The 109982-nt window shown below is 39.4% G+C and overlaps 2 protein-coding genes across 6 annotated transcripts; one reads left to right on the top strand and one right to left on the bottom strand.

The window, feature by feature from the left end:
• Nucleotides 1-15839: 15839 nt before the first annotated feature.
• NMRK1 (nicotinamide riboside kinase 1) lies at nucleotides 15840-40906 on the bottom strand. Of its 5 annotated transcripts, none has more exons than XM_069474110.1 (9): nucleotides 40692-40906; nucleotides 36477-36540; nucleotides 31742-31832; nucleotides 31432-31480; nucleotides 24830-24977; nucleotides 24676-24747; nucleotides 23955-24064; nucleotides 21801-21884; nucleotides 15840-16266 (listed from the first exon to the last, which is right to left on the bottom strand). In XM_069474110.1, exons 2-9 carry the CDS (start codon nucleotides 36503-36505, stop codon nucleotides 16247-16249), a joined length of 603 nt encoding a protein of 200 aa, XP_069330211.1. In that variant the 5' UTR covers nucleotides 36506-36540; nucleotides 40692-40906; the 3' UTR covers nucleotides 15840-16246. The 5 variants fall into 5 exon arrangements, with proteins under 5 accessions (XP_069330211.1, XP_069330209.1, XP_069330210.1 ...); XM_069474108.1 differs by lacking the exon at nucleotides 40692-40906 and adding an exon at nucleotides 32287-32570; XM_069474109.1 differs by lacking the exon at nucleotides 40692-40906 and adding an exon at nucleotides 32287-32541 and having other exon boundaries at nucleotides 36477-36522.
• Nucleotides 40907-41169: 263 nt separating this feature from the next.
• OSTF1 (osteoclast stimulating factor 1) lies at nucleotides 41170-94512 on the top strand. Its single transcript, XM_069474107.1, has 10 exons — nucleotides 41170-41405; nucleotides 65659-65705; nucleotides 74136-74186; nucleotides 76842-76905; nucleotides 78552-78605; nucleotides 80114-80221; nucleotides 81157-81206; nucleotides 84845-84923; nucleotides 87813-87911; nucleotides 93931-94512. Exons 1-10 carry the CDS (start codon nucleotides 41372-41374, stop codon nucleotides 93987-93989), a joined length of 645 nt encoding a protein of 214 aa, XP_069330208.1. The 5' UTR covers nucleotides 41170-41371; the 3' UTR covers nucleotides 93990-94512.
• The last annotated feature ends 15470 nt before the right edge of the window (nucleotides 94513-109982 follow it).

The raw sequence follows: 109982 nt of genomic DNA, 5'->3' as shown, positions 1-109982 counted from the left end.
CTTATTAATTTGTAAATAGTTGTTATTTATAGGCATTTAGTATTCTAGGTGGGTAACAAAAGATATATTTTGCTGACCAAAACTGAGAGGAATATGTTTATGGAGACAAACTATTTCTTACTCTTTATTTTAAAAATCTAGTTTTATATCAACAATGATTCAAACTGTTATTGATCTAGGACCTTAAGGAAAAGTGGGAATGCCGCCTTGACCCAATACCAGAATCCCCTTACAATTATATCATCATTCTAGGATTTATGATTTGGAATTCCTCTATTAATTCTGCTCTTTAGGGATACTATCTTTGACTTAGAACTAGCTATTATAGTTTTGCTTAGGTGTTCTTTGTTCTTGTAGCTGTATCTAGGCTAAGGATACAATAATTTAGTTTTAAAATAAAGAGAATACTCTCCACTATGGAACTGGAAATATGATTCCTATAAATAAATGGTCACCTTGTACCTTCAGTGACTCTTTATATTCTTAATTACAGGAACCAAAATCCAGTTGCAATCTTTGTAAACACATTGTTTTAATGCTCTCAATAATTATTCTCAAACTTGGAATGAAAATTCTATCACTTGCAAGATGAAAGGAGACCCTAAGAAAAATTCTATTACTATTGTTAATTTAAAAAAAAAAAATGAAGTAAAATGAATTTTGTGTAAATGATGAGTGCTAAGTTAGTTATAAAATAAATCATAGGCTATCTACCATCAGTATTTCTTTCCAGGAGCACTAAAGTAGTCCCTACAAAAATATCTTCCATCTCTTAAGCTTTAAATCTTGTTGTTGTTGTTGTTGGAGAACATTTCAAGTTAAAGGGATACTTTGAACTGACGTTATTCCATGATTCCCCGCCCACAAATCCAGGGCTGAGTTACCTAATGGGCCTACCCTTGCATGCTTAGGGTATCCTCTAAGCAAATGTACCCAAATAAAACATTTTGGAAAGACTTATGTATTTATTACTTCCCAAAAAAGCATCAAAGTAGTAATTATAGGGAAAAAAGTCAGAATTTTATGGCACGTCCTCACACTTATTTTATAGATGATGCTTGTTGTTCTAAATTACTTATAGTGATAAATATGGGAGCACCATGGTATTTTCAGGGCAAAAAGGCCTGCAAAAGTCATCTGAACTCTGCCAGAAACACAGATTTGTGCTTTGTCTGAAGACCTCGTATAGGTAAGAAAGACACGTTCTACTTCCTTTTTCACTGCAAATCCAGTCTCTAAGATCTTGGCCTGGTTTTACCATCTGGCTTTGACCTTTTCTGAAATTATTATTAAGAAATAAAATTGGGCTACCCTATTTGGATTAGCAGAATCACTCTAACACCCTATCATGATTCCTGTCTCTGCCTTAAAATTCTTTCAGTCTAGAAGGTTCCCTTCTATCCAACTTTTAATGAGCTACACCAGTGGTCCACATTTGCTCTTCAAAAGTGTAGACCCTGCACCAGCTTCATTGATATCTCCTGGGATACTATTAGAAATGCAGTACTTCAAGCCTCACCTACTGAATCTGAATCTGCACTTAAACAGATCCATAGGCACATTAAATTTTGAAAAGCATTGCTGTAGAAACAATACAAACTTAGAACTCTCCTTCCTCTCTTACTGAGTTTCTCACATTGCTTTGTAATTATACTTTAAAATATCTGGTTGCCCAGTAGAATGTGAATTTATTTAAGGCACAGACTATCCCTGTTTCTAGTACTGTGTTTTACACAGTGTAGGGGATCTATAAACATTACAATGAACATATAGAGCAGGGGTTGGCAAACTTCTACAGAGAATCGGACAGCAAATATTTTCAGCTTTGCAAGCCATAAGGTCTCTCACAACTACTCAACTCTTCTGTCATAGCATGCAAGCAATCACAGAGAACACATAAAGGAATAGATGTAGGCTGGGCGTGGTGGCTCACGCCTGTAATCCTAGCACTCTGGGAAGCTGAAGCAGGAGGATTGCTTGAGCTCAGAAGTTCGAGACCAGCCTGAGCAACAGTGAGACCTGGTCTCTACTAAAAATAGAAATATTAGTCTCTACTAAAAATAGAAAAATTAGCCGGGCATCCTGGCACTTACCTATAGTCCCAGCTACTCGGGAGGTTGAAGCAAGAGGATCACTTGAGCCCAGAGTTTGAGGTTGCTGTGAGCTGCAATGATGCCACGGCACTGTAGCCCAGGGCAACAGAGTGAGACTCTGTCAAAAAAAAAAAAAAGAAAAAAAAGGAAAAAAAAAAAAGGATTGGATGTGCAGATGTGACTGTGTTTCAAAAAGACTTTATTTAAAAAAATAGATGACTGGCTGGACTTGACCAATGGGACATAATTTGATGACCCTGATATAGATGAATCAGTGTTGACAATAAACATGTATGCTGCTGTAAATGACTTTTTTTTAATTTTTTTATTATTATTTTATTTTATTTGAGACAGAATCTCACTTGTTTGCCCGGGCTAGAGTGCCGTGGCGTCAGCCTAGCTCACAGCAACCTCAAACTCCTGGGCTCAAGTGATCCTCCTGCCTCAGCCTCCCGAGTAGCTGGGACTACAGGCATTCGCCACCACACCAGGCTAAATTTTTCTATATATTTTTAGTTGTCCAGGTAATTTCCTTCTATTTTTTAGTAGAGATGGGATCTCACTCTTGCTCAGGCTGGTCTCAAACTCCTGAGCTCAATGATCCACCCGCTTTAGCCTCCCAGAGTGCCAGGATTACAGTCATGAGCCACCGTGCCCGGCCTGTAAATGACTTTCTCTTTTTTTTTCCACACCACCTGGAGGCCCTTCTAGGCCTTAAACATCATCTCTATGTCTATGTCTTTTTTTATTGATGTATCTTGCAGATGATTGTTTCCCAGTGCATGGGCCTATTAGCCCTTTCCCTGTCTCAAGAAAAGTGGAAGTAGGAGAGTATACAACCAAAAGCCATAAGCAGAATATTTCCCACATACCAGAAGAGTCTGAAAGTTCACCCTAAATTTTATAGCCTAGGCAGCTGCCTAGGAACCCCTACGTGATTTGAATCATTTCTCTTCTTCTGAACATCAATTCGCTGAAACTGGATTTACCATGTGAAACCTGAAGCTGGAACCATGACTATGAAAGCGTCAGAATTTATCTTCCTAAAAGCGCTAGAAAAGTTCAATGTGTTTTAGTGGGAGTGATGATTCTCTCTCACTCTTGATGTTTCCATCCAGGAAAAGGGAGTTCAGTCAAGCAATGACTTTCCCTAATCTTTATTCAATCTGCTTCTCGAAGGTGGAGTGAGTCATCTGATCAGTAACATTTGGGAAGAATAAACTAGACATGCTTGGCTCAGTTCCTGACCCTACTTCTTTCCTCTGGGGATTAAACTTGTTTTCAGTAAGCACAATTTCTTCTCTGTTACTCATGCTATAAAGTCCTTTCCCAGTTGGAAAAGGTGTCCTGTTTTAATGCTGCCTATGATTCTGTGAGTAAGTCTGACTATTTCTGGACGAAGTTAGAAGACTCATTTTACTTTCACATTAAGATATCTTTTCCACGGTAGGCTTTATCAGTAACTGAGGGGGCCTTTTAGCCACCATCTGCCTCTTCTTTGCTTTATTGCTCAATTTGTTCTGAGCCTAGGTGGAAAAGAGGGGAATATATTAACTATATTTTCTTATATTCTGTATTCCTGATGCTCTGGCATCTGGGGCCTCACTGACCAGGGAGAGGCTGACTCTCCCAGGGCTAGCTAGTTCCTAGAGATGAGTAAACAACCCCGCTGTGCCTTTCATTTGTAAATTGGCCAATCCAGAGGCCATATCCCCCAACCACCTCCTTTGTGGACCTCTCACACACCAAGCCAATATTCTCCTGCCCTAATCAACCTTGGGCCAGGTACCATACAACTCAGGACTGCCCCTATATCCCAGAGACAACTGAAATTATTAAAACTAACCAAGGCCAGGCATGGTGGCCCATTCCTGTAATCCTTACAGTCTGGGAGGTCCAGGTGGGAGGATCACTTGAGGTCAGGAGTTCAAGGCCAGACTCAGCCAGAGTGAGGCCCCATCTCTACTAAAAATAGAAAGAAATTAGCTGGACAAGTAAAACTAGCAAAAAATAGCTGGGCGTGCTAGTGCATGCCTGTAGTCCCAGCTACTAGGGAGGCTGAGGCAGGAGGATTGCTTGAGCCCAGGAGTTTGAGGTTGCTGTGAGCTAGGCTGACACTACAGCACTAGAGCCCAGGCGACTCCGTCTCAAAAAAACAAAAACCAAAACAAAAACAAAAAACAACAAAACAACTAATAAAGCCTAAATCAGCTTACCATGCCTTGCCCTGCCTTTCCTGTGGAAACCATGATAAAATTTGATGCCCATGTTTTTCTCTTGCTTCTTCTGCCTCCTGACCAATCCTGGTGTTTCCCGGTGTAGCCCCGCGTGGTGTGGCATGCTCCTTCCCCTTGGGAACGGTAACAAACTATCTCTTCAATGGCAGTTATCTCCTGATCTGTTGGCCTCGCCAAACCTAAATAATAAAACCTACATTCTAAAACAGAGAGGTGGTATCGGGCCCCTCCAAAGGCCCCAACAGATACTGTCAGGAAGTGATGCGAAGTGTAACATTATACCAAAGTCATTCATATCATTTTTCTCTTCTTTCCTGACATATTTGCTTTGAAATCAGGGAGATGGAAACAGAATTACCCTAATATCTGGGCCCTAATTAGCACTAATTTGCCCAGTTTTCATTTATTTTGGGGATTCTAACCATAAATTTTGAAGGAAAATTAATTTATCTAAGAATTTTTGTCTGTCTTCATCTTAAGTATAAAATGGTTTTAAGTATTATGAACTCAAGAGAAATATAATTCATGGTCCAAGCTCTCAAGAAGCTTATGGTACACTGAGAAAGCAAAACTAGAAAATTTGAGACAGTTGAGATAATTTAGTTTTAAAGAAAGGGAAGAAAGGGAAGAATGGGAAGAACAGTTTGAAAGTGGTATGACAGCTAGATCTGAAAGAATGAATTTAATTTGAAGAGGCAAAGAGATAGGACTACTTTTTGCAAACCAATTCAAATTGGCTTAAGCCAAATTTTTTTTCAAGGATTGTTTCTTATTACCAAAAAGATCAGGCATAGGTAGGTATAGAGGTTCAAATTATATTATCAGGGATCTGTCACTTGCTATTTTGGCTTTTCTAAACACTATTCTTTTCTAAAAATTCCACCAGAAGGTCTGAGCTGGGCTCTGATAGACCAGCATGGGTCACGTGCCCTTAGTTGAACTAGCTGCTGTAACAAAGGAATTTTGGTTCTCTGATTAGCCAGGGTTGGACCATGTACCACCCTAAAGCTGGCTATGGAGTCAGCCACATCCAAACCTATGGATTAAAAGTAGGGGTTTGATGGTTCCCAAAGAAATTGAGAACTATTATCAAAAGGTAAAATTGATTCTAGACAGCAAAGTAACAATCTTTGGTGTAGTGGGGGAATAACAACATGAGCAAGGTGGAGAGAAAGGCAAAGACAAATCTGATTATAATCCACATGAAAAAATAGGAGAAAACGTATTTCAATAATTCAAGCATTATAAATTATTAGGAACTTTAAAAGTCAGACAGAAGAGTCTGCAGGAATCACTAAGCAGTGATTCATTTTAGATTCTGAGGCACTAGAGTGATATCATGAAAGTAGTATTAATATTATAGAACAATTAATTAGATGAGAGACAGGGGATAAACTGTTGTCGGGAAGACCAGATGAGAAGATTGTTTGAAGAATCCTGAAATGGCATGATAAAGATTTATGGTAGACAGTAATAGTGAAAGGAATAGATAAAGTGAAAATCCAGATAATATTTTCAAAGAAAAGTCAGAGCTGAATATGGGGCATGACTAAAGGTGAGAATCAAAAGGGATGCCAAAGATTGTAGCTAGAATTACAAACGTATTACGAGTGGAAATTTATAAGGACAGTGGGTTTGTCCTTCTCCCAATGCCCCCTCACACAAATCTACTCTCTTATCCTCCATTTGATTTTTCTCAAATCTAGCAGATTGGATGAAGACTGCCAGAAATTCTAAGGACTGAAGATTGTAGTGTCCCACCTCCACTGCCATATGTAATTCCAAATAAAAATATTTATGGTCAAATAGGCATAAGGAAGCCCAACAGTCATGATTTGTCACATGATCCTACTGTGACGATTTGTTTACAATTGCAAATATGGTGTTTTATAATTTTTTTTTTCTAACTGGAAGTTTACTTGCTGATACCCTAATGCATGTTTACTCTATGAAATCCAGGACTAGCTGGTAATAATGTCATTACTTTTCACTAACAGGTTGAAAACACATATTTTAGGCTGCAGATTTCTCTGTTTTGTTTTGTTTTGTTTTGTTTTAAGGCAACTTTTAAATGGTGCTCGAATATAGCTGAAATACTTATTTATAACTTCTGACTTTTAAAAAAATAAAAGTATATCTACCTAACTTTAGTAATTAGAACTATTTGATAGGACAATCAATTATATCTAGGCAGCAGGAAGAAAAGAGAGGGAAGAGAAAAGATGAAAAGTACATTAGGTGAAGATACCTCCTGATTGGGGAAAGGACTGACATTAGCATTCAGGCAAAGAGATTCATCCTTCCTTCCCAGCTTCCCCCCTTCTCTGGTCACTAGATCAGAAGATGAATTCTTCTTCATTTTAGGAAACTGGAGAGATTGGATGATTTGGTGGATAGAAGGTAGAGGATGCAAGAATGAGCAAAGAAGTAAAGACTAGAATGAAAAAAGAAAGCTGAGTACCACAATTCTAAGTTCACAATTTCTAAACTATTGACTACTTGGATTAATTAAACACAATTAGAGTGATATCTAAAGAATAAGCCAACAGCTGTACTTGAACATCTTACACCTAACCTTCCACTGCTACAAATTTTAGCATTTTTTCCCTCTACATCTTTTATCTTCATAGCACCTTATGAAGTAAATTTATCATTATCTCCTTTACAGACAAGGTGACTAAGTCTCAAGATGATAACTTCCCCGTAATCACACGGCTATATTTGATTCTGCTGTAAGTGATGGACATGAAAGCTCTGGTTTTCATTATTACATTGTGCTCTTTTCCAAATAAATAGAGAAAAGCTGCAATTTCTTTTAGCACAGTGACAGTGTTTTAATCTGAAAAATCAGGATTTTTATTGCTAAAGAAGGGGCAGATGGAAATTGGAAGGCTTCTCTGCCACATCCAATAGATCAGCACACTCAGTTTTTCCTCTGGTGTTGGAACAGATACCTTGTTTCTTTAGCTGAGCACCAGATAAAGTAACTGGCTTCCATTTAGGCATCATATTTTCTAAAGAGTCAAACCACATTTAGCACCATTGGATGTTCATACCATATGTGTATTTGAATCAGTTGATGGGAAGTCTTGTAAATTCACATCTCATCCCACGTACCTGTCAGACATACATTCATTATTCTCTCTCTCTCCTCCTCCCCATCCACCAAGCCTATAAATTGATTAGAATTTGATGCAATGGCATATATTTTTTTTCCTGCTTTCTCTTCTGTCACCTTTTGAAATAATTACAGAGTTGCAAGAAAGTTGCACATGTAGTACAGGAAGTTTTCTTATACTTTTCACCCCGATTCCTTCATCAACATTTTGCATCACCATCATGCAATGATCAAAACTAAAAAATTGGTGCAGTAGGACTAACTACACTGCAGAATTTATTTGCATTTCACCAGTTTTCCCACTAATGTCTTTCTGCTGTTCCAGAATCCAATCCAGGATCTGGCATTGCATTTCGTTGTCATGCTTCCTTAGACTTCTCCAGTCTGTAACAGTTTCTCAGTCTTTTTTTCTTTTATGACCTTGATACTTTGGAAAAGAATTGGTCATTTGTTTCATAAATGACTCGTAATTTGCACTTGTCTGATGTTTTTTCATGATTAGATTGGGAGTATGCATTTTCAGCAACAATTTTACAGAAGTGATGTACCCTTCCCAGTGTACACATTAGAGGGTACATGACAACAATGGGATATTTTTAATCAAGGAAGTGGCATGACGCAATTTACAATTTACAAAGATAACTCTAGCAGCAGTGTGCAGAGTGAACTGGAGAGAGGATTATTGCCAAAGCCACCAGTTAAGAGGCTATTGTAATAGAGTAGGCAGAGGATGAACAAAAGTAGTCTGACTAAAGGCTGTAACTGTAAGTACAGGAATGAAAGTCTGCATATGAGATTTCTGAAGTAAAAATAATAGGATTTGGGGGCTGTTTCCGTGAGTGGAATCAGGAGAGAAAGGAACTGAGGATAATTACTAGGGTATTAGGTTGGTGGTTGACTCCATTATCAATTAGCCAAGATCTTTATAATTTAGATTCCCTACAAAGATTTTTTTTTTTTTTAAATCTGTTGATATGTGACTGTCATAAGGAGCTGCCTGTGTGTTTGTGAAAAGGATACAGAAAGAGGGCAGAAGAGATGCTGAGCCATTCATTTACTCTTGTTTCCAAGTTTCAGGTTTGAAAATTCAGCTTCTTTGGTTTATGTCTATGAGTGAGGACTAGACAGAAGTGTCAGCATCTCACCATTGCCCTTCATATTCTCTGGGTATAAGAGAATTTCAAATTTACTTGAAAAATATTTGTTGACTATCACATGAAAGAATGTCTGGGTCAGGGCTAAGGGTGGGTTGGCAACAGAATGTGATGGGAGCAGCTGGAAATTGTTCCACGGCCAAGGACTCTTTCATATAAATTACCTCTGGTCTTAACCCAGAACAATGAAACCAAGACGGAAATTCAAGAGTAAAATAGTGAAAATTAATCTTTTTTTGCTCGTTTCTCTGTTAGAGATAGAGCGGAAGAAAAATCCTCAGATTTCCCTCATGTTGGAGAAGCTGACCTGAGCTTCCATTGCCTAAAAGCTGATCCTTGCTCTCCAAATGTATCATGGAAGAGAGAAGGAAATTTAGCTGATTTGAAGGCAGTGGGTTATAATTATTAATATATGTTAAGTATCTATATTCACAAATAAAACAGAGGTTTTAAACTGGGACTGCATATCAGAATCATCTGCAGAGGTTTTAAACAACACAGATGTCCAGGACCCATCCCAAGCAATTCTGTTACAGTGGGGATATTATCCAGAATTTCTTTGGTTGGGAGCGGCAGAAGAACAATCAATTCAAATCAGCCTCAACCAATGATTTGGAATGGGTTTTGTATTAGTTATCTAATCCTGCATAACAGATTACCCAAACTTTAGCAGCTTAAAACGTAGTCACCTTGTACTATTTCTGTGAGTAAGGAATTTGGGAGTAACTTAGCTGGTGATTCTCCCTCTGGGTCTCATAAAGTTGAAATCAGCTGTCAGATGTGGCCCAGTCATCTAAAGACTAGACTGGCAATGGAGGACCCACTTCCAAGATGGCTCAGTCACATGGCTGGCAAGCGGGTGATGGCTCTTGGCAGATAGTCCTACTATTTTGCCATCTGGGTTTTTGGAAAGGGTAGCTTGAATATTCTCACAATAGGTTAGCTGGTTTTTTCCAGGACGAGCAATCCAAGAGAGCAAGGTAGAAACATCATGATACAATTTTATGCCTGTGATTAAGGTGTCCTTGAGTTGGAGGAGGGGGATGTTATGGATAGAATAGACGAGCTATTGTTGCAAAAGCTGAGGACTACCCTTATCTAGAGTTTTAGGTCCTACAGAAAATATACAATATGATCCACCATACCCATTCATTTTTTATAGGGTGAAAATGATTAAAATGAGTATTAAGGGAACCCTTGAAGGGGAAAGAATAATAATTTTTAAAAATTCCAAGGGTAATGGGTGACTCACCTCTAGCCATCGTGATAGGCTTAGATGTGTCCAATAATCTTTTAACATCCTTAATATTTGCAGGGCCCTTTAGAGCTTCTCAGATGATTTCATAACATATTATTTGATCTTAACAACAGTCTTAGGCTTGTAGGATGGAATCAAGAGGGTTGGGATTGAAAGATAGAGCTAATAATAGTGAACACCCACCGGGTGCCAGGCATTTGACTGGATGCTTTATATTCGCTAACTCTTTTAATCAAATACCATGAAGTAGAAATGGATAATTTCAGTTCTGAGGGAAGCTTTACTTCCTGAGATGTGGGCAAGTTAAATGGCGTGCCCATGTTCGGGCATCAGAGTCAGAAGGAGAAGCCAGGTCTGCTTACCCACAGTCCCATGCGCTTTCCACTTGGTTGCTTCCTTTCTCAACGTGACCAACCATTGCTGCCGCTTCCCTCTAGTGCTCCATCCTCGATTTCCTCTCCTCCACCAGCAGCTCAGGACTGCTCAAAAGACAGAGGACCCGACAACTGCAGGCCCAGACTCATGATATCCTGAAAACTAATTTTTTTTTTTTGATGACAGCCTTATTGCAAGCTTATTGGAAAGAAAAAGAGAACAGAAGAAAGTATATTGGATTGGAAAAGAGACCTAGTTCACAATTTACACTGAAATAAACCAAACAAGTTTGGCTCTAATACTGACCACTTGAGTGGTCTAAAATAACTTCTTTGTGCCTCATTTTCCTTTGTTGTTAAGTGGAGTAACACTTCTTAAGATTGTCCTAACTTTCATGGATGTGGTAGAAAACTGGGAAGCACTTTGTGTTTCTATATGTATTTGAGTGAAATAAAGTATTTTCAGGAAGCATACATCATCATTTTTACTAATGCCTCAGACTTTCTAATAATTCTTATAACTTACAAATATGCAAAAATGTGAATTGAGTCAAGGTCTCCAACTGCAAGAAGTAAACATTACTTCTCCATGTTGTTTGTGGTTTACTAAAAGTAATGATAATACCTAAGGTTATTCAATATAGACGTCAGCCTTCCCACCAAATAAATCTGCTGTTTCTATATAGCAGCTGTAGGCCAGATGGACAACACGTCCTTCATCCATCCAGTACTGTCAGGTGATCATAGAAGGAAACTTCTTTTCTGAACCTTGCACCACTTCTGCAGGACAGTAAGGACCACATCAAGATACAGGTCTGGAGGATCTCTACATATCCTGGCCTCCAGAACACTCAGCCAGTCATATCCTCAGTGAAGTCTTATTCCTTTGACCTTCAGATTCTACTCCTGCCAATCTGATAGATAATCACTTCTATTATTACAGTAGAATCTGGTAGTTAACAGCATGAACTCTGAAATCAAATTTGAACTTGGCTCTGTCACTGCTTATGTGGACTTGGACAGTTACTTAACCTCTTTGTGCCTCAGTTTCCTCATCTGAAAAAGAATAATATCTCCCAATAGAGTTTTATGAGTATTAAATGAGATAATATATGTAGGGAGTTTAGAATGGTGGCTGGTGTGTGATAAGCACTCTATGCATGATAGCTATTTTTATTATTGCATGTATTTCATAAAGCTATGTTACCTCCTAAGAATTTCAAGACTCAGGCAGATGTTTATTTAATTAGGAAGTCTGATAAGCATTTATATGCTGTCTACTTTGGTTAGTATCATTGTTCTAGACAGAGAACACATGACAATCAGCACAGACCTAACCAAAATACCTTTAAGTGCTGATGTCATTAATACCTGTTGCTTTTGTGCCTTATTCTACCACATCTCCTATTTGTAAAATAGGAAGAGGAACAAAAAAGTAAGTATCAGCATAAGCAAGTCCCAAAAGAGTTCCTGCTGGGTCCATCTTTTGCTTGGAGAGGGGCAGCAGCAACTCACTCATGGAGATAAGTTTAAGGAGCATGTTAAACATGCTGTCTTGAATTGAGTAGCTACAGACTCCAGGTAATCCTGTCAGTCTTCTATGCTGTGGCTGCTGTGATATAACAATAAAGTGAGCATAGAATGTTCCAAAGTTAGATTCTTTGATTAGTTCTCGGATTTTGAACCATGAAGCCCCTTTGAATACAAAGCAGGTGGCCAAGACAGTGGAGGTATAATTTCATGCTAAGGGCAGTGACAGCAGCAAGCTGGGTCATAATTTTAGAGCTAGCCTCAAAATACCCACTATAGCATGGTGGTCAACAGCTCACTATTTGGGCCATGAAGACTTGGGTTCCAAACCCAGCTCCAACAAGTGTAAGCAGTGTGACTTTGGGCAGTTACTTTACCACTCAAAGCCTCATATTTATATGGTTGTTATAAGGATTAAATAATGTATGTAAAGTATTGTGAAAACATACTTTTCAAAAGTTAATCTGGGTGCACTTGCCTGGCTGACAAAATGAGACCCCCATCTCTAAAAAAAGAAAAAAAAAAAAGGATTTAACATGTTAATTAGGGAACAGATAATATGGTAAGATTGGGTGAAAGAGAATTAGAGACAGCAAAGTATTTGTGGTGGCTTGAATAAGATTGTTAATTTGATATATAACTGGTTAATATAGAGAGCAATAAAACTGTAACTTTTAGTGTTATCTTTTCTACCAGAAAAATCATTTGCATCTCTACTGGACAAATTTAACTTGTATCATTATCAGCAGTTCTCAAGTGGGGATGATTTTGCCTTCTAGGGGATACTTGGCAATGTGTGAAGATATTTTTGGTTGTCCCAACTGTAAGGGGGTAGGGTGCTACTGGCATCTAATGGGAGGGAGGGAGAGATGATGTATTCTTGCAGGCTATTTTTCTGCCATTCTTTGCTCTAAAATGAAAAATCTATGTGTGCATGCTTGTGTGGTGTCGGGATTGTGACCTGGCCGGGGTCCTTCCACTGGCTAGCTGCATGCTGGACAGGTCACCAGCTCTGGTTTCATTTTCCATACTGAAATAGACAGTATTGGACCAGCTGATACTTCTCCAACATTTTATGATTCTATGTAATATCATAAGCATATCCTTAAAAGGAAAACTATTGGGTTTGAATCTCAACCTTTAGGATTAATATAAGTCTCAAACCACTGCAACGAGCAAGTTCCAGGAACTTGCTTGTGCAAGTTTGAAGGGAAGAGTCAATAGGGGTTTCTTCGTATGAGTTTTAGTCTCTATTTTCAGTCTTGAAGAAGATAACCTAACTTCTCTAGGATCTGGAAGTGGAGCATATTATTATGTCTCTACTTTTACATTTTATGACATTTCTGGACTCATGGGAAAAAATGCATCAGATATGGTCACTTTGGTAAAAAATGTTGCTTTTGATGTTCTCTTACCCACAGGTCATACTACCCTGATTTTCAATTATTTATGTGTGTGCACAGAAGTGGAGAGTAATGCCTATTTTGCTTTTTCCATATCCTTGCTTTTTCTTAACTCTGTGCCATTGGTAGAGTATTGAAAGAATAGCTGGAGCTACAAACTGAAGGTCCGCATAGTTAGTGGCACGGAGCTCCCACTGCTTTCTGTTCCACAGATAACCTCAGGAATTGGCCTGCCTCCTTGACTAGGCTCCAAAAGTGCAGAAAGCAAGCTTTATTTTTCCCTGACACAGCTTTCCAGGCTCCTTAATTTGCTTCCTTTAAGGGAGGGAGGGAGAGATGATGTATTCTTGCAGGCTATTTTCCTGCCATTCTTTGCTCTAAAATGAAAAATCTATGTGTGCATGCTTGCGTGGTGTCGGGATTGTGGCCTGGCCGGGGTCCTTCCACTAGCTAGCTGCATGCTGGACAGGTCAGCAGCTCTGGTTTCATTTTCCGTACTGAAATAGACAGTATTGGACCAGCTGATACTTCTCCAACATTTTATGATTCTATGTAATATCATAAGCATGTCCTTAAAAGGAAAACTATTGAGTTTGAATCTTAACCTTTAGGATTAATATGTCTGTGTCTTTTAAACCTCCTCCTCCCATGTTTAATACTAAGCACATTGAAGCCTTCTTATAGCAAATTCATCCTAAAGGGATTGGGGTTACTTATGCATAGAAAGTGAAGAGTTCAGCAGATTTGCTCCTTGTCAATATATAAAGAGCAGAGATTTGCTCTTTATCAAATATATATACTATCTTTCTAAATAGATACAATACTGCCATTAACTCCTCTGATAACGAGTAACTGTAATGTGAAACAGCACATACAGAAATGAAGTACTGATATTATTTCAGATTCCTATTTATTTTTCACTGATAGTAGTAAGCAGGCCAGGCATGATGGCTCATGCCTGTAATCCTAGCACTCTAGGAGGCCAAGACAGGAGGATCGTTTGAGGTCAGGAGTTCGAGGTCAGGAGTTCGAGATCAGCCTGAGCAAGAGAAAGACTCCCGTCTCTAAAAAAAAATAGAAAAATTAGTGGGGCATGGTGGTGCACACCTGTAGTCCCAGCTAAGTGGGAGGCTGAGGCAGGAGGATCACTTGAGCCCAGGAGTTTGAGGTTATAGTGAGCTACAATGACACCACTGCACTCTACCTGGGCAACAGAGCAAGGCCCTGTCTCCGTGGGGGGCGGAGGGGGGGGCAGGGAGAAGCAAAAGGACACTTATTTCTTCCCAAAATTTTTTGAATGCTTCCATTTTTAATGCCTGTTGCTTGTTTTTCTGTTTTTGTATTTTGCAAGATAAAGAGACTTTCTTTGCTTAACAGGGAGAAAAGTCAAGAGTAATGATTCTCAATCAGGAGGGCCATGCCTCTATAGAGGGGGAGGGCATTTCAGAAATTCTTGGAAATAAAGTTTAATAATCATGTTTATATTTTTATCCTTAAAAAAACAAACCAACCTCCTACTGTATAAATAACACAATTTACAGCAACCTAAGCTTGATAAAATCATGGCCAGGGGGTGTATGCAGAAAAAGCTTGTGGTAGGCACTTTCAGTTACTTTCCTATTTCCTCCTCCTTCCTTGCCAAAAGACCTGCGCGATGTTGTTCTGTGGCAATATCCCAAGGCAAAGAGTCAGGACTGGTCCAAACCTATTATGACATCTTCTTCCCAGCCTCCCTTGCAGTGAGAAGTGACTATGTGACTCAGTTCTGATGGGACATTAGGGTAGAGAGGCACACAGAGGTTAGATCAGAGAAGGACCCACAGGCCACATTAAGGATTTCAAACTTTATCCTTATTCCACTCTACACCCATACTAAATACTATTGATAGCCCCACCTTAAAGAGAGAAAATCAAGACTTTCAATAGCTTGACTGAAGTCATAGCTGCTAAGTGGATGAACTGTAATGAGTGTAGGTTTTGTTTTTGTTTTGTACTTTTTTGTAGTGTGTGGGACCCAAAGAACCCCGACTATCCCTGAGTGCAACCTAGCCAGAAATAAATAATGAGAGCTGATCGAATGAGTCTGTAAGAATGGTTAAAGTTACTGTAACAATATATTTTATAAAGATTGAGACATTTGTGGGCAATCTGTTTGCTATTAATAAACAAAAGATTGATCAGTGCATAATTTAAATTCCATCATTAAAAGTGGCCTCAAGAGATCACACAATTCAGATCTTCTGCCTGTGCTTTCCAGAGAGGAGAGGTCCCCTGAATTCCACAATTCAAGTAACTGCTTATTTTTGTGATTTTTAGACCACTGTTTGACAAAAACAAAATAAACCACAGGGGGAAAAGAGCCCCTATCAATAACAAAGTCTCAACATAAGAGATACATTGGTGTTAGATACATGCAAAAAACACACAACAAAACACTCAAACACCCCCAGATTCTACAGTAAATTGTTCATTTATTCAACGTGACTGCTACTCCTGGTAATGCTATTATTTGCAGGTGGTGTTGGTATGGGATGGTACAGGGCAATGTTTTTCAAACTGTAGGTTGAAACTAGTATTTTAAAAAATTAAAAATAGAAAAAATCACAGTGCATAATATATAAGGCCAATGTCTTATGGTACTTGATGTGTGTATACATATACACACACACAGACACACACACACCCCTACACACATATACACAAACACACACGCAATGGATTCCATATATACTGGATTGTGATGTAATCTTTATTTCTTACTCTGGGTTCTAGTCAGAAGAGTTTGACAATCATTATTATAGAGCTACGTCCAGAAAGTGAAGACTTTCTGACTCACTGTGAGCTATGCTATATCTACGCACTTCCTGGAATGGGAGCAACTTGTTAAGGTCAATTCCTGTCCATTGGCAGGGATATTTACTGTTCTACACATCGAGAAAACCACGTGCAATAAGAAACAAACATATAAAACAATAGCTGTCATCGCACCACAGTACATATTGTATCTTGGTTTAGGTTCTTAAACATATTCCTTCAATTTCTCTAAATCACTCCAGGAAGGATTTGTTGCATTCCATCTTTATGCTGTTACTTGCAAACCTTGGGAATAAATATAAAAAAGAAATTAATGGAGAATTCCAACTCTCATTTTAGTAAATCTTCACACCAACAACAAGAAATCTAAGGATGTTAAGATTATAAGGATTCTAGAGCCAAAAATGCTGGTTTCCTGTAAAACTAAATAGAGTCCAAGTCCCAGGTCTTTTCATCCTTGCACTAAATTTTAAGCCTACCTGAAAATATCAGATAGATATCCAATATCACTTGTAATTGGTAAATTAACCTCTTACTTCAGGGAATGAAATATTAATAGTTTGAGGACCAGAAGAAAATCACAAAGGGTGGCTGGCTGCAGTATAATTCTTGTTTTGGAGTGTTATCCTTGATGTGGGGAAAGAAGCATTATTACCTTTAAGCCTTTTTCTTAAACAAAGGAAGTCTAGCTAAATACTTGATTTACCTTAGGGATTCATTGATAAAGCTACCATATTCTTATTACATGGCTTATGATGGAGAACACACATTTTTTTTTAGTGTGATATTTCATCTTTGAAATATGTAAAATGTCAAAATGATTATACCTTTTGACCAAGTGCCACTTCTGAGAATTTACCCCCAGGAAATAATTCAAAAAGAAGAAAACCCACCACGCAAAGTGGCTCACATTTGTAATCCCAGAACTTTGGGAGGCCGAGGTGGGAGGATTGCTTGAGGCTATGGGGTCAAGACTAGCCTGGACAACATAACAAGACCTCGTCTCTACAAAATTTTTTTTAAAGAATTAGCTCATTTTGTATAGTCGCAGCTACTTGGGAAGCAGAGTCAAGAGGATTGATTGAACCCAGAAGTTCAGGGTTACAGTGAGCTATTAACACGCCACTGTACTCCAGCCTGGGTGACACAGTGAGACCCTGTTCCTTAAAAAAAAAAAAAAAAAGAAGAAAGCCAACAAACAATATGTGCAGATATTTAAACAGCATATTATTAATCAATGTGACACTTGTAACAACACTGAATATCCAACACTTGGGAAATGGTTAAGTGATCTCACGTTAATTTGGACTATTACATTAGATAATTATACTAAAGTATTATTTTATAACCAGACATACTTTAAATTCAATGTAAAAATACCAATAGAAAAACACAAACATTTGATGATTAGATTTTTATTTTGCAAATTCTTATTCCTTTGATTTGCAACTAGGCATGTGACATCTTTTGCACCAAAATATCAATGTCAAGTTTTATATTTTACTTAAATATTAAATGCTAATTAAAAAACAGAAATAGCATGGCTGATTAACCACACTGCCCTTGCAAAGGCTTATAAAAGACAGACCGATGTGAACAGCAAAAAGACTGGATGGGCACCCACTGAAATGTTAACGTCGATGATTGGTGGGAACACAGGTGATTATTTCCACTCTTTTGCTTTTATATTAAAATATCTTTATAATTAGTATGTTTATATATTGAGGTGACAATAAACATTTTAAAAAGGAGTTTGAACGTTCCTGGTGGCTAGATTGCTTTGTTATGGTGAGAACAGGTAATGATTAAATTTTGCCTTATGCTTTGGATTTAAATAAGGATTAAATTAAATGTATAACTCCATATCCTTACTCTCCTGGGTTGTTTATTGTTTCATTAAAAACTAAATTCAATGGCTATTATTAAAAAGACAAGAAATAATAGATGCTGGTGAGTATGTAGAGAAAAGGGAACTCTCATACATTGCTGGTGGGAAGGTAAGTTAGTACAACCATTAAGGAAAACAGTATGGAGATTTCTGAAAAAACAAAAACAAAAACAAAAAACCTATAACTACTATAAGACCAACCAATCCCACTACTGGGTATCCATCCAAAGGAAAAAAAATCAGTATATCAAAGGGATCCTGGCACTCAAATGTTTATTGCACTATTCATGATAGCAAAGGTATGAAATTAACCTAGGTGTCCATCAACAGATGAATAGATAAATAAAATGTGCCATATAATCACAATAAAATACTATTTGGCCATAAAAAAGAATAAAATCATGTCATTTATAGCAACATGGTTGGAACTGGAGGCCATTGTGTTAAGTGAAATAATCCAGGCATAGAAAGACAAATTCTGTATGTTCTCACTCATATGTGAGAGCTAAAAAAAACTTATCACGTGTAGATATAGAATAGAAGGATAAATACTAGAGGCTGGGAAGGGTGTGAGGGTGGGACAGGGAAATGAAGAGAGGTTGGTGAATGGGTACAAACTTACAGTTAGATAGAAGAAATAAGTTCTAATGTTTGATAGCAGATAGCAGACTAGGAGAGAACTTGAAATGTTACCAACACATACAAATGATAAATACTCAAGGTAATGGACACCCTAAATGCCCTGACTTGATCATTACACATTCTATGCATGTAGAAAGCACTCACATGCACCCCATAAATATATAAAATATTATGTATCAATAAAGAAAAAAAGTTAAATCCAATCTTTGTTTCCCTTTCATTATTACTTTATCACAATTATGATTTTATATACTTAGAATGAAAAATTACTGGGCCGGGCGCGGTGGCTCACGCCTGTAATCCTAGCACTCTGGGAGGCCGAGGTGGGAGGATCGTTTGAGCTCAGGAGTTTGAGACCAGCCTGAGCAAGAGCGAGACCCCATCTCTACTAAAAATAGAGAGAAATTATATGGACAGCTAAAATATATATATATACAGAAAAAATTAGCCGGGCATGGTGGTGCATGCCTGTAGTCCCAACTACTTGGGAGGCTGAGACAGGAGGATCCCTTGAGCTCAGGAGTTTGAGGTTGCTGTGAGCTAGGCTGACGCCACGGCACTCACTCTAGCCTGGGCAACAAAGTGAGACTCTGTCTCAAAAAAAAAAAAAAAAAAAAAAAAAAAAAAATTAGTTAAATAGATTCACGAGATATTATGAGAAAAGACTTGAACAGTAGGCACTTGAAACATCCGAAAGGCCTCCCCAGCTCACTCAGTGTCATACTAGGGTTAAACAAGGCTATGCTGAAGATTCCTCAGGCCAGCTTTGCCAGGATACTGTGGATGAAAGGACTAGGAAAGGTGATGGGTTACTAAAAATAACACAGTACTTTATGTAACTGCGTAAAACTAACAAATCTTGGAGGTGGGAAAAGCTGATCTGCTTCCGATTTTATGTCTCTTCTAATATTTCTGTTATTTTTGTTTTGTTTTGTTTTGTAACTTTATCCAGTATCTAGAACATAAGCAAGATATCCTTAAATGGCATAGTTGAATACTTCCTTACCCTCCTCTAGGCAAGGAAAGAGGAGGGCTGTCACACATACATGTAAATGTCTTTTCTTTGGGGCTTGCAGCACCCGTCAAAACATGTCAGCTGTTCCTGGACCTTGGAACAGATGGCCAGGCAGGATTAGAAATGGAACTGGATGCAGTTTACCTGAACTACATAACCAAGGCTCCTTTCATCTTTTTTAGCCAGGAGATCACAAGGCCAAACTCCAGGGTATGACTTAGTCACTAACGGAGAACTGGACCCTAGCACTGGCCATTACTGAGAAGACAGAGAAGTACAGGTGTCCAGCAGCTGAAACACCCCCAGAATCATCTCATTAGTGCCAAAAAGGGGAGCCAGTAACTCTCAGAGAAGTGGCTCTGGCTCATGTGCTATCATTTAGGATGGCTGCCCCTCTCCTCCCCCTCACAGCCTCTTATATCCACTCATGTCAGTGCTCTAAGCTTCATTACGGGAGGCCTGTCTTTCATCAGAGTAACAGATGGTGGGGGTGGGTGGGCATATATGGAAAGGATTATAAATTCCACTTGCAAGAAGAAATTTTAAAGTGGTTCTGAAATTTCTTCAAATGGGTTCATGCCTACAGGAAGGGCTGATCCTGAAATTATGAGTGTTTATCATCAATGACGTGCCTAGTTGGGCAGAGAGGAATTTATTGAAGATGTAAGGTAAGAATCTAATTCTTACTGAGAGGTGACATTTGGACTAGGGCAGTTGCTTCTCACCAGAACAACCGTACGAAATTCTTCACTGCTAGAGTGAGTCATACTGTCTTCTCTTGAGCCAGCTAATGATTGCATTTTGCTAGTGTTAGCCATGTAAATCCTTTTAATACAAATGGTTCAATTATAACAGCAGCTAAATCTATAGTTTTGTCCTTCCAACATGCTTTTTCATCCTCTTCCTTCTAGTTTCTAGCTCCTGCCTGCTTTCCCTTTGGGAAATGTTTTAAATCAGGAGGTCCTAGGTAGAGTATTTAATTAAAAGATACGGTACATGTTCTAGTCCTGGCCAATCAGAGTATGCCATCTCCCTAGCCATAGTGATTGGTTCAGTGAGTCACATGACCCAAGTAGGACCTATCAATGTCTTCTCTGGGACTTTTCATCTGGACTAAAACGGAAAACTGCTTCTTAAAAAACTGTTTAAAATAAATAATTTTAAACATGCAAAAGAAGTGAGAATACCATGAACCCCCTTATACTTAACACCCAATTCTAACATTTATCAACTCACAGACAATCTTGAAAAAGGATAAACTTTCTTTTTATACTGGGGCTGTTGGACCTAGGAGGAAGATGATGTTGCCAACAGACATTACATCTGTCCGTGGAGAGAGCCTGACTTCAGAATAAACCCAAACACAAAGCAGAACTGAGACAGAACCCTGAGCACCTTTATTTGAGCTCCTTACACCAATTGAGCCTGAAGCCACTGTCACTCCTATACTTTCTTTTTGCTTAAGGCAGATTTAGGTGGATTTCCATCACTTACAAAAAGTGTTATCCAATATGAAAACATTAAGAAACCATTCCATAAATAATTTTTTAAATATTGTGTTTATTTTTGAGCTATTTGGAAAAATAGAAATTTTATGGAAAATCTTTAAAGGAATAAAAGAAAAAAGTACTCCAGATGTATTAAAACAAAATCATCAGCATTTTAATATCACTATGCCCAAATGATAATTCCACTCCACTGGGGACAGCCATCCACTAAAGACTTTAAACTAAATAACATAAATATCCTTAAGAAATATAACAAAGGATAAATAGTTTCACCCCCAAAAACCTAACAGGCTGGACACACTGGCTCACACTTATAATCCCAGAACTTTGGAAAGCCAAGGTGGAAGGCTTGATTGAGGCTAGGAGTTTAAGACCAGCCTAAGCAACATAGTGAGACTCCCATCTCTACAAAAAATAAAAAATTAGCCTGGCATGGTGGCATGTGCCTGTAGTACCAGCTACTTAGGAGGCTGAGGCAGGAGGATTGCTTGAGCCCAGGAGTTCAAGACTGCAGTGAGCTATTAACATGATGACACTCCAGCCTAGCCAAAAGAGTGAGACACTGTCTCAAACAACAACAACAAGAATTGACAAACAAAATAATCAAGTCTCCAAACCTACACAGAATTTCTGATTCTAAATTATCCTCAAAGCCAAGAATGAATGAATACAATCAGCCCTACATTAGCATTCTGGTATGCCATTCTTGGGCATGTAATGAACTATTTTACTCCTCTATCATCCACTTTGATAGCATAATACTTACACTTTTGCTTTGCTAGTTCTTGCATTATATCTTCATATACTTGTGAAAAGAGGTCTTCTTCAGATTTCGTTCCATCTAGGTAAACTGAGAATGGGAAAAGAGGGCAGTTCAAATGCTAACAGGCTTATGAACATAGGATGTTTACTTTGGCACCTGACATCTCTCACAAATGCCAACAGGTTTAACCAAAGAACTGAAGACCATACCTTAAAAGAAATTAATAGCAATAAAAGAAATAGATCACAGCCGGGTACAATAGGTCAAAAGTTTTTATTTGTTACAGATAAATCCACACTAGCTTATGTGACAATTATTTAAGTAAAAGAGAAAAGAAAAAAAAGAAAGAAAGAAAGGAGTTAAGTGGCACTGTGCATGTAGTACTTTAGGAGCACTGAAGAGGCGCTTGCTCAAGAGGGTCATGTAAGGGAGTAATTCTCTAACGTATGTATTAGGATCACTTGTGAAGCCTCTTAAACCATGTAGTGGTCTGGGCTCTGCGACGTATGTACTGAATCAGAATTCACCAGGCCCAGAAGATATGTATTTTTAATAAAACTGGCATAAGCAGCTTTAGAGAAAAAGTAGAAGTTATCTAGGTTAATGGAAGGAAAGGGATTTCTAGTTGGAAAACAACATGGTAGAGAGGTACGAGAGAACTTTGCCTGTTAATAAAAAGATGCATGGTTCGGAATGGCTAGAATGTGGGGGGCGGTCAGTGACAGGTGAGAAGTGAGATTTTGGACCAAGGCTGTGCCTTAGTCTTCAGAGGCCTTGAGTCCAGCTGTTTGGATGTTATCCCAAAGACATGGAGACCACTGAAGGTATTTAGCAGGGCAGGAACATGGTTATATTTGCATTTGGGTGAAAAGGGAGAGAAAGGCAGCAAGAGGACATCCCTGCAACCCATGGCCCACGCTGGGAGTGGTGCAGCCGGAACCAGAGCATTGGCCCAGGGGACGAACTCCGGTGCTTTCTGCTCGGCTCTGGCACAGCCACTTATCCGGCAGGTCAACAGGTTTCTGACAATATGGACACACCCCCTTTCCTGTGAAAAGTGTATGTCAGTTCTGCTGCTTCTGCTTTATCCAACAGACTTCTGCCATCTTCTCTGCACTGAAATCTATATTCCAGTCATCTGTTCTTAGTTCAAGCCACAGATCCAAATTGCTACATTATGTCTCCCAGCCACCTCAACGTCGTTAAGTGTAAAACAGACTTGCATTCCTTCCTTACAAATCTGCAACTCCTTCGCTTTTTCCTGTTTTCTGAAATAACACCTGTCAGTTGCTGAGGTGTCTGTCATCTTCCCGCCCCCTCTGTATCTATTCTATCACCCAGTTCTACTGAGTGCAAGCATCCAATATAACACCCTCTAAATCCATCCTCCACACAGCCAGAGGGAGCTTACCAGAACAAGAATTTGTATGAATCATGTCCTTGTTTAAACCTCTCCATAGAGAGCTTCCCTCTTCTCTTAGGATAATGACCAAAGTCTTTATCTGGCCTATTGGCCTTTTAGAGTCTGGACCCTGCCTATGTCACCAGCATCAATTCTCTCCCTTGGCTTCCCCTACCACAAAGCTTTCTCTACACCAGCTTTGTTTCAGGCACTGGTCATTCCTTCCTGCCCCCTGGCCTTTTTGTGTGTCCTACCCCATCTGGGGTGATCTTCCATCCCCCCAACCCACCTCCCTTTATTCAGTTGCACCCATCAAAGTTTGGTTTAAATGTGGCTTCCTCAAGGATGTCTTCCCCTACCACTGGGATTTGGGCAGTACCCTAGAGCTTAGTGTCACAGCACTTAACCACAGCTGGAAAGGACATGGTTGTGCAGCTAATGTCTATAATGCCTGTTTCCCTAATAGAATGTCACCTGCATGAGGGTAGGGGCTGGTTCTGCCTTACTCAACTAGTGAGCTCCAGGGCGGCACCTGGCACATGGAAGGCATCATCCAATGCTGGTGGAATAACTGTCCAGACCTTGACAAGAGCCACAGACAGAGAAACAGAGACCAGGAGAACCAGCTGTAAAGGGGAGCCCAGAGTGTTCTGCTTCAAGTATCCCTTTATAATCTTCTACATCTCCTTTCTTTTCTGTACTTTGAGATAAAAGACAAGCAAAAGGCTTTGAATGGGGGAAGAAAAGGCACTTACCAATTTCCCATGTGACGTTCTCCTCCATTTCTTGTCTGTGCTTTAGATACATGGGCCACACGTGGCCGTCAAAGTACCCTGGGGGGTCTGGAGGATTGTAGACCCTTGTACTATCAAAACACGTAGGAAACTTATTTTGACAGAAACACACAATTGATAAAGTAAAATAATAATGGTCAGCATAATGGGAAAATCACTCAGAGATTAAATCTAAATAGGATTAAGACTACATGTTCTAATTCAATGGCAGTTAGAAAGACAATAAAATGGACTTAGTTCTCTGATCCTAAAATTAACTTTGTAATGTCATTCATAAATATCTTTTACTTCTCTAGTGTTATAAAAGAATTGAGACAAATAGTATAAATAATGATAGAGATACTGACATGTTAGATTAAGCTTTAAACTAATTGATGTTCTTTGTAGCTGTAACAGAGTACAGAGCCACTAACTCAAAATTATAATCAACATGGGATTGCTTTGTTTTAAGCTTTAGGAGAAATAAGCCAAATAGCTAGATATAGGGCCCTTTTCTTAGAAAAATAATTTGCTAACAGTGGATGACCATTTATGGAAAAGGTTTTGTTCCTTGTATAAAAGAGTTAAAGTTTTCCTTGTTTGGAAAATGAGCTATACACATTGCTCAATAATGTTGCTTTCCTCATTTTTCCTAAATTTAGTCTTTTGAATTACAATCCACAAAGATAAATTTAAAACTTACCTCCTCCTCCTCTTACATTCTTCATATGGAATGGTCAGAAAATAGCTTCTATTCCATATAGTGGCAAGGGGCCTAAAATAACAGCATATTTAGTACACAAGATTTTTTTTTTCCCCCATTCATTCAGAGTCCATATTAGAGTAAAGATACTTACTTATAATTAAAGAGAAGAAAACCTTCGATGATTAGAATGGGAGTTTCCTCAGCATTTCCCCAGTCTGTTGATATCACAGAGTGTCTTGGATTTTCCATCCAGCAGGAAATGGCTGACATCATCTTTTCCATGTTAAGTGCTTCAAGCACTTCAAACAAACACACAAAAATATGAAATCAATACAACAAAAATTTTGTGATGTGACTTTTTATGATGAGCATATCCAGGGTTCTGTAAATGTATAAAATAACATCATTTTATTTACCCTTCGAAATACCTAGTAACAAATATTTTAGATAATAAATTAAAACTCTAATATTGATAAACTGGAATGCTTAAAACATTTTTATTGTGGAAAATTTTAAACATCTACAAAAGTAGAAAGTACACTGAACTCCCATGTTCCTATTACCAGTTTTGACAGTCATAAACTAATGGCTAACCTTGCTTCACTTATAACTTCTACTCTCTCCTGACTACACAAAAATTTAAAAATTTTGGAAGACAAATATCTATAGATAAGTTTGAAAGATAAATGACACACTGGGGAAAATATCTGTAATGTCTTTGGCAAAGAGTTCTTATAGATAAATAATAAAAAGCCTATATTATTTATCTTACAGATAAATATCTGTAATGTCTTTGGCAAAGAGTTCTTATAGATAAATAATAAAAAGTCTATATTATTTATCTTATAGATAAATAATAAATAATAAAAAATTTATAAAGAACACAAATATGTTATTTTCAAACTTAAAATGTGCATACTTTTTTGAGCTAACAATTGCAAATCTAGGAAAGTAGCCTATAACAGTGGTTCTCAAAGGGTGGTGGTACTTAGACCAGTAGGATCAGCATCACCTGGGAACTTGTCAGCAATGCAAACTCTCGGCCCCAGCCCAGAACTACTGAATCAAACCACCTGGGCTTAGAGGTATTTTTAGTGGAAGATTTTAAAATTATGATTAATTTATTTAATAGATATAGAACTATTAAGATTTTTTTCTTTGTTTTGGTGTTAGTTTCGGTAAATGACATCTTTCTAGAAAACTGTCAGTTTCATCTAAGTTTTCAAATTCATTTGAATAAAGTGTTTGTTTATGATATCCTCCTATCGCTTTAATGTCTATAGGATATATAGCGATATTACTTTTGTTGCCTTTGATATTTGTGATCTTTGCCTTCTCTGTTTTTTTCTTGATCAGTCTTGTTTAATGTATTTTTTTCTTGATCAGTTTTTTTTTAATCTGTTTGGGGATCACTCAGACTCTTGAAGTTTTACATCTTATGCCAAATTTGAGAAGTTTTCCAGCATTATTTCTTTGAATACTTTTTTAGTCCCATACTCTTTCTCCTGTCTTCCTGAGGCTCCAATGATATGGATATTAGAACTTTTGTTTCTGTTCCACACTTGTGTTCATTCCTTTTTTAGTCTATTTTCCTCTCTGTTGTTCAGATTGAGTAATTTCTGTTTTTCCATCTTCAAGTTCACTGTTTCTTTCCTCTGTCATATATATTCTGCTACTGAGCCTATCCAGTGAGTTTTAACATTTTGGTTATTGTATTTTTTCAGTTCTGAAATTTCCATTTGGTTCTTTTTTCACATCTTATACTTTTTTAATGGGGTTTTCTAATTTTTCATGTATTTCAAGCATGTTTGCAATTGCTTGTTGAAGCCTTTTTATAATGCTGCTTTAAAATTCTTGTCAGGTAATTTTGACATCTATGTCATCATGGTATTGGTGCCTATTGACTGTTTTTTCTCATTCGAGTTAGATTTCCTGGTTCTTGGTATGACAAGTGGTTTGTGTCCTGGAAATTTCAGGTGTTGTGTTATGAGATTCTGGATCCTATTTAATGTTTTTTTTTTGCCGGCAGCCACCCTGTTGAGGTGTAGTGTGCAGGTTTGGGGGAGGGGTGGATTTTCAGCTTCCTGCTGGGCCTGCTGATGAAGGGAGGTTCCTTGGGGTAAAGGGAGAAAGCAGAGTCCAGTTCAGCTTCATTGCTGCAAGGTGAGCGTAGAAGTCCAGTTTTCCACTAGGTCCTGCTCACAGGAGCTGACACTACCAGAGTGAGGAAGGTGGAGAGCCGAACTGCTTTGCTGCACACTGCCTCACTCTGCTTCTGTGTTGCCAGCTGGGGGTGAAAGTTCAGTTCCCTGCTCGGCTCCTCTGATACAAACCCTGTGGGTGGTGTGGAGTGCCAACTCACCCTGCCTTGCTGATGCTGGGTGGATCTGGAAGTCTAGCTCCCCATTAGGCTCTGCTAACACCATGAGGGGAGGAGAAGTTTTTCTTCTTGTGTTTGGCTTAGAGTAGGCTGGACATTATCAAAAAGGTTTTCTATTCTGCTAGGCCACCCTTTTCCTGGTCCTTTGATTACAGAGAACAGGTTTCTTGGTGCTTCTTCTGTCTGTGCCTATTGATGGTTCCATGTTGTGCACTTCTCTGGCATCTCATCCTGGATACACAGGAGACAATGAGAAAACCCAAGGAGCTCATGGCCATGTCATCCCTGAAGTCCCTAAGTCCCTAGCCAGCTTGCCCTCTTCATCGTTCAGTCTTCCCTTGTCTGTTCTATTAAGTCCAGGGTTTGTAGTTGTAAGAGGGAGGACCAGAGAGGAATGGGGCTAATCCATCTTGGCTGGAACCAGGAGTCCTACTAGTTTTTATATAGTTTTGTTATGATTCAGTTAAAAATATTTTCTTATTGTAATTTATCTTTTGACTCATGGAATATATAAGTTCTGCTTAAGATAAAATGATGTTTGAGATTTGCTGCTAAAAATACAGAAAGGCCATGTGCAGTGGCTCATACCTGTAATCCTAGCACTTTGAGAGGCTAAGGCAGGAGAATTGCTTGAGGCCAGGAGTTCAAGACCAGCCTGGGCTACATAGCGAGACCCCATCTCTATAAAAATTTAAAAAATAGCTGGTGGTGGTGCATGCCTGTAGTCCCAGCTACTCAGGAGGCTGAGGCAGGTAGATCGCTTGAGCCCAGGAGTTGGAGGCTGCAGTAAGTTATGATGATGCCACTGCACTCCAGCCTGGGCAACAGAATGAGATTCTGTTTCAAAAGAAAAAAAAATACAGAAGGAGAAAGTGAGTGAGGGTATACCTAAAATATAATTGGCCAAGAGTTCATCATTATTAAAACTGGACGGTAAAACCATGAGAGAGTCCATTATAGTTTTCTAGCTACTTTTGCATATATTTGAAATCTTCCACTAGAAAAAGATTTAAAAGATCAGAAAGAATGGTACTGCTTAATTTTCAAACAGTTGGAATTTTCTATTTACCCTTTTGTTATTGATTTCTAATTCAGTTCATTGTGATTAGAGGATATCTTTGTATTAATATTACTTTAATCCATTAAAAATTTATTAGGACTTGCTCCATGCCCTTGCTTATATGGTCTATTTGGGATAATGTACCATGTACTCTTGAGAAAAAGTGTGTATTCTGCTGTTGCTGGGGTGCATGTTCTATATATGTCAATTTGGTCAAGTTTGTTAATGTTATATCATTAGTAATTTTTATCTGCTAGTTCCATTAGTTACCATTATGGGTTGAATTATGTCCCCCTAAAATTCATATGTTAAAGTCCTAAACCCTAATAGCTCAGAATGTGACCTTATTGGGAAATACAGTTATTGCAGATGTAATTAGTTAAGATGAGGTCATCCTGGAGTAGGGCATGCCCTAATCTAACACGACTCACAAAAGGGGAAAATGTGGACACAGACACACACAGGGAGAACACCATGAGAGGATGAAGCCAAGGCGTGCCCAAGACTGCAGCATACCAGCAGCAGCCAGGAGAGAGGCATGAACAGAGTCTCCAGCACAGCCCTCAGAAGGAACCAAGCCAGCAGATGATTTGATCTTGGAATTCTAGCCTCTGGAATTGTGAGAAAAGAAGTTTCTGTTGTTTAAGCAATCCAGTCTGTGTTACTTTGTTATGCTAACCCTAGCAAACTAATAACACAAAGGAAGTTGTGTTAAAATCTTCCACACTAATTGTGGATTTGCCTATTTCTCCTCTTAGTTCTGTCAGCTTTTACTTAATGTATTCTCATGTTATGGTATTGGGTGCATACTAATTTTAGATTGTTTTCCTGTTGAAATAACCCATTTATCCCACTTTATCTCTAGCAATACTCTGCCTTAAAGCTTATTAAAGTACATCTGGTATTATTATAGCTAGTAGAGTTATACCAGTTTTCTTTCAGTAGGTGTCTCCATAGTATATCTTTCTCTAGCTTTTTACTGCCTATCTTTCTACATCCTCATATGTAAATCTCTTTTCGTTTTCTTTTTTTCTGTTTTTTTGAGACAGACAGAGTCTCACTCTGTTGCCCTGAGTAGAGTGCCATGGCGTCAGCCTAGCTCACAGCAACCTCAAACCCCTGGGCTCAGATGATCCTCCTGCCTCAGCCTCCTGAGTAGCTGGGACTACAGATGCAGGCCACCATGCCCAGCTAATTTTTCTATGTTTAGTAGAGATGGGGTCTTGCTCTTGCTCAGGCTGGTCTCGAACTCCTGACCTCAAGCAATCCTCCCACCTTGGCCTCCCACGGTGCTAGGATTACAGGCGTGAGCTACTGCGTACAGCCAAGTCTATCTCTTTTGAGGAGCTTATGTTGGCTTTAAAAAAAAAAAAAATGCAGCCTGACAATCCTTGGGGAATCGTAGTTCCTTTAACTTAATGCAGCTACTGATATATTTGGGTTTAAAATTATCATTTCACTACTATTTTCTATTTGTCCATCATCCTTTGATTTTCTATTTCTCTGTTTTGGACTTTTTTGTATTTATCAACTATATATTTTTTTTTTCTATCAACTGTATTGTAATGATTTTATCTATTTCCTCTATAAACCTGATAGTTATACATTTTTAAACTATTCTACTAATGGTTATAAAGATTTCAGTATCACCTTGACTTACCTTAAATTTGTACATTTACCTGAATAGTTCAAATTTTTCCTTAAGATATATACCTAGATGCGTGATACATGACCTCATGGTATGAACATTTTAAGGTCTTTGGGACATATGATCAACCTCCCTTCTAAAAAGGTAGATCAGTTTATACTTCCATCTAAAGAGTAGGAGAGTTATTGTTTTCTTGAGCCCATGACAGCATTAGATAATTATCATTGCTTTAAAAATCTTTGTTGGTAAGTGGGGAAAAAAAGTAATTTGCAATTCTTCCAGGTTGACTCTTCATTGTACATTTATTAATGAAACAACCTACTGCTTCTGTGAATAGTTTATTCATATCCTTAGACAGTTTTTCTAATGGGATATTAGTTTTTCTTACCAGTGTGCAGGAATTCATTAAAAAGCAGGAATAACAGGCCAGATACAGTGGCTCACACCTATAAATCTAGCACTTTGGGAGGCCAAAGTAGGATTGCTTGAGGCCAGGAGTTCAAGACCAGACTGAGTAACATAGTGAGACCCTGTCTCCAAAAACGTAAAAAACTTAGCTGGGCGTAGGGGTGCAAGCCTGTAGTCCCAGCTACTCAGGAGGCTGAGGCAGAACTGCTTCAGCCCAGGAGTTTGCGGCTGTAGTGAGCTATGATGATGCCAATTGTACTCAAGGTGATAGAGTGATTAGTATGTAATTAATTAAGATGAGGTCATAAAAAAAAAGTAGGAATAATAGCTCTTTGAAATTATTGAAAACAGGTTTTCCTGGTTTCTCTCTTACTTCGTAATAATTTTTCTCACTGGCCTTCGGACAAGAGGAAGAGAATTAAAAAAAATATCCTGGCTGCAGCTAAAAACACAAGAACACAGAGTGAGTCAAGAATACTGCCTGGCTTAAAACTATCATGTGTCTGTAAGAAATGATTATATAACATTTTTCTAAAGGGTTATCAAAGTTAAAAATAAAGAATATACTCTCTGACATTTTAAGAGAGCTCTTTCTGTTGCTACTTTACATAAGTACTCAATGATCATCTTGTTAATTATAAAAGTTAATAAGATCATTAAATATAACATTGTTTATTAGCATGATATTCTCTATAGGAAAATAAATGCTTTTGATGGACTTTAATCCTTTGGCTTCAAAACACTGCCAGCTTGGGGTAAAGGAATGAGATGAATCCATCTAAAATATATTCACAGACCTTTCAGAGCAGTGAAAAGACAAAAACAAAACAAAACAAAACAGCTGTCCACTACTTTGGCCACCAGGAAGGAAAGTTGAGTGGACGAGAGCTTAGAGGTTGCTCTAGGCAAGATTCTCCCACGGGGTGGGATTGCAGGTGGTAAGTACAGTTACGTTATGTGTGTCCAGGGCAGGAATGAACAGAGGGACAGTGAACCTATCTTGTCCCAGCTTCAGAAGAAAAATCTATCACTCCAATGTTTTCAGTTTTAAATATAAAACTGGGAAAAGGATTGCATTTCTTTAAATAATTCAGCATAAATCAGTTCACCATAAATCCGAAACCTACAAAGACAGGTTTAAAGTATAGCAATATTTAAACACATTTTAAGACTGTCTTCATAGAGAGTGAAGTTCTTTGAGTTTCAAAAAGAAAATGAACAAAAAGCACATAATGTTTTACAAGCTAATCTACTTACCATCATACTGCAAAAATCCATTTTCATCTGTCTCTATCTCAGACTGTGGCTGGAAAAATAATAAAGTACCCATTAAAATAATGTGTAGGGTAGAAATAATGCAATTATAGACTAAAGAGGAGATAAGCCTTTAATAAATGCTTGGGTGATGATAAATAAAAGCAAAGATCAGCACCCGGAGAGGGTGCCATCTGGTGGATGAATGACACTATTGCACCGAGCCTACCTTCAGCATAAAAGCTACATTCAATTAATTTTGTCATTAAACATTTTTATGTTAAATAAATGATCTAAGAAGTTTTATAGATACCTTGAAAAAGTCATCCTGAGATATGACACTGCAATTTGGTAGGCGTTTCTGCAAATTCTTAGCCAGTGTTGTCTTTCCACCATTTGTCACACTAAACCAAAGAATAAACCAGAAAATACCAAGAAGGAAAATGCATTAAAAAACATAAAATACTTTAAAATGATCTTTTAAAAATAAGTACTTAAAGCAATATTTACTTAAGAAAAAAGTGATTTTTTTTCACAGATATTGCTTTTTCTGTTGGCAAAACCATGGGCATTGGCAGATGTGATGTACCAAATGATAAGAAATAAGCTGGGAAGGATGGAGGAGAAAGGCAATTAACTATTGCGCAAGTGATCTGGGCAATGCTAAGACTTAAAAATACAGACACTGTGTTGGAAGCAAAGTAATTTTTGTCTATGGCAAAATATTCACAAGGTTGCTATGCAACACAGAGATTATGAGTAGCACATTTTAGTCCAAGTGTGTAAAACTGCACATGGTCATTGTGATTTTGTTCCAGTGTGTAGTGCAAAAGACAGAGTGGCTTATTACAGGCCTACCATGAAATCCCTTCTCTGTGATGCCTCCTTTTCCCCATCTCTGTTCACCTTGCGGGGTAGGTGGGGGGCTCTTTGTAGGTTGTCACATCAGGTCAGTTATTTGTCCCTCCTGGCTGGACTGAGAATGGGCAGCGAACTCCTCGGTATGTCTACTTTCCCAGCACCCAGGATCCAGCATCGCACCCAGGAGGCACTTCTCTATCCAGTCATTCACTCACAGAGTGTTTTAACCTGGCTTAGGCACCTTCAGCGTGTCTGTGGACAGAACTCAGGGTCTTTGTGAACTTGAATGGGAAAGAAATTATATTTTTAGTTTCAGTAAATTCTAACAAAAATTTAGAATTTCTTTTAATTATAAATGTAAGGAATCTAAGTACCTGTGACTTGTCACCAAGAGAAATTACAGATACTCTCTTTTTTTAGAGCACCTAGAGTTTATTTATTTATTGTACTTTATTAAAATTTTTTTTATTTGTATATATTCCTGGGGTACAAGTGCAATTTTGTTCCATTGATATATTACACTGTGGAGAAGTCAGGGCCTTCAGTGCATCAGCACTGGAACAACACACATCGTACCCACCAAGCAACCTCCCACCACATCATCCACCGTCCTTCCACTCCTCACCCTCATAGATATTTTCATATTATGTTATAGTTGGGGTAGATATCTTGGAGTATTATTGATGCTCATTATTTTTAGACCCACCAGGGGGTATTGTTATTTAATATGTTAACAAAGAAGTGTATGTATCACGATGTCATAAATTTGACTTTTAAAATATTTTATAACTGTATTTCAATAGAACTGATTTCCTTTGTATTTCTGTATTTTATTTTGTGCATTTAAAGCCTTTATTCTGGGCCAGGCACAGTGGCTCATGCCTGTAATCCCAGCACTTTGGGAGGCTGAGGCAGGAGGATCAATTGAGGCCAAGGAGGTCAAGACCAGTCTGAGCAACATGGGAAGATCCCATCTCTACAAAAAAATAAAAAATTAGCCTGGCGTGGTGGTGTGCACCTGTGGTCCCAGTAACTTGGGGGGCCAAGGCAGGAGGATCGCTTGAGCCCAGAAGTTCAAGGTTGCAGTGAGCTATGATTGTGTCACTGCACTCCAGCCTAAGAGACAGAGTGAGGCCCTTTCTCTAAACAAAACAAAACAAAACAAAACAAAACAAAAACCCACCACCATCACTCTGAGGAAGTCAAGACTTCACTACATCACCAAATGTCCACAGCACAAAAGAACTCCTGACTATACATCTATTTGCCAGAACCTGTGTTTAATCCCAGAGGAGATCAATTCCAAAATGTTTATAATCCAGAAAAGGGAAAATGAAGTAATAGTTATTCATCAAAATAGCTTGTTGCATATAATTCAATCATTGCCTAAATATCTTATGCCTACAAAGTAGAAGAACTTGGTTAAGGAGATTTTTTGTTTAACCTTATAATACATAGTTGGGTAGGGTATGGGCAATCTCTTTAAAAACAAGGAAAAGTGGGTGGGCGTTACCCTATGTATTGAGAAAATGTTATGACATTTTTCCTCTTTAACAAAAATGTCTGTAAACCATACTGAATGTCCATAGTTCAGAAACTGAGTTTTGGTTTAAAATAGATGGTAAACGGGTAACTTTATTACGATACATGCAATCTGGCTAGAAAATGTGTTTTTCTAGACTTATCTCTTTGTTAAGATCCTGCAGTCTAACCAATACTACTAATGAGATCCCTTCTCACTGACTCAGCTGGAGCCAATGAGAAATAAGCCCCCCATTTTTGCACAAGCCTTGGAGATGGACCAGTCTAGGTCATAGGGAGGAGAGGGGAGAGAAGGTACTAAACAAGTTGGAACCTAGGACTCAAACTTGAAATGCAATCGTCCTGGTCAGGTAACAGCTTAGGAATCAGCCTTCCTCCAGGCATGCCCACAACCTCCTTCGCATGTGCTATCCAAATGGAGGTGAAGAGTGCTCAGACATGTTCTATCTAGGATCTGACTACTTGGATCTATCTTTGGTGTCACTCTTTTCTTTCTTCACAACATCCAAATAAATGCACAACTCCTGGCCCACTTATTTTTTATGTGCCAGGTAACAAGAGGGCTCATTGTATTTGGAACATGACAGTGGGCTAGGGAGAAGTGACAAAAGTTGTCTGTAATTACTCAAACAAGTGGAGAATCCCTTCTGTAACAGGTAGATATTAATATTCCCATTTTCCAGTTGAGGAAATCAAGGATTGAGAAGTTATATACTAGTGAAACTTGCCCAAGGTAACAACTAACGAGTAATGGAGATGGGATACAAAGTCTAACTCCAGCATGGATCTTAAACTTTTTTACATCGTGGAACTTTGTGAGAATCTGATGAAGTTATAAGTCCTTTCCCTAGAAAAATGAACATCTTCACACATGTGTTAAATTTTCAAGAGGTTCATGGATGCCCCCCGAATTCCTTCAGAACCCTTACTATTCCCTGCAGTCTTGCTTCATAGGGCAGCACATGAAATATACAAGAAAGAACAGTGGGTTTGCAGGAAGGATGCAAGGCAGGAACAGTAGTCACTGTAGGTGAGTCTGGCAAGGGCTTCACAGAAGCAGCAGCACTGAAATGAAATCATGACACTTGCTGAAGAAGAGACAGTGGAAAGGAGGCTTTCTTAGGGAGTTATGATGGTACCTTGTGAATGTGGCAAGAAGGGGGATGAGGCAGGTTTCTAGCTGGAGGGCACTGTGTTGGAACATTGAGGAGAGGGAAATCTTATTTACACACATAAGAATAACAGCTGGATTGGACCCTGCCATGGACTTCGTATAATAGTTGCCTCCCCAGGTTGCCTTTTGGTCCCACTCTCCACTCCAGAACAGCACCTGCCAGCCTAAACCAATAATGTAATCCCATCCCTACCACCATAGTGACTCAGGGTATGTGAAGTGAGCTGGTCCAGTCAAAGGGAGACCCGTGACCTAGGGGAAGAGAAGCACCCCTCCCCCGTCACAAGCGGCTGCGTGGATGAATCCAAATGAAGGAAAACACAGAGGAGAAAGAAACCGTCTTTGGCAATACCACTGAGCTCCTGTATCAAACCTTTCCTGCAGCCTGCCTACCCCTCAACTGAATGAATTTCCTTTATTATGTATGGATGACCCTCATATACCATGATATTCAGATTTCATTCTAGATAATTGGGAACCATCGAGTATCATTCACCAGGCAGCGAAAAAATTAAAACATTGTGTCTGAAGATTAAAGTGGCAGAGGTGTGTAGGAAAGATTAGGAGGCAGAGACTAGAATTAGGAAATGACGGCCTGAATTAGGACGGTGAGTGTGAAAAGGAAGGGAAGGACAAGAGAAGTACTACAGAGAAAAACTGAACTTCAGTTCTGATTAGATGGGAGGCGAGGCGAGGCGAGGCAGAGCTCTCACATTTAGTTCACTCAATTTCACTTCTAATGGATGACTTGGTATAGCAATGTAATAATAACACAACGGTCTCCCCAGAATTATAAACTTTTAATTTTAATAACTTCAAATATTTTATTAATTGGGCCATATATAATATGAATGTGCACAGAAGAAAGACGAACATGATAGCAAAACAAATAATGTCTTCTATAGTTGTTGATGTCTTATTTCCATGCCTGCCTCTGGCAGCATAGGTAGGATGACCTTATAATTTAGAGCTTTTAAGAGGGAGGGGGCACATGATGAAGAATTATGCCAGGGTACCTGGGACATACGGCCACCCAAAGTAGGACAGAAAAGAAATGGAGGTGAGGTCGTTCTGTACTCCACATGCACGAAGCTGGGCATAACAGGAGAGATATGACAGATCTTCTCCTACGTCACGCAGGAGGAGCAGCCACACGGGGAATGATATATCACCCTGAACCAAAGTAGTGCCAACCAGGTCTTGCCTCTGATGTTGGCTCCAGAAAAATAAATGGAAAAGTAGGCAAACGTTGTTGACTGACTCTTCTATTTCTCTGTTTATAGGAAAGTCTTCCATGTCCTGTTGGCATTTCCATAGCCAGGACTCTGTTGGTTTTGGATTCCACAGTGGCCTGCTCTTCCCCAGGACTCTGGAATCCCCGCTGCTTCTCCTTCCCCTATCCCAGCCACATGAAAACACCATTTGGACATCCTGGTATTTTGACCAGCTTGCTTATAGCAAAATTACTCACCCACTGATTCCAATGGTAAATGTTTTCATAATTAGCTTTGAAAATCACGTCTTCCTAATATTTCCTGAAATAAAAAAAAAAAATCAAATGTGTACCATTTAGATGTCTAGAGAGAAGTGAGAGAGTCAGTTCTAAATTACGAGCGCCAGCTGGGAGGAAAAGATGGCAGCAATCTCTTGGCTACCCCAGCCCTGCATTACCTGTATTTCCTAAGTGAGCTTCCCACGGCCACTGTAGCTGGTGCATGCTCAGGGCCTGTCAGCCAATGTCAGGAGAGCTGAAAGAGCCCTCATGGCCAAGCACACACCCTTGAACATCTCTCTATTTTCCAGGGTGTGGAAGAGTTGCTAAGCCATAGTATGGTCTATGAAGTTGAAGTTTCACCCTCCCCGTAGCCAGGTTACCTTCCACCTGCATGATTCAATCCCCTGGGTATGACCTAGTACTGTCTTGGCAGGGATCCCTTTGGGCAGGCCTCTCTTTTTCCCCTTGTGGTAGAGGGAGAAAGTCGCTGCTGGCCAGGGTCAAAAAGAAGCTAATGCCCTTCAAGGGCACTATTTCCTCACCCAAAAGCCTAGGTCTAGGGCCCAACTAGGTAAATTTTTTGGACACAGGCCAAACAGTAAATATTTGAGGCTCCGTGGGGCAAGAGGCAAAATCTGGGTTATTATGTAGGGACTTACATAACAAGAAGAAAAACAAATTTTCACAAAATTTTTTATGAAATTCAAAATATAATCATAATTCATTTTTTTTTTACAGGCCTACTATGACATACAGATTTACTAATGACAAGAATGGAATTCCTTTTTTATTGGGCTAACATTTCCCTTAACTGGATTTCAAAGCTTATCTTTTCTATCATGAAACCAACTGCAAATGTTCAGGCAGAAGGTCAGGTTTAAGCCACAGGCTGTTTTGTTGACTCCTAATCCAAGGGATGGAGGGCAGTTTCATACCCCTAGGGTTCACCAAAGCAGTCCTTGGATATTACAATGGACCATTTTCAGCTCTAAGTGAAAAAGTGAAGCGCAGCTGGAGGGAAGCTCAGAATAGTGGTTCCTGAAGGTCGTCTATGACAGCTGCTCCTTATTGCTGTGTGCGCAGGGTGGGTGGTCAGGGACCTCAGCTGTGCAGCAGGCCGGTGAGGGGCTCTGAGCTGGAGCCCCCCAGCAGTGCTCCCATCCTGATCTGTGCCCATGCTCCCCTGGGGGAGAGGTGTGGAGAAGACCCAAGTGGGGAGAGGGTTGTTGTTCCCTGGCTTCTTCTCCCTTATCCAGAATATTCCACACTGAGTACAATTGCTTAAGGTTGGGTTCCACTTTCATTAACAAGCCTATATGAGACAAGAATTCAATAATAACTGTGATAAAAATAACACAGCAGAACAAGTTGGACATTTGAGTTTCACCCAGAATTACACTGTTGAATATGTATCTCAATTCAAATTGCCATGGCATATCAAGGGAAAAATTGCAGACAATGAATATTGTAAAATAAATTTTTATGTTGCAATTTTTCTGCTTTTTAGTTTTATTTTACCCTATTCTTAGTTTTGATATGTCAGTGCAAGGCTGACAACTATCCTGTTTTGGGGAAGGGAGAGGCTACCCTTTATCCTGAGGTGGTATCATTCTTACTATTTTGGTGATAAAATATGAAATTATGTTGTCAGTAGATGGATGTCCTCACTTGGTTGAATAAAAATTCATAAGCCTTTGTCATTTTTTGTCCCCACCTTGCTTATTTTTGGATACCTTGTTGAAGCATAAATTTTCAAACTTGGAGAAGTATATAGCTTTAGAGATCATTTAGTACACCCCTTCATTTTGCAGAAGTGGAAACTGGCCCAGACAATGGATGACGTGCTCAAGGTCACACAGCTAGTGCATTGGAAAAGCCAGAAATGAAACTAAACCAATTAACATCTTTGCATCACTCCAAGCTGCTAAAAAGCACTTTATTACTAAGAGCAAAGAAGGAATGTTGCACATGTGCTAGCTTAATTGTCAGGCTCTGATGTATAATTGATGTCATTCTTATTGATGTATTATTGATGGGGCATATATTTGCTGTGCATACTGAAAAGAAAGGACTACTGGTCCCCGTTCTAATTGCCACATCTGTGCATACATGTGTGGCTACTGCATCCAATACGTAGCAAGCAAATAACAAGTGAGCATGGCTGTAGCACTGGAAATAGGTTTGAAGGAGTTATTTTTGTGGTAACTCTAGCAATTCAGAAACCTGGAGTGAGATAAAAGTAAACCTACTTATAAAATCCCCTGGGCATGGGAGGGAAATCCCGCAGTGAAATTAAAGTTTTTACCAAAACAGGAACCCCCAACTCTGCATTAGCTAGCAATCTGGGCTTATCCACAGCAGCGTCTGGGTAAACGTTGGGCGTACAACCATTATCAAGGAGCAGGTGACAATGTGATAGAAGGGGTGGGAAACTGGGACATGCAGAAACAAGACAGGTGGCTGGGCTGAGTGGCTAGGGTGGAGTTGGGGGTGGGCCTAGCAATCTCTGAAGCCATTTAGTTCAAAAACAGTGTTGATGCACAGGGCAGCTTCAGGTGAACTCCAAGTTCAGGCCCGGCATTGTCCCCTTCCACATCACTTTCTACTATTCCATTGCCTATTGCCCTCTTTAAGAACTGTTAAAAATTAAAGTTAAAAATCTTGTAATCAAGAGTTGCCAGGTTCTAAACGTATGCAGCAGCAGACTTCATGAAGCAAGTACAAGCTCAATCAACTACAAACTGTAAATCATTTGATGACTCCAGAGAGACAACCCTTTGAACTTTCTGGCCTCATTATTTCAGGGCATCCTATCACTAGGAATATACCCACTTTCAATCTCATGGAATATTTATGTAGTTTATCCTCCCAGTGTGTGCAAAGCTTTCCTGGACAGAGAGCATTTGCATAGGGGAAGGAGAACAGACTAGGATAGCCAAGAGTAACCCCAATATGACTAAGTTTTATTTCTTATAATTTTTTTACCCTACGTAAAATGTTGAGTTTTTTCATAATTCTTATGAGTTTACTGTGTTTAATCCATTTCACTACTAAACATGGTATATTCTGGCTTTGACACTGCTGAATGGTCAAAAGTGACAGGTGCAGAATCAGTAGACTGTAAGGAAGATAGCGACTGCCCAACGCAAACGGTCTCAAAGAGGACAAAGTGGTGTGCTTTTCAAACGCGTGCAAAGGGCAGTCTGACGTGAAAAAGAATAAAATGTTTTCAGGACTTTTCACTTATTTATTTTATTCAACAAATATTTTGATTATCTGGTTCCACGTGATAGGGCAGTCTTTTCCTACTATTGTTTAAACTTTGCTCTCTTTTGGTACGCTGAAATTTCCCAAAGTTGAAGCTTCTGAAAATGCAACTCATGCCCCTCCCCTGTTGGAAACACTCTCATCTTTTACCAATCCCTGGTAGAAATTCTTAAGTTTCATTTTATGTAGGTTCACATGTAAATGGTCATTTCCTCTCAATTTTCCTTTCCCCAAATAGACAACCGGTTTACAATACTGGCTATGCTATTTTGAACTTATGCCACTGCCTTCCTTGTACGCTCTAGCTCTCGCCTCCCACAGGAGATTCAATCTGCTACATCAGGAGCTGACAGATTTTTTTCTGCAAAGTGCTAAATAGTAAATGTTTTAGGTTTAGCCGGCAGCTACCCAACCCTGAGGTAGTAATGCGAAAGGGGCCACAGACATAGCATAAGCAAATGAGCGTGGCTGTGTGCCAATAAAACTTTATGGACACTGAAATCTAAATTCCACGTAATTTTCACGTGCCACAAAATATCATTTTTTCTTTTGATTCTTTTTCAGCCATTAAAAACTGTGAAAACCATTCTTAGCAGGCCGTAGTGTATCCACTCCAATGTTAGGGGAATGAGACTGTCTTGTGGTGACCAAGATCTGATCCTGTCCCTGGTGACCTCTCCCAACACCTGTTTGGTCTCTTGGAGGTAGCACTCCCGTTTTAAGGATTATTACCGGGCGTTAGAGCACTACGCCACCATGAGCACATGTCCTCCTCGGCAGGCCATGTATCAGCTCGGTTAGGGGGGCAAGAGTCCCCACGGGGTTTTCAAGACGCAACCAGGTTCCGGGCTCCTGCACAGGAACACTCTGGAAACACCTCCAGGCTCCAGCGAGGCGGCGCGGCGGGGGCAGGCAGGTACTCACCTGGCGCCAGTTCCAGTCCTCTCAAGCAAAGCGGCAGAGGCGATGGCCACGCGCGCGACTGTCACTAACCCTCCGCGACCCGCTGCTCGCTAACCGAGAAGCTTACAGCCCTTTACCCCGCGCCCTCCTGGGTCAGAGCCGGGCCAGGTAGACGTGGCCACCAGGAGACTCCTTCCCACCCGGGCCGGACCCCGAGCCGTGATCCAGCCCCCGTTGGGGCGGGGCTCCGGCGAGCGAGGCCTCGCGCGCGCGCGCGCCCCTGTGCGGCTCCAGCCTTTTCCCGTCGGGGACGCGCGCGGCCTGGCCGGCCCTGGCGCGTGCCCGCGGCGCCGGCGCTCGGCTCCGGCTGGTTCCGCCGCCGTGCGCGCCGCCCGCGCCCCCGCCGCGGCGAAGCTGCCAGCCGGGGAGCCAATTGGCGCTCGGCGAGGCGGCGTCCACTTCCTCGTCCGCCCGGCGCGCGCTCGGGACGGCTCCGGCGCCCGCGGGACGGGGCGGGGCACTCGGCCGAGCCGCTTTGCCTGCGTCCGCGCTCCGCGCAGCCAAGGGTGGGCGCGGGTCCTTGAAGGCGCACGATTGCATACCGGTCAAAAAGAAACTTCGGGGTGCCCGGAGCGCCAGCTGGCGGGGCGATCGTTGGCTTTTCGGCGTGGTCTTTAGGATTAGCCTCCCAAGGAAGCGAGATGTCGAAGCCACCACCCAAACCAGTCAAACCAGGTAAGGGAGGCGCTCGCCCGGTCCCCTGGCCGCCGCTGTGCCCTGCGCTTCCTCTGCCACTTGGCCCGGCGGACCAGGCACGTACCCCGCCCGCAGCCCCGCGTCCAAGATCGGACGCACCAGGGTGGGAGCTCTTAGCTTCGTTGCGTTCGGAACAGGCGAGAGATCACTTTTGATAGCGAGAGGATTTCGAGGATTTAAAGAGTACATGTTTTAAAAGAGGAGTCGCCCTCGGTTTTGCAACATTGTCACTCGCTGCAACTTTCCAGCCGGTGTGATGGTAACGTCCCATTGAAGTTTTCCGGAAAGACAGGACCATTGATTTCCTTAAAAAATAAATAAATAAATATGTCTTGAAATGGCCTTTAGCCACTTCCTCTTTTCTTAGTGTGTCACTGTCAAGTTAGGGTTCTTGACCGGCCAGAGCGAACGGGAAGTGCGTTGCTGCTTGCAGGGTGGAGTGGGTGAGCGAGCCTCCTTCGGGACTCATGAGAGGGGCAGAGTTTGAAATTGACTTCGGGAAGAGCATTTAGAAAACTCTGTACTCCCGCTGCTGGCGGGAGGAAGCTAGGATGCGGCAGAGTAATCTCGGCTATTACTATTCCGAAGTGTCACTTTATCATGCAGTACATGTCCTTTGCCTCCGCTCTCCCGAAGACTTTGGCGTGCTAGACTGGAGAGGGGTGAGATTACTAAGTTCCTCAAAGCAGTTTTCTTGGCCGCGAATCCTTGTTCACTTTTGATTCTGTTCTTAGAATATTTTCTGTGACATGGAGAAACAAGGGAGTTTAAAAGAGACTGACGCATTTCAATTCACTACTGTAACAAACTCAGGTGCATTCATTTGGGTAGGGAATTAAAGGAAACGCTGGAAATGGAAGGTAAATGGCTCCGATGTACTCTCCGGGTTTTCCTTCCAAACTTGCGTAATTTCAGCATAGTGAAAGCTTAAACTTAGTTTATTTAAATCGAATTTTTAAGTCACTTTCGTTGCAGGAGGCAAGTTTCAGTGATTAATTTTCCTAAACTTTGGTTAAGCACTACAGCTTTCATAATTATCCAGTTTTCTTTCTTTGCAATCATACAGCCGCAGTATCAAGTCTTTTTATTGGAAAATTATTACATACTCACATGTGTAGAATAGTTATTCACTGAGGACTTAAATCTTGGTGGGCTGCGTGTGAAGGAAGTAGCTGAGACAGGCTCTGCCTTGAGCAGAGATGGGGTGTGGCTAGAGTTGAGCTCTGCACTGCATTAAGTATGGAATCTGATGAGAAGTTTGCATTTTAAGTGCTTTGGATGAGGTAGCAGCTTTCTAAACTCTGATGTAAATTAGGACCTCTAGTATCTAACAAAGCAGAGTTGTTCTTTGATAGCTAAACAAAGTGCCTTATTTTTTCTTTTCTTTTCTTTTCTTTCTTTCTTTTTTTTTTTTACTGTGGTGCTCAAGCAGAACAAAATACCTTATTTTAAAGAAAGTCCTGAGACACATTGCGTGAGGTTTTCATCTCTCCAGACATATTAAATGATGTCTGTGTTGTATCTGGAGGGACATTGACAGGGATGTGTGTGATGGACACACACATGCAGGAGTGTATGTATACTTGTATATTCATGCACACTTGCATGTCGTTAGGGACTATCCTGTTACCAATTGGAGTTACACTCCCAAGAACCATTTTTGTTGTCTGACATCACTGCTTTCTCCTTCTCTTCAGTAAATCAGAAAGCACATGGTTAAACATGACTGCGGTTTAGAGAGAACTTTTAACTGCACATGAATTTATAAATGAGATCCAAACACAATTAAAGTCACCATAGAAACTGGTTTGTAGGTTTAGTAATTTACAGTGAGAAATATTACTGTCAATCAGACTTGAAACTTTGTGTGGGCTGGCCTAATCGAAAACAGAAGTGTCCTCTTGTAGTACGGTCCCACATTTACTGTGTGCTGGGCACGGGTCTAGACACTTTTACATATATTAACACATTTGCTCCTCCCAATAACCCTGTCAGTTCACTACTGTTGTTATTCCCATTGCACAGGTGGGGAAATGAAGTTGCACAGAATGGTTAGTTAACTTGTCTAAAGTCGGCAGCTGGGGGTGGGGGTAGCAGACAGGATTAGAACCCACTTAGTTTGGCTTAAGTCTGTGCTGTTAACCATTGTGCTATTCAGCCTTAATGCCTTAAGTCACAGTATACCATTCCCATTGGTGGGCAGGAAGTGGGAAGGAAGGGGCCTCTGGTCCTCAGTCAGACTTGTCCCAAGTGCATATAAAGGTCACTCCCTAGTGGGTAGCAGTAAGGAGGGTGGTGCTGCGCTTTGGTTTCTCGTCCTGCAGGCAAGCTAACATGGGTGAGAATGTCCGAAGCAAGCTTGGAATTGGGGGAGGATGAGTGTATTTAATTTTTGGTTTCTTGGTTTATTATTACCCTGCCTCATCCCAAAGGACTTCTCAAAATACAAATTATCTGAGAGAGAGAGAGAAAGATAAAGCAAAGTCATGTAGGGGGAGGGAGGAATAATAAGAGGAAACGAGAGGAAAAGTTAGCTTACAGACAGACACGTGTGTCATAAGATCCAACAAAATTACTAAAGGAGGGCTGTAGATTTGGCCCTCAGCTTGAAGCAGATAGAAAAAAGATCAATGACAAGATTCCCAGTGCTCATAAAATTAAAATGTGTTATTTGCTCTGAGAAGTAGTTATTTTAATGGCATTGAGATCTGAGACGAACTTTTCCCATGGGTTCTTTTAAAGTGTTGGAGTGGACTGGGCCTCTCTAGGAGAAATACAAGAGGAAACCTCATAGTGGTGTTTCTTATAGCTTCCTTCAGCACGAGATGCAGGCAAAACAGCATGGCTCAATTCAGTAGGCAATACTAGAAGGAAGGGGGCTAGGGAAGGTTTTAATAGCAAGGTACATTTGCCTGTAATGTGGGCTAATGCATCTTTCAGGATGATCAGCATATACCCAGCAAGGGGACCATTCAATGGAAGAAGGCTGCACAGGCAACTACTGATTAGATGCTGGTAGGAGAGCCTAACCACTTTTGTACCATCCTGCAGATATATTAGAATCACCTTATTTGGTTTTTGGCCATATCCAGAATTCATTCACCACTACACAGTATATACATGCAACAGATTTAACTTGTACCTCCTAAAGCTATTAAAATAATTTTTTTAAAATGTAGCTTATGGCCGGGCGAGGTGGCTCACGCCTGTAATCCTAGCACTCTGGGAGGCCGAGGCGGGTGGATTGCTCAAGGTCAGGAGTTTGAGACCAGCCTGAGCAAGAGCGAGACCCCGTCTCTACTAAATATAGAAAGAAATTATCTGGCCAACTAAAACATATATATAGAAAAAAATAGCCGGGCATGGTGGCACATGCCTGTAGTCCCAGCTACTCGGGAGGCTGAGGTGGTAGGATCGTTTAAGCCCAGGAGTTTGAGGTTGCTGTGAGCTAGGCTGATGCCACGGCACTCACTCTAGCCTGAGCAACAAAAAAGTCTGTCTCAAAAAAAAAAAACAAAACAAAACAAAAAAAAAAATAAAATAAAATGTAGCTGATATTTTAGGCCCTGTGCTAGACACTGCAGTTCCAAGGAACAATAAGTTATCATTCATGAAGGTCCTAAGTCTAACAGGGTAGACGTATGTATCTACAGATATCATCTACAGTTGAATAGCTGACCTCATCCACTTTGTAAAAAAATCTTGTAATTAAAAAGAAAAATAACATTTTTAATATAGAAAATTTGGAAAATATAGTACAGATAAACAATAAATATTAATAAAATATAAAAATCATCCCTATCATCTAATGATAATCATTATTTACATTTGGTTGAATTTTCTTCTTCAAATCCATGACATTCAAAAAAGAAAATAAAAACAATTATCCTCAGAATGGTTTCTCAGCTTCGGTTTTAAGTGTCTTGCTTTTGGTTGTCATATATTTTCAACAGTCTGTGTAGTATTGCCTACATTCTGCTTGAAAAATCAATTCTGTAACAGTTGACCTTTCCTTGCTTACTGACTTTTTTCTGTAGGATCACTTTTGGCCACTCAAGGTCTGCCTTTGAAACCCTCCCCTTTAATTGTTAGTGGTGCCCCCATGGTACTCTATCTGCTAAGATGAGTTGCAATTTCATGGTCTTCAACTCATTCTTTGTGGGACTCTGCTTTCCTTTTTCCAAACCAGCAAGACCTCTCAATTTTATACATACAGCATATATGTTGTTTTCAGCCACCCTCAGGAGACTTGACGTTCAGTTTGGGTGAATCTGCCTGACTTGTCAAGTATAGAAGACAGCACTTAAAGACTTTTTTAGAGACTTTATTCTGAAACTTGATGTAAGGATAGGCCAAAGGATATTGAATGAGATTTGGACCTTAGAATCATCTCATTTTAAGCAGATTCAGTAACTCTCCATTGTAGTTGGAAACCTGATGTCTGAGTTTGGCCATTTCTTTCAAATGGCTTATTGATTTTGGTGGTGAAAGTAAAGCAACATAAATATTTCATGTGTCTTGGGAAAATAAATGCATGGAACTTTGAAGAAGCAAATGTCAGTGTTTTGGGTTCTTTTGTTATTCATGGTAAAAACATCATAAAACTTCAAAGTCCTCACACATATGCTGCTTAAATAACACGACTGAGAGAAAAAATTTCTTCATCTAAAATGATCGCAACTTTTGTATAATTTTTTCCCCCCCGGATAAAGAAGTTAATCAAAGCTGAGAATATGAGGTTGGCTTTGAAATATGCACATGAATAGTTTTCTCTCATAAACTTGATGCTGCATTTATACCTGATGGCAGAATAAAGTCTGAGAAACATCTTGAAAATTCCAGAATGATGTTGATGATAGTAATAATTAACATTTATTTGACCCCATGTGTCAGGGACTGTACCAAACACTTTATGGGGTCTGTCTCCTTTAATTATTCTGACTTTCCTGTGAGGTGGCTCCTAATAGCCCTGTTTTATGGATGAGTAGTACTTAGTGAGGTTAAGTAAACTACTCAGGGTCTCAAAGCTAGTTAGTGGTTGGTGTGACCTGGGAATGGAACATGAGCTTTAACTTGAATCTGTGCATTTTGGGGCAGAGAACCTCGTGAGAGATTCTACTGGATTGGACCTGCTTTTGCTGAGTTTATTAACTTATGCAGTTGTGTCACTGGCATTTGCTTTGTATAACTATAACTGTCCTCTTTCATTGGATCTGTATTAGACTATTAGACTGTACACTTTCTGAGTCCTTTGTAAAACTACACAGCCACTAAACTGTTTATAAATGACAGATACATGAAAAGTCTTGACACATGATAAAGTCGTTTTGTCTGGAAGAAGGTGGTGGGGGAGACCATAGTTGGGCTCTTCTTATACCTTTATTACAAAGTAGCTGGCCAGGCGCGGTGGCTCACGCCTGTAATCCTAGCACTCTGGGAGGCCGAGGCAGGTGGATCACTCGAGGTCTGGAGTTCGAGACCAGCCTAAGCAAGAGCGAGACCCCATCTCTACTAAAAATAGAAAGAAATTAACTGGCCAACTAAAATATATATAGAAAAAATTAGCCGGGCATGGTAGCGCATGCCTGTAGTCCCAGCTACTCGGGAGGCTGAGGCAGAAGGATTGCTTAAGCCCAGGAGTTTGAAGTTGCTGTGAGCTAGGCTGACGCCAAGGCACTCACTCTAGCCGGGGCAACAAAGCGAGACTCTGTCTCAAAAAAAAAACAAAAAAAAAAACAAAGTAGCAAAAGCTGGAGGCTGTGTTTGTCTGATCAGCACTTCTAGAAATAGTGGAGTTTCCTATCTCTTGTGTTTCAGAATTCCCATGGCTTGACTTCCATGTGACTAGTGCAGGGAGATCTTCTGATGCTACCTTATACCTCAGGCATAAGAGAATTGTTGCCAAAGTTGTCCTCACTTGCTTATGGCATAGGGGAAGAGAAAATACATTTTACAAAAAGATACAGAGACCTTTCAGTGGGCTGATTTGAGTGAGCTGTCAAGTAAAGATTCCCTATGAAACAAAGAGTTTCAAAAGTATTACAAATATTAATATGGAGAGAGCCAACTGTATGGTATTCTACTGCACTTATTTAACCAGATCACTATTAATGTGCATTTAGTTTGTTTTTGATCTTTTGTTATAACAAATAGTATCAGAATAGCCTTATTGTTGCTTACAAGTGTAAATCCATGGGATAAAGTCCTGGCAGTAGGATTTGTTGTGTCAGAGGATATGTGCAGTGTCATTTTCATAGACATTTCCAAATTGCTTTCCAAAGAAGTCATGTCAGTTTACTTCTCTACTAAAAATGTGTAAGCATGTCTTAAACAGAAAAATTACAACGCATGTTATAGGAGACATTATCAAAGTGTGATCAGAGGGCTGGGAAGTGCAGAGCAAGGAACTTAAGGAAGCTGAGAAGCTGATTTAGAAGAGAAGTAATTTAAGCAGGGTCCTGAATGGTGAATAAGAATTTGCTGGGCAGCAAAGGGGAAAAGTCATTTGACTCAGGCAGAAATGAAATAACTTAGCACATCCTCCTGTCCACATTTGCCTGACTGCATAGGGGCTGAGCTTCTCTCAGAAAAGCCAAGGAAACTCAGTGCGTGCATATGGAACTGCAAACGAGAATTTTTTTTTTTTTTGTATTCAAGAGAAAGCCATTTACCTAGTGTAACAGTTTGTGGAAAATGGTACTACTCCACATAGAAAACGAGAATTTAAGCCAGGGACGGTGGCTCACACCTGTAATCCTAGAACTCTGGGAGGCCGAGGTGGGAGGATAGCTTGAAGTCCGGAGTTTGAGACCATACTGAACAAGAGTGAGACCCCGTCTCTACAAAAAAAAAAAAAAAAAAAAAATTAATGGAAAAATTAGCAGGGCATGGTGGCATGTGCCTGTAGTCCCAGATACTTGGGAGGCTGAGGCAGGAGGATCGCTTGAGCCCAGGAGTTTGAGGTTGCTGTGAGCTGTGATGATGCCACTGCAGTGTAGCCCTGGTGACAAAGTGAGACTCTGCCTCCAAAAAAAGAAAAAAAAAAAAGCAAGAATTTAAATGTACACATCAGCTCTCTGTGCAGATCGCTTATCTATTTGTCATAGTTAACAATAGCTGTAGGTTTTTAGTTTGCAGCCATGATTTAAAGAAGTTTAGCACATTTGAATCAACTAAACAAGTTACTGGTGTGACTGCTGTGGCCACCTGGTCATTTCCTACTTTATATCTGGGCATCTGTAGAATTTTTAGAAAGCCACAAGGCGAATTTCTCAACTTAGGTTAGGAGCTGGGGGATAGGTTTATGCATTTTGATTGGCATGGGATTTTAAAACTCTTTAGCTTCCCTTGTAATTTAATAAGCTATTTTGATGTTATATTCTTGGGACCCAAGAATGCACTTAATGCGCATCTTTTCTGCCTAGTGCTCCTGACTTCCAGGGAGCCTGAAGGCAATTTGAATTCAAGTTAAGGGAGCCCTTCTAACCAACTCACTTTATACTCATGCTAAAGGGGCTGCCTCAGCTGAAGGCACCTTAGAGAGGGTCTTTCTGGCATCCCTGCACTCCAGGAATTTTGCTTGGTTCTGAGAAACTCCTGGGTTCTATTTCGGAATTCCTGGCTCCCCATCCAGTACTTGAATCAATTCACTCCCATGAGACAAAGAAATGACTTCAACCTGGAGGTTATTCTGGAGTGTCTGTCTTCTAGGAACTTCCTGACCAAATCCATATTTGGGGAAAAGGTGCTTCCAAACTCTAGCTCACTGAGCATGGGTAAGGGTGGACTGGCTGAGAGAAGCCTCTCTAGCCTTTGACATAGTTGGCAGGTATCTCAGACTTCAGGGTATTTGGAAGATTTCAGAGTCTTATCTTACCTTGCGTGAGAACCAGACTCTTAACGATTATCTCTGAAATGTTGACCACCCAGGTTTACAGAATTTTCTGGCTAGCACATAATCTTTTACTACTTTTTGGGCCTATCATTTTGATGAGTTAGTGCTCAGCTTTGTCTGATGGTAGCCCTGGGAGAACCTAAACTGAAACTATTCTTACTTGTTTTTCAGGCAAGGAAAGTGGCTGTGAAACATTGCAACAGAAACCATTCCCTCCAAAGTTACTATTCTGAATGGTGTGCCAAACTTAAATTTTTCAACTTATTTTTCTGTTGGGGAATAAATCATTCTCTTTTAATCCTCTGCATTCAGGTTCTGAATCTAGGTCACCCAAGCAGCTGCCCAGGAGAAACGGGGCCTGCCTTAAGCTGAAATGTAAAGTGGGAGTCATTGCTTAAGGAGAGACTGCCCACTTCCTCTTTCGGGGAAGCTCTCCCATCTGAAAGGGCTTCTGGTCCTTGCCTAATGCCTTCCCACTCTTGGGGACCAATTCTGCATCTAAATGTGTGGGTTGTAAAGAATCCCCAGGACTCAGGCCCGGCACAGTTGCTCATGCCTGTAATCCTAGCACTCTGGGAGGACAAGACAGGAGGATCGCTTGAGCTCAGGAGTGCGAGACCAGCCTGAGCAAGAGCGAGACCCTGTCTCTAAAAAAAAAAAAATCCCCAGGACAACTGGAACTTGGTTTCCTCTTCTCTCCATCAGTGTTAAACCAATCATTGATTTATTGTCATTCTCTTTTCTTCCCAAAGGTACTTACATTAAAATATAAAGATAAGCTAAAAATAAGATTCCAAGAAAGAATTCCCTTTTAAAATGAATGACTCTTTAATGATGGGACTTTAGGCATAAAGCCTCTCTTATAGGGGATATTATAGGATCAAGCTATGCCTTGGAGGAGGAGGAGGAGGCAGAGCATAGTAATGCAAATTAAACATTCACTTTGGGATGAACTTCTGGTCCCAATTTTTTAGTTAACTTCCTAGGTGACCTTGATAAGTCACTAGACCACTCTGGGCCTCGGTTTCTTCATCTGATGCTAAATCTGATTCTAATTGTCTTCATTGCCTTAGACTGGCCTTTCAAATAATTTCTCAAATTGCTAAATAATTTCATTCTGTGCTGCTTCCCCTAGACTCTGGGGCCACTTTTTATTATCTGCCACCCCACTCCCAGCTACTCTCAGTGCGCAGTGTCATGTGAATATAAAAATGTGGAGGAGTTAAACAAGGGCTTTTCATAAGTCCATGAAAAACAAAGAGAGAGTGGAAAGGATAGAATGAGGGTTAAGGAGGGGGCATAATGTATTAATAATTAGGTCTGATATGATTTCACTTAGGCTTTGGCTACGTAAGGCAGCATTTTTGTTTTGTTTTGTTTTGTTTTGCAGCTGTCTAGAGAAAGAGAACACTGGGATAGCCCTGCAGGGATGTGTTTGGGGCTCTATATACACAGATTCCAGTGAGACTCTTACAGTGACCAAAATGTGGTCATTCATGAATGGCCATCGAGACATTGAGGACTTTTATGTTTGGAAAATGTAAAGTTGATTATAACTCAGTAATTATAATTCGTTGATTATAACTCAACTCTGTAGCCCTGAGATTTGAGACCTGTCTTCTACTAGGTTTTAGAAATCAATTCTCTATGCAAAATATCATTCAGAATCCTCCTCTCTTTTTCTATCCTATTTTTCCCCATCTCTTTTGGAAGTGACAGTTTTAAGCCCTGGATTCACGTTCGGCCTTGCTTTCTAGACAATCTCATATTTGATTCCAGGGAGGAGAGTTTACGGTGCTTCTCCCTAGAAGAGGAAGGGTGAGTCTTCTGAGAGATTGGTTTTCAGTCCGCCCATGACTCTGCCAGTTACATTGGCAGAAACCAGAAACCTCTTTTTTTTTTTTTTAAAGAAAATAACATTTATATATTTATAGGGATTTTGACATAATGGCAATTTTAAGGACATAGAATTATACTAACGGGAATAAATTTTATTGCTTTGGCTTTAGAATTCAAATAAAAATCATTCTATTCATAGTTAAAAATTATGCTCAAGTGTTAATTTTCCACTAGCTATCTTTAAAACCAAAGGTAAAGAATGGCAATTTGTTAGGACACATGGCAACGGGATAGCAGGTTACTTGTGTGTGTGGACAGGGGGCATAGGAGGAGAGCAGATTCCTAGCGTTTAATTTGAAAGCCTACAATTTCGATGACCGCTGCATATTGGTGGCAAGCCACTTCCCCAGAGAGCACCGAGTCTTCCCCTCTTCTGTCCCTGTGGGCAGAGAGGTTATTTTCACTGTCACCCCGTCCACATCTTAAACAGCAAATAGTTCTGCAGGCCCAGGGGTTGGGAGGGGACCAAGGCATTCCTCGAAGTTTAAGGGCAAATTTTACCATGTCCATCACCTGCCTTCCGCAATCCGTGTCCCCATGTTCATAAAAAGATAAAGTGATCTTCTGGGTTTCCATCAGTGAAAAAGAGTTTAAAAAAAAAAAAAACATTTGCAATCTCAGAGATGGGTGTGGCCTTAGGCTTTGGAGGGGCTGGAGGTCAGTATGTGACTTTTATGGGTGTCATCATAGCTCTTACTGCCCCCACCAAGGCCTTGAAAGAAAGAGGGATTTCCACAGGAATCGTCCTGTAATTTACCGTATTTTAAATACACCTCCAGAAAACCACAGCTTTTCATTTGTCTGGCCTTGTCATTCTCTGGGGAAATCCAAAAGGACTGTGTTTTCTTGAGTCCTTCTTCCTCTTCTCAAGATCTGAACTGGGTTTGGGAAGACACCTTGACATTTCTTTGGGTTAAAAATATCCCCTGGCATTTCTGGGAGTCACTTGGACTCCTTCAATCTTTCCAGACCCTCCCAAGGTCTGTCTAGCCCCATCTTTCCGTAAACAATCCCGACTTTCTGGGCCAGGCTAAGCTGGAAAACGACCTCCAGACCTGGACTGCCTGGACTGAGCCATCAACGACATGCCAGCTCTGGCCCTGGAGTTTATTGGCGGGTAGAGGTGTCCTGTGCAACATTTCCAGGGCCACTAGGCAAGCCTTGCCACTTTTATGAAAGGAACACATGCAAACCTTTTGAAGTAGTGCTGCTGGGCCTTGAATGAAGATGCAATTAGGGAAACAATTTCCAGTTTAAACGCTGTTGTCTTAGTGAGCAGATCTTGGAAGAAATGAAATGTTTTGGACATCTTGTTGGTTTCTTACAGATGGCTTCTCTGAACTTGCTTACCTCTTTTTGGTTCTGTTATAATTTGAGATTGGACTTTTGTGGAGTCTCTTGTGTGTGCTACATGAAAAAATTTGAATTCTTTTGTCTTCTGAACGGAGAGGGCCTCAGTTTTCAAAGATACTGCTGATTCTTTGCTCTTTACTTTTTCCTCTTGTGTCTTATAATCCTTCTCACATGTCCATAGTTTGTACTATTATACCAGAGTTCTAGTATTAACTAGAAATAGTAAAATACCCTCAGCTACAGATTTGTCGCCTGTGTATTTATTAAGTCAGCTTTGATTGAGCACTTAGCTTAAACTCAGTTCTGTCTCTAGTGATTCTCTTTTCTTTTTCTTTTTTTCTTAGATACTGTGTATATCCTTGTCTCTTTACCAGGTTTGAAAGGGGTTCTGCTATAAATAAAGGACATTTTTATCATAATGTCTTGCTAGGATGTGTCTTTATAGAGCGGTAGGACTAGGCCATTTTTAATACATTCTGAGAGCATTTCATTGTTGCTAATAGTACCAGGTATCTAAATCTGGAAATTTTCCATTTAGTCTCTACACACTGTTATACACATTCATATATACTAAATGCTCTGTCCTGGTGTTTTTTCACACTGTGAGTGGTGACCCAATAGATGATGAAGTCAATATGACTACTAGCATCCTGAAAGAAAGAAAATAGAATAAAAACAAACAAATATCACAGTGAATCACTCAAAGTAAGGGTAAGAATTTTTTGTAAAACCTTTTTGAAGTTTTATGAGCGTGTGTGTGTGTGTGTGTGTGTGTGTCCTGGGTTCTGATGTGCAGTATGTTTTTCCTGTGGGTCCCCAAAGAGTTTGAGAAACCCTAGCGTATGCTCAGGCCCCCAGCCTAACCTGTCACCGTTTTCTACCCCAGGCTTCGGGTACGTTCCTAGACCACACTTGCTACCTCCAGCCCCTGTGTGTCTTTGTACTGCTCTTTATTCTGGAACTGCCCCTCTTTGCTTCAGTAATTACTATTATCTTTCCAGAATCAAAGTAGATGTCACCCCCTATGACAGCCTGCACCGACCCCGGGAGTCTGCTCACTGTGTTACCTTCCATGTCCCTGTCTTCTCAGTTTCGTGGGTGTACTTGGCATTGTAGTTGCGTAACTCTCCACCAGTTTTTTTCATGGCAAGGTCAGGGAGAAAAAGAAAACAAAGGAGGACTCATGTTAATAAATACTTTGCTGATAAATGAAAATACAGGTTACTTGTAAGTTATTCTCCAATAGTGCATCAAAAGAGAACACATTTTCGTGGTTGTGCATGGAATTCTATCCATTGTACACAATTTAGAAAATAAAGAAGAAAATAAATATGACTCATAGTTCTACCACCCAGAGATAGCTGTTAACATTTTGGTGTTGTTTCTTTCCAGTTTTTCTTCTATGCATATTTTTGTTTTACATAGCTGATAGCACATATAATATTACTATCAGCCTTTTTTTTATATAACAACAAAACATAAATATATCCCCCAAAAGCTAATTTTTCAGGGAAATAATAAACTTTTTTTTTTTATATTATGGTAACCTGTATTCCAATGTATGTATACATTTACACATTCATGCATTTCTCTTTTTTCTATAAGTAATTCTATATTCATAGACATAGGCTTCAAAAGTGACAATTTTAAATTCATATTTAATTCTTTAATAACTCTTAAGGGATATAATGTTAGATGCTATGCTTTGCTTTACAGAAGCATTAGGATATCTCTTGCTGGGATATTGTAAATGATAAATTCATAATATACAGGACTAGGATTTTGATAACACTCAGGGAGGACACAAAGAATGGGCCCCAAAATAAGGTAAAAAGATGCAATAATTAATAATAACTAACATTTATGGGCACATACAATGCATCAGGAACTACACTCAAGATTTTACAAGTATTAATTTGTTTAGTGTCATTTATTCCCTGGGTGCCAACATTAACATCTCAGATCTCTCTGAGCAGTGTTCAGAGCATGGGCTCTGGAGCCAGATGGCCTGGGTTTAGGCCTCTTTGCTATTGCTCCCTAGCTGTGTGGACCTGTAGACCTGGACTAGTTACTTACACTCTCTAACGTCAGTTTTCTCAGCTGTAAAATGGGGTTCATAGGGTATTTACATCAGGGGATTGTTCTGAGGATTAAATAAATAAAACACTAACTGCAAGTTAGTGTTTTGCATGGTGTCTAGCCCATGGTAAGTGTACTGTAAATGTGAGCTTACCAGGACAATTTTTTTTTTAAGAAGGGTAATTTAGTTTTGGATTAAAGATTTTAGTGTTAGGGATTTACTGTCTCTAATCTTGGATATATAGAGTCATTTGCCCAACCAATCATTTTATATAGGAGGAGGCCGAGACCCAGATTGGTTTTGAGGTCAGTGAGAGGCAGATTTGGAGCCCCAGCTTTTCATGCTGTGGCATATGCTCCTTTTGTCTCACTTCTTACTTACAGGAAAACGGGACCATAGGATAGGGGTCGGTAAACATTATCTGTAAAGGGCCAGATAGTAAATATTTTAGCCTTTGTGGGCCACATAATGGTCTGTATTACAGCTACTCAACTCTGCCATTGTATTTTGTGAAAGCAGCCACAGACAAAAAGCAAGTGAATGGCTGTGTTCTAATAAAACTTTATTCATAAATATTGCAATCTGAATTTCAGATCATTTTCACATGTCATGAAATGTTTTTTTTTTTTACATTTTCTTCCCATCTGTTTAAAAATATAAAACCATTCTTAGCTCAGGGGTCATACAAAAACAGACATTGCTGTCATGGGTCAGCCCTCGGACTGATCTTGGGTTTCGCAGAAGGTGGCATCACCAGTGTGGCCTTCTTTTTCTTTTTAAATTTCAATTTCCTCCATTCTTTCCCAAGGTTTCCTGAAATTAACTTTGTAAGCAGTTTGTCCTGGGATGAAGGGTTTTTAGGGGCCATTGCTCCCAGTCAAGACACAGTTGGCAAAGAACTTGTCATTTGAAATTTTGAACTCTGCTATTTGGGAGTTTTATGTTATGTGGTGAAGGAGAAATGAATTAACCGGCGGGTCCGGTCCCTCAAGATGTAAAAGTATCCAAGTTGCTCAAAGGCACTGAAAAGTATAAGCAAAGGAAAAAATGGATTAGAAAGGCACACTGTTAATAAACAGAACCCTCTTGTCAGAAAACACACTGGCTACTGTTTTTAACAAGTCTGCCATTTCTGCAGCTGAAATCAAGACACGTTTCAAATTCTTTAGGGTTTTTTTTTTTTTTCTTTTTCTTTTTCTTTTTTGGATTGGCTAGGGGAAGTGGCAGGGAAGAGGTGATGGTTGGAGGAAAGAGGGATGAAAATGTCATGTTCATAGTCTTTTCTACTAGTTATGTCCTTTAAAGGTATATGTCCAAATAACACTGACTGAATTTGATTTCATTAATCCAAGAATATAAGTATGAGGGAAGAAATTTATTCCTTACATCAAAAACTCTTGGACGTTGTTACGCTCACAGTATGGTTTTCTTTCCAAGGATCATAGCCTCTCTTTTTCTTTTCAAGAGCAGTGGGCTTTTCTGGACTGATACCAATAGAGATCTGGGCCAAGAAGGCTGTTCTGAGCTAATCACCTCATTTATGGGCTTTGGAATCCACAAAGCCCAGGGGATCCCGTGTTGGCCCAACTGAGCACAGCTGTTTCCTATCACCCTAGGAATCAAAAAACGATGGCCTTGACTCTTGGAGACTGTCTGTTTTGTTTTTGAGTGGAAAACATCCTGTTTCATCATGAATGCTTAATGGAATAATTTAAATATACTTAGTAGAAATAACATTACTACTTTTACTTACCCTGAGAATATTCGGAGGTGGTGACACTATTTTTTTTTATAAATTAAGAAGATTAATACTCCCTGTGTGTTGTTAGACAATAAGAGAAAACTATATGTATATAGTAAACTCTTGTTTTTTACAATTCTCTTTTGATCAAATAATTCTCTCCGTCTTCTTTCTTTTTGAGAGCTCTGAGATTGAGTGTAACTATCTCCTTTTGGGAGAGATGAGAGAATATTTTTTATATACTGGCTGAATTTTGAAATTCACAAAGTAGAGGAAATATTACCCATTCTTTGTAGAGTCTTGTAGCAAATTCCTAATTTGATCAGATGGTCTGGAGCAGTGGCTTCCAAACCTTTTTTGACAGAAGTTCTCCTTAGCCTCACATTTCTTCCCAAATCTGTCATTCAGCTTTGGCTGACTGGCCAAATGGTGGAATGCCTACTTTAGTATCTTTTCTGGCATACCAAGACTTCTGCTTGAGCAAGGATCGTAGATTGCACAGGTAACCCTCCTGCCTAATCATTGCGGCAGTACCAGTAATGCAAACAAGGCATGCCATATGGATTTATTTAATGTAACTTATTCTGAATGTGTGCTTTATATTTTGTGCTTTGTATGTTGATATTCGGTCAGTCGAAAGTATAAAAGTATATTTACGGCCGGGCGTGGTGGCTCACGCCTGTAATCCTAGCACTCTGGGAGGCCGAGGTGGGCGGATCGTTTGAGCTCAGGAGTTCCAGACCAGCCTGAGCAAGAGCGAGACCCCATCTCTACTAAAAATAGAAAGAAATTATATGGACAGCTAAAAATATATATAGAAAAAATTAGCCGGGCATGGTGGTGCATGCCTGTAGTCCCAGCTACTCGGGAGGCTGAGACAGGAGGATCCCTTGAGCTCAGGAGTTTGAGGTTGCTGTGAGCTAGGCTGACGCCACGGCACTCACTCTAGCCTGGGCAACAGAGTGAGACTCTGTCTCAAAAAAAAAAAAAAAAAAAAGTATATTTACTATTAGAAGAATAAACTGTTGTAATAATTAATGATGCTTGTAAGGCTACTAATTTTAAGTCCAAAAAGTATTATATAAAGAGTAAAAAATTAGAGGTATAGATTGAGAATTAATGTTGAGAGAGTGCAATCATTAATAATTCTGTAGAAAACATTTTGTAGAACATTCTTTGTGGCATTACCTTCAGTGAAATTGCATCATGATCATTAAGCAACTCTTCCAGTCTAGGAGATAAAGAGAAGGCAAGTCTTGACCACAGTTGGTTCCCATTAGGAAGGAAGGAGCGCTTACTAATGTGCTGGAAACATCACCACCTGCAGTAGTGGCTACACTGGCAGAATTAGTGCAAAAATGTCTTGCTTTTTCAGAGACCTCATTTCAGAGAGAACATTTGTTTAGTTTTGCAAAAGTCCCATCAGGCTGCAGTTGATAGTGCCAAAGAATTTTAGTTCCTGCTCTTTTATATCAAACTTTAAAAATGAGTCTATTGAAATTTTAATGAGATTATAATAATAATTAATTTTTAAAATAAAATTTCATATCTATTCTTGTATCCCAGTAGTTCATTCTGTAAAAGTCACATTTAGCATTGACAAATATTGATCTTAATATTTGGCCATTTGGCATTATGCCAAAAATGTGTATTTAGTAATTTTCTTAAATATTTGGCTGTCTACCTGTTCATTCCCAATGAAATAAAAACTTCACAAAATTGTAATTACTTCTGTTAAATACAGTGTACTCTGCTCTTTTCTGTCCTACTTAATTTTTTGTTTAATAGCCACTAAATTAGTTTCACAATTCACTAATAAGTCATGACCCACAGTTTAAAAATGTTGACACTCACTGTCCTTTGGGAATAGTTAAGCAGGGGTTATTTTTGTGTGTAATATTTTGGTCATACAAATGCTGGGAAGGATTTTCTAATTATGTCTTTTCCCAAAAATGTAATTTGAGATCTCAAAGGCATCTTAAGACTCATGAAAAATGAATTAATGCTACTGCCAAACAATTTTCTATAGTGGCTGTATTAGTTCACACTCCCACTAGGAGCGTCTGAGAATTACAATTGTTCTATGTCTTTGTTAACACTTAGCATTGTCAGTATTTTTTTTTAAAAAGTGAATAGGCTATTTTTTAGAGCAGTTTTAGGTTTACGGCAAAATTGAGTGGCAGGCACAGGGATTTCCCATATCTCCCTGCCCCCCCACATGCATAGCCTCCTTCTTTATCAACATCAGAGTGAGACATTTGTTAGAATTTTTTTTTTTTTGAGGTGGTAGCAATATTTATTTTTTATTTTTTTTTTATTTCAGCATGTTATGGGGGTACAAAAGTTTAGGTTATGTATATTGCCCATGCCCCCCCATCCCCCCGAGTCAGAACTTCAAGCGTGTCCATTCCCCAGACAGTGCACCTCGCACTCATCATGTAGGTATACACCCATCCCCTCCCCCCACCCCCCACAGCTGTCCGACACCCAATTGGTGTTATTCCCAAATGTGCACTTAGGTGATGATCAGGGAAACCAATTTGCTGGTGAGTACATGTGGTGCTTGTTTTTCCATTGTTGGGATACTTCACTTAGTAGAATGGGTTCCAACTTTATCCAGGAGAACATAAGAGATTCTATATCACCGTTATTTCTTATAGCTGAGTAATACTCCATGGTATACATATACCACATTTTACTAATCCACTGATGTATTGATGGGCATTTGGGTTGTTTCCACATCTTTGCGATTGTGAATTGTGCTGCTATAAACATTCGGGTGCAGATGTCTTTTTAAATAGAATGTCTTTTGTTCTTTTGGGTAGATGCCCAATAATGGGATTGCTGGATCAAATGGTAGGTCTACTTGTATCTGTTTAAGGTATCTCCATATTGCTTTCTACAGGGCATTTGTTAGAATTAATGATCCTGCATTGACACATAGTTATCATCCAGAGTCCATAGTTTACATTAGGGTTTGTCTTGTTGTAGTTTCTATGGGTGTGGACAAATGTATCCACCATTACAGTATCATACAGAGTAGTTGTACTGCCCTAAAAATCCTCTGTGCTCCACCTATTCGTCACTCTTCCTAACCCCTGACAACTACTGGTCTTTTCACTCTCTCTATCATTTTGCCTTTTCTAGAATGTCATAATTGGAATCATATAGTATGGAGCCTTTTCAGACTGACTTCTTTCACTTAGTAATATGCATTTAAGGTTCCTCCGTGTCTTTTCATGGCTTGATAGCGCATTTCTTTTTAGTGCAGAATAATATTCCATTGTCTGAATGTGCTACAGTTTATCTCATTGTCAGTATTTTTCTTTGTTACCATCATAATGGTTGTGTAATAATTATCACAGCCATTTTAAATGCAAGCCGTCTAAATAGCTCATGCTTCCCAGCATTCTTAAACAGAAGGTAAATGAAATAGTCCATCTACTACAGGTAACTAAGGTCTGATATTTTGAATGGTCATTCCTCTTGCTATTTATGGCATATCTATCCCTTATAGTGAGCAGTCCCTTTTTAATGCTGGTTTTCTCCAGAACTGTGCTCCCCGCCCCCCTCCCCCACACAGCAGGAGGTTTGGGGAGGTAGTGAGTGAAGCTTAATCTGTACTTACAGCCACTCCCCAGTGCTTGCATCACCACCTGAGCTCTGCCTCCTGTCAGATCAGTGGTGGCATTAGAGTCTCACAGGAGCACGAACCCTACGTAAACTCCACATGTGAGGGATCTAGGTTGCGGGCTCCTTATGAGAATCTAATGCCTGATGATCTGAGGTGGAGCTGAAGAGGTGATGCTAGCGCTGGGGAGCTGCTTCAGATTATCAGATTATCATTAGCAGAGAGGTTTGACTGCACAATAAATGTAATGCACTTGAATCAACCTAAAACCGTCCCCCTTCCCGCTCTATGGAAAAATTGTCTTCCATGAAACTGGTCCCTGGTGCCAAAAAGGTTGGGGACAGCTGCTCTAGAAGCTTCTTTTCCACCTCTTCACCAACAGAGAAAAAAATAGGTTAGAAAGCCTGCGTGTGAATTTGTAAGCTCCAAGTCCTTCTAAGTGGTGTTCCTGGGCCTCAGAGGTGCACTGATATGTATTATGTTTGCATACCTCAGAAGCAGAAATTTCTCTTTCCTTTTGCCTGTTAAAGAGCCTGTTTCAGAACCCCTCCCTTTACAACCATGGCAGCCTCGACCGCTGTGGACAAGGGTTCATTTATTAGAAGTCTGGGGTTAGTCTAATTGCAGAGGAAAATACAGTGTGTGGCTGATGGCTAAGTGGACTCACTCCTTCTCCGTAGGGGGAGGGTGGGGTTGGAGAGAAAAGGGAAGGGCATGCCTGGCGAGGTGAAGAGCCAGCAGGCGCCTGCTGCTGCTGCTTTAATAAGAATTTGCTTATCTTGCTTATATAAGCAAAACAACCCTGCTCAAATCCTTAATGTCGTCCACAGTCCACATGCTGGTTCTTGCAAGATTCACCTAAAGCATCAGACAAAAGATTGAGCCTCTTTTCAGCCTCAATTCAGGTGAATTCCAGGGTGATTTCGGGTCACTCATATAGTCTTCTCAGCTCCACTTTATCTCTTTGCTATACGTAACCAAACTTTGATGAGAAAATGATCAAACTTGAGGGAGCTTGAAGAAGACATCTGATTTAGTCTCCTTGCATATATAAGAACAAATAAATTTGGAATGATCAATGCCTGCTCTTAATGGTCTATTAAGATGTTTACTGTTTTTCGGCTGTCTGTAAGGAGGAGAATATACAGGGTGTCCCAAAAGTCTCCATACAAAGGACAAATTTTGTAATGAATATTTTGTAAATAAAAGTACAATTTAGCTGCAATTTCCCATTTTCCCTAGGTATGGTGACTTTTTGGATACCCTGTAGAAACCCAGAGTTCCCTGATTTCTTCCCCTCAGTACTCACTAAACCTGCAGACCTATAGAACATTGCTCAAAATTGAATTAAATGTGATGTAAAAATGATCAGTGAATTAAGTGTTAATTATTGTTCTAGTGGGAGAATATCTAGAGTTGTTAAACTGTAATCATAAAAGTCATCTGTTTCTTTCACAGTCTATGGTAGTTTCTATTGTATTCTTTTGTTTCTACTTGACCCAATTTTGAGAATGGAATAAATTAAAGCCCAGAACTTTTATAATGTGTGAAATCAAAAGGGATCCACAAGAGGCTAAAGTCCCAACTTTAAGCAATAAATAGGATTGTGCATCTGAAAGGATTTTCTCCAGCAGATAGAATGTTCCTTTCCATAATAGCCTAAGAAGTTGCCTGCTGTTCAATGTTTAGTATAAATCAAAATGCAAATAAATCTCCCACTTCCTTTCAGCTGGGAACATTGTAAGTAAGCTGATCACAAAAGATGCCATTATGAAAATCAGTGGTTTAATCACACTCCATGTATTTGTTTTTAGGTTCTTTAATTTTTGTTGAATTTTACTTAAGCCTGTTGAGTTGGCATTGGATCTTGTTTCCAAAATTAGCCATAACACATTTTGTTGCTGCCTTCCCTCAGAGGAACAAGAATGTTCTGTCATTATTGATTTGGGTCACAAGTGGACTGCTTCCTTGTGTGACTTCTCTTTGCAAAGTTCAAAGTAATCAAGATAACTGATCTCCCTTCTCAGAGAGACAATCAAGTCAGCGGAAAATACTTTTCTCCTGGCAGCTCCTCCTCCCACTTGGTGTTTCCTTTCTTCAGGGTGTGTGAGTGTGGGTAAAAAACAAACTCCAAACAAAAAAGTTTTCACTTCTGCCTATTAACCTCCCCTAGTAGAGCAGGCGCTATGTGGCACTAGAATTCTGATGGCAAAAAGAGTATTTTCTTGTAGACACACTAAGTCATGGGGGATCTGAGCTGCTCTTCTATATTAAGACGTTTAGAAGAAAGAATGATTCCTCCTCTCTGCCCCAAATCATATCGTTACTGTTTGCATGGATTATAAAAGTAGTCAAACTCTGTGTAATGAGTATGAACAATAAATGTAAAGTACAGTGTGATGGACCCCCACAAATGGTGCTGTTATTCAAGGGTGTGTGTGTGTGTGTGTGTGTGTGTTGTTAACATCCACAGGATGGTAGTTGGCCTACTGTTCTATAACCTGCTTTTTTTTGTAGACCGTTTTCCACTTTTCAGTGTCTGTGGCTCTGCAGCTTTTGTTTTGGTTTTTTTTTTTTTTTTTTTTTGTAATTGACAAGTAAAAATTGTATGTATTTATGGTACACCACATGATGTTTTGCTGTGTATACACTGTGGAATGGTTAGATCAAGCTAGTTAACATATGCATTATCTCATGTCCTTTTTTTTTGTGAAAACGCTTAAAATTTATTCTCTTAGCAACTTTCAAGTATACAGTATATTGTTATTAACTGTAGTCACCATGATGCATAGTAGATCTCTTGAGCTTATTCCTCCTATCTAACTAAAATTTTGTGTCCTTTGACCAATAATTCATCAATGCCTCTATCCCCGGCCTCTGGTAACCACCATTTTACTCTGTTTCTGTTAGTTCAACATTTTTAGACTCCGCGTGTGAGTGAGATCTGCGGCGTTTGTCTCTCTGTGCCTGGCTTGTTTCACTTAACACGGTGCCCTCCAGCCAGGTTCGTTCATATTGCCAAAAATGACAGAATTTCCTCCTTTGTAAGGCTGAATATTATTCCATTGTGTATACTTACCACATTTTCTTTATTTACTCTTCCATGGATGGATACTTAAGTTGATTCCGTAGCATGGCTGTTGTGGATAATACTCGGCATTCTTTTAAAATGACTCTTATCGGCTAGGTGCGGTGGCCCACGCCTGTAATCCTAGCACTCTGGGAGGCCGAGGCGGGCGGATTGTTTGAGCTCAGGAGTTCGAGACCAGCCTGAGCAAGAGCGAGACCCCGTCTCTACTAAAAATAGAAAGAAATTAGCTGGACAACTAAAAATATATAGAAAAAATTAGAGGAGCATGGTGGCGCGTGCCTGTAGTCCCAGCTACTCGAGAGGCTGAGGCAGAAGGATTGCGTAAGCCCAGGAGTTTGAGGTTGCCGTGAGCTAGGCTGACACCACGGCACTCTAGTCCTGGCAACAGAGTGAGGCTCTGTCTCAAAAAAAAAAAAAAAAAAAAATGACTCTTATCATGTGGATGAATCAGAGTTGATTTACGTAGACCTCTCTTAATGAACATTAAGTCATTTCCCATTTTCTGATGTTCTAAACCTGCACCCTTCAATACACTAGCTACCACCCATGTGTGGCACTTTAACTTAATTAATGTTAAATAATATTAAATATCAGTTCCTCAGTCATATGAGCTACATTTCACGTGCTCGGTAGCCACATGTGACTAGCACCGGATATAGACTCTTTCCATCATTGCGTGCAATGCTATTCTAAACCTCTAAAACCTTTCCATATTGGTTAGTGCTATTCTGAACTAACTTTTTTGTTTCAGACTTTTTTGAGTGCATGCTTCCATTCACTTCTTTATTCATCCATTTTTCATCATTCAACAAATGATTATTGAGTGCCTCCTGTATGCCAGGCAATGTGCTAGGCACTTGGATATCTCATTCATAAAATAACAAAAGTACCTGACTTCATAATGCGTACAGTCTGTCTGCAAAAGTTTTTTGCATATGCATTCCCAATAAATATATATGAATTTGTAAGTTGTATATGTATTATTTTATGCTGTTATATTATAAAATATGTTCAAATAGGAATGGAAAAGAATATGATACAAATGTAAATAATTTCTGAAGTAGTTTTCCTGTATCTCACCTTGGAAACCACTGTTCTAAGTGATGTTTTTTTCCTGATGGTCACCTATAAAGGTTCTTCCAGTGCTAAAACTGAAGTCACCTCTTAAGTAGATAGTCCTTCTATTTTGATATCCTTTCTAAATCTACTTATTTCATAAAAAGACCCTTTTTTTTTTTTTTGCTGTCTGTAGCCTTTTTCCTATACTGTTTAAGTTCTTTTACTTGTGCACAGTTTGCCTTCTGTATCTGTGGGTTCTGTATCTGCAGATTTAACCAACTGGAGATCAAAATTATTTGGAAAAAAAACAATAAAAATAACATTACAACAATAAAAAATAATACAAATAAAATGTACAGTGTAACAACTACTTAGCATTTGCATTGTATTAGGCATTATAGGTAATCTAGAGATGATTTCAAGTATATGGAAGGATGTGTGTAAGTTATATGCAAATACTATGCCATTTTATATCAGGGACTTGAGCATGGATAGATTTGGATATCCAAAGGGGTCCTGGAACCAATCCCCTGAGAATACTGAGGGATGACTATATTCATTTAGCAAATATTTATTAAGTTCATGTTGTATGCTAAGTAGGTACAGGGAAATTGAACAAGTTAGAGTTCCTGCCCTCACATGAGACAGGCCAGCCAATCCGTGGTTATAATCCAGAGTGTTACAGAAATGCAGCAGACGGGGGTGTAAAGAGAGACATTGGCAGCGGCTCAAGACTGTGACCTGGTTGCTCAGTTACTACACCCTCTTCTCTGTTTGGGGACTTAATAAGTCACAGGTTTCTCCAACAGGTCCTTTTTCCCCACTTCCATGGTATTTTCTTTTCTTTTGGAAAATATAAAATTCTAACCCATTGATTTGAGAATATTAAACCAGTGCAGATTATCACATTATTTCTTTATGTTAAGATGCTTACCTTTATATTTTTAAACTTAGATCTTAGGGCTGGAAGGACTCTACTACATAAGACAGAACCTAAGTTATATTAACCCTTTGTTGTGATATATATTGCAAATACCTGTATTTTGCCCAAGTTTATCAGCTGTCTTTTAAAGGTTTAATATCTTAGGTACATTAACCCTGTGTTGGGATATATATTGCAAATATCTGTATTTTGCCAAAGTTTGTCAGCTGTCTTTTAATGTTGTTTATAGTGTTTTTCATGAAAAAAAATTTTATGTGAAATTAAAAAAAAAAGACAGAACCTAAGTACAAATAATCGTGTAGCTCCTACTGTTAGGAGGAAGCAAAGTCATCTTTCAGAGGTGTGTGTTTTGTTTATTCTTGTGTTCATTGAACAAACATTTTAAAAATGACTCCTGGGTGGAAAAGGTAACTTAATTCTGAAATAACTTTCTCACGTAGGCTTTTAATGAAGAAATTCTGAAGGATATGGATAATGCTATTGAGAGCAGATTCAGAAATGAAAGAATTGATCAGTTTTTTCCTTTTTTTTTTTTTTTTAGGGCAGGTTAAAGTCTTCAGAGCTCTGTATACATTTGAACCCAGAACTGTAAGTATTCCGTTTTTAACTTTAAAATTGACATAAAAACCTGAGGTGATTTCATTTAGACACTTCCTCTGGCTTCAATGGTCTGCCTTTTCTCTGATAGACCTACGTGGCTCACAGGAACGAGTGTGGGTCACTTCCCACACTGTCCAGAGGTGTGCAAGCTAAGCCCCTGGGGTAATGTGCGTGTCCTTCCAGTCCCGAGGTCACGTTGTCCATCTCACGTAGCTTCTCCTTACGTGGTGACACCACCTGCTTTAAAATCACCTAGTGACTTGCATATAAAGCACAACGACTCTGTCTTAGTGATTCTTCCTCTGAATCTCATGATAACCTCTCATTCTCTCTTTGACCCTTTACCTCAGGCTACCTCATAATGGCACCTTCTGCTGACCTCCCAGAGCGATTGTTTATGTCTCTGGTGTGTGTGTTTACCATTGTTACAGTTTCTGGTATCCATCATGTATCCACCCATCCATCCATCCATGGCTTATCAAGCTCCTATTATATGTCAGAGACTGCTCCAGGCCTTGGGGATGGTGCGGTGACCACAGAAAGGACAGTCTTGTGGAGCTTGCATCCCAGAGCAGAGAGACAGGCAGTAGCAGGAAAATGGATGTGACTGTCAGGGCTGAGTGCTATGGAGCCAAATAAGGACAGTGAGAGACAAAGGTTAATGGTGGGAAAAGTGTTTTTTTTTCCCCCCATAGGATGTTCAAGGATGGCTTTTCTACAAAGGTGACATTTGAGGAGAGACCTGGAGGAAGTGAGGGAGCAGAGGGAACAGCAAGTGCGAGTAATACCGGACTTCGAGTTCTTGGTGCCCAAGTCAATAGAAATCGGCGTAAGACTAGAAAGATTTAGGTAGGCAGGGCCTTACTGGGGCTTTTGCTTAAACAAAGGGAGACAGTGCTGGTTAAGGGAGCAGCCAGACTGGCTCTCTGAACAAAGGGCTGGGAAACTTTCATGGGGTTGTAAAGAAGGAGGTAGGTGTCAGCTTTGATGTCATCACATGTAGAGGTGGGGTTCTATTGTCCTCTGTGCACTTGGTGGTCATGCTTCTTCATGAATTGCATGTATAATTAGCATTTTAAATCTCCACCCCTGGGCCTGAGTTTTAGCATTAAAATGAGATTATAACAAGGGAAAAGTCAGAGTAAGGTCAATATAGGGGTCTGTTTTGGCTTCAGGTGGTTAGATCCGGATAGGTCTGGTTTCTTTGCAGCCAGGTTCCTTACCAGTTGGTGTCAGCATCTTGCTTCAGTGGTCCTGGAAGACGTTACTCAAGAGACAATTGGCTCTCTCTTTGTATGGGTATGTGCTGAATTCCACCAGCTAGGAGGTCATTTGTTTCTGTTCTTCAGCAGTTAATTAGTCTGGGTCCTGCTGCCCCATGTTGCCTCCCTTGGTCAGAAGTGAGCCCGGAGTCCTGTCCCTACACTCTCTCACAAGCAGCATCTTGGTGGATTCCAGAGACAGCAGGAAGGACCCTGTGGCTTGGAAGTCACGAACAAGGGAGAGGGTGGTAGGAGACAAGCTCAGAGTGTTGGGGTGGAGCCAGAGGGCAGCTCAGGTGCGGCCTTGTGGATCTCATTTGAATTTTGCTCTGGGTAAGACTGAAAGTAGTTGGAGGGTTTTGAGTACAGGAGTGATGAGATAGCAAAGTTTTAGGAGAATCACTCCAGGTGAGTTGTGGAAAGCCATCTAGGAGATTGGAGGGTTTTGGTACGGGAGTGATTGGACAGTGAAGCAGGGAGTCCAGATGGTTAGGCGGCAAAGGAGAAAGAAACCAGGAAGGGGAGCCTGCTTTCATTGACTTCTGGCTCTCATGCACTAGAGACTGGGGACTTCTCTCTGCGGGCAGCCAACTTGCTGCTGGCTTCATCTGGGTTTGCCCTGGACCCTGCTGTCCCCAGAGTTAGAAGCATCTCAGAACGTAGCACAGAACAAATGGCACTGAGCATTGATTCAGCCACCAACCCAGGGCCTGCCTTCAAATCCCAATCTGTCATTTACTCACTTTAAAATGGGAGTAAGATTCCCATTCCACAGTGGAGCCCTGCTGTGGGCATGCGGTGAGGTGACTGTTTAAGGCCTCCCCCATGGTGCACACCAGGGAGTGGTGGCAGCTAATAGAGCCAACGTGGGGTGTGCGTGTTCAGACTTTGCAAGCCAAGTGTTTCTGGAACAAGAAAGGGATGGTGGGTTTTTTATTCTTCTCATCAAGAGGTTCCACTGACAACTCTCCTGTGTTGGATGGGGCGGATAATGGGTAGTATATTAGTTTGCTAAGGCTGCCATCACAGAGTTTCACAGACTGAGAGGCTTAACCAACAGAAATTTATTTTCTCAAAATTCTGAAGCCTAGAAGTCCGAGATCAAGGTGTTGGCGGGTTGGTTTCTTCTAAGGCCTTTCTCCTTTGCTTGTAAGTGGCCATCTTCACTCTGTGTTTTCTTGTAATCTTTCCCTGTGTGTGTCTATGTTCTGATTTCCTCTTCTTACAAAGGCACCAGTCTTTGGATTGGGACCTATCCTCAATACCCTATTTTAACTTAACTACCTTTAAAGGCCCCATCTCCAAATACAGTCACATTTGGAAGTACAGATGCTCCTCGACTTATGATGGGGTCACGTCCTGATAAACCTGTCGTAAGATGAAAATACTGTAAGTCAAAAACGCATCCAATACCCAGATTAACCCATCAGAAAGTCAAAAAATTGAGCCATCATAAGTCAGGGATAGTCTGCACTGGGAGTTAGGACTCCAGCCTAAGAATTTTGAAGGGGACGCAAAAATCCCCTATTAACTGGGGAAGTGTGAGGCCCAGGAGTTGTCACCTCTCCCCCTCCTCTCAATCCAGATAGGAAAGGGGGAGCGTCTGGCAGAGCAGGTAGCTTCTAGCTCCCACAGTCCTTCCTGATGGGTTCAGTGCTCATGCTGTACCCGTTGTTAAGTTTTAAATATCATCCCAGAACTGGGTTAGTCTTACATTCATTTCTTCCTCTTTCTCTCTCTCCTTCCTTCTTTCCTTCCTCCCTCCCTTCTTCCTCTTTTCTTTTCTTTCTCTTCTTTCCCTTCCCTTCCCTTCCCTTCCTCCCTCCCTACCTCCCTCCCTTCCTTCCTCCCTCCCTTCCTTCTTACCTTCCTTCCTCATTTCCTTCATTTCTTTCCTTTCCTTTCTTTCTTACAAGGTCTTGCTATGTTGTCCAGGCTGGCCTTGAACTCTGAAGCCATCCTCCCACCTCTCAGCCTGCTAAGTAGCTGGGACTGCAGGCGTGAGCCACCCCACCCAGCTTCTGACATTCTTTTCCTGAGAGTTTCTGTTAGATAATGCTGGAAGCTCAGTTTGGTCGTTCTCCCCTGCCACCATTGCCATCTTCTCTGGAGGGATGCGTACACCCCTGTATATCCCAAACTGATCTGGCCTCCTTAAAGTCAGTGGGACCAGGCAGGATTGAAAGGCTGAGTTGGACTCTGAGGGACATGCTGACATGTGCAGCACCCCCAGGAGGCCTGGGTCCAGTTTTTAGCTACCGGTCTACCCTTAGGAGATAGGTACAGCAAACCCCAACCCAGTCCTGGTGATCCACTGAACAGGTCGAACACTAGGCAGCTTGTGGCTCCCGGGTCTTCCTGCCAACCCATTTCTCATCTGTCTTGCTTATAGACAAGGTAGTCTTGGCACCACCCAACCCTGTTTCGTTCTTTTTTCTCCCCCAACTCTTAATCCAATAAAGTGTCACAGAGAGAACTGGCTGGACTGGTTAGACCAGTGTAAAGACTCAGGACACTGGTGGGGAGAGAGCAGCATTTGCAGTGTGATGGAGGTGTGTTGATTTCTAAAGGGAAGCCAGCAGGGTCCTGCCCTGTCCTGTAAAGTTTTCTGGGCTGTGCTAGGTTTATAGCACTTTGCCTAGAGGAACGAGCTCCAGAATGAGAATCCAAAAGCTGAGGTAGCGGCCCGGCCCTGCCACTCATTCTGTGTTTTGTACTAAATTCTTCAACCTGTCTGAGCTTGGTTGTGAAATAGAGATTATACCCATGACCCAGCCCTGCCGAGTGGGCCATTGAGAGGACCAGATGAGGTCAAGTATGCCTTGCAAGGCAAAGGTACTGCTCTTGGTTTTTTGGTACCATATGAAAGTGGGGTGTGGGGAGGGGGAGTGACATATTTTCTAAGGCCACCGGCTTGTAACTTGGTCACGACACCATGACAACCAGTAATGGCCAGCATGATGCTTCTGTATGAGAGAAAGCAGATCGTGGTTAAGAGCATTGTCATCTCATCATTCACGTCCAGGCTCTACCTTGTACCTGCTCTGTGGTCTTGGACAGGTTTCTTGTCTATCAGGTGACCATATGGATGGCACCCACTTCATACTGTTGTTGGTGACGATTAAATTAGTTACTATTTGTAAATGCTCAGAACAGTGCCTGGCACATAATAAATACTATAAAGTGTTAAATAAAAACATCTGTGGAGAATTTGTTTTTTATTTTTATTAATTTTTAGGGCTCCAAGTTGACAAATCCAAAAACTTTTAAAAGTCTATCACAATTTTTCTAAACTTTTCATAAAATATACATTTGCATAAACCAACAAAATTAATGCCTTCGGAATTACATGTTACCAAGAATCTATGGAATGGGAATATATGACACTAAGTTTGTGCTCATTGCGGGAACATCCCAGTGGACGGCAGCTTATTTGTTCTGATATCTTGTGGTTCTTCAAGGAGAGCGGAAAGGAGGAATGTGGTTCAAAACCAAAGAACAAGCTGGAAATAGAGAAGTGCTTACCTCATTGTGTCACTATTTTTCCATTTCTGTTCCATGAATTTGATGCCAGGAATTTAAAAGTAGATCCTCATCGAACAATTTGCATCAAGTGTCTTGCTAGTGGTTTCTTAATGGAAAATGTGAATATTATAGATAAAAGTCTGTTTTTAAAATTATGATGGCACCTTGTTGTCTGTATTGCCACCAAGAATCTGAAGAATTTGATAGACCCCCTACTCAGCTAGATTGGGGAAAGCACCCCTGGTTTCTTTGGAAGAAGGTATTTTACAGGCAGTAGCACTGTGCATCTGGGAGCTGTGCATTAAAAGAGTATAAACTGTGCACTGTAATTCCTCAGGATGAAGAAATAACCCTTTTTTACCTGACTCAAATCGAGTCCCTGTTTTGCTGTTGCCTCTGTTGAAAAGCAAGTCTGACCTAATGGCAGGCTTGTGGGCGACACTGTTATTGAACAGCAGACGTTAATTTAAAAACTGACACAGCAGCAAGAGGTAGTGAGGTGACCAGACTTGGTGGCATTTTCCAACTGATGCACTTTAACAAACCACGAGCAAGAATTGCTTAAAAGACATTAAAAGTTTTACCGATTTGGCCTAGCACTCTGGGAGGCCGAGGCGGGAGGATCATTTGAGCTCAGGAGTTCAAGACCAGCCTGAGCAAGAGTGAGACCCTGTCTCTACTAAAAAAATAGGAAGAAATTATCTGGACAACTAAAAATACATAGAAAAAATTAGCCGGGCATGGTGGCGCATGCCTGTAGTCCCAGCTACTTGGGAGGCTGAGGCAGGAGGATTGCTTGAGCCCAGGAGTTTGAGGTAGCTGTGAGCTAGGCTGACGCCACGGCACTCTAGCCCAGGCAACAGAGTGAGACTCTTTCTCAAAAAAAAAAAAAATTTAGAAAAAAGTTTTACCAATTTGGAGCTTTATTACATTTTTTAAATGGAGGTAAAATTCACATAACGAAAAATCATCCATTTTAAAGTGAACAGTTCAGTGGCGTTTAGTACAGTCACAAAGTGGCGCCACCACTACGCTTCTCTACTTCCAAAACATTTCATCACCCCCAAATAAAACCCCATCCCCATTAAGCAATGACTCCCTATTCCCCCTGACTTTATTACTCATTTTATAAAGAAGACTAATTACCGGGATTTTGTGTGTGTGCACTTTGTTTTTAGAAGCTATTTGTTGGATACTTTTTTTGTAACCTTTTTGTTTCAAGGGCGAGTGATTCTTCTTAAATGTGAAAATTTAGAGAGACTTGACTTTTATGATTTTAGAAAGAGGCCAGAACCATAGGGAGAGATAACTCCTTAACTTCTCTAAAAGCACTGATTGAGGAGGATTCATATTAAGACATTACTGGACAAGATTAGCTTTTGGAAATGTACCTGGGCTAAGAATGGCGCAGGACAGCTCTAAGACAGGACAGATCTCTTCAAGGTATTGCACTCTTTCAAAACTCCAGGAAAATGCTGCTGTTCATGTATATCCTATTTTCCTTACATCATCTTCTTTCATTCTCCCCTCCCATGCCTTCGTGTTATCTAAAGGAGAGAGAGTCAGATGGTGTTCAAATTGCCAGCGAAGGCCACCCTTACTGTTTTGGGGCATGGCAGCTGCGTCCAGCTGGGATGCTGTGGTGGGGAGTGAGTCCTCTTTCTGGCTTCTCTGAGAGTGATCTAGTTTGCAGCAAGGAAATACTAAAGGAAATAGTTTGTTTCCCAATCACTTTCTATGTTCATGACATATTGGTAGTAATCAGAACATTTTAGAGACAGATTTGAGAAAATCTCAGAGGACTTTAACTTTTTTCTTTTAAATTCAAATAAAAACTTATTTAAACATTAAAATGTATATCATCAGGTCTAATCAGGTCTAATCAGTTTAATTTTGCATAGCTTATGCTGTCTCTATAGATGAAAATATAAACGCAACAAATGCTGCAGGAATGCCTTTTAAAAGACTTGAACCATTTTGGGGAGTATCATTAATAATCATTTCCTAATTTTTATATTCAAAGGCATATTGCATCTAAATATTCGTGTATTGGGTTGCTTAAAGCATGTTATAGTTGATATAGTCTTCATTTAGTTCTGGGGGCAATAGTTATAATAATCATATGGATCGGCTTTGAACCTAAATAAATTATTAATGCAGAGTCATGTTTACTGCCCTAGTCTGCTACTGAGAGGAGGTAGATAACGTGAAAAAAAATGAGGGATGAAATAATTTGTTTCGTTAGCATAATTTTTAATTATATGGAATAGTGACTATAATCAGAAATATAAAAGGCTTTCTTTTAAAGGTATTTTCCCTGACAAAATTATGAAAGTAATACATACTCGTGATAGGAAGTTTGGAGAATTTTCTATGTGTGTATAATGCATAATTGTGATCTTATCCTATGTGAAATTTGTGCCCTACATTTTATTTTATTTTTTTATTTATTTATTTTTTTTTGAGACAGAGTCTCACTTTGTTGCCCAGGCTAGAGTGAGTGCCGTGGCGTCAGCCTAGCTCACAGCAACCTCAAACTCCTGGGCTCAAGCGATCCTCCTGCCTCAGCCTCCCGAGTAGCTGGGACTACAGGCATGCGCCACTATGCCCGGCTAATTTTTCTATATATATATTTTTAGTTGTCCATATAATTTTTTTCTATTTTTAGTAGAGACGGGGTCTCGCTCTTGCTCAGGCTGGTCTCGAACTCCTGACCTTGAGCGATCCACCCGCCTCGGCCTCCCAGAGTGCTAGGATTACAGACGTGAGCCACTGCGCCTGGCCGTGCCCTACATTTTAAATTCAACATGATGATGTAAACATTTCCCAATATCTGAAATTTGCTCTCAATAGTCATCATCCTGTTTACTTAGAAAGTCAGGGTAAGTGTTATCTACTGATGGGAAAAAGATATTTAATTAAAGTGCCTGGCTTTATTCAGAGGATTTGTAGGACATTTGGTTGGTGCAGGCCAGAGCACATAAGATCTGTGTAATTAGTTAACCCCCTAGGGCTGCTTGTGGTCTTTGGACTGGCTGAGTTAGTTGCTTCATAACTTTTAGCCCTTGAGCCTATTAATGGTTGGATTATATATTAATTGTTCTTATCCATGAGATATTCATTCTTTCTGAACATGAAAAGCTAGGATACTGGTTTTCTCAAAATAAGTATATAGCACAAGCTGATATTAAAGTGTTTAAGAATTGAGGGCTCCTTTATGAGAGACCCGAGCTTCTGGCTGTTTTTCATGGTTTTAATTCTAGATATTTATCCTTTTATGAAAAAAATATATATCACTTTTTGGAATTTCTACAAGGAAGCAGTTTTATTAATATTCTATTTTGATATAAATATCTTGATTTTTTTGTGGAAGAATATAAAATGTGTGTGTAGAGGGATTCCTTATTTGTTTTATATATAATTCTTTTAAGTTCATCATCTGAAAAATTCAGCTTTCTATTCATGTATTAATTGGTCAATAATGTTTTATTATATGGCTTATGAGCTGATTTAAGTATATAAAAACCACATTGTTTATAAGGATACTTTAGGATCCAGAATCTATATAATTAATCATTGTATTCTAATTCATGAAAAATCACATGGAGTCAAACCTTTTTTTTTCTTCCAGCCAGATGAATTATACTTTGAAGAAGGTGATATTATTTACATTACTGACATGGTAAGCCCAGCCAACATTTTGTAATACTGCATATGTACTAAAGATATGTAAGACTGTTTTATATAGCCATAACATTGTAAACTATTTAAATGTATATGTACACAGAAATACATATGTACAAGTCTATCCATTTTAGCACAATTTATAGTAGCGTAAGATTGAAAGTAGCCTTTTCCATCAATAAAATAATAGTTGAATAAGCTTTGGTCTGTCCACAAATGAAATATTATGCAGCTATGAAAAGGAATGGGGAATATCTCTGTATGCTATTATGGCATAATTTAAGTGAAAAATAGCAAGGTGAAAAATGTAGATAGTATGCCCTCACTTATCTAAGAAAAAGTGAGAGGAAAAAATATACCCATTTTCCTCAATTTAAAATAAAAAGTCTAAGGATGAGTCATAAAATATAGTTTTACTCTATGTGGAGTAAAATAGTTTATAGAGAAAAGGAAGTAGGGAAGAATAAACATAGATGGAAGATGAACTTTTTAAAAAATCTTACCTTGTTTTGAAGATTTGACTTTGGTATTATATAAACTTTTACATAGTTATAAAATTAAATAGTAAAAAGCAATCATTAAAAATTAAAAGCAGAATGAATTCAATTAACTTAATTATATCCTGGTTAATTGGCACAACCACACAGAGAGGAAAGAGAAAGTATTCCAAGTGTCTTTAAAATTCAACAATTTGATTGAACATCTCTAGTAGAATATATATGAAGGACAAAAAGAAATGCCAATAGTAATAATAATAATAAACTGTTTTAAATCATGATCTTGTGGGAGAAGTGTTGGTATTGCTAATTCTAAGATTGTTGCATGTGTATTGTGGTTTAGAGCAAATGAGTCTTTAGGTCGGTGATGTTGGTAACTGGGATTTTCAGCATGGCAAAAAGGATATACAGGTGTAAGATTGATGATGTTAAGTAAATACTATGTTGTCTTTCATTTGAATTGGAAGGATCATGTTGTATTTTATCTAAAATAAAACAAAACAAAAACATTCCCTGCTCTGCTTTTTGACAGGGCCTAGAAAAAATGACCATCCCAATAATAATATGTTGCTTCTCTTTTTTGAGAAATGGCTGGTACCAGCTCTGGGGCAGCAGATGTACATGTTAAACCCAGAACATCTTGTTATTAGAAAGCAAAGAAGCTCCCAAAGACTAGAGTGGGATCATGTAGAACGGACTCGAGAACTAACTTGAAGAGGCTCCCACTGGCCAAAGGCGGGACAATTTGAATATCAGTTAGGGCAACAACTCCCAAGATTGAAACACATTAAGTATGTTTCAATTTTATGAGTTTCTAATGTTACTTCAAAACAAGCAAACATGATTGGTTAGCATGGGCGGATGCTAGGGAACTGACTTTTCATTCTGACAACTTTGTTAAGGAAAAGAATCAACATTTTTTCTGCTTTTTCTTTATGAACTTCATCTCTGGGTAATGGAAGAGTTGATGAGGGAAAATTTCTCTTTAAAGAGATATTCTAGTTATTCAAATGAAGAAGGAATGATAGAATTAGAATGTCACCATTTTGCCGTGAATCCAGACAATGATCATCACTGGCTACTAACATTACAAAAAGACGCCAAGCACGCAAAATTACCTATGAAATAGCCTTGCCAAAAAATTTGAAGCTGAATCTCGTTAAGACTCTGGAACTAACAAATAATTTATAGGCAATACAGGGAACAGAGGAACATGTTTAATTATATCACAGTCATGCAGCAGACGAAATCTATAGTGTTTGAAACTCTACAAAACTAACAAATTGGTTTCTTCAACAAATACATTGTAAGAGGTAAAAAAGAATGAAGGGAGAACCTATAGGTTAAAAAAAACTTAAGAGACAAATCAATCAGTCATATTGTGTGGTCCTTATTTGGATCTCAAATTATAGAGCAATTGGGGAATTTGAGTATTAATCTAGGTATTTGATGATATGAAGGAATTATTGATGGAAAAAGTTTTAAGCGGTGATAATGGTATTATAATTATCTTTGAAAAAGTCCTTATCTTTCAGAGATACATACTGAAATATTTGCAGATGAAGTAATATGATGTCTAGAATTTATTTCAAAATAATCCAGGAGGAGAGGGAGGTTGTGGGGGCGTGTAAGAAACAGTATCAGCCATGAGTAGATGGTTCATGCAGTTGAGAAATGAGTATATGTAAGTTCATTGTATTGTCCTTTCTACTTATGTATAGGTTGGAACTTTTCTATAATAAAAAGTTACCCACAAAATTAAGGTAAAAGAAAGAAGTTTTTAGAACCACTCCCCAGCCTCTTCCAAAAAAATATCTTGAAGCTAAGAGAAATGAAACTCTAGACAAAAAAAATCATATAGCTAGTCTAAACTAATGTAATTTTTTTCCTTCTCTTTCATATTATCTCTGATTTATTTGGTTGTTGAGGCTCTGTGATAAAGTGTATATTTGACTTGTTGCAGGCAGATGCATGTATATGTGCAATTTAATGATAAGAAAATGAATGGCATAGCTGGAGTGTGAGGAAGCTTGATCAATGTGGGTAGGGCTGATGGACATTTTGTAGAACAGGTACACCCTGTGAGCCAAAAGTTCTACAAGTGATTGAATGCAAACTGGATTTGGTATCACTTAATTTAACTCTTCTTTTACCAGAGTGATACCAATTGGTGGAAAGGTACCTCCAAAGGCAGGACTGGATTAATTCCAAGTAACTATGGTAAGTGTTGCCCGAGTGGGTTTACTTTAGCTATACTTTGTTCACTTTCAATTATCTGGTTCTTGAGGCCTTTCTGCTTGCCCTTAGGACTGAAAAAGCAATGGCGTTTTTGCCAGTTTAGGACATTTTCCACTCCATGGCCCTCCTGTTAGTAAAATGGCCTTGGACACCCAATGTGCTTAGGATTCCTTGGTCTAAGAGAATGCATTGTAGCATTCTTGAAAGAACCCAAGGTTTCCAAGGAAATGCTTGTGATTTTACTTTATTCAACTCTTAAAATAATTTTTTTAATGCTATTAAGCTAAATCTCACAGATCACTTCTTAGACAGCCCTTTCTTTTGTGATGAAGTAACCCAGCCTTGTTAATTCATGTTTGGGGCAATGATGTTCATTAAATGCTTATCACGGCAGTTTGGGGAGCTTGAGTGATAAGACGTGGCTCCTGCCATGGAGCTGCTTCTAGCTGGAAGAGGACAAAACAGACAAAAACAGTTACATAGAAACCAGCGGAGTAAAGCCAAAAGAACACAGGATAGGTGAACAAGGGTCCTAGTTTTTCATTCTTTTCTTCCACTTCCTGATAACAGGGCACCTTCCTTGATTAAGACACCTAACACACTACCTCTGGGATTCAGTTTCCCCATTGGTATAATGACAGGGTTGGATTTAGATTACTTAAGATTCCTTAGACTTTGGCATCAAGCACAGTAGAGCTGGCATCAGGCAGCTGGAGAGACTTGGGAAATTTCAGGGAAGGTCCTGCAGAGCTCTGGAGGATGCGGGCTGAGGGCTTAGTCTTGGTCCCTGCTTGCCCTGGGCTAATGGTGTTACTGTTCTTTGCCAGAAAAGACTTTCAACATTTCAACACCCTTCTAAGCCTTTGAAATCCCAAATACACCTTTACAGTGCACTGCATTTCCAGCCTCGGTCGTAGACACTGAGGGTGGAGAATGAGCCTTCCTTGCTTTGGACCCCTGGCAGCCCAGGGTGTGTCCTGTGATAGCCCTTTAATGGTGGGAGGGGGTGAGCTGGAAGTCTGTCTGAACAACCATCTTCCTTAGGACATTCCTACTGATTCTAGGGCAGCAGTGAACATACCCTCCTTAGGGGCAGGTAGGTATGCTATTGTCATTTCTAAATACAGTAAGCAACGTATTTCCCCCTTATCTCCTCCTTCATGCAGACACAAAAGGGAATCAGAATTATTTTCAGGCATCTTCAAAGTAGGGTGCTTTGCAGAATGTAAAAATGAACATCAAATGCTTTCTTTTCCATTTTTGTGACTGTTTCTTAAATACTCGAGTAAACTCAATTATGCAGTTAACTCAGGTATGTAGGTCTATTGTTTTTATTTACACTTCCAGTTCATTGCTGTGGGGTTTTTGTTTGTTTGTTTATACTTACAGTTCATTGCTGTGGCATTGCCTTATTGCTTGGCTTGATTTCATTTAACACATAATTCAGCTTCTTTTAAAGCAGGAACTATCCATTTGCTTTTCTGTTATTTTTGGTCCACATTAAGTCAGCGATGCTGTATTGAGACCTTGGCACTCCTGAAGCTGGGGGGCCGCAGCGAGTGAGTGGCTTCAGTGAATCTTTAGGTGGCACTTCAACATTGAGTTTGCACTTTTTGTTTTCAATCTAGTGGCTGAGCAGGCAGAATCCATTGACAATCCATTGCATGAAGCTGCAAAAAGAGGTAGGTGTGATTCTTTTTGATTGAGGTATACAGTACAATAAAATTTTAGATTTTAATTATATAGCTTGATGAGTTTTGACAAATACATACACCCATGTAACCAACACCCATGTAACCAATACCCATATTGAAATCTAGAACATTTCTGTCATCTCAGAAAGTTCCTCGTCCACCTTTCCCAGTTAAATCCTTGCCTCCCCTAGATGTAATAGCTGTTCTGATTCCTATCATTCTAGAGAGGTAAGTGTGATTTTACTTTTAAAGTGTTAGTCTTTTGAGTCCTTTTCCTATCCTGTGTTCAGCGGTGGAGAGAGACATGGTTTATGGTTATGGTTTGTGACTTGCAAAGCTCAAAGGCTGGCATGAGAGAAATGTGTGTAAAATATCGTGTGATAAGTGTAGCAATTGAAATGGTCTTAAGTTAAACAGGCTGAAGAAGCCAGAGTGAGTAGCTGGAGGGCAGGAGGGTGGAGGTGTCCAGGGGGTACAGCTTTAGGAGAGTGTAGGAGTGGTGAGGGTTTGGCTGGGGAGGGAGGGAGCAGCAGGATGTATCTGTGGAAGAGCCATGGCCAATGATGGGTCTTATCTTGGGCTTTATTCTGTAGATCAGAGGTTGTCAAGCAGGGGTGATTTCTCCCTGCAAACCCCAGGGAAATTTGGTAATATCTGGAGACCTTTTGACTGTCATGACTGAATGTTATTGGCATCTTTTGGGTAGAGACAGAGGATGTTGCTTAACATCCTACAGTACTTGGGACAGTCCCTACAATAAATCCAGCCCCAAATGCCATTAGGGCCGCTGTTGAGAAACCCTGCTATAGATAATGGAAAGTTTTTGTAAAGCCTCAATGAGCTCTATTTCATTCTATTTTAGATCTTTTTGAAATCTGAATGTGCAGAAGGAAATTATTGGTTTAGGATCGTACATAAGTAGAACTACTAAACTGATATTTTAAAAATTCTTTGTGAATTAGATACTTAGGTCATTAGCCTGAGGATTTTAAATTAATAGTTATATTTTAGCATGTAGGAGCAGCAGCTTTGAGTAGGTTATTTAGTGTTTCTTTTCTTGTAAGAACTGAAAATGCATTATAAATATGAATAGGGATAGTATCTATTTGTTCTTAGGTTCAACTGTTTTTTTTCCTAAGTTCCAGAAAAAAGCATGTGTATATGTTTTTTTACAGTCTTTGAAATCCCAAATATACCCTTACATTGTTCCACATTTCCAGCCCTGGTCATAGACACAGAAATACCTTAATTAGATCCATTTAGGCAACTCTTCCCATTAACCTACCATTAAAAATTGATGTGAATGCCTTCCATTAATAAACTGGAAGTCAAAATATCCGATAATAAATGCATTTATGGGGCAGGTCTTCATTTAAGACATGCTGATTAATCTATTACAAATGGAAATTTATGCAGGGTGAAATTGATTTCAAAGCAAAACAAAAAAAAAATAAAAGCTTTTTTCTTGTGTTTTTATAAACATAAAATTCTTTCAGGCAACTTGAGCTGGTTGAGAGAGTGTTTGGACAACCGAGTGGGTGTTAATGGCTTAGACAAAGCCGGAAGCACAGCCTTATACTGGGCTTGTCATGGGGGTCACAAAGGTATGACATTTTGTTTGTTATTGTAAATTTCTATGCTGCTGAAAATGTGTTTCACCTTCGGGAGCCAGACTTACAAAAATGAAAACGAAACCCATTGGCTATTCTTTTCAGAATGTCAGCCAAAAAAAAGGCCTTGTTCCTGGAAACTCTGTAGAACAGTGGGTAGAATGTGGTCGGTCAGCCTCACTGCATGGGCCTCTCTCACCTGAAAGATGGGAAACTTCCTTTCCTCTCTCTGACTTGGAAAGGTTACCAGAAAACAACAGTAATATTAATAAAAAAAACTATGTAATCTTACAGAAGAAAAGGGCAGAACTGACTCCTCTAGCTTAGCTTTTCCCAAGGTATGCTTTTATGATTTGCATTTTAAGTTTAATGCAAACTATTAGATTCAGGAGAAAGACAACATTCACTTAAGTTTGTGATTCAATTTATACTCTATGTGTTATAATTAATAATGATGACAAATTGAATTTCTAGATGTATTTCATCCTGGCCAAAAATCTACCACCCATTCTCTTTCTACTCCTCTCTAAATAAAAAAAAATAAACCTAACAGCAATGAGAAATAAAGAATCCAGCCAATTAAATAGCATAGCCAAAGGAAAATTTGTGACTGTCTCCCAAAAGAAGACTATTTTAGATAATAAACATAATTTAGTTATATGAATGTAAAGTATTATAATGTTAAAATGTTCCTATAATAGAGGTCATGTGAAAATGCAAAAGCCAAAACTATTAGAAAAAATATTTTTCCCTAAATAATTTTACTTTTTAGATTCTTAAGTTCTTCCATTTACATGTATTTTTAAAAATTCGTTACAATTTTCTTGAAGATGCTTCCAAAGAATCATCTTTTTAAAATTTATTATGCCTAGTTTTGTCAGCGTTTTACTTTTCATTCTCAAATAATGTCTCCTCTATTTGGATTTCAGATATAGTGGAAATGCTGTTTACTCAGCCAAACATTGAACTGAACCAGCAGGTGAGACTGCTTACGTGGAATCACTTGACAGCACAACTGATGGGCATCTAAAGTACTTTAATCAAAATACTATAAGCACATGATTTCTAGATTATTATTTTATTAAAATTCAAATTGTACAAAAGCACGGCCCACTCCCCCTCATCTATCACTTTCAGCTTTGAGCTCTTCTTGTACATACTTTCATGTTACTAAGGAATAGGCATTTGGAGCTCTCTTGTCATGCGTCGTCGTCTTACGTATTTTGGCTTCCTATTGGGTAGGTGATGGGTTAAGCTCGTCAGCTCTGACCTGCCAGCACCCCAGCACCCAACCCTTCTTCCTCTCTTCCGCCCAATGTATCTTACCATAGTTTTTGGTTATATTACTACAGAATGCTTGCATTATTACGGCTCTCTAACTAGTGTTCACTGTTTATATAACTTTTTGCTTCTGTGTTTAATTATTGACTTTTATTTAGGTTTTTTGTGTGTGTGTATCTAAGATGTCTACACTGTTTTATACTCTTCCAAAATGGATACGTTAATTCAGTGACTTTGTTTTTTCTCCCTGGACTGATACTTCCTGGAGCTCTCCATCCTCGTGCTCCTGTCTGAGCAATTTGGTCTCTGCTGCCCTTTGCTGTCTTCCTGGGGGTTCCCGTTTTACTTGTCTGCTGTGTTGTCTCTCCCCTTCTCTGGGTCCTGGGGCTTCCTTTTGTCAGAGAACATCTTGAAGTAGATTACTGAGAAAGGGGAGCCTGGGACTGATTATTCGGCTGATCGGAATTCCAGGTTGAAAATCATTTCCCTCAGAGTTTTTTTTTGTTGTTGCCGTTTAGAAAAAATTTATTTGAACATATGAAAGGAAAATTTAGAGGACCCCCCCCCCCCCCCCCGCCAATAAAACAGAGAAGTTCCTTTCAAGGTGATGGCATATGCCGACAGGCTTCCCTGAGCGGTACTGAGGGCTGCACACAAGCTCACGGTCAAGACGCTTCCACTCTGAGCCCCTGGAGCTGCAGAAAGAGGCTGCATTTCTGGCAGGGCCCTCAGAATTTTAAAGACATGACTCTGGTATCTAGTTTGCAGGGTTGTTTCTGAGAGGTTTGATGCCATTTTGATTTTCATTCTTTTATGTGAGATCTACTTTTTATCTCACTGAGAGTCTTTACTTTATCCTTGGTGTTCTAAAATTTTACCATGGTGTGTGCCTTAGTGTGCATTGTTTTCCAATAATTATGATAAACTCAGCCTGGAAAATTATCTTGTGTTGTTAGATTTATAGTTTTTATCTGACCACTGTCTTTGTTCTTTTGGTTCCGGAATGTCCATTAGTAAGACGTTGGACCTCTTAGATTGAACTTCCAATTTTCTTAGTTTTTCTCAGAGATTTTTCTCACCTTTATGTTTTATTTTGGTTATCTTTTTAATTTGCCAGAGCTCTGTATTGGTTTTCTGTTGCTATGTAGCAAATTACCACAAGCTTAGGAGGTTAAACTTTTTGTGGGTCAGAATTCTGGGCGTAGCATGAGTAGGTTCTCTGCTCAGCATCTCCTAGGCTGAAATCAAGGTATTGGCTAGAGCTGGATTCTCATCTGGAGCTCGGAGTCCTCTTCTAAGCTCATTCAGGCTGTCAGAAGCATTGAATTTCTTGCACCTGTAGTACAGTTAGTGCTCACTTAATGTCATCAATAGGTTCTTGGAAACTGCAACTTCAGTCTTGTCCATAAGTTCTTAGAAACTTGCAACTTTAAGCGAAACCACATACACAGGTCCTTGAATAACATTATTTCCTTTAATGCCATTTTGTTATAAAGTTGGTGAGGAAAAATATTGGTTTTACATCATTTTGCTTAAAGTCACAGTTTTTGAGAATTTATCCATGATGTAAAGTCAGGACTTCCTGTACTGAGGCCCTCAGCTTTTAGAGGCCACAGCATTGCTGTTTGCTTTCTTCCCCGAGGCCAGCAGGAGAGTGATAATATAATATAATAGTGATAACCTATTATATTCACTGGTCTCACCCACAAGGGAAGGGAATTATACAGGGTTCTGTACTATGGGGGAAAGGACTTGGGGGCCATCTTAGAATTCTGTCTACCATAAGCTCTCACTTTATTCTGATTGTTATTTTTACATAGTATCTTTTTCTTTTTTCATGACACAGTATCATCTTATAGCTCACTGATGTGTTAATTTTAGCTTTGAAAAACATATTTTCTGCTCTTCACTCTACCGTATCTTTTCCCTCTGAGATCCATTAATTTTGATTGTTTTGGTTTTCCCCTAAATATTGTAGGCTTTCCTCCAGTACCTGATGTCATTGTCCATTCATTTTCTTTCTTTTTTTGAGAGAGTCTCGCTTGCTTAGCTCACGGTAACCTCAAACTCCTGGGCTCAAGCAATCCTCCCGCCTCAGCCTCCCGGAGTGCTGGGATTATAGGTATGAGCCACTGCACCCAGCCCAGTCCATTCATTTTCAAGCATAATTGGAAGCTGTGTGTGCTTGGTGGGGCTTGTGGCTGGTGGGCTTCTCTGGGGTGAGTCCTGCCTGTTTTGCTGGGTGACACCCAGTGCTCATATAAGTACACTTCCCCCGATCTCCCATGTGGGGCTGTACTGCTTCACCTGAGACGTATCCTCCAGTCTCCTGCCCCTGAGGTTTGCACTTGACAACACACACTGGGCAATGGGGTAGATGAAGGTAGCTGAGAGAGGGGCCTTACTGTTCATTTGGTAGCTTTTTCACCTGACCCTCAGCTTTTGGTTTCTGGCCCTGTTGCCACCTTCTCTTGTACCTAGTGTCTACAAGCTTGGAAACTACCTGGTTAATTTCTGAGCAGGATAATTCTATCATCTTTACTGAGTCATCTGGCAGCAAGAGGAGAAAAAGGGGCTGTGGGATTGTAATGACTTCTGAATACTTTCCACCAGAACTCTTGTTTTCACATCCATGCCTCATTCCTGCCCCAGCATACCCAGGAATCTCCAATTCCTGCATCTTGCTAGGTTTCTGCAGGGGCAGATCTGTGTGCTTCTTCCTGGATCTCCCTCTGCAGGCATCTGTATTTCAGCCTGTGCTCTGCCAAGTCAGTGTCTACTTCTCCATCTCTTTCATCTCCCAAAAAGGGCTCATTTCCCATCTCTTGAGTCTCCTTTCCTATTGTCTTTGGAATTTTACATGGTTCTATCACTTTGTTCTCATTTTAGGTTTAACTAAAATTAAACCTAAATCCATGTGTGCTTTCCATCTACTCTTTGTTTCAAAAATGATACTTTAGGCCGGGCGCGGTGGCTCACGCCTGTAATCCTAGCACTCTGGGAGGCCGAGGCGGGTGGATCGCTCGAGGTCAGGAGTTTGAGACCAGCCTGAGCAAGAGCGAGACCCCATCTCTACTAAAAAATAGAAAGAAATTATCTGGCCAACTAAAATATATATAGAAAAAAAATTAGCCGGGCATGGTGGCACATGCCTGTAGTCCCAGCTACCCGGGAGGCTGAGGCAGGAGGATCGCTTAAACCCAGGAGTTTGAGGTTGCTATGAGCTAGGCTGACGCCTCGGCACTCACTCTAGCCTGGGCAACAGAGCGAGACTCTGTCTCAAAAAAAAAAATAAATAAATAAATAAAAATGATACTTTCTCTTTTATCACCATAGAACAAGTTGGGAGACACAGCTTTGCATGCTGCTGCCTGGAAGGGTTATGCAGATATTGTCCAGTTGCTTCTGGAGAAAGGTAAAGTTTGTGCTGAGTTTATCTGGTCTTTGCTTACCCTGAAAAATAGGCTACATTAAATTATACCATTTGAAATAGTAAGAAGAATAATAGTCTCCTTATTTTAAAACTGGGGTTTTAATCTCTACTCTGTATCACAGTTGTTATGATAAGATGAAAGTATTGGGGTATATTTGTGTTAGTTTTTAGTATAAATTAAAACCTTGGCAAGCTTTACAATTATGTATGTTACTGTTAGTAAGAACTTATTGTACATTTCTGCAGGATTATGGGGCTTTAGAAGGAAGGGTTGTGTGTGGTGTGTGTACATGTGTATGGGGAGATCCTGTCTGAGAAAACCGTGGGTGAATTTGCTAAGGCCCCTGTTTGCACACGAAAGTCTTGATAGATAAGAAAGAGTGCGCTGGCTCCAGTGTCCTGCGTGGAGCTGAGCAGTTGCCAGATGGACAGTGAATAAGAGAGCATATCTTGAACCCCCGTTTTCACAAGTCACAGGGAACGGTGAAATTATGGGCTGACCATCCTTCCATCCATTTGACTCACAAATATTAATTAATCCCCCTTTTTTTATTATTTTGAGGCAGAATCTCACTCTGGCGCCCTGGCTAGAGTTCAGTAGCATCATCGTAGCTCACTACAACCTCAAACTCCTGGGCTCAAGCAGTCCTCCTGCCTCAGCCTCCTGAGTAGCTGGGACTAGATATATGCCACCACGCCTGGCTAATTTTTTCCTATTTTGGGGTAAAGATGGGGTCTCACTCTTGCTCAGGCTGGTCTCGAACTCCTGAGCTCAAGCAATCCTCCCACCCTGGCCTCCCAGAGTGCTAGGATTATAGGCGTGAGCCACTGCGCCCGGCCATTAATTAACTCTTAAAGAGAGCCAGACATGTCACCCATACCACACCCTGGTCCCAAAGCCAGTAATGTAGGATGTTTGAGTCCCCAAGCCACAAATCATGGAATCACCATCATTAGGGATCCTCAGAGCAAAGTGTTGGGATAAATGAGGGGAGATGTTTTAGATATTAAGTACGTTGATGATCTAAGCTCCAGGTCTAAGAAGTCAGACACCTTGAGGATCACTATAGTGTCCCCTAAAGGTTATACTGAGGGCTGTACTGTCTCAAATGGCAGTCACTAGCCACTGTGTAACTGTGCCCTTGAAATGAGGCTATCTGAAATGAATACCAGATTTGGAAGACTTAGTGAGACAAAAAAGTAAAACATCACAATAACTTTTTTATTGATTATAAGTTGAAGTGATAAAATTTCAGATATACTGGGTCCAATAAAATATAGTATTAAAATTAATTTTACTTTTTGCAAGTATGGCTACTAGAAAATTAAAAATTACATATATGGCTCACGTTGTATTTCTCTTAGCTTAGTCAGGAGGGACCCAGGAAATAGTTGTGTTTCTTCTTTAACATCACTGTCTGAATATTTCCTGTCCTGATAGAAGTCATGTGTATGAGTTGTAAAGTATAATTTAGCATAAGATATGATTAGTCACGGAACTGTTAACCTTCAGGAATTTTTGACCTACAGCACACTGAGAGAATTGAGGTTTTCCGTATAACCCTACTGGGGATAGATCTGCTCAGGAGAAAGATTTTGACATAAAATCATCATATTACTCATTAAATGTACTATTTTTTCTTGCATCAATGTTTTTGTGCCTTTAAGTTTCATGACACATATTTTGTTTATCAAAGAGGGTATGGTTGCAAAGAAAACAACACTCTCATACGCTGTGGCAAAACATGTGAATTGGTAAAGCCTTCTTGGAAAGCAGTCTTAACATCAGAGTTGAAAAAGGAGACAGTACAACTGATACCGCAGAAATTCAAAGACATATTAGAGACTATAATGAAAAGCAATCTGACAGTATGGCTGAATTAAAAATGTGCTTAGCCTTACATTTCAATCCCACTTGTAGGAAACCGTTCTTCAGAAATACATGTAGACAAAGATGTTCAAGGGTGTTCATTACAGCATTTGTGATAATGAAAGTTGGTAACAGCCTAAGTGCCCATCAGTAGAGGGGTGATTAAATAAATTTTGGAACATCCACAAAATGGAACACTTATAAATGTTTAAATAGGTTAAGTGATAAGTATGTGTATTGCTAAGAAAAGAGTACCATTATATACATTGTTAAGTTAAAAAATCAAATTACATACCAATACATGTGGTATGATTGTGTGTATATGTCCATATATGTATTGTGCATGCAGTGACACACATAAGGGAGAAAAGGACTCGTGCTCATTTGTTAAGAATGGTTACCTCTGGAGAGGGTAGACCACGGGAGATGAAATGGGACTTATACTTTTGTCAGCATATGTTTGTATTTTTTAATTTTTACCAGTGCAAATGTATTCATGAATTCTAATGTAATTTTTAACATGATAAAGACAAAGTGGGTTGAAGATGGTTTACAGGAACAATTAATTGCTTCTGGGTTTTATTATGTTGCCATTCCATTAATTTGCATGGAAATATACTTACAGACATAAAATATTAATCCCCTCAAGTTCAACCCACTTTGTCTTCTATAAAGAAGCAGCAAAGGGCTTATTGAATTTAGGCTCCACGGGGACAGTAAACGCCTCACTGCAAAGTTGACATTCCATCCTATAGGGACTCGAAGGGAAAGACTCTGTTTTTATTGTGCATAATTATCACAGATGTGGCAATAAATTCCCTGATTAAAGATGCCAAAACTACTTGTTTGAGAAATTTTTAGTGTTTTGAAAAAGTTTACTTCTTGGCCAGAATCGTCCTCTAGTTAGTTTTGCCAAAAGTGATTAGCTGTGGTGGAAAGAGGATCGGCCGCTACTATGTAGTCTTCAAAAACAACTAATTTACTTTTCTTGCGTTGGGAAGGTGCTAGAACAGACTTAAGAAACAACGAGAAGAAGCTGGCCTTCGACATGGCGACTAACGCTGCCTGTGCATCTCTCCTGAAAAAGAAACAGGGAACAGGTATTTGTTTTAAATCCTTCTTTCTCTTCTGATTCATGACTAATGAGTTACCAATTTAGTATTGGGAAAAAGAGATAAAATCTTTAGGTGATTCCGGAGTTTGTTTAAATATCTTTGCTCTAGATCAGAACCTCCAAAATAGAAGAACATGCTCAAGTAAACAAATTTGAAGAGAGAATGGATCTTTTTTTAAAATTTTTTAAATTTTTTATTTGTTGAGACAAAGTCTCCCTCTGTCACCCCCTCCATAGAGTACAGTGGTATTATCGTAGCTCACTGCAAGCTCAGACTCCTGGGCTCAAGGGATTCTCCTGACTCAGTCTGCCGAGTAGCTGGGACCATAGATGTGCACTACTGTGCCCAGCTAATTTTTCTATTTTTAGTAGAGACAGGGTCTTGCCCTTGCTCAGGGTGGTCTCAAACTCCTGAGCTCAAGCAATCCCCCCACCTTGGCCTCCCAGAGTGCTAGGATTACAGGCATGAGGCACCACACCTGGCCTAATTTTATTATTATTTTTTTAGAGATGAGGTCTTGGTCTGTTGCCCAGGCTGGAGAACAGTGGTGTCATCATAGCTCACTGCAGCTTTGAACTCCTGGGCCCAAGTGATCCTCTTGCCTCAGCCTCCTGAATAGTTTGGGACAACAGGCATGCACCACCATGCCCGCTGAGAGAATGGATCTTTTACTTTTTTTTTTAATGTGTCTTTTATTCTTTGCAATCATTTTCTAATCATCTTGCTTGCTGTCCTTTTCAGAGAACCATCATCTCCATTCTTTCATTTTAATATGTATTTATCAGTGCTTATGAGCAAATATTTTTTAAATTAAGTATTCAACAGCTCCATGATTATATTCTGATTCTTTTTTAAAATGGGGATATCAGCTGGACACGGTGGCTCGCACCTGTAATCCCAGTTCTTTGGGAGGCCAAAGTGGGAGAGTTACTTGAGGCCAGGAGTTTAAGACCAGCCTGGGCAACACAGAGAGACCCCATCTCTACGATAAAAAAAAATTAGCTGGGCGTGGTGGCGAGCACCTGTAGTCCCAGCTACTTGGGAGGCTGAGGTTGGAAGATTGCCTAAGACCAGGAGTTCGAGGTTGCACTGAGCTATGATGATGCCACTGTACTCTAACCCCAGTGACAGAGCAAGACCCTGTCTCTAAAAAAAAAAAAAAAAAAATGATGGTATCAATAAACTATAATAGAAATTATTCTAGGCTTTGCCAAACATTTTGGACTTTATTCATAGTACTATGGGAAGTTTTTAAAAATAAAGTTTAGGTATACATTCTTAAAGACAAAAATATCTATTGATGTGGGAGAATAAATTAAAAAAGGAAAGCTCGTGTGGTTGTTTTGAAAGAAAGGTGTTAAAACACACTTGCGTCATTCATGATTACTCTTCAGAGGCTGGTTGTTTATTTGATCTCTCAGCTATAGCCTGTTAAATTCCATCCTCCCTAGATTCAATCTAACGTAATGCCAAGAGAATGTGCCTTGAACTCTTCTTCCCATTCACCTTTCCTTTCCCTCCTGTTCGTCATCAGCCTCCCGGACGTGCCAATGTCAAAAAGGCAGAAAAAAAGAAAGCAGCAGAGGAAGATTTGAATGGAGGGGACGTTAAATTCCCTTATCCTTTCTTCTCAAGCCTTACTCTGCACTATTATCTTGGGTTCGACACTTTAATACCACTTTGAACTATAAGCCCCAATTTTTTTCCCCACCATTTTCTGGAAAGAAACTAGTGTAATAGAAGGCTTGCTTTTTTAATTCCTTTGCATTGCTGCTCATTCTGAACCTTTTTAGTTTTGCTTTAGCATCTAAAGTTTAGACTGATCCAGGTTGGTAGAGAATCACCAAGATGACTTTTGAGAAAACATTTCCATTATAGAGGCTAAGTGCATTTGTTTCCATTTTCACTTGAGGGTGTTATCCCTGTCACAGCTTTTTTTTTTGAGACAGGGTCTCAGTCCCCTTGTCTCCTGCTTTAGTCAATCAGAAACAGTAAGCAGTTCCCTCTCTCTTCATGGCTTGCCAGATGAGCTTCCCCAAATTATCCTCTTTACCTGTTATCAGTTTTCCATCATAGCCCTCCTCGCAAACCTGCTGTCCCTTTTGTCCTTTATTCCAGATTTTAATTTATTTTTACACTTCAGTTCAGATGTGGTGTAAACTGTTGATTAGTTTGGGATTTCTTATTTAAGCCATGAATGCTCACTGGCAGTGCACATCTTTCTTTAAAGTAATGACTCATGCATAGGTGGACATAGGTCCTACCAGGGAGTGAGAAAGCATTTGTCAGCTGAGCTGGTGCTCCCCAGCTGCCTTTGGACTGAGAAGCCATATTTGCAGCCGGGTGGGAGAGACACTTCTGCCTGAGATCTGCCGCCTATTCCTTGCTGTCTTGGTTGGGTCAAGAAGTAGGACTGTGGCCTAACTTCCTTTCTCTGCCACTGACTTCCTGTTGCTCTGGGTAGCGCTCGAATGTCCTGCCTGAAGAGTTTCTTACGAGCTGAAGGTTAGCAGAATCTCTTGCATCTATGAGCTCCATCATAATAGGCAAGGAAATTACCAAACCTTCTCAGACCCTGGACAGCTGTACTTAGGAGGGGTTGGAGCTGGTGGTAAAATCTTTTCTTCCCCCTCACCTTTCAGCAGCCTTTGTAGAGTAGGGCTGGGAGGTGGGTACTCTTTGCTCTGTTCACTCCAAGTGTGTTTTAGTCTACCTTCCTAAATTTGTACTGATTACATAATGAATTTGTTAATGAGGTAATCTTGGGGCCTGGCAGGTAGAACCAAGAAATGAATTTTCATATTTCAATTTTCAGATTACTTTTTTCTATGTTTTTTCTTGCTTCATTTCCCCAATCATCTGGTTTTAAAAAGTTTTAATTTGTATTATGATCCTAGTTGGAATGAGGGTTGAAACATTTGGCCACAGAGTTCATTGCCAGGATAAACTCTAAACTGGAAAAGATATATTCTGGTATTGTTGTTGACTTTCAAAAGCACAGCTTGGATTAAAATAATTCATATGTTGCAATTAGCATGGAGGATAACTTTGATATGGGGGTAGGGGTAAGGGCCATACTTGAGACTTGAACCCTTTAAATTTTTTCCCCAATCTTTAAAAAGTAGGGCATAATTTCCATTAAGTAAACTGTGTACATCTTAAGTGTACACTTGATTTTTTTTTTTTTTTTTTTTTTTTACCATGCTTACACCGATTCACCACAACCCACATCAAGCTAGAGGACATTTCCCACACCCCCAAAAGCCTCTCTCAGCATCCTCTGCTTTTCTTACCATAGATTAGTTTTGTCTATTCGTGAACTTAATATAAATGAAATGGAATAGTATGTACTTTTTTGTATCTGACTTCTTTCACTTACATTATGTCTGTGAGATTCATCCATGTGACTGTGTTTGTCCTGCCACCATTTATTTATTTATTGTTTGTTTGTCTTAAGTGTTGATGCTTGATTTGGGACATGGAAACCCAGGGCAATGGGATTGAGGAAAATGGCAGTGAGGTAGAGGAGGATGAGAATGTAGCTGGGGAGATAATTACCACACTGGCCATACCCTGAGGTTGGCTCTAAAGAGATACAGCTCGTTAGTCAGCACTTGGCCTTGAGGGAAGTTTCCAGAGAAAACTAACTGCCTCAGAACAGTTCATGAAAGGAAGGAGAAGGAATTTATTTGCCCGACTCATGCCTGCCTGTCTTGATTTCTATTCAGTCAGAGTTTGTGCCATGGAAAATCATATTTCTTTCTTTAATAGGAGGAACAAGATTAAAATAAAGAGCAGAAGTAACAACTGAAGGACACAGGATATCTTAAGTGGGCAAAACAGGATAGCAAAATCGAAGGGGAAGGAGCTTTGCTATTTGACTTTCTTGCTTTAGCTTAAAAAGCTACTTTTTATCGAGTTCACGGGAAGTCCTGAAGTTCCTTCCTAGGTGTGTGTTGGGGAGAAGAAAATATTAATATATTCTTCCCAGTTCCCTAGAGCTCCTCTTGAGGAGAATGGAGAATATAGTCAACCCGGAATCTTCTAGCAGCTTGGAAACTAGTAAAATCCTGACACTTGCCTTTGTTTTGCTTTACATTCACTTATTCTTCCTTTCTCTTTCCTTCTCTCTCTTGTACAAGATAAATCGGTTCCTACCTCCCTTGTACTGATCCCCCTTCTCCCTTCCTTTTTCTCAATAATCATTTTTCTAAACCCATAAACATGAAGACTCTTTAAAAAAATATTAACATACCTAAAAATTAATAATTCCTTAATATCACCAAATAATTTGTCATTGTCCAAGTTTGCCCTTTTTTCTCATACTTGTTTATTTCTTTGTTCACTTGTTTATCTATTTAGGTTTATTTAAGTCAGGGTCCACATAAGGTCAGTTTGTGATTGATAGATATGTCTCTTAATTTTTTTTAAATCAATGTTTTCTTTCTCTCTTTTCTTCTCTTTTTAACCTTGCAGTTATTTATTAAAGAAAGTAGGTCAACTAACTTGAATTTTCCAATCTGGACATTGCTGGCTGCATTCCCATGGTGGTGTTTGTCATGTTTCTCTGTCATTTATGTTTTTGTCAATTGGTGTTAGATCTAGAGTTTGGATTCTAATTAGGTTCTATCAATCAATCTATCTACCTATAATCTATCTTTCTTAGGGGTAGAGGGAAAAATATATAGAATATTGTGTTCTTTCATCATAGATATATAACATCGGGTTGTCACTCTTCCTGTGATATTAGTTTCCATTGATGACCATTATCTAGATCTGATATTTCACTAACGGTTGCAAAATGATGATACTCTAATTCAATCTTTCTCAGTTATTAGCTGGATCATTTTATAAATAAAAATTTTCCCTCATCAACTGGGTGGTTGCTCAGTGGAATAGTTCATAAAACAGGATAAGTGCTTGATTTTGCCCTTTTATTTAGGAGTTTTTAAAATAATGAGCTGGTTCCCTATTGTTCTCCAGAGGGACCCTAATGAGTTCTTTTTGGTGTGTGTTGAAATATTTGATGTGCTTTAATCCATTACAATTAGTAGCTTTATTGTACTTTGGCTAGTGGAGGCCTCTTTACGTTAGATCTTGAACTCTTTTCACATGATGCATCTTTGATAGGATCCTTGCTTTATGGCATGACAAGGGTTTTAGGTCCATCTCTTATATTTCCTGCCCCAGACTTGGAATCAGTCCTATCTCCAAAGAGCTTAGCAAATATGGCATGTAGACACCATGATCCGAGTGCTATGACATACATTTATTGTGCTCCAACAATGTGCTTGGATTTGTATTCTATTTCCCCCCCTAAAATTATACCTCGGATAAGAATTTGACTAGACAGTTGAATAGGTGACAGTTAAAGATCAGATATCTTCCTTTTGAGCCCTGTTCAAGGTTGATTTAACATTTAAGGGGGTTCAGCTCTGTGTATTTTAAAACTTTTTTTTCCATTTCAGTCTTTTGCTTCTGAATATTTTATTTTTAGTGTTTTCTAAAATGAAACCGAAGCGTCTGTGTTGTCATTCTCTTTCTTTTTCTTTCCCCCCCTCATTCGTTATCTTTCACCCGGCCGACCTTGCCTTCAGGTAAGGCCTCAGGCTGTGGATTGACCGAAGCCACTAGTCTTGTGCACTTGCCACTGGGAGAGAGGAAGTTGGAGGCTCAGCAGTCAGAGTGCTGTGCTCCATGTTGGTCACGCTGCACGTGGCCAGTCGCTTTCTGTGGGAACTAGACTAGTGGCACCTTAGCACCACGTGCTTTTTACTCTTCTGCATGATGAAGGAACGTGTAGACAGATTTATTTGTCAGCCTCTGTGGCAGCAGCAACTTAACAGGCTGCAAAACAAAAGTAGAAAAGATTCTCAGGGAAAGTACAATCTCTGGGTCAGATGGAAGATTATGTTTTTGAATTGTCAAGAGCTTTGAAAGTGAAAAAAAAAACCTGAGCAATTTACAAATTCCTCTGTTTTACTTCTTCCCCCGTTTCTTTTAGATGCTGTTCGAACATTAAGCAATGCCGAGGACTATCTTGATGATGAAGACTCGGATTAATTCCCTTTTGGAGCTTTGAGATCTAAAACTTCTGTTGCTTTTGCCATTCCGAAACTTTGTCTTTGCCAGCAAGGTGTTGGTAACTGTAAAGTGTATGTGAACAGGCCAGTGTTGCACTGTGTTTGAATAGAACGTGTACGTGACTAGTTCTCACCTTTGGTTTGCCAATAAGTGACTGGATACTTTCTGTGTAAAATACATTTAGGTTCACCAGAGTAGAACAAGAAGAGATTATTTCTATTTATCAAGCTAAAGGAATTTTAAGAATTTTTTTCTTTAAAAAAAAAAAAATCAAGTTTTTTTTTTTTTTCTTTTTTTAGTTCTTTACCTCAAGGATTGAGATATTTTGAATGGATTTGTCAAAGGGGGGGAAATGCTTATTATAATAATAAACCAAAATACTTACCAGAAAATCGTCAGCTCTTCTGACCTAAATAAACATTTTAAGAGACTTTACTCCTTTTGTCTGTTTCTGTGTTTATCACTCGTTGCTAATAAATAAATAAAGCTTTTTATATTTAGGGCAAGAACTGATTTTATTTTTTAAATTATATGTTGTATTTATTAACACAGGAGAATCATGATAGCCACAGTTTTGTTCAACTTCCTATATCTGCTTTGCTTAAAGTCAAGGTAATAATCATTGAGAAAGATACATGTCTAATAAAATAGATAATTTTAATAATTATGAGACTTTCAGTTTTTATCTTCAAGGTCATACTTACAGTGAAGAAACCTAGCAATTCATACAGTTTGATTAAGATTTGAAAGTTTGAAAAATTGATTTTCTTGTGGACGATGCCATGGTTTTCCATATGGAGTAGTCAGGAGCCATGAAATTGTTTTGCATTCAGTTTTTCCCTTGATAACATCTGTTTTCTCAAAGTATGGATCTATTGCATAACAATTCAGATTCTTTTGCTGAAACATCAGTTAACATTGCAGAGAGCCTTCTATACCACTGACATGACACTTCCTTTGAAGTTCTAATTTTGTATCACTGTAGTGATGATATTCATATTAAAAATGACATGGCCATTGGAATTTGCCTAGATTCCCGGCCCTGGGCCCAAAAGTATATTTTGCAAGATGACTTCGATGCTAATTTCAAACAACATATTGATGAAGAGAAGGAAATGTGTGAAGAAGGAAGTGGGTTACCTCAGGAAATGAATAACTGCCTCTATCAGGGTTTCTTCTGTCTGTGACTGCTTTTTCTCTGTGGGTGCCTTGAGAAAGGACACCCAGAGAAGCCAGTTCGAGGTCTTTCATATATCCCAACTAAAGTTTAGTAGCAAGGAGTCTGTACTTCTAGTGATAACAAAGGCTGAGCATAAATTCTGAAACTACTCAAAGAGGGTGTTTTATTTTTTAAAAAATACGTTACTAAGTTTGATTAAACCATTTGTATTTCTTCTTAAGCATAAACTTGAAGATAGGAAATCCTTCTTAAAATTGTATCTTTTCCCATAGAACCTTTAAAGATTTTTCTTTAAAATGTGGCTTGTGCCTTCACAAAAAGCGTTTGGAGAACCCTGTAATTTTTTGCTCTCTTGTAGTTTGGGCCTGTGGTAATTAGAATAGGTGCCAACTAAACCTCTTAATTTCTTAACATGGGCAGAGATAATAATACAGTTTGTGTGACAATAGACAATTTTTATCAAAATACTGTGTGCTTGATTTAGATATTTGTGTATCTGAGAGAAAGCCTAGTGGAGATTTCACTATCATTGCTTTTAACATTGTTGAACTATGAGAACTCTAGAAAGTTGGCCAACTATAGTTTTTTCTGAAAGGTAGAGGAAGACTTAGGTATATGCATGATTTTTTGGTGAAACAGGACAAGTCATTTAGTTGTGGATAAACCTCTATGGGATTTTTTTTTTTTTTTTTTTCCTGCTTGTTTATTCGGCCTAGCTGATCTGAGCTTTCTCAGAGATTGTTTAGTGCTGAACTCAGCAACAATAATCAGTTCTAGGAATTCACCACTGCTCTGACCGTGCAGAGGAGAGCTTTGATTATGTTCTGGAAATGACTTTGGAGGTTTTGCTGTAACCCGAGCTTTCTGACCGTCGCTGTGGCCTGAACTGCCTTCCAGGCATCAATCACATCCTTTAGATAGAAGATGCCTTCCAGCCACTTGGGCAGCGACACAGACAGACGTGTTTAGCTGTAGGCCCAGCAGTCTCATACAGAGAACAGTCTTTATCAGGGATTCCCATTTTAGTTTCCTTTCTGGGACTGTTCCGTTGCAGATTGTTTGTTGCTGGACTGACATAACGTGATAGCTGGTAGCCTCTGAATTTTTTGTGAGCCCCACTGGCTCCTTTTTTCAGTAGATCAGTCATGTTATTATCCGAAGGGAAATGCTGTGCAAAGCAATAGTGACCTTACTTTTTTTAATCTTAAAAAACAAATGGGAAGTAATTCTGAAAATGAAATTTCAGATAATTTTAGGTAGAGGAAAATGTAATTTTCCCATAAGAGTCTTCTTCATATATATTTATTATGTAGAATTTCTAATTGACCAGTAATTTTTCTTATTGTGAGCACTATCTTCCTCATCTTTGTAAATGATGATTTCTTTTCTGATAGGCTTTTGTACCTGACATTTATATTTCATCTCGCATTTCCCTACTGATTTTGATTTTGTTTTTTTCTCCTGATTTTTATATCGTAAATATGTATGTAGCAGTACTACACAGAGCAGGGATACATTATGTAGCCAAACTTCAAAGTGTCTGATTACTAAAAGCTGAGGTTTTGGTGAGAGAAGTATCATAAAAGATTCTGCTATCCCTATTTTAACGGCAAATATAGCTTCGGTGAACAGTTTTCTTAGTGAAGGGAAAATTGCAGACCACAAATTTATGGTTTCTGTCTCCTTATTTCTTAATAACAAGCTTTTACATCTGCTCCTCCCTTAAAATGATATAAAATTAAATAAAACTACCATTTATTAAAAGCCTACTCTGCCAGTTCCTGCACGAGGCACTTTCACAGCCGTGATGTCATTTGATCTTTCCAGCAACCTGCGGCGATGAACGTTCCTGCCCCTGTCTTTTTACAGAAAAGCTGAGGTTTGAAGAAGTTAAGTAACTGGTTCAAGGTCAAACTGCTTGAAGGGGAATTCACAGGTCTGGCAGACACCTGAGCCCGTGCACCTCGTGCCTGCTGCGACAGTCAGATGTTGTCTTTCACATTCTATCAGAAAATGTGCAGAAACACAACAGTTCCTTTTCCAACTCAAGCCCTAGATGTAGACATCTAATAATTTCAGCGTACGTGCTAATCAGTTCATCATGTTATTTAAACCAACCCTAAGAGCTCCCAGAAAAATTTTGGCAGAACTTTTTGGTTCCCAGTAACGCTGTAGAAATAAGATTTAAGGAAGCAGATTTTACTCCCAAGTTTCCAAAATTTCCTGCTCTGTGCACATTAGACTGTGAATAAGTATTAAAGAAGGAAAAGTCAGATAGAGTGGGTGGTGTTTGCTTTGCTTTGAGTTTGCATTGCTAAGTTCAGCAGTTCTCTCAGATAGTCTGAGAGCTCCTCAGTTTCATGTCACTATGAAAATAAATGTGTCCCTGGGAAGGGGCAGAGAATGTTGTCTTACCTGAGTCTGGAAGCTCATCATGGACGTGGAAGGTAGCCTTGCTCTTCCCGGGCAGTTCTGCTGTTGTTTCTGTTTGTGGCCATCTGCTTGGTTTCCCGACAGGCTCAGCTCCTGCCGAAGCTTGCACTGTCGGTGACTGGAGGTGGAGTGAGGCCAGGTTCCTGGCTGTGGCTGGAAAGGAAAACTGAGGAAATCCAAAGGTATGTGTCGGAGAGCTGAGAGGAAGCAGGAAAGGAAATGGAAGAAGAAACAAGGAGGAAAGAGGCTGAGCCCCAAAGGGAAAATGGCCATGTTTTGTAAATGACCCCTAGTTCTGACAGCAATCATTAGAAAGCTTCAAGAAGTGGTTAAAAGGATGGGCTTTGGAGTCAAACTGTCTGGATTCAAGTCTGGTTTTCCTGCTCATTGCTGAGTAACCTTGGACAGGCTACCTAAACACTCAGGTTACCGAAACACTTAGCTATGAAATGGGGAAGTAGCAGTACCCACTGCCTAGAGTTAAGAGGATTAAATAAAATGATGTATCTAAATAACTTAGAATAGTGCCTGGTAAGAGTAATTGCTCAATAAATGTTGGCTGTAATCATGAGCCTGATGAAGGAAGTTTTCATCAAAAACAAATAGGTGTGTGTGTCCACCAATGAATGATGTGCTAACAAATGTTTTTCAGATTCACTGCCATTATTGTGAAGAGGAGAATTCCCTAAAATAATTTAAAAATGAGTAGAGAATAATGATGTTTCCTTCTAGCCATTGAGGCGTGTTTATATGTGGCAGTAGCATTTTTCAGTATAAATGTACTTTTTTTTGAGTTAGAGGGAAGAAGCGTATAACTAGAAAAGGCCTGGCTATTACTGTTATTAAAGGGATTCAAAGGTCAAGTAGGGAGAATGTCTCTGCCACTGTTTCAAGTTTACATTGTTGCTTTAGAGTGCTTTGATGGCCGTGAAGAATCATGGGTCCAATGTTTGTTTGGTGGGTGATGATTTCAAATCAGAAAGATGTTTCGTGTTACCACCTTACTCATACATGACTTCAAAATTGAAACAATCCAATTATTCAAATGGATGAGCTTTACAACTTCCTATGTTTCCTTATGAATTCAAAAGATAAAAAATCTAAGACACTTAGAAGTATCATACAATCATCACCAACTTTGAACAAATAAGAACTAAATTAGATATTTCATCATTCCCCTCACGAGGGAACACTTGAGGCCACAGGAGAATGTCTTCTTAGACCAGAAGTGAGTCTGAGATGTGGAAGTGAGGCTTGTTTGGACACAGGTTGGCTTAAAGAATCAGCCAAAGCCAGTTGTTGACTGAAACTAGAAATAGCTTCAGAGAAATCCAGAGCCCTGAAAGCTCTCAGATAGAGAGGGTGTGTCACCATGGCACCTGGGCTCAGGGACGCCTGGCCTGCAGCCCTCTACCTGTCATGTCTGAGCCCTGTGACATTGACCAGGTGGCTTGGTCCTTGTGATACGCCTGTAATGAGGATCAGGTGATGTTGGCTCCTCTTTGTGGGAAGCAAGGTGTCATCGCTGCCTCAGGTTTTTAAAGGGCCTCAACAAGGACCTGATTTTTTTCTTTTTTAAAAAATTTTTAATTATTATGGTTGCAGAATAGTTGTATATCTTTCTAGGGTACATGTGATGTTTTGATACAGGCATACAATGTGAATTAATCCAATCAGGGTAATTGGGGTCTCCATCACCTCAGGCATTTATCATTTCTTTGTGTTAGGAACGTTCCAATTTCATTCTTTTAGTTATTTAAGGACCTGATTTTTGAGAACCTCAGATCACAGAGCAGGTCACTCTGTGGTTGCTTTCCAGTGTGTGATACCCCTCATCTGCAGCGGGACACGAGATGAACCCCTGCACTTAATCTCAGATGGGGGGGCCCAGGGTGGAAAGGGGTCTTCTGCGTACAGCCCAGCTGAGTACTTGGGTTTGGCGTGGTGTAGTCCGAGATTTTTACTGGATCTTTAGATCTGCTGTGGGCAGTGCCGAGAGTATTTCTCTTCTGCCAGTCATGTGATTGTCACATATTGTTTGCATTTGGGCCACCATTCACAGGTACCATATGGAGTTTGTGAATGGCTTTCTTCTCTCTTTTAAAATTGGAAATTCTGCTTTGTCATCTTTCTCTCTCTCTCCATTTTTTATGACTAGTTAGCAATAGTTTCTCCTGTACTGCTATTTGGAGTCAGTAATTACTACTACTACTTCTAACTATTAAGCATTCATTCCTTCATAGGAAATCTAAGCAAGAAAACTGTAATTGCTAAGATGAGGATTGTTCTTAGATTTTGTTCTTGAAATAGTCTTTAGGTGTTCAACCCAATGCCTTGTCCTCACCCCCTTTTTAGTAGCTGTAGCCCGAGGCCCAGAAGTGACTTGCTATTAGGAACATAAGTTAGTGACAGAGCTGATCACCGAGTGAGGAATCAGATGCAGGGTACTGGAGATAGTTGCCATGGGTATTTCTTTCTAGATCATGTTGCTGTGTGAGAGATCGTTTTTCCCACTGTAGGCACTTTTTCCTGTAGTGAATTTTCCACGTACTGTGTATTCAGCTGTCTCTCTCTCTCCCCCATCCCTTTTCTTTTCCTTCAACTACATTTTAGCCACACACAGGGGCATGGGAGGGGCCTGATCCAATCAACTAATTTTTTTAACTTTTATCTTCTGATAAATGTTAATATGGGAAGAAATTGAAATGCTAATCAAATTGAAATTTGAGATGATAGAGTTTGTTGTCCATGTTTTATGGCTGTCCCCTCTCACCTCCTAGCTCAACAGGAGTGGAATGTCTTGTGTCTTAATTTTTGTGGTGTCTTATTTACTACAATAACAGGATCGCTCAATGCCACCGAGTATGTCTTGTCACAGAATATCGATGTTCACTGTGCTTTGTCTCTGTTTCATCTAAGAGCAATGAATAGCATTTGTATGTTTAAGGTGCTTCCTTTTTAAGTTGAAGAATAAGAATAAATATATTGAATGGCTTTGCTTAGTACTTGTGTAGCAACATTACCCTTTAGATCCACTAAGGAATCTTAAGAATGAAACCATGATAAATAGGTTAATGTTTCAGTAAATACTTGTGGCTTTTATGTTTTCCTTTGAACCAAGAGTCCAGTAAACTTTGTAATGACTTCAAATGAATAAGAATACAAGGCCATTGTCATTTCCTCAATCTTTATTGATGTGCCTTGCTTATTTTAATGGTTTGAATATATTTTTTATTGTGTTGTTAATAATGGTTTCACATAATTTATACCAACACACAATAAAAATCTTGTGTGTTCACATTAGTCTGTGAATCTCTTCTCTTGCATAGGATTGCGGTTTAATACTAAAACTGTAACAATATACACCCAGTACTATTTAATTTCCTTTTTTTACTGCAAGCTGTATAATAAACTTACTTTATTCTCTATATGTCATTTTCATTTCTCTTTCAATATAATTTCTTTATTATGAGAAAAGCCAGTATTTATGTCTTAAGAAATTCTTCAATCTTTTGTTTTATTTATTCTCTATTTTATAAAAATCCATGATAATCCTTTCCTCATCTCCACATTAATAAGGAGTTTTTAATTGTGATTTGAGAGATCGTCTATTATTTGATCTTTAAAAAAGTTGGATTACATCATGCCTCCTGCTGTTGCTTAAAATACTTTTAAGATTTTATTTTATTTTTTAAGCAGCTTTATTGAGATACAATGTACACACCGTTCAATGGTTTTTAGTATATTCACAGAGTTGTATAACCATTATCATCATCTAATTTTTAAAAATTTAATATTTTTAATTTTGCAAATAAACACATAAAATTTATTGTATTAACTGTTTTTAAAGAGTAAAGTTCAGCAGCAACAAGCCTCATACCAGGCTTCTTGCCTTTTGGTTGCAAGAGTACATCTTCAAGGCATCACATTGGGTTGGGTTTTCTTCTACCTGCCTGTAAATACAGTCTTGGATATGATGGGGTCAAAAGTCTGAGTCCAAGGTACTCCATCATGAAAAGGTATAAGAGAAGAGGAGTGCCATGGTTTGAATGTTTGCGTCCCTCCCAAACTCATGTTGAAACTTAATCCCCAGTGCAGTAGTATTAAGACCTGGGCCTTTAGGGGGTGATTAGGTCATGAATGTTCTGCCCTCATGAGTGGGACTAGTGACCTTATAAAGGGGCTTGAGGGAGTCTGTTAGTCCCTTTTGCCCTTCAGCCATGAGGACAGTGTTTGCTCCTCTGCCATGGGAGAGAGGAAGGCAACGGGCTCGGCTGGTGCCAGCTGCTCCGGAAGCTCTCCCCCAGCAACTTCCACATACATTCTATTAGCCAGGAATATATCACATGGCTCCCCTAGCTGCAAAGAAGGCTGGAAAATGTAATTTTTTTGCCAGGTGCATTGCGATCCTGAACATAATCAGGGTCCTGTTAGTGAAGAAGGGGAGAATGGTTATTATAAGGGCAACTAACAGTGTCGACCACAGTCTGCTCTTTGGGGCTGATTGAGAAATGTTACATCAAAGCTCAACCTGTCTCCACATTTGAGGACTGAATTGTATATTTCTGTTCCTGAATCAATGGAATCAGTTATGGCCTTTGAGTTCTGGATGTCTGTGTGGAGCAATCAATAGAGCTGAACATTTGAAATTGCTGCCTGAAGTCACTGTCCCCCTTTGGGACTGGCTCACTCGTGTTGAATTGCCATCTAGTTGGTTCCATCAGATTTCGGTTTGCTTTGACCAATAGTTACAAATGCAACACTTTCAGGGTAACTTTATTCCATCTACTTTGTACATTAAATGGATCTTTTTGAGACAAATCCTAGGAGCTCAACTACCATATGAAAATGTATGCTAAGATCCAAACAACTGAAAACATTGCTAAGTTGGAATGGCCTGTTCTCAACCATTGCTTTATTGCCCTGCATGTATGTTTTTAAAATAAAGAAAAATTGATTTCACTTAAGTAAAGAAAATCAATATTTAAATAGAATTGTTGGACAAGAATAAAATAATCACTAGCCATGTTTCATCTTTTTAGGACTTTGTCTCTTAATCTGTATTTTTTTTCTTCTCTGTTCCTTCATCCCTTATGTCCAATTTATAGTCCAGTATTGTCAATCCTCTTTCTAAAATGAGGTCTCTCAAATCTGTCCTTTTTTTCAATTTCTGATACTAGTGCCTGGATCCCAAAGGGGGAGTTTGTGTCCCTGTTCTTGGGGTACGTAAGTGGAGGTGCTTAGAAAATAAAATAAGCTGGGAAGAGGTATTCTTGGAGATGATGGATAAACTTCAAGTGAGAGACAGTATAATTATTTTATTTTATTTTATTTTTTTAGAAATGAGGTCTCACTATGTTGCCCAGGCTTGTCTCAAACTCCAGGGCTCAAGTGATCCACCCCAGGCTCCTGAGTAGCTGGGATTACAGGTGTGAACAACCGTGCCTGGCTTAAAAGACAATATAAATATAGTTAGGAAAAGCCAAAGTTGTAACAAGGAAGATGATGAGCCTCACATTTGCAAATGAGAAAAAACTTAATTGGTAGAAATAATAAATTGCTGGGAATGAAATGAAGTGGGCAAGGCTAGCCCTGTATGTGGACCCTGCAGGTGTGGGTCCAGCTGCCTGGAAGACTGTCAGACTACATGGCCAGCACCCTGGCTCAGGGTGTCTCTAAACTCCTCATCTTCTGTCTAAGCATGATTTCTGCCCCCAGGCTCTTTCTGTTTCATTCCTTCTGTTGTGGTTCGAATGTTTGTCCCCCCCCAAAATTTATTTTGAAACTTAATCTCCAATGTAGCAGTATTGAAAGGTGAGGCCTTTAAGAGGTGACTGGGTTATGAGGGGCTCTGCCCTCATGAGTGGACTAATCCTCCTGTGGATTAATGGATGAATGGGTTATCATGGGAGTGGGACTTGTGGCTTTGTAAGACCAGGATGAGAGACCTGAGCTAGCATGCTCAGCCCTCTTGCCACGTCATGCCCTGTGCTGCCTTGGGACTTTGCAGAGAGTCCCCACTGCAAGAAGGCCCTCACCAGTTGCTGCTTCTTGACCTTGGACTTCTCAGCCTCCACAATTACCCAGTTTCAGGTATTGTGTTAGAAGCCACAGAAAATGGACTAAGACACCTTCCTGCACACTATTGATAAGACAGTCTTTCTAAAATAGCATTTTTCACATGAGAATTTTCACATTGACCTTTTCTGACTCTTGAAACTGAAATCCAATGCAACTTCTACTTTGAAGCATTTTCTAGAAATAATCTCATTCTCTTTTAATTTCCTATAACATTTGCTGTTTTTATTCTTCAGTTACCATATATCAAATATTTTTGTGCCATTGTTTGTGTTTATATTTATGCATTAACTCATTGAGCTCTTTGAGGATAGGGTCTATTTTTGCTTTTGCTACAAGACAGCACAGTGCCTGGCATACAGTAAATGTTTAAGTATTTTTTAAAAATAGTAAAATTGACCTCTTTCTATGTTCAGTTCTATATATATATATTTTTTTTTTTTCTTATTTGAGACAGGGTCTCACTCTATTATTTATGCTGGAGTGCAGTGGTATCACCATAGCTCACTGCAAACTCAAACTCCTGGGCTCAAGTAATCCTCCTGCTTCAGCCTCCTGAATATCTGAGACTACAGGTATGTGCCACCATGTCCAGATAATTTTTTAAATTTTTTTTAGAGATGGGGTCTTGCTGTGTTGTTCAGGCTGATCTCAAACTCCTGGCTTCAAACGATCCTTCCCGCTTGGCCTCCCAAAGTGCTAGGATTACAGGTGTGAGCCACTGTGCTCTGCTCAGTCCTACATATTTTAACCCATGTGTAGATTTGTGTACTACCCTCCATAATCAGGATACAGAACACCCCAAATAGCTCCCTGTGCTATCCCTCTAGAGTCACACCCTCCCTTTCTTCCATGCGGTGGCAATCATTGATTTGTTCTTCATCCCCACAGTTTTGGTTTTTTTCTAGGGTATCATATAAATTGAATCCTACAGTATGTAGTCTTTTGAGACTGGCTCCTTTTACTCATCATAAAACCTTTGAGATTATCCAAGTTTGTTACATGTATCAACAGTTCCCCCTTCCTTTTTATTGTTGAGTAGTATTCAATTATATGTATGTAACAGTTTGTTGCCGGACATTTGTGTTATTTCCAGCTTTGGGCAATTATAAAGAGCTATAAGCATTTGCATACAGGTTTAGCAAGTGATTTTTAAATGAACAGATGAATAAATAATTTCAACCATGTGGTCTTACGGAGTGCTATACGTAAGCAAAATTTATGATAGGCTTCATTGGGGGCACATACAGAAATGGACAGAAACATTATATTTATATATGTTATATATACACAAGGGTTATATTATATATATATAATATGTAGTTCTAAAATAGACATACAAACAATGTTCAGATTTCTGAAAATGATACGAGTACTTCTGGCTAGTTGTGGGCGTGTGGGTGAGGTGTGATCAATATTATTTGGATTTTGACATCAAACAATTGCTTCCCAAACACAGGCTTGACACTGCAAATCAAGGAAATGCATGAACCTGCTCAATGATTGGTTTGTTTTGTGATTTATATAGAATTAATTGACTATTTTTTAAATGCTTGCAAGAGGTCCACAATGTCTCTTTATATCATTGACAGATCATTCCTCATGATTCAGAAATACAAAACACTTTAAATATGGGTTTCTTATGATGTTGTCACTGCAGACATTCTCAGAAAATTCAAATAGAGAAAGACATACTCAGAAAATTCAAAATAGTGCAAAATGTTCTGACTTCCCCTTTTACTAACAGAAGGTGGTATGTTTTACAAACTATGACACAGAGAGAAATACATTCACTTTTTGGGGGGGCTGAGTACTAGACCTGGATTAGCTACAAACAAGCTAAATGATGTCAGGCAAGTTACTTAACCTCTCTAAACATTTGTTTTCTCATTTCTAAAATTGAGGCTAACCTATTGGCTGCCAAATATGATGGTTACAATTTTAAGAGGTCATGTACGTAAAATGCTTGTCACAGAACAGTCATTCAGTAAATGTTAAGTTCCTAAGTTTCTTTTTTCTTTCCTTCTCTGAGTTTCGACTTGCTCATCTTTAAAATGTGGGGCTAAGATCGGATGATTTTTAAAATTTTTCTAACTGGAATTTTGTTGCTGTTATTGGGTGAATTGTAAATGGGTATATCTTCGAGGCACACAGTTTTCTATATTGGCAGGTAAAATATTATGTCTCAAGTCCTTTTTTTATATTCCAGTTTGACTCATGGTAGATAATTTAAGATAAATTTTGAATGTTTTGTTGTTATTTGAAATTACTTTTGGGGGATGGAAGAAGTTAGGCATCGTGATCCAGGCTTCTAAAGTAAGGAATATACTTGATAATAATTTAAAAATAATGACACTAAATGCCAAACCTTGAACTCAAAGATTCCCAATTACTCTCTCTTTTTAATTTTTTTAGTCTGGCATCCACCTTTAAAATTAATTCTTATGTATATTCCTAAAACACAGAGAAGATTGAAAAGCCACAGAACTCTAACCAAGGCGTCAGACAGATGGTCACGAGGAAATTTAGGACTGGGTGTTGAGCAACTAATATTGCTGGGACTCTGTTGCACGAAAGGCAAAGGGCCTTATTTTTTCTCTGAAAAACCTATATTTCATGGTAGAAAATGTCCTTATTTTCAAAAGAAGGAAATATTTAGTTAGATTTCAGATACTACATGTTAATGGGCTTTATAGGAATCATTGCCAAAATTATAGAATAAATTATAAAATAAATAATGAGTTTCTGAAAAAGTAGAAAATTCTCCTATATAATTACAGCACAATCAAGACACTAATATTGCTAAAATACTAGTTCAGCAAGGGTCTTACTAATGTCTTTTACAGCACTTTTCTTCTTTTTAATCCAAGATTTTTCTTTCTTTTGTTTTTACACAAATAGTAACATATTCAATCCTTGCTTTTTTGTTCTTTGTTTGTTTTCATTGTTATTGTTTAAAATTTTATCTTGGCAATAACACTTTCTTTTTAAATTAAAATCTCTCTACCCCCTTCCTTTTTTTTTTTTTTTACATAAATACTATCATTATGTCATATCTTTATGGGGAGGAGATTGTTTTGTTTTTTGTTATTTAAAAATTTATCTTGGCAATTGTTCTCCATCTGTACATAAGAGTTTATCATTTACTTTTTATTGTTAAATGGTATTCCTGTGTATCCCTGTATCATAATTTATTTGGCTGAGCTGCAACTGATGGATATTTAGGTTATTTTCAATAATTTATGATTACAAACAGTAATATGTATTCCATTTTACACAAGAGCACATCTATCTATCTCTAAGATGAATTCCTCAAAGAATTACTGAGTATGCACATGTACTTCCATAAATATTGTCAAATTACCCTGATAGGGTAATTGCCCAACATCAGCAATGTATGAGAACTCTGCTTACCCAAAGCCTCACCAACACAGGAGTTATCAAACGTTTTGTGATTTTAGAACATTATCAATAGCTCCTCTGTCTCCTAAAGATTTATTTTTCAGTTATCTCTCAAGCCCATTGAAATGCCTGAATTCCTTCATTTGGTCTTACCACCGTTAAATCCATTCTTCTCAAGGCTGCTCCTAATTGTATTATCACCTGGCTTAAAACCTTATACTGAATGGGGTGGAGGTAGGTGGGGGAGATAAAAAATATCCTGTAATAGCTTCTCTGTAGAATAAGATAAGGACACCTCGGTGCAGCTTAGTCTGATTTTTGCTTACATCTTTAATCTCATCTCTCACAGCCCTTCAGTAAGGGTCACTCCCTCCCCAACTCTGCTCCAACCTTGCTCAACCACTAGCAGTTCCTCTCTATTGCCTGACGGTTGTCTCACCTGTCTTTGCAAACTTGCTGTTCTTTCCTGGAATGCTTAGACCCTTTTTTGTCTTATTTCCTGTACCCAACCGGGGCTGGATTAGGTACTCCTTTTGTGTACTGCCTAGCTTCCCAAATTTACATTTATCCCTGTATATATCAGGGTTGGAATTATCAGGGTTTGTCTCTTCTATTGGATTGTAAATTCCTTGAGCTCAGGTGCCTTGTTTTATGGACGAGAGCATTAGCACAAACACTGGACCACTAAGGATCCTCAACAAATGTTGGCTAAAGACAGTCCCCTATTAAAAGACAAATATTCTTAGGATAGATACCTGTTTACATTCTTTTGTTAGTGTACTTTATTTTTTTTGCTATGGTAAAATATATAAAACTTTTAAAAAGTGGCATTAATTATATTAACATTATTGTGCAACCATTATCACTGTCTCTTTCCAAAAACTTTTCATCACCCAAACAGAAACTCTGTAACCATTAAGCAATAACTTCCCATTGTCCTCTTCTTCCAGCTCCTGGTGTCAGGTGTGGGGACCAGATGTCAGGTCCGTGTTCCCTGGTTCTTGGTTCCCAGTTACCGGTACCGCATCCACAGAGCAGACCAAGCAGATGCAAGCAGGCAAAGTGCCAAAGTTTATTAAAGCAAAGTACGTTCCAGAGAAGGAACTGGTCAACCCCCTGGAGAGGAGGAGACCCTGAGTTTAACAAGATTTCTCCCCTTTATGTCGATTCCCTAATTCTATGTTAAGTGGGGGGTGGAATATTCATGGTTTTTCTTGGAAAAAGGTGGAGAATTCCTGCAATGGCGAGTCCTCCCCTATTTCTATCCTTGTAAGGCAATTTTCTGGGGGTTGCCATGGTATTTGTAAACTGTCTTGGTGCCCGTAGGTGTGATTTTTACTTTATTAATGAATTAGTTCATTTAAGGACACCGTTACCTCAACTATGTGCATGCTCCAAAGACCCTCTTTTGTGGCCTTGGTTATAGCTCCACTTTGTGGCCTTTTGACCTCTTTTTGGCTGGTCAGTCCTTGGAGACACCCTATTATAGACCAAAACATCTGTTTAGTCCTTAGAATCCCCCTTGACATATATCATCTGTTCCATCTCAGAAGCCCCCGCTGATCAAGTTGTTCCTTCTATTGTAGACAAAGCATCTCCTAGTGCCATCTGCTCCTCTCCCTCCTTATTCCTACCTAACACTGGTAACCTCTAAGGTATTTTCTATCTCTGTGAATTTGCTTTTCCACATATTTTACATAAGTGAAACCACAAAATATTTGCCCTTTTGTGTATGGCTTATTTCAGTAAGCATAATATTTTCAAGCTTCGTCCATGTTGTAGCATATATCAGAACTTCATTTCTTTTTATGGATGAATAATATTCTATTGTATGTACATCCACATTTTGTGTTTCCATTCATCTGTTGATGACCCTTTTTGTTTCCACCTTTTGACTATTGTGAATAGTGCTGCAATGAATGTTACCATACAAGTATCTGTTTGAGTCCCTGTTTTAAATTCTTCCGGGTATGTACCTAGGAGTGGAATTACTGGCCATGTGGTAATTCTACATTTAGCCTTTTAAAGGAAGCACCAAACTGTTCTCCATAGCAGCTGCACCATTTTGCATTCCCACCAGCAATGTATGAGGATTCCAATTTCTCCACATCCTTGCCAATACTTATTTTGCATTTTTTAATTGTAGCCATCCTAGTACATGTGAAGTGGTATTATACTGTGGTTTTGGTTTGCATTTCCCTAATGACTAAGGATATTGAATATCTTTTCATATGCTTCTTGGCCATTTCTCTATCTCTTCCGAGAAATATCTATTTGAGTAATCTGCTCATTCTTAAATTGTATTGTTTATCTTTTTGTTGAGTTTTAGAAGTTTTTAAGTATACTCTGGATATTAAAACTTTATCAGATATATGACATGCAAATATTTTCTCCCATTCTGTGGGTTGTCTTTTTACTTTCCTAATAATGAATGTCCTTTGATATACAAAAGTGTTTAATATTGATGAAGTACAATTTACCTATTTTTTCTTTTGTTGCTTGTGCTTTTAGTGTCTTATCTGACTCTATTATTAATATTAAATCCAAGGTCATGAAGATTTACTCTTGTGTTCTCTTCTAAGAGTTTTATGGTTTTAGCTGTTGTATTTATGTAGTTGACACATTTTAAGTTAATTTTTGTATATGGTATAAGGTAGGGGGTCCAATCTCATTCTTTTCTTTTTTTTTTTTTTTTTCCCCAAGACAGTCTTTCTCTGTCGCCCTGAGTACAGCATAGTGGCGTCATTACAGCTCACTGCAACCTAAAGCTCGCGGGCTCAAGCAATCCTCCTCCCTGACCCTCTTAGGTACCTGGGACTACATGTGTGCACCACAACACCAGGCTAATTTTTCTATTGTTTGTAGAGATGGCATCTTGC

This window comes from Eulemur rufifrons, chromosome 7, assembly GCF_041146395.1.
Source record: "Eulemur rufifrons isolate Redbay chromosome 7, OSU_ERuf_1, whole genome shotgun sequence".
NCBI lineage: Eukaryota > Metazoa > Chordata > Mammalia > Primates > Lemuridae > Eulemur > Eulemur rufifrons.
This window is presented reverse-complemented; position numbering and strand designations above follow the sequence as displayed.

Bases quoted from the DNA above. Each gene is read 5' to 3' on its own strand.
- NMRK1 (XM_069474108.1), bottom strand. From the start codon at position 32,324: ATGGGGAAAAGGAGGCATCACAGAGAAGGGATTTCATG. The intron at 31,481-31,741 runs GTATCTATAAAA...TTATTTTTCCAG, and splicing joins CTCAGGATGACTTTTTCAAG to CCACAGTCTGAGATAGAGAC. The intron at 16,267-21,800 runs GTAAGTATTATG...TTTATTCCCAAG, and splicing joins AGAACTAGCAAAGCAAAAGT to GTTTGCAAGTAACAGCATAA.
- OSTF1 (XM_069474107.1), top strand. From the start codon at position 41,372: ATGTCGAAGCCACCACCCAAACCAGTCAAACCAG. The intron at 41,406-65,658 runs GTAAGGGAGGCG...TTTTTTTTTTAG, and splicing joins ACCCAAACCAGTCAAACCAG to GGCAGGTTAAAGTCTTCAGA. The intron at 80,222-81,156 runs GTATGACATTTT...TTTGGATTTCAG, and splicing joins TTGTCATGGGGGTCACAAAG to ATATAGTGGAAATGCTGTTT.